The 140938-nt window shown below is 45.0% G+C and overlaps 8 protein-coding genes across 25 annotated transcripts in view; 4 read left to right on the top strand and 4 right to left on the bottom strand.

Moving 5' to 3' along the window:
- Positions 1-4820: 4820 nt before the first annotated feature.
- Positions 4821-20179, top strand: LOC128837367 (11-beta-hydroxysteroid dehydrogenase 1-like). 4 transcript variants are annotated; one of them, XM_054028503.1, is made up of 7 exons: positions 4821-4940; positions 11302-11432; positions 11904-12034; positions 13037-13148; positions 14475-14660; positions 15910-16053; positions 18327-20179. In XM_054028503.1, the coding sequence occupies exons 3-7, from the start codon at positions 11906-11908 to the stop codon at positions 18545-18547; spliced, it is 792 nt and encodes a 263-aa protein (XP_053884478.1). In that variant the 5' UTR covers positions 4821-4940; positions 11302-11432; positions 11904-11905; the 3' UTR covers positions 18548-20179. The 4 variants fall into 4 exon arrangements, with proteins under 4 accessions (XP_053884478.1, XP_053884476.1, XP_053884475.1 ...); XM_054028501.1 differs by lacking the exon at positions 4821-4940 and adding an exon at positions 10865-11045; XM_054028502.1 differs by lacking the exon at positions 4821-4940 and adding an exon at positions 11158-11232.
- A 9040-nt stretch (positions 20180-29219) lies between these two features.
- On the top strand, positions 29220-36995 carry LOC128837145 (11-beta-hydroxysteroid dehydrogenase 1-like). 2 transcript variants are annotated; one of them, XR_008444903.1, is made up of 7 exons: positions 29220-29408; positions 30399-30529; positions 31752-31863; positions 32415-32600; positions 33656-33799; positions 34761-35037; positions 36909-36995. XR_008444903.1 is itself a non-coding variant. In XM_054028064.1 (6 exons), exons 1-6 carry the CDS (start codon positions 29261-29263, stop codon positions 34979-34981), a joined length of 942 nt encoding a protein of 313 aa, XP_053884039.1. In that variant the 5' UTR covers positions 29220-29260; the 3' UTR covers positions 34982-36180. The 2 variants fall into 2 exon arrangements, 1 of the variants encoding a protein (XP_053884039.1); XM_054028064.1 differs by lacking the exon at positions 36909-36995 and having other exon boundaries at positions 34761-36180.
- A 1081-nt stretch (positions 36996-38076) lies between these two features.
- Positions 38077-66563, top strand: TRAF3IP3 (TRAF3 interacting protein 3). Of its 6 annotated transcripts, none has more exons than XM_054028060.1 (17): positions 38077-38162; positions 46346-46760; positions 48867-49002; positions 49874-49931; positions 50216-50240; positions 50783-50812; positions 51102-51197; positions 56311-56382; positions 56935-57075; positions 58480-58617; positions 59507-59642; positions 60723-60785; positions 62253-62312; positions 62610-62675; positions 63110-63258; positions 65737-65850; positions 66326-66563. In XM_054028060.1, the coding sequence occupies exons 2-17, from the start codon at positions 46416-46418 to the stop codon at positions 66407-66409; spliced, it is 1713 nt and encodes a 570-aa protein (XP_053884035.1). In that variant the 5' UTR covers positions 38077-38162; positions 46346-46415; the 3' UTR covers positions 66410-66563. The 6 variants fall into 6 exon arrangements, 5 of the variants coding, with proteins under 5 accessions (XP_053884035.1, XP_053884034.1, XP_053884033.1 ...); XM_054028059.1 differs by lacking the exon at positions 38077-38162 and adding an exon at positions 38392-38465; XM_054028058.1 differs by lacking the exon at positions 38077-38162 and adding an exon at positions 45484-45573.
- Positions 66564-67031: 468 nt separating this feature from the next.
- On the bottom strand, positions 67032-73498 carry C4H1orf74 (chromosome 4 C1orf74 homolog). Of its 6 annotated transcripts, none has more exons than XM_054028557.1 (2): positions 72685-73498; positions 67032-69080 (listed from the first exon to the last, which is right to left on the bottom strand). In XM_054028557.1, the coding sequence occupies exon 2, from the start codon at positions 68962-68964 to the stop codon at positions 68164-68166; it is 801 nt and encodes a 266-aa protein (XP_053884532.1). In that variant the 5' UTR covers positions 68965-69080; positions 72685-73498; the 3' UTR covers positions 67032-68163. The 6 variants fall into 6 exon arrangements, with proteins under 6 accessions (XP_053884532.1, XP_053884526.1, XP_053884530.1 ...); XM_054028551.1 differs by lacking the exon at positions 72685-73498 and adding an exon at positions 69299-71468; XM_054028555.1 differs by lacking the exon at positions 72685-73498 and adding an exon at positions 69716-71468.
- A 1425-nt stretch (positions 73499-74923) lies between these two features.
- IRF6 (interferon regulatory factor 6) lies at positions 74924-89994 on the bottom strand. Of its 4 annotated transcripts, none has more exons than XM_054027974.1 (9): positions 89857-89994; positions 84299-84349; positions 82584-82760; positions 81069-81273; positions 79165-79287; positions 77153-77299; positions 76512-76904; positions 75902-76020; positions 74924-75550 (listed from the first exon to the last, which is right to left on the bottom strand). In XM_054027974.1, the coding sequence occupies exons 3-9, from the start codon at positions 82755-82757 to the stop codon at positions 75329-75331; spliced, it is 1383 nt and encodes a 460-aa protein (XP_053883949.1). In that variant the 5' UTR covers positions 82758-82760; positions 84299-84349; positions 89857-89994; the 3' UTR covers positions 74924-75328. The 4 variants fall into 4 exon arrangements, with proteins under 4 accessions (XP_053883949.1, XP_053883948.1, XP_053883951.1 ...); XM_054027973.1 differs by lacking the exon at positions 89857-89994 and adding an exon at positions 88027-88070; XM_054027976.1 differs by lacking the exon at positions 84299-84349.
- Positions 89995-96260: 6266 nt separating this feature from the next.
- GUCA1B (guanylate cyclase activator 1B) lies at positions 96261-105734 on the top strand. The gene is made up of 4 exons (XM_054027816.1): positions 96261-96544; positions 100157-100306; positions 103533-103647; positions 105586-105734. The coding sequence occupies exons 1-4, from the start codon at positions 96341-96343 to the stop codon at positions 105711-105713; spliced, it is 597 nt and encodes a 198-aa protein (XP_053883791.1). The 5' UTR covers positions 96261-96340; the 3' UTR covers positions 105714-105734.
- Positions 105735-119664: 13930 nt separating this feature from the next.
- Positions 119665-129305, bottom strand: GUCA1A (guanylate cyclase activator 1A). Its single transcript, XM_054025778.1, has 4 exons — positions 129108-129305; positions 123624-123773; positions 122794-122884; positions 119665-119825 (listed from the first exon to the last, which is right to left on the bottom strand). Exons 1-4 carry the CDS (start codon positions 129303-129305, stop codon positions 119665-119667), a joined length of 600 nt encoding a protein of 199 aa, XP_053881753.1.
- A 4839-nt stretch (positions 129306-134144) lies between these two features.
- GUCA1ANB (GUCA1A neighbor) overlaps positions 134145-140938 on the bottom strand; it is a 6824-nt gene continuing 30 nt past the window's right edge. The window contains exons 1-2 of the mRNA XM_054025207.1: positions 140927-140938; positions 134145-134555 (exon numbers count right to left, since the gene is read on the bottom strand). The exon at positions 140927-140938 is cut by the window's right edge and continues 30 nt beyond it. Of these exons, the coding sequence (XP_053881182.1) occupies positions 134145-134555; positions 140927-140938 (423 nt within the window). The remainder of the gene's footprint in view (positions 134556-140926) is intronic.

Here is a 140938-nt window from a genome sequence, read left to right as displayed (position 1 = left end):
GTAAAAACTTCATGTTCTGAATTAAACACAAGGGTGCACGTACATTTTCCATCTGGGAAAAAACTGGGATAGAAGTCAACATAAAATAGCACTTGAGAAATAACGTGTTTTATGTGCCAATCAAGCATTTCTCAGGGTTTCAGTTTCCCAGACATGACAGATGGGTCAATGCCTCTTTCACTTCACTAGATGGTGAGTGTGCAAAGGTGAAGGCACAATTTAGCCTGAAGAAAACAGCTGAACCATGTCCCTGAATAATGCCAGATCAAGGACACTGATAGTTTTACAGCATACCCGGATCCTTTTGCTGCAGAAGGCTTGTGGCAGTGGAAAGAAAAATTTTGGGCCCATACTCCAACCCCCTTACTCACCTCGCTGCCCAGTCCTGTACCTTACTTCAGAAATAGACTCATTGAAATTGATTTTCGTTGTGTTTTTACAGCTCCTAGTAGCACAGTGGGGTCCTGAGCTATGGTTGGGGCTCCTAGGGGCCACAGGTGTGAATGTGATTTAAGTCAGACAACAACTGGGTCTTGACTTTATTCAAGCCTTTTTGGCTTCAAACTCTTAATATCTTATTCATTCACAGGACTAGACCTGCTTCACAGGTTACATCTGGTGCAGGACAATAGAGAAACCTAGACAATGAAGAGAAACATTTATTCTTTGCTGTCATAACAGGAAACCCCTGTGATGCAGAGTTCAGAGGCTTTAGATGAAGCCTCTCTGTTGAATGACCTGAATTTAATATGAGCCAGCAATTATTTTTATCATCCTCCAACTCTGTGCAAAGGGGCATTTGATTTTGTCTGGGATGACTGGGAGAGGGCAATCGTGTCCTTCCACCCGCTCCCCCTTTGAATAAAAATAGAGTTATCTAATTTCAGGGTTTATGAGCTTAAAGAAGAGATTTGTGCAACTGTCAAAATAGCTGCACGTTAGGCAGCTAACGGGATTAGACAGCTAGAATAGCTGTGACGATGCCAGTATGTCTAGAATCTTCTGAGCAAGTCCTTCCTTCCAGGATGCAGCCTTCTGATCTACTGTGATCCTGGGGGTCATCCCCTTGCAAATATTTCCCCCACAGGTCAATCTGAAAGATCAGTTCTGTATCTCATTGATTCTGCAACATGAGTTTGCACTTAGTGCATATAAAACTATGGCTTTTTACAGCCGTGCAAATTAGGCAAGTGTCAGTGGCTAAACTGCCGTGCAATAATGCCAGTGCAAAGTTTTACATCAAGCCATGTGTATTAGTTCCAGTGCTTGTGAATTCAAAATAATGTCACGGTAACAGTGGTGGGTTGCAGAAATCACCCACTAAAGAAGAGCAGGTTTCAACAAACCCCACTTTCTTCATTATGGCTGGAATTTTCAAAGTGGCCTGTCATTTTGGTGCTTCCGTTTTTGAATCCCCAACTCGAGGCAGCTAGAAATTTAATGCACTTTAACTCGGGCATCCAAAAGCAAGAATTCTTGTGATGTTTTGGGGCTATACAAACAGCACAAACACTGTCTTTTGCAACTAAATGCCATAAGCAAATTGTATCTGTCAGATACAGAGGATAAAGTGTTGTATCTGCATCATACATGTCCATTTGCAACTTCCAAAAAGATAGAGGGATTTTTTTTTTTAACATGGGCTATTGGGCTATAGCTAAGAGCACTGGGATGGAATTGATTAGAGGGAAATGTAAGCTCAAACTCAGGAAGTTTATAGTGTGAAATAACATCACTTGGACCATTTGAAATTGGACTGCGCTAAAGCATTTAGGGCTAAGCTTTAGGAACAACTGTGCATTGTCTGAGGGATGAATGACATCCCCTAATACAGGGGTAGGCAACCTATGGCACGTGTGCCGAAGGCAGCACGCGAGCTGATTTTCAGTGGTACTCATACTGCCCAGATTCTGGCCACCGGTCCGGGGGGCTCTGCTTTTTAATTTAATTTTAAATGTAGCTTCTTAAACATTTTAAAAACCTTATTTACTTTACACACAACAATAGTTTAGTTATATATTATATACTTATAGAAAAAGACCTTCTAAAAACATTAAAATGTATTACTGGCACGCGAAACCTTAAATTAGAGTGAATAATGAAGACTTGGCACACCACTTCTGAAAGGTTGCCGACACCTGCCCTAATATGTTAGGTTTTAATTTCTATTATTCTGTTCTGTTTAGGGCATATCTAAATTTGGCTTATTCTAAGCAATGAATCAGGAAAAATCCCCTGGCACGTTACATCCCCAGGGAATGCAGCTGGAGTGAGATCTGGTGTACAGCTTCCCACAAGCTCACCAGGCACATCTCAAAAGAGGTTATGTTAATGCTGAGACTTCACTCACGTCTTGGTAGCATGGTGGTAGCGTGCTGCAGGCACTGCGGCCTTCTCTCACCTGCCAATGCACCGCAAGAGAATGGGTGGCTGGTTTTTTAGAAATGCCTAACTTGCTATTTACAGGTTGCGGTCTGCTTGGTTCAAGGGCCTGCCACCTAAATTTAGGACTTCAGCAATCAACACCTTGAGAGAAACAAGCCAGGGTTTCTTTCAAGGGCACAGGGAGCGTGGCCAGTGGCCAGGGCTCACCCAGGCAGGCTGTAGTCAGGGTCCTGGAGATGATCTTTCCCGGGAGTGAGTTAGGTTAGGTCAGGTCACCCAGCAGATATGAACATCACCAACACACTATTCCACCTGTACTAGTGATGTGCAAACTCCAATGGTACTTGTACGTGGGGAGCTCTCACTGAGACCTTCGACCAGGAATACCACCTGAAACCTCCCCCAATCTCACCTCCACACAGGCCTTCCCACCTTCTCTGCTTAACACACATCTCCACACCGTTTGCCAAGCACTGTCCCCATTTGGGCTAGGGGCATTTTGCTGCTTCATTAATCCAAGATTTAGCACATAACTGGGATGAGGCTTGACACTGGAATGAGGTTTGTCGATGAGGTGAAGTGGTCTGAGGCGCGGAGTGCCAGTCCCTTTGGAACAGCGCAGGCGGTCCCATACCTTCTCCCTGGAGAACTAGCAAGTCAAGCCAGCTTTCCCCAAACTCCAGGAGCACTCTGCTAGGGGCCAGAACACCTTCTCCCCCCTGTCCCGTCACCTGAACATTGCACCTCATCCAACTGCCGTCCCTGTAATGGCTTCACACGGAGGCTGATTGCCCCCAAAGCACAAGGCCCTCAAAGCTCATAAGAAACACAGTGGCTGCTACTGAGCCGCAACCCCTCAGATACACAGCAGATTCCCACTCACCGGCCACCGCATTTGCACTGTCCAGCCGCTTGTTTTCCCAACTTGCTCTTTTGTGGTTTCGACTGAGCTTCCCGAATCACGTCTGGAAGCACCCAGTGGCTCCGGGGGCTGAGTGAACTGGCTGTCGTCTCAGGCCCACGTGTGTTTGAGAAAGCACAATCAGCTCCCAAAAGGCAATGGTGCAATGTTCCTCGTGGCCATGTTCATACAGGGCATTGCACGGTGACGGGGCTCGGGCTCACGGACAGGACAGGGTGGAGAAGGCGTTTGAGGCATAGGTGACCCTTCTTGCAGCTCTACTGTCTATGCTGACCCCACAGGGAGACCTGCACCTACATAAACACATGTAGAACATATTTTTCAGTGCCAGTGCAGCTGCACGAGGGCTGGCAAGGGTACTCGTGTGCACAGGGCTCAGTCATTTCCAGCACAGGGTTCCTAGGGGCAGCTACCCTGATGCTGAAAAACAAACACTACGTTGTCTTGGGAGCTCAGGTTCCATGGCCCATTCAGTTCTTACCCCTGCTAACACTGGACCAAGTAGTGCCATGGTGATAGATAAATAAATAAATAAATTAATGGAGATAGCCTATCTCCTAGAAGGGACCTTGAAAGGTCATCGAGTCCAGCACACCTCTGGCCACTCTGAGCTGCACTGTACCTGCCTTTCGTTGAGCAATGGTCAAAGGCTCGATTGTAACCAAGAATGACCAGGAAGTGACATGCCCGTGTCCCATTCCCAAAGCCCAGGATGGCCTCTCTTTAGTAAGCCTTGAAAGTTCAGCGTGTGACATCAGCTTTTTCTTTATGGTGAAACAGAAGCAAAGCTGCTTTTTTAAAAACCCATTTTAATTTCTACTATTACTATTTAATTTCAAACTATTGTGAATCCATCAGTTTTGCCTTGCCGGCATAAACCTGCCTACATTTTTTTCCTGTTCACTGTATTTGCTTCTAATACTCAAGCCGGGGGTGGCTTGTGTGGGGAGGGAAGCTACAGCAGATATGATTTGCTGCTTCACTGACCATCCATCAGGATATTTAAAAATGCACCTTTAAATTTACATTACATCCTCTCTCTAACAGGCTATGGGTTTCAACATCCCCTGTACAGAATGACCAGCACAACGTCTATGCACCATTTATTTCCTTCAAGTGGGGTATAAATTGGACTTAAATGGTACAGAGCTGACCCTCTGCACCAGGGTGCATTTCTCCAAAGGGGAACAAATACAATAATGCCGCTGAGGTTAGTTCAGATGCGACCGCGTATTCTGCATGCTGCCAATACGCTCACTTCAAGGGCACTCCTCACTTGCTCTCATAAATACTTTACTATCAGGTTGCTGGTCTTTGGCTATGTGCTCTGCATACTTCTGGGCTAATTTAGAAGCTACGGGCGATAAAAGGAATGAGAGAGGTGGTGCCTGGCACACGTGTGCGTGTTAGAAATGTGACTAATAGTTATAAGATCTGCCCCTTTGGAGGCCTTCTCAACCAAGGAGGACGTGTTCACAGCAGCAGCAGCCGCCGCCGGGAAGGTGCTGTTCACAAACAACATTCTACGTTTGGAGAGCAAACTTTGCTGCCTCAGTTTGGTCTCCAAACACATGGAACTCCTTGGCAAAAGGGAGATGGTGGCTGTTCAATGCAAACCACATTCCAGCTACCGGTGAGTGAAAGCGACGACAATGTGCTTTGAGTGTAACAGAGCTGGCTGGACAATCATTTCCCCGCCCCCCCAGGAAAAGTTATTGAAAGCAAATTGTTATATAGTTCACAGCAAAAAAGTTAGTGACGTATTTACGAAAACATTGTATAAAAGCCATTTTCCACTAAAAAACGGTTTCAGTGGAAAATTCTCAACCGGTTCTAGAGTTTAGTCCTGAGGCTGGAGTCTAAAGACTCCAGAGTGGGGTGGGCTGCTTGTCAGTCTTTCTGCTTCCATCCTTTCCCTGGCCCTCCTAGCACCTGGCAACCAGCCCTGAGGCCTTGTAAGGCTCACAGCGAACCTGAAACGCCGAGCTGATCAAATGCTGCAAAAGAAATCATGTGGGGATATGAGGCCTCTTCCTCCAAACACAGGCCTGGAAGCCAGGGACTCCGGGGTTCTAATCCCATTGCTGACACCAGGCCCTGGGCAAATCACTTCCTTTCTCTCCGTAACTGTTCTCCTGGTTTTGCAAAATGAGAAATAGCAACACTTGTTTACCCCTTAATCCTCCCAAAGCACCTGGGAGCCAGGCAATGTCTGTTCCATACACTGAGGGTGTAAATAGCTACAGAAGGGCCTTTTATGTTTAAGAGAGGTGTTAGATTTCAGGCAGCACTCAATCTCCTCCCCTCCCCGTGAGCTTCTCCAGTTATTCAGGGTTGTGATCTGGGAAGAGCATGTTAATTTCACAAGCAGATGACATTAAACCAGGGGGGGTGTTGCAAGCCCCGGTGAGAACAGAGAAATAGGGACCTTGAGAAAGATGGGCAGGAAATAACAACATAAGACAGAACATCAGGTGAGCCTAGAATCTGGCACGCTTTAGGAAATGCTGCTAAACTTTTCTCTTCAGAAAAGGCTTTCCCCCCATCACCTCCTCCTCACCAAACACCCCCCAAAAAAGCAGCCTGAAACCAAGAAGTCAAATAACCAAATAATAAACAACATTTAAAAAAACTCTACCCCCAAGCAAAGTTTTTGCCCTGAGAAGGGAGAAGAGCCAGAGACTCCATGGGGCTCACTAAGGACTTCACTATTGATTTTATATGGAAGGCGATCGGATAGCATGGTGCTGGCAGTGGTGTAAAACCAACCATTAGATTAAAGTGTTCTTATTACCCAAGGGATTGGTGGGGGCACTAAGCCACAGATGCCAAGTGGGATGGAGGAACCTGGGAAGGGTGACAGTCAGCAAATGAGGTGAGCTCCCGTTTCTGCATAGCCTCCAAAACAGGCCCGTGTGATCTGGGACTGCATCTCATATCCTGCTCTCTGGTGACTCCACACCAGGAATACTAGGCTCAGCTCAGTTGTATGTAAATGTTTAGATAAAGTGAAGGGATGGAGGGAACTAGAGGAAACAGCGAGGACCTAAAACAGTCTAGTCTGGCAAAATAATGGGCAGGTGCTAATCCTCCATAAGTATTGGAAGGGAGTTCCACGCCACACCATGGGGGGAGATGAATAATTATGGGAGGGCAATAGGAATAACAGGAGGCAATTAAAGAACAGGATATTTGGAGTAAATAGCAGGAAGGCAAAGCCTCTGGAGTGAGAGCCAGGCTGTAGAAGAGCCCCCCCAGGGAAATGATGGAAGACCCACTGTTTCAGAGGTGTACAATTAGACTGGATAAACCACTAGGAAATGTCCTGTAGGGGACAGACCTGCCTTGCTGGAGAAGGACTGGGCCAGATAGAACATTTTCCATCTCTAGATCCCATACGTCAATGGTCAATCCAGATCACGAGTTCCCCACAGGTTTCCATACCAACCAATGCCATTAATGGTTTCTTCTGAAAAAAGCCCAGCTACTGGGAGGTACTACAGAGGCCAGCAGCCAAGAGCCACTCACCTGGAGAATGAAAGGTGTGTGTTAGCACCTCCCCCTACCCCAGCAAGCTCCCCCTGCCCAGCTGTTGCAATTTCAGTAGTGCCAAGAGCAGCCTTTAAGTTAGAGCTCGAAAACAGCTTTGCGGGGAGGAGGATCGGATCCTCGTCAACTCCCCACAACAGCCTCGGGACATGGTTGGGCAGCACATGAACCAAGCAGGGCTGTCAACCCTACGCATTTCACCAGCCCCGCATTTTACATTGCTTGCACTGTTAAAAAAGCTGTCAGCCCACTGCTCGGACTCTAAAGCCCACCCCCATCCATGGGCTTCAGATCTTGAGCCCCAGCCCAAGCCGCCACGTCAAAGCCCCATCTATGCAGCACTAGCACAAGTTCACATCTGACAGCTGTATAGACATACCCCAAGAGCACTGGACTGGGAATCAGGGTTCTATTCTTGGCTCTGCCAGGAACCCTATGTGGACCTGGGGCGAGGAATTTCCCTTTTCTGTGCCTCTGTTTCCCCTCCCACCCTTTGCCTATCCTGGGTATTTAGATTGCAAGGTCTTTGCGGGCAGGGGCAGTCTCGCTCTGTGTGTTTGAACAGCGTTTTGCACGACGGGGATCTGAGCTCAACTGCAGTCTCTAGATGCTACAAATACAAATAACAATAGTACCCTAAGAGAGTGACTTGCCCATCCCACATAACATACGTATCTGGCCCGCATTGCTGTGGTATCAGAACGCCTCACCATCTTGAATGTTTTTATCCTCAACACCCCCCAAAGATGTAAGGACACGCTATTGTCCCCATTGTACAGAGGGGGAACTGAGGCCAGGAGAGACTAAGGGCCAGATTTCCAAAGGTATTTAGGGGCCTAACTCCCATTGTAATCAGTGTAAGTTAGACACCCGGAAACCTTTGCAAATCTGGCCCTTCCTGACTTTTCCAAAGTCACACCAGAACTCTTCAGGGCATTGACTCCACCTCTCCCAGATCCTAGGGCCCTTGCCACTGGACCATCCGTCCTTTCCACAGGTGCTGGGTATACAGGTGCTGCATGTAACAGAGAGTTCATTCTTTTATTGTTCAGCCAAGAAAGGGAAGTGGCCAATTCCATGAACTCAGGGTTAGAACAAAAGAAGAAGATGGGGGAAGTGGCAGCGTTTCCCAGAACGCAATGACATTTATTTGACCAAAACATATTCTAAGTGCTTTTTATCAGCAGAGGATAAGTTAAGAGTGAAGAGAAATCTACACTTTAAGAGCAGTGCCCCCACTGGCAGCTGGACAGACCTCCTGAGTATATTATTAACCCAAATCACCTGTTCCTTCAAAGCGATAACAAAGCACTGTCCCGGGTTCATCACTGGAGGGTTGCTTGTGTGTGTGCTGGGCTGCACACAGCCACTAGTTTGTTATTGTAGGGTTGCTCCTGAGTGCTGAGTTGCATCCCCTGATTGGTTATAGAATTGGGATGTTTGGGGAGGGTGTGGTACTTCAGGGTAACTCATTGGCTATGTGGAAGATGATACGCACTGAGGTTTCTCTAAATAGATGTGGGGTGTGTACAATTTCAGGCCCAGCCGGAGGCACCACAGGATTCCATTGCATTGTGCATCTGTAACGCAAACCATCTTGCCTTGCAGACGAGGCTTTTATCCTTGTAAACAGAACTTTCCCCACCGCATGAACGAACATGTCCAGAAAGGTAATCTCGTTAGCAAATGAAGCCCAGTCAGAGTGATGCCACAACCTATATGTGCCATGGCACTGAGCCCAGAACGGCACGTGACAAGGTGTACCGTACTGTACTGTCCAGGAAGATCCCAGAGCTAGAGCTAGGCTGACGGTTGCTTAAGCCCACACCTATTCTGAGACCTCTGTAACCGACTGGATTGAGGCCCAACACCCTGAGCCTTTGGCTGTTGCTCTGGAGTTCTCTTCGATTTTTCCTCTTTCATCTGAAAATGAATTGAGTGCTAGTGAAAGATGCTGCAGAGCCTCCCCTGGAGACAGGGCTGGCTCTAACTTTTTTGCTGCCCCAAGCACCGCCCTGCCGTAACACCCCCTCTCCCCCCAAAGTGCCGGCCCACCCCGCCGAAACACCCCCCACCAATTGGCGCGCTGCCGAAACCCCTCCGCCCAGCGCCGCGCCGCCGAAACCCCCCACCGAGCACCGCGCCGCCAAACAGCCCCCGCCCCCCGCCGAGCACTGTGCTGCTGAACCCCCCCACATGGAGCGCCGCCGAACACCCCCGCCGAGCACCGCACCGCTGAACACCCCCGCCCCCCGCGAAGCGCTGCACTGCTGAAGCCCACCCTCCACGCGGAGCGCCACCGAAACCCCCGCAGAGCGCTGCGCTGCCGAAACCCCCGCCCCCAGTGGAGCGCTGTGCCACCGAATATCCCCGAGTGCCGCGCTGCCGAACCACCCCCACCCCACACGGAGCACCACCAAACACCCCCGCCGAGCGCCGCGTCACCAAACAGCCCCCGCCCCCCGCCAAGTGCCGTGCTGCTGAACCCCCCCACACGGAGCGCTGCCGAACACCCCCCGCCCCCCGCGAAGCGCCACACTGCTGAAGCCTCCCCCCGTGCGGAGCGCCACCGAAACCCCCGCAGAGCGCCGCGCTGCCGAAACCCCCGCCCCCCGTGGAGCGCCGCGTTGCTGAAACCCCCGCCGAGTGCCGTGCCGCCGAATATCCCTGAGCGCCGCACTGCTGAAACCCCCCCACCCCGTGCGGAGCACCACCAAACACCCCCCACTGAGCGCCGTGCTGCCGAACCCCTCCCCGTGGAGCGCTGCACCGCCAAACACCCCCCACCGAGCGCTGCGCTGCCAGAACCCCCCCCCGCCGAGCGCCACGCCGCCCCCCGCCACCCCAAGATTGGCCACCCCTTACCAGGTGCCGCCCCAAGCACGTGCTTGGTTGGCTGGTGCCTGGAGCCGGCCCTGCGTGGAGAGCAAAGACCTGTGTCTACCCACACAACAGGGTACAGCATGCACAGCATCACGACAAGTTTCCCGGCCTCCAGCCTGAACTGGAGGGACCACATCTAGCCGCGAGTTCAGTCCTGACTCTGAAACCCTGGCTCCTCTGGTGAGAGAGCCAATTAGTGGCAGTCAATTAGACAATAGGATACAACGAGCTAAATTGGGAAAGCATCTTCTGAACAACCTGGGGCCTCCAGCTCAGCAGCCACAATGGCAACCATTTGCTGAATCAAGGCCCTAAAGGGTCTGTCTATACTGCAGCTAGGGGTGAGCTTCCCAGGGCTGGAAGACAGACATGCGCTGGCACGGCTTGAGCTAGCATGCCAAGAAGAGCAGAGTGGCTGTGATGGCTCAAATGGCAACTCAGGCTCTCAAGCCCACCCGACCCCTTGGGTCAGAGCCGGATCTCTGCCAGTGCTGCAGCGTCAACACAGCTAATTTTAGCACACTAGCTCGAGCCCGGCTCGAACGAGTCCGTCTACACAGGCTGGGAGGCTCACGCCCCAGCTGCAATGTGGACACAATCAAAGTGTGCAATACCCAGTCCAGAGCACTGCAACGCTGAACCAATACCCCCCCAACTGGTGGCTTTCATGGGCCTGAATTGCTTTCCTTGTGCCTGAACTGCAATACAATTGTAAGCTCCTTGGGGCAGGGTCTGTGTCCTTTTATATGTTGGCAACAGGGCCGGCTCTAGCGTTTTTGCCGCCCCAAGCACCCACACAAAAAGCCGTGATCGCCATCGGCAGCCGGTCCTTCGCTCCCAGAGGGAGTGACGGCCCCGCTGCCGAATTGCCGCCGGACGTGCCGCCCTCCTCTTCATTGGCTGCCCCAGGCACCTGCTTGCTACGCTGGTGCCTGGAGCCGGCCCTGGCTGGCAATAACACCTGAGTGCAGTGTCAGTGCTTAGCAGACAAATGATAATACAACGCAACCTTCTCCCACCGTCAGTAGGCAGTCTCCGATGCTCCCTACAGTGAAATTTGATGCTTTCCACCAAAGGCACACCCCTTCCAGGATGTTGTGCAAAATACTGTACGTTAACGTAGGGGCAGGAAATATTAAATAAGCTGGCCAGAACCAAAGCGAAGCTGTCACTTAGGCTGAGATTTATTAACTCTGAAGAGGAGCAAATTAAAGGTTTTGATGGACCCATCAATCCCACCACTGTGATTTTTCCAAAGGTTGAACCTTTGGGGAGCTGCAGTCGTTGCACTAACAGGTTTTTAAAGGTTAGGCATTGGCGCTTCTGTCTGGAGCAGATCTGCAGAGGAGTTGTTGTTTTTTTCCTTCTTCTTTCATGCTTTATTATTTCCTGATTCTGCAGTGGGATGGGTCTGTTGAGAAAGATTTTCATTCCCTTTGTAGGATTGGTTTTGGCCTTCTGTTTTTATTCAGCAAGGGAGGATTTTAAACCTGGTAAGTTATTAAAAGCGAATGTATTTTAAAAATTAAACAGAAAAAGCCACGTTTGACTGTTTTACACAGGATGCGTACAGAGCCTGAAATGAAACATGTCTGGGCATTTGGAACACTGCAGATAATAGAACATTCTGCTTTGCGGAGCTTTCAAACTACATCAAGCAAGTAACACAGAGAAATATTTTCTTAGGAAACAGGTGAAGTAGGAGTTTTATGATTCGGATTTACGGGGGGGCTTTTAACATTCAGTTTCACATGATTTATGTTTGTAAAAAAAAGAGCTAGAAAAAGGCTATTTTACAAATAATTTTTTTAAAAAAAATCTTTAATAACTTTGAAAATATCTTTTTTGAAAATGGCTGGAAATTTTAATTATCGGAAAAAAAATTCATATCCTGATTTGCAACACGATGTTTTTTTAAAACAATCTGGCCATGTCCCTATTAATATTGCTTTATTCACATTAGGAATTTTAACTATTCTTCTTACTGCAGTTTTCTTGGGACAAGGCAGAGAGTTTGCCTGGTGCAGGGTGGGCATGCTGGTTTGGGCAGGTTGGATTGGCTTGTTGTTCACTTTGGTTTCTTGACCCCTGCGGGGCACGGAGAGGGGGGGAAATCTTTCTCTGGTATCCTGGTAAATTAACATCCCTGTGCCTTGCTTTCCAGAGATGCTGAAAGGGAAGCGAGTGATTGTCACTGGAGCAAGCACTGGAATTGGAGAGCAAATGGCTTATCACCTGGCGCGGATGGGAGCCCATATTCTGATCGCAGCACGGACGGAAGCCAAGCTTCAGAAAGTACGTACCGAGCACACACACACACACGAAAGTCAGTCTTATGTCACACACATAGATGTACAAACACGCATGCACACTCACCATTGCAATGACCATTGCAATGATATGCGCATCGGTACACTCGCATGCTGATTCTCACACATGCACAAATACACACACACACGCTTGTGAGTGTGCAAACACATGTACATATCCATGCTCGTGGTCATGCACACGCATGAACTCTTCTTTTTATACATGTGCTGGTATCCGTGCTCACACCCGCTTATGTACACACAATCTCATGTGCACTAGCACACAAGCATGCCCTCTCACTGCATTGCAGTAATATACACACGCCCCCACTCATCCTGCAGGCACAGACTTCCACTGCAGAGCAGATTATACTGGTAAATAGCCAGGTTGCTTCAGATTTCCATGGTACACAGACTTTGAAATCCCAGGAGGCTCCAATCCCATTCTCAGATCCTTTCATGCCCACTGTTTAAAGCCAGAGCCAGTGGGTTCAACATAGTAATCCTATTGGAATCCAGGCTTTGCCCGCCCACTGCTAAAGGATGCCCCCCCAGCCTAAGGGGGGGTGCACAGGGCCTGGAGACCAAAAAATTATGGGGGACAACTAATTAAAGAACAGGGACAGGAGTGAGGTCAAAGGGTCAAACGAAGGGAAACCAGACTTGGCAGGCAGAATGCACTCATTCTACCCACAGAGCCATGTCTATCCGACCATGGATGTAACACACTGAGGTTCTCAGAGGGTCATCAATGGGAAATGTGTTTCTACAACAGGGGTTGCGAGGTTATTACATGGGGGGTCACGAGCTGTCAGCCTCCTTCCCAAATCCCGCTTGGCCTCCAGCATTAATAATGGTGTTAAATATATTTTAAAAGTGTTTTTAATGTATAAGTGGGGTGGCACTCAAAGGCTTGCTGTGTGAAAGGGGTCACCAGTACAAAAGTCTGAGAACCCCTGTTCTACAACATTCCGTTCACGTGTTCCAGGTCATCACACGGTGTCTGGAGCTGGGTGCAGCCTCCGCGCAGTATGTGAGCGGCAGCATGGAGGATGAGGCCTTTGCCGAGCATGTGGTGAAGGAGGCTGAGCTACTGCTGGGTACGTTAGCAGCTCACCGTCTGGAAATCGCCATCCGACCTTTAACAAGTGATAAAATGCAGAGAGATGTAGCATCACTCCTTAGCCACATTAAAAAACAAAACAAAACAAGAAAGGGCAGGAAAAATCGGAGGGATGTGGAAATGTCCTTCATCCTTCTCACATTACATTTATGTGTGTGTGTGTGTGTGTGTGTAATGAGAAGAATGAAGGATTATATTCCTATTTGTATCTCACATTCACAAGTAACCAATCCATACATTTAGTATCTATATTGAGTTATAGTTACAATTATTATTATTAAATGTATTAACTGGCCACTTGTGAATCTGAGATCCAAATAAGATTGAAGAGAGCCCACCATAGTACAGACAGGCTCTGTGCATGCACCCACCCCAGCTCTGCCAATGCAACTCTGCCCTGATTAGAAGCATCATCTGCTGTGTCAGCCTTTGTCCTGCTAGTGGACTGCAATCCTGCCCTGCTGGACCCCCATGCTGTTCAAAACCTGGACCCACACACAGCTCCGCCGCTCAGGCTTGATCTCAAGGGCACTCTTGATTGCAGTCCTACACCTCTGTAACACTCTGCTCCTGGTTCTTGATCATTACATTCCTGGGCCTTCCATCCTCTTTAAGCTGTAGCAACCCTGCTATGCCAATTATAGGTCACTGCACAAAGCTGTGCAAACGCACACCTGTCTGCTCTCTCTTGCCACACATCCTGATGCTGCACCTGTGGGCCCACATGAAGGTCAAGAAAGACCTGCATGTGTCCCCCCACCTGCTCCACCCTGAATGAGCCGAAAGTACAAATCACAACAAAGTGTTTTTGTCATACACCTCTACCCCGATATAACACTGTCCTCGGGAGCCAAAAAATCTTACCGCGTCATAGATGAAACCGTGTTATATCGAGCTTGCTTTGATCCACCAAAGTGCGCAGCCCCACCCCCCCACCGCGCTGCTTTACCACGTTATATCCAAATTCATGTTATATCAGGTCGCGTTATATCAGGGTAGAGGTGTGTAATCTGAAGACTGGGACTTGGTGAGTGCACGCCAGTCACACATACTGGCAAGCAGAATCTGGATTTTGACCCAGCTCTGCAGAGATGAAAGGCCCGTGCAGTGACCCAAGAGCCTCCCTTATTATTAAAAATAATAAGAATAATAGAGGCATTTCATTCCAAGGAATAAATTCCTGCAGAGATTCATAGTGACTATAGGAAAAGATATGTAGCGTACACAAGCGGTGTGCTCTGCACTTCCTTCGCTTTCTTCCCCCCTAAACTAAAGCATCCCTAGCTCTCCCCTTGGCTTTCAGGAGGCCTAGACATGCTGATCCTCAACCACGTTGGCAACTCATACTTCAACTATTTCGACGGAGACGTGGGGCACGTGCAGAAGCTTCTGAAGATTAACTTTCTCAGCTACGTGGCCATGACGGTTTCGGCGCTGCCCAGGCTGAAAGACAGCGGGGGCAGCATCGTGGTGGTTTCATCCATGGCAGGTGAGCCGTGAACGGGGGCAGAGACCTTGGGGCTGATTTTCAGAAGTGATGGGCACCCAAAAATCCAAGGGATGTCAATGGGAGAGGCAAGTACACAGCACCTTCAAAACAAAATATAGCTCAGTGGTTTAAGTATTGGCCTGTTAAACCCAGGGTTGTGAGCTCAATCCTTGAGGGGGCCATTTAGGGAACTGGGGTAAAAATCTGTCTGGGGATTGGTCCTGCTTTGAGCAGTGGGTTGGACTACATGACCTCCTGAGGTCCCTTCCCACCCTGATATTCTATGATTCCCTTGGGTTTTGCTCCCCGTAGCTGTTTGCCAATAGAAGCTGAACACCTTGGCATGCTTCTTGATTATAAGCAAAGGGGCTCATTGGAGGAGCACAGCTCAAGCTCTTCAAATATTGGCATTACAGTCTGACCAGAACAGACTGGAAATATGTGGCTTTCTCTTTGTCTTGGCTATTTGACTGACTAGACAGGGTCATTTTGTTTCTGTGGATCAAATTCAACAGCCAGCTGACCCCCTAGCTGATGGTTCGCTGGCTTACATGAAGCATCTTAGGTGACAGGTTTCCCTATTGTAAATCTGCCATCTTAGTCAACCCCTTGCTGGTGAGCTCAGCTGAGGAGCCAAGGACCCAAACGACCACTGAGACTGACTCCACGTTGTAGGTGATCTCTCCAGGTCAGGTCTGAGCACATCAGTTGAGAGCATTGAAGGTGGGAAGCCGCCCGCTCTGTGCATGAACAGGACATTTGGGCTGGGCTATTCAAAGGACCTTAAGGGTACGTCTACACTTACCTCCGGGTCCGGCGGCAGGCAATCGATGTTCTGGGATCGATCCCGGAAGTGCTCGCCGTCGATGCCGGTACTCCAGCTCTGCGAGAGGAGTACGCGGCATCGACGGGGGAGCCGCCCTGCCGCGTCTGGACCCGCGGTAAGTTTGGACTAAGGTACTTCGAATTCAGCTACGTTATTAACGTAGCTGAATTTGCGTACCTTAATCCGAAGTGGGGGGTTAGCGGGGACCAGGCCTAAGAGAGTTAAAAGCAATAGGATTTGAGTGCCTATTTACCTTTGTGTCCTCTGAACCCCCCAGCCTGCGTCTCTGGGGCAGTCGGCGTGACACTTCACCGGCACTCAACACACTTGGAAAGAATGTTCCATCTGGTGCAGAATCAAATAAAGCTTTCTGCAGCACTGCAACAGAACTTAACTGTGTCAACATTGCTGCTCTGTGTCTAGGTAAAGTTGGGTTTCCATTTACTGCTCCCTACTCTGCAACGAAGTTTGCCCTAGATGGGTTTTTCAGCTCCTTGCGGCAGGAATTAATCATTCAGAAGGTGGATGTTTCCATCACGCTCTGTATACTCGGCTTCGTTGATACAGGTAAGATCAGTGCCATGTGAACCTTGCTGATTAGGAACTAGTCACCCTCCAAGTTCAAGCCTTTTATCCTAACTTTCAAGTTGCTTCACAACTCTCCCCTCCATTCCTCCTCCTCTCTTGCCTCTGCTCCACCAATGCTACTTGTCAACTCCCCACAAACATTCTTGTCTTCTTTCATGCCACCCCGAATACACGGAATGTCCTCTCTGGACTGATCTGGAAGGACACTACCCCCACCCTCCTCCAAAGCCTGGCCTACACTGAAATTTTATACCAGCATAACTATGTCAATCAGCGAAAAAAAACACACCCTGCCTTGCATAATTATGCTGACAAAGCCAGCAGTGTAGCTGCAGCTCTGTCAGCTGAAGAGTGCTTCCATAGACGTAGCTAATGTCGTAAGGGGAGCGACAGCGGTAGCAAAACTCATTCTGTTGCTCTACTACGTCTACACTAGGGGGCTATGCCGGCACAGCTCCAGTGACATAACTATGATGGGATAAGCTCCATAGTGTAGACATACCCTCAGACCCGTTTCTGACTCATCATTTCAAAGAAATCAGTCAATGAATAATGGCTAGCCAGCCTGACGTGCAGTTAGGATGAGTCTGCGGGCCAGATCCTCAGCTGGTATAAACTGACATTAGGGTTACCATATCTCATAAATAAAAAAAGAGGACCCTCCACGGGCCATGGCCCCGCCCATTTCCCCACCCCTAGCCCCGCCCCAACTCCGCCCCTTCCCCCACCCTAACTCCGCCCCCTCCTCCCTCCCACTCCCAGCCAGGGGGAAAGGGCTGCCCCAGTGCTACCAGCATCACGGTTTCCCGGGCAGCCCCCAGACCCTGCGCCCCCAGCCGGCGCTTCCCCAGCGCAGCTGGTGCCCGGGAGGGGAAGCGCCCAGCTGGGGGCGCAGGGTCTGGAGGCTGCCCAGCAAACCGTGAAGCCGGTAGCGCTCGGGCTTTGGGCAGCCCCCATGCCTCCGGACCCTGTGCCCCCAGCCGGGCACTTCCCCTCCGGGGCTCCAGCGGCTCTGCGTAACTTACACTGTATAAGTTACACAGAGCCGAAGAGGAGCAGAGCCCCCGCAGCTGGAGGCTCTGCTCCTCTTAGGCTCTGTTTAAGAGCCGGGCTGCCCCAGCGCTACCGGCTTTGGGCAGCCCCCGTGCCTCCGGACCCTGCACCGCCGGAGCCCGGGAGGGGAAGTGCCCGGCTGGGGGCGCAGGGTCCGGAGGCAAGGGGGCTGCCCGAAGCCGGTAGCTCTCGGGCAGCCCGGTTCTTAAACAGAGCCTCCAGCGGCTGGGGCTCTGTGTAACTGACACTGTGTCAGTTACACACAGCCCCGGCGGCTGGAGGCTCCAGTCCCCGCGGCTCTATTTAAGAGCCGGGCTGCCCGAGCGCTACCGGCTTCGGGCAGCCCCGTGCCTCCGGACCCTGCGCCCCCAGCTGGGCACTTCCCCTCCCGGGCTCCAGCGGCGCAGGGTCTCCAGGCACGGGGCTGCCTGAAGCCGGTAGCGTTCAGGCAGCCGGGCTCTTAAACAGAGCCGCCATTTTCCCGGACATGTTCCGCTTTTTGGCAATTCCCCCCGGACGGGGGTTTGACTGCCGAAAAGCCGGACATGTCCGGGAAAAAGAGGACGTATGGTAACCCTAACTGACATAGGTCCACTGAAGTTAATGGCATGACACCAATTTACACCAGCTGAAGATGTTGCTGTATATTTATGTACTGATGTAATTACAACGTGAATATATAAAAAGTGAAAGTGTCTGCATGAGAGTTGCTTGGAAAATGGGGGAAGCGGGGGGGTGAGGACTTACAACATTTTGCAAAATTCTCTTCCTCTGTTGAAATTTCCAATTCTGTTTTGTCTTGTTTTTACAGGCTCTAGTATGCCTATCAAAATCATTGAAAGTGAGCTGACTCCCTCTCCCCAACCCTTATGTGGCTCATCTGCTTAAATCATAAGCTCTTGGGGGCAGGGATTGCATCGACCTCTGCATCTGTACAGGGCCTAGCACAATCGGGGCTCTTGTCTAGTCTTGACTGGGGCCTCTAGTGTTACCACGATACAGAACAATAAGAGAAGGGTTATGCCGGTTTTCTCCCAGGGTCACTAAGCCACGCAAGGCTCAATTGATGTTAAATGGCTTAAAAACAACAATTACAATAAGCAAATCCAAGCTGGGTTCAGCTGGCCCCGGAGGTGCAGGGCTCACTAGTGGAGAGCACTGCAAATCTAACCAAAGCTCCTTTTGTTCTACTGTGCTAGAAAGTGCCATGAAAGCAGCTTCTGATGTGGTTCTGGTGTCCCCTGCACCGAAGGAGGAGTGTGCGCTGGAAATCATCAAGGGGGGAGCCCTCCGCCAACGGGAAATTTACTACAAATACGCAGCTACCAAAATCCCCCTCTTGATCCGGGACTGGGCTCCAGAACTCCTGGATTATCTGATCAGAAAAAGCTACAATGTGGAGAACCTAAAGAAAAATTAATCAGTCTGAGTTCTCCAGTGCCTTTCCGCTCATACCTGTCTCTGGGGTTACCTTAATCAAGGCCTGGTGTGCTGTGGAGCTCCCTAGCCCAGGCTCCTTCTCACTTAGGGAATGCAATGCTGGGATCCCTCATCGTGTGACCCCGGGATCATGTGGCATTTTACAGTCCTGAAAACCAATGCAGCATGCCTAGGGTTGCCAGATGTCTGGTTTTCGACTGGAAGCCCGTCAAAAAGGGACCCTGGCGGCTCCAGTCAGCACCGCTGACCGGGCCGTTAAAAGTCCAGTAGGCACCGCAGCGGGGCTAAGACAGACTCCCTGCCTGCTGTGGCTCCGTGCGGCTCCCAGAGCCAGCAGCATGTCCCCCCTCCGGCTCCTACGCATAGGAGCATCCAGGGGGTTCTGCACGCTGCCCCCGCTCCAAGCAACAGCTCTGTAGCTCCCATTGGCCAGGAACAGCGGGCAATGAGAGCTGTGGGGGCGGCGCCTGCGGATGAGGCGGCGCACAGAGCTGCCTGGCCACGCCTCTGCGTAGGAGCTGGAGGGGGGACACACCACTGCTTCTGAGAGCTATCTGAGGTAAGCGCTGCTCACAGCCTGCACCCCTGACCCCCTCCTGCGCCCTGGCCCAGACCTGATCCGCTCCCACCCTCTGAACCCCTCGATCCCAGCCTGGAGCACCCTCCTGTACCTCAAACCCCTCATTGCCAGCCCCACCCCAAAGCCCGCACCCCCAGCCAGAGCCCGCATCCCTCCCGCATCCCAACCCCTTGCCCCAGTCTTGAGACTGCCCTGCCCTCCAAACCCCTTGGTCCTAGCCTGGAGCACCCTCCTGCACCCCAAACCTCTCATCCCCAGCCCCACTCCAGAGTCTGCACCCACAGCAGAAGCCCTCACACACACCCCAGCCCAACCCCCTGCCCCATCCCACATCCTGAACCCCTCATTTCTGGTCCCACTCCAGAACCCGCACCCTCAGCCCAGATCCTGTACCCCCTCCCACACCCCATCCCCAGCCCACAGCCCTCACCCATACTCCGAACCCCTGGGCTCCACCCCCCAGCCTGGAGCCCTCACACCCCCCCGCACCCCTCATTCCTCCCCCACACACCACCACCCCCTGCCTCAGCCCGGACTCCTCATTTCTGGCCCCACCCCAGAGCCTGCACCCCCAGCCGGAGCCCTCACCCCCTCCTGCACCCCAACCCCCTGGGCCAGCCCAGGGAAAATGAGTGAGTGAGGGTGGGGAAAGCGAGCGACGGGGGGGAGGGGGAATAAAGTGAGCGGGGGCAAGGCCTAGGATAAGTGGTGGGGCAGGAGCGGGGCCTTGGAGGAGGGGCAGGGCAGAGGTGGGACAAGGGTGTTCAGTTTTGTGCCAGTAGAAAGCTGGCAACCCTAAGCATGCCACTCCTGTCATTACCGGATACAAACGCGTGCACTCCTGCTCCTGCAGCTGGGAGCACGGTGAAGTCATGCTGGCCTTGAAAACCCATGTTTTGAAAAGATTTTTGAATTCGGTGCCCTGGGATTGCATTTCCTACTCTTCCTTAGCTCGCATTTCTCTGCATTTGAACAGACTTAAGGACTAACTGACTTTGCCAGTAAAATGCAATGGCCATTGCCTTTACCTCACCCACCTTGTCTCAATATGGTCTTTATGAGACATTTTTATTTAAGGGAACTAGGCTCTTGTTGCACCGTTGATTGTTAGTCTATGTATATGTCAGCTGCCTATGAAGAGATCTTTGCAGAGAGGGAAGGATTGTATTTTATCCCATACCGCCCTCTCCTGGTGCATAAAATCCTTGCAGCAGGCGGATTTGAAATTCACAGAAGAGAGGCAATGCCTTAACAATATAACAATATTAGAACGGCCCTTGTGATCAAGCAGACTGTGGGGAAGGTCATTTCCACAGCAGAAATCTGGCAATGTTTGTTTTAAAAATCTTTGTTTTGATTTTTTTAAGCTAATAGACAGCACTTTGTATTTGAAATGAAGATTGCAATTCCTTCAAAATTCCTCTAGATCATGGAGGCCTGGCTGTAAACATGGAAAACTACAGTATCCTGTCCCAGGAAAAGTCAGACAATTTCTACTCCAGAAATGTATCAATGTTTACTCAAGAGAGAAGACTGCCCGCCCCCCACCACAACCCAAAGCCAAGTGGCCTGATTTTCAGAGGGGCTGAGTGCCCGCAGCTCAATGGGAGCTTGGCATCTCTAAAAAATAGCAGGCCAAGACCTAACAAAAACTAGCCAGCATTCCAGCAAACCCCATTGCTTTAGCTACAGTATCTGGAATAATATAACTACATAATACAGAATACATAGCAAAAGAAGTATCCAGAATGTCTCTGACCTCAGTTCTGACTTCTTAGGAGCGGGATTATGGTTACATAACAGCTGGCATTTGTGGTGACTGGCAGAGCAAGCTATCGCCATCAAAGGTGACTGCTAGCAGACAGCAGCGCTGGCTTTCTGTTTCCCCTTTTTGTGGCAAATAATTAGTGCTGATGGAAATTTTCCAAATTTAAATTACATTTTTTCCACAGGAACAAAAAAAATGAAAAATGTTCATGAAATTGTTCCCCTCTTTTTCCGAAGAACTCTAATAAAAGTGTCATGGTGAAACTATCTCCTGTCCCCAAATCTGAGCTGAAGTTTAAGGAGAGATGGCTGGACTCTGCACCATGGGATTTGTTCATAACACATGCCCAAGACTGAACAAACCATGAAAGACAGAAATCTCCAACAACTCCACCACCACCCTTCCAGCCAGCCCTGGCCTTACAAACACACAGAGCTGTGGAGCATGTACCAGGGGAAATGTAGTGACGTGAATTCATTATTAAAATAAAATTCACTAACCTTAGAGTTGTGTATATTCCCCCCCCCTTTCTCCATTACATCTTTTTGGCCCATACTACCTGGGGGCAGTGCCATTGACTCCAGTTGAGGCCTTATCTACATAGGGAAGCCGCACCAGTTTAACCTGACGGTTTGTCTACACTACAAACACTACAACGACACAGCTGTAAACTGTGCCACTGTGGCATAGACACTTTCTACATCGATGAAAAGGATTTTCCATTGCTGTAGTAAACCCGCTTCTCTGATAGGCAGTAGCTAGGTTGACAAAGGAATTCTTCCATCAACCTAGTGGGGTCTACACTGGGGCTTAGATTAGCATAACTATGTCGCACAGGGCGTGAAATTTTTCACAGTCCTGAGCAATGTATCTGAGTTTTAGGTGTAGAGCAGGCCTAAGGTGTAAATTTAAAGACATAGTTGAACTGGTGTGAGCCCCTGTGTGGACGTACCTATTTTGGTGGCTTTTCTCCAATTAAGTTAGGGCCTGGGTCTACACAGTTTTGTACCAGTATAACTATTTTGGATGGGGTGGTGATTATACATATTACAGAAAAGTAGTTATACCGGCACAAAGTTATTCTGGTGTAGGTTATTCCCCCCTTCCCATATGGGAATAGCTATCCCAGTATAAAGCACCTTTGTACAGTGTAACTACATCCACACTTGTGGGATTGTACCACTTCAACTATATTGTTAGCAGCCTGATCTATGCTTACAATTTATACCGGCATAGCTATATTGGTAAGGGATGTGGGTTTTTTTGTTTGTTTGTTTTACTGACTTTGCTGTGCCCGTATAAGCCCTAATGCAGATGCATTTATACCAGCATAAAAGTGCTTTTGCCAGTACATCTTATGTCTCCTGGGAACTGGTGTCAGCTATGCTGGCAGAAACACTTCTGCTGGTATAACCTGCATGTACTCTAGGAGGGTTTGCTGCTATAGCTATGCCAGCAAAACCTTTCTAGTGTAGACAAGGCCACGGTTAAAGCAATATAATTTTTATGTGTAGACAACTGTGGATTGGGAACAGGTTTAAGCCACTCTTAAACCTGGTCAACACTAGAAAAGTGATTGAATTTTAACTGTTGGTTAGAAGTGTGCGTGTGTGGGGGGGGGGGTGTTTGTTTTTTTACTGAGATAGTTATACTGGTGTAAACCCTAATGTGGGTGCAGTTTTAACACTATAAGTTGTCTTATAACTGTATAGCTTATTTTGCTTCCCAAATTGAAATAAGCTATACCACAATAAGGACTTTTATACAGCATAACTGTATCCATGCTAGGTTTTTCTTTGCAACATAAATATAATGGCATAGTTAAAGCAGTAAATAATCTTAGGGTATGTCTACACTACGAGAGTAGTTCGATTTTACTTAAATCGAATTAGTGGAACCGATATTACAAAGTCGAACGTGTGTATCCACACTAAGAACAGTAATTCGACTTTGTGAGTCCACACTAACGGGGCAAGCATCGACATTGGAAGCAGTGCACTGTGGGCAGCTATCCCACAGTTCCCGCAGTCCCTGCTGCCCATTGGAATTCTGGGTCGAGCCCCCAATGCCTGCTGGGGAAAAAAATGTGTCGAGGGTGGTTTTGGGTAACTGTCATCATTAAACCGTCACTCCCTGAAAGCGCCGGCGGGCAATCAGTTCGCGCACTTTTCTGGTGAGTGACAGCGCGGACGCCATAGCACCGCGAGCATGGAGCCTGCTGTGACCATGGCTGCAGTTATGGCCGTTGTCAACACCTCGCACCTTATCATCCACCTTTTTCAGAGGCAGATGCTGAAAAATCGGGCGAGGAGGCTACGGCAGCGCGGTGAGGACATTAAGTCTGAGAGTGGCACAGACCTCTCACAAAGCACGGGACCCCGTGCCGTGGACATCATGGTGGCAATGGGTCATGTTGATGCTGTGGAACGGCGATTCTGGGCCCAGGAAACAAGCATGGTGGGACCGCATAGTGCTGCAGGTCTGGGATGAATCACAGTGGCTGCGAAACTTTCGCATGCGTAAGGGGACTTTTCTGGAACTTTGTGAGTTGCTGTCCCCTGCCCTGAAGTGCAATGACACCCGGATGCAAACAGCCCTGACTGTCCAGAAGCAAGTGGCCATAGCCCTCTGGAAGCTTGCAACGCCAGACAGCTACCGGTCAGTCGCGAACCACTTTGGTGTGGGCAAATCTACCGTGGGGGTTGCTGTGATGCAAGTAGCCAACGCAATCGTTGAGCTACTGCTCTCAAAGGTAGTGACCCTGGGAAACATGCAGGTCATCATAGATGGCTTCGCCGCAATGGGATTCCTAAACTGCAGTGGGGCTATAGATGGAACTCACATCCCTATCCTGGGACCGGACCACCAGGCCAGCCAGTACATTAACAGAAAGAGCTACTTTTCAATGGTGCTGCAAGTACTGGTGGACCATAGGGGACGTTTTACCAACATCAACGTCAGATGGCCGGGCAAGGTTCATGACGCTTGTGTTTTCAGGAACTCTGGTCTGTTTAGACGGCTGCAGGAAGGTATTTACTTCCCGGACCACAAAATAACTGTTGGGGATGTGGAGATGCCTATAGTGATCCTTGGGGACCCAGCCTACCCGCTAATGCCCTGGCTCATGAAGCCCTACACAGGCGCCCTGGACAGTGAAAAAGAACTCTTCAACTATCGTCTGAGCAAGTGCAGAATGGTGGTGGAGTGTGCTTTTGGACGTCTCAAGGGGCGATGGAGAAGCTTACTGTCTCGCTCTGATCTCAGCGAAACCAATATCCCCATTGTTATTGCAGCTTGCTCGGTCTGTGCTCCACAATCTCTGTGAGAGCAAGGGGGAGACCTTTATGGCGGGGTGGGAGGTTGAGGCAAATAGCCTGGCTGCTGATTACGCCCAGCCAGACAGCTGGGAGATTAGAAGAGCCCAGCGGGACGCGCTGTGCATCCAGGAGGCTTTGAAAGCTAGGTTCCACAGTGAGCAGGGTAACCTGTGACTATTAAGTTTGTTTAAAGAGAAGCTGAACCTGCCCCCGTTTCTTTACCCACTTAATGTTGACTATCCTCTCCAGTTACATACCCCCTTCACCCCGTTGCCCCCCTTCCAACACACCTTTAAAAATAAAATAAATGGAACTTTGTTCATTAACACCGTTTTCTTTATTAAGGGTTTCGTGGTAAAGGGTTGAAACTGGGACGCAGACTGTGGTGGGGAGTGGGTGTAGTGACGGAAAGGACGCTTCTAAACTCGAGGAATGACAGGCTCCTGCTCCTAGAGCGGTCCGCAGTGGTGGACTGGTTGTTTCAACGGAGCCTGCCACCCCTCCTTTTCGGGACTGGAGGGGGGGGGGCTATGTGACTTTGTGGCGGGGGAGGACGGTTACAGATCCCCTGCTGCGTGGCTCTGTCATCCAGGCTAAGGACTGCTGCATAAGATCTGTAACCGCCCTCCCCCGCCACAAACTCACATAGCCCCCGCCCCCACACACAGATCATGAAAACCACCTCCCATACTGACCAGGGTGCCTAGTGACTGCAATGTGTGTGTGACCTGCTGCTGAACCTGCCCCCGTGTCTGTACCCTGGTAAAGGTGACTGTCCTCTCCAATTACCAACCCCCTTCCCCCCCCTTCAAACACACTCTCCCCTAAAAGAACATGATGGAAACAGTAATTAACAGAAACGTGTCTTTTATTAGCAACTACACAGTTAGGGGATGAAACTGGGATGGGGGCTTGGGTGAGGCAGGAAGGAAAGGACTTATCAAATCTTTGGGAATGAGAGCCGTCTGGTACTTAAGCAGTCTGCAGGGGTGGAGTGACTGTTTTCACGGCCCCTGCCGTCCCTCCTTCTTGGGACTTTGGGGGGGGGGATGGGACTTTGTGGCGGGGGAGGGAGGTTAGATCTAGACTGCAGCGGGGCTCTGTCCTCCTGCCTCCGGTCCTGCAGAACATCTACAAGGTGCCGGAGCATGTCCGTTTGCTCCCTCATTAGTCCAAGCAGTGTTTGAGTCGCCTGCTGGTCTTCCTGCCACCACCTCTCCTCCCGTTCACTGTGTGATCGCTGGTATTGCGACATGTTCTCCCTCCACTGGGTCTGCTGGGCCGCCTTGGCTCGGGAGCAGCCCATAAGTTCAGAGAACATCTCATCCCGTGTCCTTCTCTTTCGGCGCCTAATCTGCGCCAGCCTCTGGGAGGGGGATGCCGGGGTAGGTTGGGAGACACTCACAGCTGTGGGATGGGAAAAAGGGAGTGAATTCCTCACAAAAATACATTTTTGTGAACAGTGAATATAGTATTTCTCTGTGAACAAGACCATGCACAGCACCTATCACATGCACACTCAGGACAAGGTCGAATTTTCGGCCTTCCCATTCAGTGCCTGGGGTCTTGGAGTACAGATCACACAAGCGGGGTAGGACAGCGGAATTCGGGTAGCAGGCAGACATGGTAAGCCATAGACTTTTGGCTGCTGAAAGCTTAATTTATAGCAGTGCCCTCCTTTCACGTTCAAAGCAATGCCCCTAGCGTTGGCCAGTTCCTGCTGCCGGCAATCCGGCCAGCATGAACTCTGCCCCTGTCCTACCCCCCTCGCGGCTGTCCCTGGGAAAGATCCCTGCATGCTGCCCCTGTCCCGCCTCCACCGCGTGGCTGTAAACCGCCGGTTACAGTTATGTAAAGGAACAAGCAATCAGTCCCAATACTAACATTCCCCTAATTTAAAGCAGGTCACCATGAGTGATATCACTCTGATGAGGATTTCGGACACAGAGAAAGACCGCATGCTGCATGAATGCCAGCAAAAACCAGGGCCGTATGCAGCCATGCTGTGCGAGGCACTGATCCCAGAGTACTTGCTGCTAGCCTGGCGCGGAAAAGTTTCCTACCATGGAGGACGCAATAAGGCCGCTCTCCCCAGGAACCTAATGCAAAGGCTTTCAAATTACCTCCAGGAGAGCTTCGTGGAGATGTCCCAGGAGGATTTCTGCTCTATCCCCGGACATATTGACAGAATTTTCCAGTAGCTGCACTGGCAAGGACTAAAAAGGAGAGCGCCTAGGGCAAAGTAATCATGAAAAACCCATTGTTAATATTCCATTCCTGTTCTGATCAAAATAAATGTTTACACGTTTAAAACACATACCAACTGATCCTTCCCCTGATTCAGGGTCAGGGTTAACGCCTTGGGAGGGTTGGTAAGGGATCTCTGTGAGGGTGATGAAGAGATCCTGGCTGTCGGGGAAATCAGCGTTGTATGCGCTGTCGACTGCCTCATCCTCCTCATCTCCTTCCTCATCTTCCCCATCCGCGAACATCTCTGAGGAAGCGGCCGTCAACAATACCCCATCGTCAGAGTCCACGGTCAGTGGCGGGGTAGTGGTGGCGGCCGCACCTAGAATGGAATGCAGTGCCTCATAGAAACGGCATGTCTGGGGCTGGGATCCAGAGCGTCCGTTTGCCGCTTTGGTCTTCTGGTAGTCTTGTCTCAGGTCCTTGATTTTCACGTGGTACTGCGTTGCATCCCGGCTGTATCCTCTGTCTGTCATGGCTTTGGAGATCTTCTCGTAGATCTTCGCATTCCGTTTTTTCAATCGCAGCTCTGAAAGCACGGACTCATCGCCCCACACAGCGATCAGATCCAAGACTTCCCGATCAGTCCATGCTGGACCCCTCTTTCTATTCTGCGATTGCATGGTCACCTCTGCTGGAGAGCTCTGCATCGTTGCCAGTGCTGCTGAGCTCGCCACGATGTCCAAACAAGAAATGAGATTCAAACTGGCCAGACAGGAAAAGGAATTCAAATTTTCCCGGGGCTTTTCCTGTGTGGCTGGTCAGAGCATCCGAGCTCGGACTGCTGTCCAGAGCGTCAACAGAGTGGTGCACTGTGGGATAGCTCCCAGAGCTACCCTAATTCGACATGGCCATGTCGAATTTAGCGCTACTCCCCTCGTCAGGGAAAAAAACCGCCCTTCCTCCGCAAGCGCTGGAGGGAGGCCCGGGAGACTCAGGGGAGCTGCACCAGCTGGGCAGAGCCCAGACGCGACTGGCCAGGGGCTGGGCCCAGCGTACGCGCTGCTGGGTCCCCGCAGCAGGCCCCGGCTCGGGGGGTTCGGAGGCGCCGCAGCCGCGGAGCGCCATGGCCGCTTCCTCCCCCGCGGCAGTGGGAGCTGCAGCAGCGGCTGCTCCCGAGTCCCGCTGCCCGGGGGGGGGAGAACAACAGCCGCCGCCGCCTGGCCCCGCGGGCCGCCCCCCTCCTCGCCCTACCGCCCTACTGAGTCCTGCCTGCTCGGGGCCAGGCCGGACTGTTACTCACCCCGGCCCCGCGCTTCCCCTGAGTCTCCCGGGCCTCCCTCCAGCGCTTGTGGAGGGAGGGGGAATGGTGAGCCCGGGGAAGAGGCGGGGATTCGGGGAGGGAGCCAATCGGGGGAGGAGGGGGCGGAGTCGGGGCGGGGGGGGGGGGGAGGGTGCGAGCACTTCCGGGCTCCAGGCTCCGGGGCATTTCCTTGTTTGTCCAGTGTCCCGACCGCATGTCGGTCGGGACGCGGGACAAACAAGGAAATATCGGGACAGTCCCGACGTCTGGTCACCCTACATGGCTGTTGCTGGCACAGAGGCCCGAGGACAGCAACAGCGGGGTTCGTTGCCCAGTGTGCTTCGCGCCAATAAACATACTGGGGTGGAGAAACAATCAAAGTTTATTTGAGATCTCAAAGTGGTGCAAGGAGACAGGCAAGTCTCAAATCAAGCACACCAGCAAAAACAATTTCTCTCTTCTTATACATTTTACAACTAAGCCCCCCCTCTATCCCCGTCTCTACCACCCCCCTACCATCCCCCCCTCTACTCCCCCTCCCCTCTCTACCGAAAGCATGTTTATACATTTAAGCAATTAAATCATTCTAGGGCTATAAATCTAGCTTGTTAGTAACACTCCTCTAAACAGTTATTTGGTCCTGTTTACCCTTAGTTTATTACCCCTTCTCCAGCTAGAAACATGCAAACCTCATAATTATCGCTTGGTACCTGGTATGGGGGCGGGGGGGTCGTAACTGATAATTGGCTGTTTACACATTCCAATTTCTGTCCTTGGCTTTTGAGGTCGATTAGAGTTAAAGATGGAAGGACAGAGTTTAAACATGGAAGAACTTTGGCTCAGGCAGGCCTAGTGACCCCAACATGGCTAACGTGACTGCTCATTCACTCTGGTTTTTAGTGCATTCCTTCCCTGCATATGTGTGTCGTCTGTCTACATATGCTCCTCAACGCATAGACCATGTCGTTTTATAAGTATAAAGCATCTAGCATATGGTGGGTATCATACAAATGGTAATAATAAATAGCAGAATCCTGCAACGTTTGTCCTGCAATCACTAGAAAGTTCTGCCTAGATTTTTATATGGCCCTCATTCTTGTAGCATTTGAGCACTTCCCACTCATTAATGAATTTATCCTCAAAACACCCCGGGAGGTAGGGCAGTATCATCCCCATTGTATAGACGAGGAAACTGATGCACACACAGGTTAGGTGACCTGCTCAAGAAAGTATCTATTAGAGCAGGTACTTGAACCCAGATCTCCTGAATGGAAGTTCACAAACCCACCCTTCCTTTCTCAGAGGCAGGTTCCTTCTAACAAAAGGACACTTTCCTTCAGTGTGCTCAGAGAACACAACGGCAGTCCATAGCAGGAACAGGGTGCAATAGGGAATATGAAGTCCAAAATGACACTGTTGTTTAAAGATTAATGATTGTTAACCTGGACAAAAAGTAAACAAAGGCTGTGACATACATTTCCAGTTGAACTTGTTTTCAAAGCTCCCATCATTTGCTCCCTCCATTTCAGAATATTTATATGCTTTTGTGGAGCTCAGATCTTCAGGGTTTGTCTCTTTTATGCTTGTTTTTCTGCAGCAGGATGGGGCTGTTGCTAAAGATTCTTGTTCCATTTGTGGGATTGGTCTTGGCCTTCTGTTTTTATTCAAAGGAAAATTTTAAACCAGGTAAGTGATTACAGCAAATGTCCTTTAAAACCATGACAGCAAAAGGGTACACTTGAGAGTTATAATAATGGATCTGCACAGAGACAATGCTGCAGTTTCATGAGCCTTTCAAATTCCAGACTGTAGCCGTTTGAAATGAAGTATGTCCAGGAATGTCATCTGAAATGGTATTCCTTTCTCTGGTAGAAAATGACAAATTACACAATTGTATAAAAGTGCAGACATATTCTAACTTCCCAGATGAATAGAGGGGATTATTTGGGGCTTGCTGGAATTTCCACGGTAAGTGATTTGAAATCAACAAAGTTATAAACTGCGGTTGATACTATTGCTAATAAAAATAACCGGACACAAGGTTTAGCACCATGAAATCTAAAATGTTTCGTTTTCAAATTAAAGATGAGCCTCAGCCACAAAATTTAGCTCTGGATAAAAACTATCTTCACGGTGAGATTGTTTTCCGCTCCATCTAGATTTTCATACTGAACCCATCATCCTGGTAGAGGAATCCAGGGCCAGATCCTCAACTGGTGTAAATCACCATAATTCCCCTGAGGTCAATGGAGTGATGCTGATGTACACGAGCTGAGGAATTGGTTCTAGGGGCTGGGCTCGCCCCATTAGAGAAACAAAGGTCAGTTGTGAATTTTGGATCCAAACTTTTAAAGCTTTGGGATCTCGGATTTTAGTTTGTTAGAGTCGTTAGTTTGTTTAGTTGTTGGCATTTATTTTTAGTTTGCTCTAGTTGTAGATACTAAGGTTTAGTAGGTTGCAAATGGAAGTGCATCAAAACTGTATTTTTGGGTGAGTTTCCACTGTTCCCTTGATGGGTTCTTCTCTTGGGACTAAGAGGAATAGGCTGGGTTGATCTGAGGCTGGACTTGTATGGTTTGGGACAAAAATTGGTGGTTTCACTAGTGTTTTGGGCACAAGTGTTTTTGTGGGTGATGTTAGTGGGACATGTAACATTCGCTATGTGCTACTCTGCAGAGATGCTGAAAGGGAAGCGAGTGATCATCACTGGAGCAAGCACTGGAATTGGAGAGCAAATGGCTTATCACCTGGCCCGGATGGGAGCCCATGTTCTGATCACAGCACGGACGGAAGCCAAGCTTCAGAAAGTAACTGGCTAGCCAAACACTCCTGTGATGCCTAGATACTATGGTGATGGGTATATTATATATATGTGGATATTTGATTAAAGAGATATGCATGCTCAGATTCATACACAGTTTATAGAGATGCAATAACGTCTCATAATGAAGGTTATAGGCTTTTGTTGGAAAATATCCTATTTTCAACTCCCACCCGCTGCCATTTTAAAGCCTGTTTTTCACTGACCACTACAGGGTTTCTTGCACCTTCATCTGATGTACCTGGGGCTGGCCAACGTCAGACACAGCTCACTGGACAAGATGGAACCCTGGTCTGACCCAGCCTGGCAATTCTTATGTCCCTACCCCCTCCACTCACTAATTTTTACACAGACAATTCTTTTCCACAGGCAGTTTCTCATGTGTTGCTTCTGCCCAGAAGAAATGGTTACTGAAAGTTTTGAGATCTATTTCGACAGAGCAATTTTTGAGCTATGAGATTTTGAGAAAGTGGTGATTTCTCACTTCTTGTTACTTGTTCTTACGGTTTAGCCCAGTTGAACACTGTTGAATGTAAAAGCTCCGTGCCTGTTTTAGCCCCTGATTCTGCAAAAGGACCCATTTGCTCTGCTCCTGGCCACTGAATGGAGACCAATTAGTGGATTGCATTGCAGGATCAATGGTTTATACATAGCTTCTTGGTAAAAAAAACTAGTGCAGAGAGCTGGTTTTACCAAGCTGGAGTGCTAAAAACTTGCAGCTATTATCAAAGCTTGAATTTTTAGTTACTAACATTTTTAAAAGATAAGCAAAATTGAAGAGAGTACACCTTATTTTCTTACATAAATATTAACAGGAAAAGTTGACAGACATAACTACTAACACCTGACTACTATGCCAGGGTCTCCAGTGTGTTATTACAAGGGCTGTGCAAAAATAACTATTTGCAAAATTCCATGGGGAAAAAAAATGACAATTTACAGCCAAGTCAGTGTTTGCAGAATCAGATGTTTAGTACTTGCTGTACTTTTTGCTGGCAAAGCCACAGGACCAAATGCCTGCATGGTCTAATTCCATTGCTGTCAATGTATTTATACCAGCTCTGAATCTCACTCAGTGAACACAGACTGGACTCACCCAAGTAGGAGAACATAATCACTCTGCCCACTGAGCCACCCAAGTGTCCCTTTGAAACGCTAAGAGTACTAACAGTGGGGAAATCCATGTCTCAATGTTGCATTTGTCTCAGGTTGTCACACGGTGCCTAGAGCTGGGCGCAGCATCTGCTCACTATATGAATGGCAGCATGGAAGACATGGCACTTGCAGAAGACGTGGTGAAGGAAGCCAAACAATTGTGGGGTACGTTAACTGCTTGCTGTCTGGAAATCACCACCTGCCCCTTTCACAGAGGTGCTTTTAGCACAAGAGACGAATAACCCCAATCTTATTTTTACTTCTCACTGAAGCCCAGGCTATAAATGTAGGTCTCCAGAGATGAAGGATCAGTGAACTGATTCTGTTTATTGCCGACACCTACTATGGTCACTTCAAAATACATACTTATTATAAGTATTGTTATTAACATTGCTGGCAACATATGCTGGATAATGTGGTTACATTGTTTACTTTTCGTTTTTCACAGGATTTTATAGACAAAAAGGGGGGTTGATTTTTGAGATACACTTACATACCCAAACCACTGATGCAACACAATGCGAGGTGTATTTAGTCTCTGGAAAATAACAACCTCCTATAGCTATTAGTTAAGGGAGTTTTCTCCGTTAGTTCAAATGGTAAAAGGTCTACGTGATAAGGAGAGCGTCCTGGGTTCAAATGCTGCTGGCATAGGTTCATTAAACAGTTTCTTCATTTTCTTCTAGCTGAAGCTAAAACCCCCTCTTTGCTTTCAGGAGGCCTAGACATGCTGATCCTCAATCACATCGGTTACACCTACTTTAACTACTTCGATGGAGATGTTGAGCATATACGAAAACTCCTGGAGATTAACTTTCTCAGCTATGTGGCCATGACAGTCTCTGCACTGCCGATGCTGAAGGAGAGTGGGGGCAGCATCCTTGTGGTTTCATCCACAGCAGGTGAGAGTGAACCAGGCTAGAGCCCCTTATGTTCAGTAATGCTTGATTCTTTCCTTTGGTTTAGTTCCTCCTGGGATTCAAAGGAGGCTTCTTCTGAAATTGTTTCTCAAAAGAGAGGAAGAGGATCACCTGAGAAGACTAACATAATTGACGGGGACTATGGGTTCAGTATGACAAAGTCTGTTTACTGAATGCAAAAACAGTCGGTATGATTCATATACCGCCCTTCTTCTGACCCCACGCTGCTGAGCGGCAGCACATCTAGCATCTTGCAGATCAGCTTCCCAGTGGAGGAGAAATCCGTGATGCAGTCTGGGTGTACTCCAAGTGCAACTGGTTTTACTTACGCACGTACACCAGTCCTAAAATGAGATGGTCAAACAGTGCACAGGGCAGTCTCTGCTTCCAGAAATCTCAGCCTAATGCCAATGTCTGGTTCCCATAGAGCAACTCTGTCTCAATAATTTACTCTAAGTGTGAGTCCAAGGCATGGAGCAAACGCCCCCTTTTCTGAAGCTGCCTCTACACACAACCTGGCACAATAAAGACTAACATCACCACTACGTGTCTTCCCAACAGTAAACACTCACTTGCACACTAAGCAAAAGATCTTATAAAACTGCGTAACAGAGCCACGTGGTAATATCTGCCATCACAATACATATGGTTTGTTTGCTGGGTTGTGTGTTGTATACACATTAACTGATATATATGTGGATGTGTGTTCTATGCAAGGGTCACATTTCTCATGAGTGAGTTATGGAGGTCATTCAGACCTCATGCTGATAATACCTTTATATCACCCCATCTCATCATATATTTTGTACGTGCCACATATTACAGGAAAACTGTTAGGAATGTTTTTAAACCCCCCCCCCCCACATCCCAGTGTTAGTGGATTTACTTATTTCCTTCAGCCTACTGAGATAGTTAGTTCCTGTGAGTCGAAATATGACAGCTGCTGAAGGATAAGACAAAGTCAGAATGACACGTTTTTGCTTTTGTGCACTGAAAGTATTTAGCCTCGTAAACACTGTTGTTGCATCTCTCTCTAGGTAAAATTGGAATTCCATTTGTTGCTCCCTACTCTGCAACTAAGTTTGCCCTGGATGGATTTTTCAGCTCCTTGAGACAGGAATTAATAATCGAGAATATCAATGTTTCCATCACGCTCTGCATCTTGGGCTACATTGCTACTGGTAGGATCAGCACACTTATTTGACCTTGCTAATTAGAAGGGCTTGTACATACAGTACCCAGGCATAAAAATATTACTTACATCCAGAGAGTGGAGAATAGTGTCCACATATCAGCTTTTTTTTTTTTTTGGTAGTATGAACATTTTTAATAAAAGACTGATGAAGTGGGTATTCACCCACGAAAGCTTATGCTCCAATATGTCTGTTAGTCTATAAGGTGCCACAGGACTCTGTCACTTTTAAAAAAGAGTTTCACTATTCTCTTTAGAAGTTTTTACAATACTGAACCCAAATCTCCTAAAAATTCATTGCTTTAGCTACAAAAATGAAGGAACTGTTTTTAATTAATTCAGTCGATCACCTTAACTTTCATGCAAACCTCTTTAGTACATCTCAAAATTGCATCAATGATGATTTTATAGTCACAAGAAATTCAGCCCAAATATGAGTGTCTCAGACTTGCTCAGGAAATTATTATTTTATTTTTACAGCACCAGTAAGTGCTAAACACAAGTAAAAGATAAGGTGTAAAATTTTCAAACACATCTTAGTGACTTAGTAGCTTAACTCCTATTTTCGAAAGGGACTTAGGCACTTAGGACCCTGAGTCACCTTTGAAAATGGGACTTGAGTATTTCTGAAAATGTTATCCAATTCTTTTGACCTGAATAACTTAGTAATAAAATTAGCAAAAGTAAATAAACAACAATACAATTTCCAGTTGTATAATTACTCAAAAAGCAGGGGAGAAGTTACACATCTCACCAATTTCCTTTTAAAAAAAAAAAAAAGTTGAAGTTTTGTTGAAATCACAACATTTGATTTTTTTTAACCCACTCTATTTAGTAATTACGTTTTCAGAATGCCAAATACCTCCTTAAATGTTGAACTTCAGATTTCATTGCTCTGCACAGGTTTGTGATGACGCAGTTCCTTTTCTTGTATTTCTCCTTCTCCCCAGAAACTGCTGAGAAAACCGTTTCCCATGTGATGCAGAAGCCAGGTGCACCAAAGGAAGAGTGTGCACTGGAGATTATCAAGAGTGGAGCATTGCGAAAACGGGAACTCTACTATCCATACACCACTGTGAGAATCGCCCTCTTAATACGAGGCTGGGCTCCAGAATTTTTGGACTCACTCACAAGAAATAGTTTAAATGTGGAAAATGTCAAAAAAAGTTAGGCCCTGCTGCATGTGACAAGCTAACTAGAAAACAAACCAAGTGGCATGAACTTCAGGTAAATGGGGACATTTTATTTTCAGTCTAAATATTTTGGTAAAAGCATCTAAGGGACTTAGGAGCAACAAATCCGATTGGCTTTCAATGAGATTTGTACATCAAAGTCACTCAGGTGCTTTTGAAAATCCCATCCTTTGTTTTTATATTTTCTCTCTGGAGACAAGAAGAGGGAGCAACATGAGGCCTCCGCAAAGCAGTAAATTCTCCACTGTCTATAGAACAGCATTAGCAATGGCTGGGTTCATGTTTGCTGGGACGGGGTGTGGGTGTCACCCACTTTGAACCAGGACAGCAAGTCTCAGACCTCCCAATGCTGCAAACAGCCCACACTGGTTTCGGTAGTATACCTCCCATTTGCTCTACTGCACTAAGTTGCTTAGTAAGAAATCTGCTTTTTAATTGTCCTTGCAAAACCTAAGAGGATCTCATTCTCCTCTCACTGTGCTCTAACTGAGTCAGCATCAGGTCCCCCAGCATCCCTTCATGCTAAACACTAATTGTTATTGTTAGTAATATTTATCTGCATTGCAATAATGCTTAGCCCAAGCAGGGGTTGGGGCTAGGGCCTATTTTTGCATTGGACACACACATCATAAAAAGACTTCCTGTCCCAACGAGCTTACAATCTTGCTAATGTGAATTACAGACTGTATGTGTATAGAGGCCAATTCTGCATTCCATGAACACCCAGAATTCCCATCAAGCCAGACTTCAAGTTCCCACCCACTTCAACAGGACTCGGGGCAGAACCTTTACAGTTTAGGGATCACATCGTCCAGCTCTGAAGTGCAGGTGCCTCTGTGGTTGAAAACAGCTGCATTTCAGAGGCAGGGGAAATGTCCTAAACTCTGTGAAATTGGAGGTGGAAAATGTATAGCAGCACCAGGAATGTACAGCCTAAAGAGACTGCAACCTCATTTTGAAGTTCTAATTGAAATATACATCAGGAAAGTGTAATGAGAGCTATAAAACTATTCTCGGCACTGACTGCTGGGCAAAGCACAGTGAATTTATGCTTGTTAAAAATTAAGTGCAGTAGGATAGAAACTCATCAGGAGTCCCATAAATCATCAAAATTAATAATGTATAATGCATAATGGAGTAACAGAGGATGTGAATAAACGAGACTTTGTGAAATGTGTATTTTACATATTTTTTCTATTTGTTTACTAAAGGTTGGTCTATTACTTTGGTGGTTTGCAATTTTATAACATCTCACAAAAGTTTCATCTAAAAATATAAATAAAAAATAAAGCTGTGAGACACAATCCAGCAGGTTCCAAGGAGGCATGAGGAAATCAGGGGCGTTGAAATGAAACGCACACATTTGAAATGGATTTGTGTTTATTCTCTTGGGGCCAAAACTGAAGTTCACTGAAGTCACTAGGAGCCCATCCATTGATTTCAATGAGCTTTGGATCAGGTCCTGGCTGAAAGCATTCTGCTTTGGTTAACAATGCAAAGGGCAAATCATAAAAATATGCTATGAAAGTGGTGAAGTTTTACCATGCTGTAGCATGGAGTGCGTCCATGCACTGGTTTAGTGTCCAAAGCCATCCCTCTTCTGAGGTAGTTCTTTTATTAGCAGTGGAAACGGCAACACCACTTAAGCTCAGCCTAAACTTTCTCACCCAAGCTAGGCTGTTCCTAGGGTTTCCCTCCCAGGACCTCTCTGTTCCAAGTCCTACTTCCCTCCTTCTGCTCACACCTGCCTCTCTCCTATTCTGGGTGGAATTACCTACCCCCACTCCCACCACAGAGAGTCTGTATCAATCAGTCCGCATTGCCACCTGCTGACAGCATACACGGATCCTCTCACATCCTGGTACGGAAGCAAAACAGGGACTGTAGGCTCCTTATTCCCCGCAGGTGATGTCAGCTGGAAGATGTCCCATGGAATGGAGGTGCCTCAGAAAGCAGTAATGGCTGAAGGATGTTGGGGTAATATTGGACTGCAAATTCTAGGTGGCCTACTATTGCAGTGACATGGCAGAACGGTGGCCAGGGTGATTGTGAGCTACATACACAGCGAATCAGGTGAGCAGGGAGGCACTAGTCTCTGAGAACACACCTGGAAAAGTGTATTGAAGTTCCAGGCCCAACGTCTACCAGGCTGAGCATACTGGAATGATGGGTGGCAGCAGCTATTCCCCTCTGACAATAATAATTGGAGCCCTCTGGGCCAAATAATCCCACAAGAATTTCAGAAATGTCAAATAAGAAACGTAACCAGGATGGTTGAAGGAGGGGGGCAAATACAGAGAAAGCAAGAGTGAAAGGAAAAGGGGTCTGCCTTCAGCCCACATAAGGATTTTTTGGGATGTGTAAACCCCGGAAGCCATACTAAGGGAGGCTCTCGCTTTTTATTCTAGCACTGTTTAGCCTAGACTTGGCTCAAGCATCACTTCTGGATGAGTCCTTAGAAAATAAGGCTGGAGCGATCATCAAGAAGATGGCTGCCTTAGAGTTTCATTTTCTTCCATGTTTACCTGGACACGCCTGTTTGGTGGGGAGCGTTCACACCAGCTTCACTCTGACCTTTGTCAACTCTGCCGTCGGCCTAACCTCAGATGGCAGAAATACGAATTTCGCACTACACAAGACTGTTTAAAAGTAACCCTCCTTTCCTTCCCAACACCAGGATTCCTCATGCCAAAGGTGACCAGGCTGAGTCAGTCACAGTTCATCCTGCCCAGCTTCTCAGGACGGAGCACCGCCTCAAGGTGCAGTGGCTGATAAATGGAGAAACAGCAAAGGCCACTCCTGGACCCTGGCGATAGTGGAATGCAGCCTGTCCCACCACAAGATAACCAAACAACTGTACTGGGCAGGGCACCAATGTTCCAGTTTGTGCCCTAGCCTCTCCTACCATGTCACAAACTCTAAGCAGAGACAGGAACCTGGGTTAAGTGTTGCGGCTTAGTACATTTCCTGTTTCAAAAAAAAAAAAGAGCAGCAAAGAGAAGTCATTCAAACGAGATGTCAGTTGCAATGTGTTAGCACCCGGTAACCCAGGGCTCACCCTTCTCCTTTCTGGCATGGGGCTTAACTGAGGTCGGGGAGCAGAGCAGGGCCTCTGAACATCTGGCGAATCTACCTAAGGGCTGCCCTTGCTGCGTAGAGGTAAGAACCTTTAGATCTGTGGCTAGCTATGGATGTACAGAAGTAAACGCTGACCCTGTAAAGGAAGGCAATTTGTGTCTTGTTTTTTTCCCCCCGAGGTTCAGCCTGCATGATTGACACTGGGAGGTTGTAACATGAACCAGCAAGGGATTTTTTTTTCCTCTTGAAGTTCGAGTGTTACAGCATGCAAAAGAGAGATAAAGGGCACGCTCATTAATTAGGAAGAGTAATTTTGGGTGGCCACGGAAGAAAATAAAACCCATAACTCGCCAGCAAGGGCTCAGAAGTTTGCTCAGCTTGGGGGTGAGTAATAGCTCCCACGTTTCTTTACGTTTCTTTCTTGCTTTAAAAGTTAGAAGGTATTTTGTGTTTAAATCAAGCGTATAAACAAGTCCTACTTCCTGGGATGCACAATAAACAGGCTCTGTAAAGAATGTAGTCAGAGCAGGTGAGAAGGGAGCTGAGCAGTTTGTAATGAGAAGAGTCTAACAAACCCAGCCTTTGCGTACATGTCACACACCCGGATGAATAGGCAGCAGCACCCAAATTCAGCACTGGACTGGGCCATTTTTAAAATATGAAAAAAATAAGCAGAGTAAAATATCTTTTCCGGGGCATGAAAAGTTTGGAGGCCAGTTGTCTTTTCTGGGGAGGGGGGAAGGAGGGAAGGAGTGAGTTCACATCCAGATCCCGTTTCTGAGGGTTTTCAGCTCTAGGGTGTTGGCATAGGCCCAATCATTATGTACTTCAATGTCGGCGAAGCTGTTCACCAGATCTACCCTTAGCCTGCTGTGCTGAGGAAGATTGGGCATGAGAGAGAAAGCCCAGAACGCGGGCCACAATGAAACTATTAAGTCAAGACCATAAAAGCTGTGCGGAAACAACATTTTAAGCATTTTATAATGTGAGTTCCCCAGTTCTATTATTTCTCCAGCTGAAAGCTTGCAACAATAAAAACAAATGAGTAGCAGATTTTGATGAGACACAGAGGGGGACGAGTGGAAAAATTAAGCGAAAAAAGGACATTTCAGGGACAGTGAGAGGTTTGAGAGTCAGCAGCATCTCCAAACAAATAATGAAAAAAAAACCCAAAAAACCAAAAGTACAGGGCCATTTAGAAAGTGATTCATTTCAATATTATCTTGGAAGTCTTCATTTTCCTAGTTGGCTGGGGGAGCATTTAAGGTGATGCGCTGATAGCTAGTTTGCATATATTTCTCCTACATAAAAGCAGAAGCCCTTCGGATAGTTATTAAAAGGCTGTTCTCATATTGGAAAGGAGTTCTTCTAGTTAAAGGAAAACATTTCAGTGACATGCTCTGGCTGTGCCATTATAAGAAATGTGTTTATCTGTGTGGTTTTTTATAGGTAGCTATACTATTCTGTGGGGCAGATTATTATAAAATCCCCCCATCTTTCCTCCCCCTTCCCCAAAACCTTGCAAACTTTTTAATTGATGCCACTAATTGCCCTCAGTGTTTCCATCAAAGTCAGTGATTTTCCAGTTGTTTGGGACAAAGAAATGCTAGTGAAATCGCTTATTTTTATTTGAGAGTAAACAACAACGTTTAACCTGTTTTTTCAGAGACTAATTTTCCTTATTTTTTCTTCACTTTAGTTGATACATTTTTTCTTTCAGGCAGTCAGACTCTCAGACTCAAGAGTGATGGGAGCATTATAAGTACCTGGATAGAGAGTGCCCAGAACTTTGAAAGGGTTTGGATAGGAATTTGATCTTATCTATCTACATCTCAATTAGTCTGTCTTTCAGCTCTGAGTGCAAGGGTGTATGAAGCTGTCTAGCTTACGAAGACATTAAGGACTGAAACAAATGGTTGCTATGAAAACAATAGAATATATGTTAATGAGAATCTGAAAAATATTTGCTAAGAATGGATATTACTACCACACTCTTATAAGCCTACTGGTCCAGTGGCAAGAGCCCCAGCTCAGACACTTTATGCATATGGTGGGTGCCAGTTTATGTTCTTGCCAAGTGAACAGATGCTGGCATGTGTCCTCCAAAGCTCTATGATCTGCTATGAATAGGAAACCTAAAGCTGAAAGAGAGCAGTCTCTCCCTATTTCCAATCTCAATTTCCAACCAACCACCAGACACCATCAAAAACTTCTTTTAGTTTTTGTTTAAATTATTGTAAAAGGGCTGACTCTGCTCACACTTACACTGGTGTTAATCAGGAGTGCATCCACTTAGTGATGTTACTCCCAGTTTGACTTCTATACAACTCAGAGCAGAATGTGACCCTAAGGTAAAACCTTGGGTACTTATCAGAACTGCACCCTCATGATTGAATCATTTGATGTTCTCCAGTCACTAAGGTTGGGATTTTTCAAAAGCATTCCGCCTTGGCCTAACTCTGCTCCTGTTGAAGTGAATGGTAAAACTCCCACCGACTTCAGTAGGAACAGAGTTAGGTCCATGCTTCACACCATTGAAAAATCACACTCTATGGGTACGTTTACACTGCAGCTGGGATCATATCTCCCAGCCCAGGGAGACAGACTTGTGCTAGCAGGGCTTGAGCTCCTCTTCACCTTCTCCCGTCAATCAGGGTCTATAGTTTTGGTTCTTAGTTTCAAGTGTTCTTGTCGAGTGTGTCTTCCAAGCTGACATCAACCTTCTTCATATCTTCCTTCAGCATCTCAAACCACCTTTTTTAGCTGGTCTTTGTCCTGGGACTACTAGCTTTTGAACTCTGTGGCCAACACATCCTACATCTTGTCATTTCACATGACCCAGTCATCTCAGTCTATAGTCCCTCAGCTTTTCTGTGATGGAGGCTACCTGAATCCTGGCTTGTACCATTTCATTGCATAGCTTGTCAGCTCTTGTCTTACCCAGCACCTGCTTGAGCATTCTCCTGTTGGCAGCATGAAGTAGTAGTTGTTCTCTCTGCTTCATTGGTCAGCATTCTGACTCAAATATCATGGCTGACTTAATCATGATCTTATACACTTGGGTCTTTAGTTTACTTGGCATATCCTTATCGCAGAGAATTCCTGTCAGCTCGCTTCGTTTACACCAAATGCTCGTCGGGTGATTCCTAACGTCTGCATCCACATCCCCACCGTGGCTCCACAGTACACTGAGGTATGTAAGTTATTGCACAGCCTTTAACTCTGTGCATCTAGTTTTACTGGCTTCATGTTGCCCCTCTCAACAAAGCATTGCATGTATTCCATCTTTTGTCGGCTGATTCTTAAGCCATTTCCCTCCATAGTTCTAGGCCCCTTTCCAGTTTGTATTTATCTTCATGGCACAAAATAATGTCATCGGCAAAAAGCATGCTCCATGGAGCCTCTCTCCTAATCTCCTGCATCAAGGTGTCCATTGCAATCACAAATAGGACTGGGTTTAAGGTTGATCCTTGATGTAGACCTATACTCTCAGTGAATGCTTCTCACTACTGTCGTGCTATCTTCATACATATCCATCACAGTCTGAACATGTGTTTCTGGCAGATTGCCCAACCAAAGGCACCACCAAAGCAATTCTCTAGGAACCCTGCCATAAACCTTCTCTAAATCTACAAACACTAAGTGCAGCTCCATGCATTATTCCCGTACTTCTACTGCAATATTCAGGTTGCAAATACTGCCTCCATTGTTGACCTTCCGAGCATAAACCCAAATGGGTTGTCATATATTTGATGGTCCAGCTCCTGCTAAAATCTTCTTGCTATAATTCTTTCTAGCCATTTCATAGTGTTACCCATTAACTTGATGGTGTGACCCTGAGAGCCCCTTTACGCCAATTAGCGAAGAGTGCACCCAACAGAATATTTAGCCAAACTACGTCTCATAGAGTATCCTAAAAAAACATGTGTGGTGTGTGTACGGGTTGTCTATAGAGAGTTATGTAGGTATGCTGGAAATATGTTCTTAAAATATGTTGTGGAGGCAGTTGATTAACCAGCCTTCCCTAGACAAAGGAATGTGGATTTACCTGTCTGCATGGATCAAGCAAACAAGTGGAAGAGAAAAACATCCTGGCTTGATTACAAGCACAGGACAATAGAAAGACATTTGTATCAAAGGTAAACAAAGTGATCGAGTGAATCAAAAAAAGCAAATTGACCCGAGGATGAAGAAGGGGATGGCACCTGCACCCCGAAGAACAAGCAGCAGGGGAGAGGAACTTTGGGTTTATTTTCAAAGAACACATTTCAAAAGGCTTTTTGGACTATAAAAGGACAAAAAGGGGACTCCTTTGTTATCCATCACTTAGGAGACAAAGGGATCAGCACCCATTGATGCTGTGAATGGTGGATCCTTCTGCCTGAGTGGAGACAAAGGGATCAGCACCCGTTGATGCTGTGAATGGTGGATCCTTCTGCCTGAGTGGCTGGGGATGCTGATAGCTTGAAGTGAGTGAGAAGGTTGCTCAGGCGAAGATTATAGCTTGTTAAAGTTAAGTTTCCGTCACTAGGAAGTAAGTTATTTTTGTTTGGTTTGTAACCAGACCTGTCTCTTTTCTTTTGCTCATGATCACTTAAATCTATATTTGTATTAATAAACTTATTATTAGTTTTACTATCAACCACCCCCATCCTGTTATATTAAAGTGAGGCGCATATCCTCAACTGAGCCAACAGGCTGAGGTGTATTCTGTCTCTTTGGAGACAGGAGACTTTATTAATTTCGATGAGCATCCAAGTGAGAGGAACTGCTCGCTGAAGAAAGATGCCTGTAGGGGACTCAGGAACCAGGGTTAACTAAATGTTACCTGCAAGGCAAAGTTTAGAATGGCAGAGTCTGGAGATATTTGCTGGTGAGGTGGACAGAGTGGTGTAGCAGGAGGCTGTCACACTGTGCGCTCCAGGAAAGCGCTGTCTTGCTGAGGCAGAGAGGTAACACAGTGAGCTTATGGTTCTGGACTCCCTGAGGAGAGCATCACAGATGGGTTGGTAATTACTACATTCCTGCACATCTCCCTTATGCTTGAAGATAGGGACCAATATGCTCTTCCTCCACTTGTCGGGCATTTCCCAGTACAGAGAATTAAGTTGAAGAACTCTGTCATCATCACCACAACCTCATGGGTGAATGCTTTAAATGCCTCCTTTGGTACACGGTCCAATGCCACTGCATTCCCATGTTTCATCGTCTTCAGGGCTGAAGTTCCACCCTGGTCATAGGTCTTATGAAGCTGCTGCTTGCGCATACTTCCCAAACCTCGGCCATCTCCTAATGATTTCACCATCTTCCACCAGTTCTCTTCTGTTTTCTTCTTTGACACACTTCGCAGCTGCCGAGTCCTCTGTGTTTCTTGGCTAATCTATATATTCCTTTCTTCCCTTCCTTTGTTAGTAGTCATCCATAAAAGCCTTGAAATGCCTTTTTTTTTTTTTTTTTTTGGTAGCAGGGCTTGAGCTAGTGTGCAAAAAATAGCAGGGTGGAAGCTACTCAGGGCTAGCCACCCAAGCTCAGACCCAGGGGGTCAGGTGGGCTTGAGAGTCCGTCTGCCATCTGAACGACAACGTGCACACTGCTGTTTCTAGCATGCTAGCTCAAGCTCTGCTAGCAGGAGCAGGGCTGCCCGGGGCAGGGGGGGGGGGCAAGTGGGGCAATTTGCCCCAGGCCCCGGGCCCTGCAGGGGCCCCCACGAGAATATAGTATTCTATAGTATTGCAACTTTCTTTTATGGAAGGGGCCCCCGAAATTGCTTTGCCCCGGGCCCCCTGAATCCTCTGGGCAGCCCTGAGCTGGAGTCTGTCTCACTGGGCAGGGACCATCGTTCCCAGCTGCAGTGCAGATATACTCTAAATATTCAAAAGAGCTTCACACTCAACAGCTCCTATTGTCCTCAGTGGGGATAGAGAAGATTCTCCATTGTTCTGAATGGGGGCTGCTGGCTCTGAGCACTTTTGAAAATCTGGAGATGGGAATTTGCTTTTTTCTCTCATTTGCACCTGTATCAATCCACAGTAACTCTGCTGGAGTCAATGGAGATAAAACCAGGGTGAGTGAAAGGAGAGCCAGACCCTTGGTTTGGATTCTGTTAGCCGGTCAAAATAAAATGGATATTTCATCCCAGGGCTGCAGTGTGATACGCCTCCCCACAACACCCAGAACCGTTCAGGGGAGACCCCTCCATCGCACACTGTGTGGGCACTAGGACCCAGGTGATGCCCTCCACCCCCTGCACCCTACCAGCTATGTGTCCTTGGGGAAAAACTGCAGGGAGGAACCGGCCATAGGAGCAGCTACAGAATTGGCCAAAGCAGGGACCTCGGGACATTCAGAGAGTTTTCCAGAGTTTTTCCTTGTGCTGACTGGCTGTTTGTTCCAACCCTCCACCTCCCTCGGACTCTTCACCTCAACTTCACTGCCCTCTTCCTCCTCTGCCCTGTCCCCCTCGCCTTTCCCTTCCCATTTAGCTGATCACCTCCTAACCCCCCGTCCCCCCCGCATCACTGCCATCACATTGTTCACTTTGCTTGTGTGTTCTACCCCTTCCCCCACCCTGCAGCTGCTACTCTGGGTTTGTGCCATGCTTAGCACAATGGGACCCCATTCTTGGCTGGCCCTTTGGTCCTGCATAATAAACATGATCAATAATAACTAACTAAGAGAATCTCACTGTCCAAATACAACAGGCCAAAAAGAGAGCAAAATGTACACTTGGGCTGGCAGGCAATAGAGTAAAGTATTTTGGCTGACAGCCACTCCCACCCACTGGAGCACTAATCCAATCCCAAACTGCTCAGCAGAATGCCTAACATCTTCACATGATCCTCCTAGCAACATTTCTGGAATGTGCATGAGGATTATCCGTCTGGATCAAGGAGCAGGGAATCCCTGTGCTGGCTAATAAGGAGGAGTAGGAGGGAAAATGTAACATTTTAGGGATTTTGTCAGTGTGTGTCATATTGTGCTCTGTTTTCTCCCTCACTGGTGAAGAGGAGAAGACCCAAACACCTTCCATGTGGCCACAGTCTAGTAAAGCAAGAGGGAAGCTTGCAAGTGAGCAAAGAATTCTGTAGGAGGAAGTGGCGGGAAGGGATTATCATTCACTGTGCACATGTACACAGTGTAGGGAGGTAATGCCCAAACAAAGGAGCTCATTCTCAGGGCAGGCTTCTGGTGCAATCTACCTGCTTTGCTTGAGTTATACACAAACAGAAGTGGAGGTAAACCCACTGGGCTGAGCCGTGCCATTCAGCTCTCCTGCTTGCTCTCCCCTCATCTCGAGTCCAACAATGTTTCTAACAAGAGTAAACATTAATGTATTTAATATTTACAACAGAAGGGGACAGGAGCCAGTGCCACTAGCCAGGAGAATTAAGGACACGGCATTAGAGCCAGACAAGCTTTTGTGAGGAAAAGGAAAGAAAAACGTGCAGAGTGCAAACTGGAATGTACCATTTAAGTCAAGCTATTGCAAAAGGTGAGTGGGGTAAGGAAGAGGAGCTAAAATAATGCAGCACTCAACATTAGGGTGACCATTATCTTCAGATAGTAAGAACTCTTAAAACTGATGAGACAGAAACAACCTGGGATTTTCCCAAAGATTCTATAGAAAAACCCATGCAGTGTGGTAACACGAGCTCCATGTCCCAGGTCTCTCTGGGCGTGCACAGAAGGCAAACAGGATTTAGAAATACATGCAGCTGCATGAAAAGTAAATTATATAATAGCAAATTTCCTACATCTACAGTTAGTCTTTTGGAACAGACTGGAAAAATATATGTATGCAGGAAAGGAATGCAAGGCCATTACTATGGAAATACCAGGAGCCATTATTCTTGCTGCAGTCTTACTTTTTTAGGTGGGCCAAGGGGTTATAACTAGGAGCAGGAGGCCGAAACTGAGCAAAAAAAAATTTAGACTGAACAGCAGGAGGTATTTGATAATGGCAAGATCTAAGACTGAAGAATAAATCTCCCAAGGAAGGTGGTAGAAACTTCATCACTTGAAACTGAACTGGATAAAACACTGGAAAATGTACTTCAAGGAGCAATCCTTTATTAGCTCCCAAGTGTGTGTGTGTATATTTATCTATGGCTGGGTGTAGAGAGATGTTGGAAAAAGGATGCCACCTGCATCCACTGAATAAGGTGAATATTCCTAGAGTTGGTGTCTTTCATACATTTATTCAACCTCCAGCCTGATCATTCGTTTTCACTTAAAATGTCTCTTCCCCCGTTTGGTTTCATTAGGAAAGAACTTCACCAAAGCAGCCAGGAGATCATCACAGGTTGGTGTGTTGTGTGTGGAGCCGTGGACAATATGATCAGTCAAACTGAGAAGTCCCCGCGCCGGTGCAGGCGTCTGAGTGAGAGTTATGACGAGAAGTGCGAGCGCCGGCACGAGACCCGTGAGAGCTTGTGGAGGAGAAACAATGTCACCACATGTCGCCATGTGGGGCAATGTCGGAAAAAGGAGTCAGAGGAGCAGTCCCAGAGCCCCCGCCAGAAAGAGTTCCTGAAGAGAAGGAACTTAGCCACCGAAGAAGGAAAGAAACAAGTGAGGTTTCCTACTGGGACACCAGCATCTCCGGGACAAGAGTGTGCAACAGGCACCCCCAAGGAAGCATCCTCCTGGATGGATCTGAGGTCACCCACATCCCTCCAGGTAACAGCTGCAGCTATGACAATCATACTTTTAATAGATGGTTGGCTAATTATTATGGGCTTTATCCAATGTTCACTGGAATCAATGGGAGTCTTTCCATTGACTACAAGAGGTTTGGGATTAGGGTCTAAATATTTGATGGCAAAAACTGAGAATTCACTGACAAAAATGGATATTTCCTTGACGATTCACAAACTTGATCCAGGGCAAGATTTTGTCCTGTCACTCTCGTCGTGTTCCTCTCCTGCTTTCGAAATCCTGAACTTTGACCCAGATGGAGATTTGCAGCCATTTCTCATAGTTCAAACCTACATTTTGGTACCAAAATAATTGTTTTCCACTGGTGCAAATTGCCTCTCATTCTCATCAAAAGATCTGAGATGATCACCATAAGCAGTTGGCTTTCTTTGGGTGAACCTATGGAAGCATGACTTCCCGCCAGCATCTTTAGTGGGAGGAATTTTCTCATGTTGAGTTAGTAATGAGTGTCTGATTGTATCCTAATTTCAGCATCCTTCTTACAAACTACACATTATCCTATATTTAGGCTTGGAAGTATTAGATTTTTATCAGTTAACATTGGTAAACATTGATATCACCATACATATACAACCAATAAAGTATTTTCATCTATAGTAACCAAAATGTACAGATAGGCAAAGTTTAAAAAATGCTGTTTGAGAACTTATTAGAGTTTGATTTAAGGATATTTACTTTGCATATTTTGTCAAGTAATGTTGACTGCCCCATAATTTCTCTCAACTGTGAAAAAATTAAATTGATAAAAATCAAAATGACTCTGCCAAGCCTACCGATGTTATACGCAGCCAGCAGTGAACCAGATGAGCCAATGCATTTAATAAAACCTGATTAAGATCATACATAAATACTTCAGAGTCAGACAATCAGGTTGTACTTTCTAAACTCACAGCCTTTCAAATGAAATAATCCCCCCATCTGTTTTCGTACCTAAGTAAAGTTATCCAAGGGGCTTTTAACTGAAATCAACAACCAAGGACAATCAAATAAAAGCACAGACATGTCCTGTGGGCTCCTCCACAAGGCATGATTGTGGAGGACAATTATGTACCTCATGCTACCGTTTACTTCTTTTGATCGCTGGGTTTAATTACAATCCAGACAGCAAGACTTGGAGCAGGCATTCACATGCTTGCAGCCCATGTGCCTGTAACTTTGGCTGCAGAATCACTCTCATCCTAGTACCTGCAGGGGGCTCTGAGGAACTGAAGTAAGGGAGAAAAGAGTTCATGGTCTTACTACCAGAGATCCTGGAGAGGCACTCGGACATAACTCTGATGAGTGCAGAACAAATATCTAAGCCTAAAGCTAGCCAGCTGCTAGCAGCAATGCTAGCCAGGAACTAACTCAGGGCATCAAAAGCTCTTTTCTTACTCTCCGTCTGGTTAGTGAAGCAACTGGCCTCCTTGCCTCTCAGAGTCTCAGAGGCACTTTCTTTCCCTGCAGCTTCACAGTCTACCTGCAGTTAGCAGGTTCCCCCACTGCCCCTGTCAGTGTTGCTGAGCGGCTACACCTTGCACTGACTCCAGTGGGAGTTGCGGGTGCTCAGCACCTTCTGAAAAATTAGGCCTTGAACCCAAAAATCACTGTAACCCTCAGTCTCCACCCATGTTATTCCCCAGGTCAGTCACACAGTCTATACCAGGGGTCGGCAACCTTTCAGAAGCGGTGTGCCGAGTCTTCATTTATTCACTCTGATTTAAGGTTTCGCGTGCCAGTAATACATTTTAACGTTTTTAGAAGGTCTCTTTCTATAAGTCTATAATATATAACTAAACTACCGTGGTATGTAAAGTAAATAAGATTTTAAAAATGTTTAAGAAGCTTCATTTAAAATTAAATTAAAATGCAGAGCTCCCCCCCCCCCGGACCGGTGGCCAGGACCCGGGCAGTGTGAGTGCCACTGAAAATCAGCTCACGTGCTGCCTTTGGCACACGTGCCATAGGTTGCCTACCCCTGATCTATACAATTCAAAGTGACACCATGCCACTTGGTTAGTTGCTTCCCCTTTTCTCTCCTGATTTTTAATAGGCCATTATAAAAATTAAACTCTCATTTCATTTCAGAATAACAGCACCTCCATGGTCCATCACAAGCATCCCCAGCACAGTCTCAACGATCCTCGCACGCAGAACAACTGGCACTCCTGTGGCGTTTCATCGCAAAACATCCTCCCCAAAGACATCGCCAAGCTTAGCCGAGGTACAAGAAGACTGGCTAAATGAGGCTTAGGTTTTGCAAAAGGGAACTCAGGCTTACTGGGATCTGGGGGCTGCATTTTATTGAAACCTCCGAGGTTCAAGGGAATCACTTGGATGATTTTGGTTTGGACTCCCAAAGCAAGCCGAGAAAGAGGGTCTGTATTGATAAAGAATCCCCTCAGGTGCCAAATCACAATGTGCTGGAACCTGCACCTCTGAAAATCAATGGGTGTTTTGCCTTTGAATTGCCTGGGAGCAGGATCAGACACAATACTAACACATGCCAAAACAGTTCCTGTTCCTAGAAGCCCTGTTCCAGTGTTGAAGGAGGATGTTCTGTATCAGCCAAATCTGACATTTTTCCCTTTCCAAACCATGCATGATAAGAATACGTTGATTCACCCGGTGCTATTCTTTGTGCTGAGTCAATAATGACCTCGGTGCCCCAGCCTGCTGCAAAATGGCACCGTGCTGCAGAGGGAGCCATCATTCCATGCAAACGTAAAATGGAGGCTCTGAACACTTGTGATCATTAAACTCTCCATGGCGCTTTTCTCAGAAATAGGCGTGTTTGCCAGTAGCTTGGCCAAATTTTAGCTTAGGTAAATGACTTAAATTCCACTTGCATTTTCAGTGGCATACTCCCGCCCTAAATTGTTGTGTTAGGCTGCTGTGTGCAGTTTAAACTGCCATGCGTCATCCCAGCAATGGCTGCATTTCTGTGATGGTTGGAATCATCCCTATATATAGTTGGTAAAGTACTTTATGAGCCTTCAGAATGAAAGGTGCAGCTGTGAATGAAGGGTTTTATACTAGCTATCTGCTGACAATTTAGGAATCAGTAGTCCACCCTCTCAATTTTATCTTAACAGGCACTCAAACATTAACAGATTCTAGTGCAATAAAGAAAAATTCAAGCCAACAAACAGAGTAAGTATTTTGTCATCTATCCTATTAGGAGCACATTCTTCCGGCTTCTGCGTGGCTGGGGAGTCACTGAGACCTGTAAAGGCACTTTGATGTACTTAGATGCAAGGTGCTATACAAGTGAAAAGAATTATTCTTATAGGCATTATTTATTGTTCTATGAATCGTCATATGATTGCTCCTCTACCTAACAAGTATTTTCAGTGCATCCATTCTTGTGATCTTTTTCATAAATCTGTATCATGTCCATGCTAAGAAAATCCTTGTTTTTTTTTTTTTTATTTTAGCTGTGGGATAGCAGTATTAGATAAGGTAAGCAAAATATACGAATAACCTGTACGGAAATGCCTATAAGAATCCTGTTGTCCTAAGAAACATTAACGTTAAAGGGCCAAATTCTGCACTTCCAGGGTTTGAACAGTGTCAATGAAAGCAGGATTTGTTCCTGATTATTTCTTATTGGAATGTAGATGACAGAGATTGCTGGAAACTAATTTACTGACAGGAAGATCTATGACAGTACATCTAATGCAGTAGACAGGGACAGTCTTGTTCCAGGGAAAGCACTGATTGCGGTAAAATACCTACTTTGGGTTTAGCCAATGAATGACAGAACAGTTGTATTATTGCACAAGCCTAAGCACCGTAAAGGTCTATACAGCTTATTATCATTGCCCAGAGAATGTGATAACTTAGGGTCCCCATTTAATTCTTGTTAGAACTCATACCACTGATTGCAGTTTCTTGCGAAATCTTTTCCTTTATGGACTAAGTGATTGATTTAAAAATATAACCAAATAGAAGGTTTGCACGAACTGAATCTGGATTTTTCTGCACTTTTCTTTCACTTTTAGGAAATAATTCAACTTTCCAACTACCTCAAGGTAAGCACAAAAATGATAAATACAGTTCTAGAAATGGGTGGAGGGTGAGTGTGAGGAGGTAACTTTTACTAAACTGGTATCATGCACCTAGTTTTAAGGTGGCCAGGAAAACAAAAGGAGCAGTTACTGAAGCCCAGGGAATAAGTTCCCAAAACACAGTGAGGAGTGAAAATAGCTATAATGAGTCCTAGAGGGGAAACAGGTCACCCCTGGATGTCCAGATGAACTAGGGTCACTGAGACACATTCAGAGCACCTATATTAGCCTGGCTTTCTCATTTTGCCTACAGGAGGCGTTACATCGAGAGCTGCTGCTGAAGCAGAAGATGGTGATTTTACAGGAGCTTTTATCCACATTGCTGCAAGCATCAGAAAAATCTTGGAAGGTACCAAATGACTACGCTGCGTACTTCTAGTCAGCTTTAGGATTATGCCTGGATCTGCCAGGGCAGAGTCCCATCCATGTGTGCAAGGGGAAAACCCCATCAGGTCTTGCTTATTTCTGCCAGCTGAATTCCAGCTCTGCTTCTGGGGTCTTCTAATTTTGGGATTATCCTTCTCTCCTAATGGAGAAGATGGTATAGCTCTGAAGCTGAGCTGTGTCTGCAAGGGGACATGACTGTGCTCAGAACTATTTAGCATGTGAATATCATTGCCCTTCCTCTCCAATACTGTTTCATTTTAGAGCCAGCTGAAAAACAACTCTCCATTGTTATGAAAACTTCCTTTTTGTTTGAAATTTTCATTCTTTTTTTTTTATGCTTTTTTTGGACAAAAAATGTTGGGATGCAACATAAGTTTTCATTAAGTTTTGAACTAAAAATGTTTCTCATCGTGTTTCTTTTTTTAAAAGTTTTGAGGATTTTCCCCCATTTTCTGTCACTCATGTTTCTCCCCCTTTTCCAATAAGAAAAAAGTCTAAGATCGCGGGGGGGAAAGACCATAAAAAAATCTTAATTGCCCCCCTGAAAAAAAGTTTACATTTTGAAACAAACTTTTGTTTCAATTTTTTTGAGGGGCGAGGGGAGACCAAAAAAGATTTGAGACAAAATGAATTGTTTTCACACAATTTTTCATTTAGATTGAAGTGCCATTTTTCAATTGAGAAAACACTGATTTTAAAAACAACAACCACCACTCCATTTCATGCATAGAAACAAAGGGGGAAAAGGGGGATTTTAACAAGAGGGATAGCCTCCGTAAACTCAGCAACAGCTTGTTTCAGTGTAAAGAAGAACAGGAGTACTTGTGGCACCTTAGAGACTAACAAATTTATTAGAGCATAAGCTTTCGTGGACTACAGCCCACTTCTTTGTAGTCCACGAAAGCTTATGCTCTAATAAATTTGTTAGTCTCTAAGGTGCCACAAGTACTCCTGTTCTTCTTTTTGCGGATACAGACTAACACGGCTGCTACTCTGAAACTTGTTTCAGTGTGTTCTCCTGCCAAAAGCTGCCAAGACGAGGTACTAAATAACAGTGCCAAGAATGAATCGAGAACCAGACGGAGCAGGCACCTCAGTTTAAACCACCGGTGTGTGGGAAAGAATTTCATTCTGGTGAAGGTGCTAGACTCTCAATCCTGGAGGCAGAATATATCTATTTATCTGCCAGAACAGATACAACACAGACAGCAGCAGCGCAAGCGTCTCCCACGCACTGTATCTCAATCCATTCTTGATATATGTTGGAGGGAGCCCCTCAAAGTTAAAGTCTGTTCACTTCTTTGCCGCTCCGTTGAGACAAGCGATCAGGAGATGACCTAGAGCCAGCTGCGGCGGCAGCTTATGTTATATGGACACTTCACAAAGCACGGGCCCAGGGCCCTGAATCAGCAAAACACTTAAACAAACACACCCTTAAGTGTTCTGCTGAATTAGGGCCTCCACCCTGCCAAATCTAGGTCCCATGGCTCACCAACAGGCACTGGATGGTAACAATTTCTGATTACAGCTGACCCAGAGTAGATTTTTAACCAGCAGCCTGGAGGTGACATTAAGCAACTACTTCTGAAAAGTACGCGGCATTATGGACTAGGTCATAAAGCAAATTTTAAAATAGAAATTTAAAATCAAGTCGCACTGCAAAATATTTGCTGTTAAAAAACGTTAATTTGAAACTCGACTAAAAAAAAAAAAAAGCTCTGAAAGAGTTCTGTCAGAGCAGAGGAGCCAAGCGATTGGGTGAGATGGAGCAAAAAAATGTGTTAAGATGTTCTGCGGTTTGAGACTTCCTCCATAAAATGCTTCTGACAAATATAATATGAGCAGGAAAAAACACGCTGACACACACACTGGCAGGAAGTAGCCATGAAACCTCAGATTAGAAACAGGTGGGTGCACTTTGCTTCTTAATGTCTTTGCTATAGAAAATAGATTTCTCTGCTCCCTCTGCTTTTAGCCTTTCATGAGACAATCAAAATTTATTTGTTGCTGGTGTTATAGCCAAGAGAGCAAACAAAGTAAATGATATTTAGAAATTGGCCCTCTGGGAATAGTTTAGCATATATGATGAAAAGAACAGGCCAGGGGGAAAATGCTCAGAGGAGCTTCTGCAAGACCAAGGCTGTCAAATGAAGTTGCCAGACTCTTAGGGGTCCCATCTGGAAGCCTCTCTAAAGCAAATTAGGTGACGGTTGCCATGTTTCCATAACTAGCTGAGGCACCAAACCTTGAGGCAGCATTTTAGAACCAAGCTCCTATAATAGAAAGTCTGAAGGGAAAAGAAAAATGCTATACAACAATGGTCTGGTCGTAATTACACTGAGAATCCCTGTCGGTTCCTACTTAATATTTGTGGGTGCATCTAGACCAATATAATGAACGTGTTCATCAGTACAACAGGAATATATCTAGCAGTTGGGCCGAGGGGCTACATTCAGGACTGTAGGGTTCCATTTCCTCTGGGTTTTATTCCTAGCTCTGCCACCAACCTTCAGCAACCCGCATAACCGATCTGTGCCTCCGTTTCCTCGTGTGCAAGCAGCAGGATAACAACAGGGCTGTTGTAAAGCTTAGTTATTGTTTGTAAAATACTTTGAGACCTTCAGACAAAAGGAGTTAACTAAGTTTCATGTTGTTATGGTAACCAGTGATGACTTTTTAGACCTGTCTTTTAAAGTGTAAAAACACCACCGGAATATATTTTTTCCCATCCCCCAAAATGCTGTCTGACCTTGGGAAATTTGGGACATTTTCTGCATATTTTAGTTTAAAGACTGTTTCCACCCACTCGCTGCCACTTTCAGGGTTCACTTTTCTCCATTTTATTTGGCATGGGCATGGTGTTTGAGCAAAGGGTATGCAGTCCAAAAACAATGCTTAAAATTGCTTCTTTAAACCAGGAATTTAAAATGACAGGTTTAAAAAAAGCGAAGAGGGAGGGAACATCAGATACAGTCGACCAATCATAGGCTAGCCAGGACACCGCAGAAAACACCCTGTGATTCACTGACAGCTGAACAGGGATGCAGCAAAGGGAGGATTTTGCAGCCAGGTATTTTGAAGTGGCGACTAACCATAGATGTCCCAATTTTTGGGACCCCCAACCTGAGATCCAGAGTACCAAACATCTGTAGCTTCTATTGATTCTGCATAGAATTGAGGTAATCCGATCTCTGAAAATCAGGCCCGAGAGGTACCCAAGGATTGAGGCATCCAAAGTCAGCGGCCACTTTGGCAAACACTGGGCCTCCGACTAACTTTGAGCTCCCTTCTGTGCCGCCTTCAGGCTGTTGAGACAGGGATCTGCGAGAAGTGTGAGCTGCCATCTTAAGAGAACTCAGACATGAGGAACAACCCTAATGTAACTGTGAGAATGAACAGCTAAGAGGGGCATTGGGGTGTCTTCTTAGCAATCCCATACAACCTGAGCCTTGTCAACAGTTTTAAGATTCGCCACCATAGCTATGTTGGTGAGAGGTGGGATTTTTTTCCCCACATGTAACCATCATAGCTGTGCTGGCAAAAGCCCAGTGTAGATACAGTATCGGAGGGGTAGCCGTGTTAGTCTGGATCTGTAAGAAGCGACAAAGAGTCCTGTGGCACCTTATAGACTAACAGACGTATTGGAGCGTAAGCATTCGTGGGTGAATACCCACTTCATCAGATGCATGGCCATGCATCTGACGAAGTGACTATTCACCCACGAACGCTTATGCTCCAATATGTCTGTTAGTCTATAAGGTGTCACAGGACTCTTTGTCGCTTTTTAGTGTAGACACAGTTATTCTGGATAAAGAGCTTACTCCATTCAGGGAAATGGTCTAAGTTACAGGGACCAAAAAGCTCCTGCGGGTGAAAGCTGCATCTCCATTTGGGGAGAGGAGGGAGTTTGCTGGTATAAATCTACTAGTACCAGCAAAGCCTGTCAAGTACAGACAAAGTCTGATTCTCCCATCTGGCCCTCTGTGCTCATTTACATACGTATAGAGTGGGTGAGAAATGCTACCACTCTGACTTCACAGTGCTTCACATCCACTTTCCACAGGCTTAAAAAGTAGAAAGTGGCATGAAGTCTCTTCCGGTATCTTGCATCTAAAAATCTCTCTCAGAATTGCCTTTTTTTTTTTTTTTCTTAAACAATTGGCCTCTAGTTTGTTATGGGAACTGATGCCCGGATTTATTGGACTTTGCACTTTTTGGGCTGGGATGTGCAAACATCTCTGTGTTGACAGAGGACCCAGCATGCCAGGACTCGGATTTTGTTTGGGGCCTCTGGATGCTACCATGATATGAATATTAAATAATAACCCAATGGATGTTAAGCGTGGCTTCACACAACAGTGAGTGGCAGTGGTGCTGACATCCTTCAGATCAGAGGTGGAAGATGAGAGTCCAGGCAAGCACTTTGCTAGAAGCCTTGCCTGGATTTGCATACGGCCTGCATTTTACAAACCCAACTGCAAAACCTGACCAACGTTTGGAAAAAAAATATGACTCAGTTTCCCCATTCCTCTCTCCACCCTCAACAAAGCTCATTGTAGTGCAAACCCAATCTGTTTTCTATGGAAGCTGCTGAGACAAGATGCTGCCACCAGCTGGAGCCGTAAGCCAAAATGTTGTTGCAAGAGAGAATCGTGAAGCAGAAAACAAGGCTGTGTGTGTAGGCTTGGGGGCAGTTCTGTTCTCAGTACAGATTCATCCACAGTAACTACATGACTCCTTTGCGCCTTTAACTTTTCTGAGAGCTCCTGCATTCCTATAATTGATAGAGCTGGCTAGGAAAAAATGGGGGACGGAGGAGGAACTGCAAGTGTTTCATTTTTTTTCATTTTTTCAAAACTTTGAAATTCTAAATTTTTCCCGCTTATTTTTGAAATTTTGAAAGTTAATCTAAACTTTCACTTTGAAAATAATTTGGCCAGCGCTGGGTACGACACTAGGAGCAGAAGAAAAATCAAAAACATGAGTGAGCCAAAGTATGATGGATTCACTTAGAAATCTGCAGAGGTTGTTCTGTAATTCAGTATTCCAGACCTTGCCTCAATTGTTTCTTCCAGGGTCAGCTGAATGAAGACAAACTAAAGGGTAAACTGAGGGCCCTTGAAAATCAGCTTCACACCTGTGCCCAGGTAACATATGAGACTTTTTTAAAAAAGCAAAGAGAACAGATAGAAAGAAAAACTTTGCGTGCAAGTAAAAACACAGAACAATGTAATTAGATCAGGTCTTACTTTCCAGAAGGCTTTTATTAAATAGGGTCAAAAAATTGTTATATTGTTTGCTGCAGCTTGTTGCATTTATCCATTAGGATGACCAGACAGCAAATGTGAAAAATTGGGACAGGGGGTGGGGGGGCAATAGGATCTAATATAAGAAAAAGACCCCAAAATCGGGACTGTCCCTATAAAATCGGGACCTCTGGTCACCCTATTATCCATGTACGTGCTAATACTCAGATCCAGTGAGATCTCTGAGACTGGGAAGTAGCCCATCAAAGGTAGTGGTGTTTGAGACGTTTAAAACTGAATCAGGACAAAGTCGTGGAGAATGTATTAGAGAGAGAGCCATCCTGAACTGGATCCTGGTGGATCTTTTTGAATTTCTAGGCTTGTCTCTCACCAATGGGTTAAGAGTCCATTGGTAATACGTAATCAACTCTGAGTTCAATTGTCCCTTTAAAGAATTACTCAAAGGACAGTGTGAAGACGATCCTGATGGAGATGGAGGACCAAAAGCAGACCTATGAGCAGAAAGCAAGAGAAGCTCTGCAGAAGCTGCTGGAGGAGAAACTCCAAGCAGAACAGCAGCTACAAAATACTCAGGTGAGGAACATGAATCCCACAACAGATGTCCTGCCTAGAAGGATGGGCCCATTTTCAGGCTGCTGAAAAATATAATCACACCACCAGGTCAATCATGTTGGGCCCAATCCTGCTCCCAGTGAAATCACTGGAAAACCCCTTGGCTTTAATAATAATATATGGAGATATCCTATCTCCTAGAACTGGAAGGGACCTTGAAAGGTCATTGAGTCCAGCCCCCTGCCTTCACTAGCAGGACTGAATACTGATTTTGCCCCAGATCCCCAAGTCCCCTCAAGGATTGAACTTACAACCCTGGGTTTAGCAGGCCAATGCTCAAACCACTGAGCTATCCCTCCCTACTTAGTGAGAAGAGGATTGTACCTTTTACCATCTTCAACAACTGTGCAAAATATACTTTAACTACTGAACAAAGGCGAAAGTGGTTGTCCTTCCCCTCTGCCCCCTACCCTCCAGCCCCATTCTTAACAGTACAATGCCTCATAATAAGTTTGTGTGTGTGTGTGTGTGTGTGTGTTGGGGGGCTGGGAGAGGCACGTATTTCCAGTTGTCTGAGCCAAATGATGGGTGATTAAATAATGTGGTGGGAAGGAGAAATGCTGCTGCTTTGGGCAGCTTCATGGTTTGTAAGCTTAATGTTACTGTGTTTTTTAAACGTACATCCAGAGCTCTGGATGGGTGCCCTTTGGTGTGGCTTTTTTTAGACCAAAATCCTAACAAATAATGTCACCAGGAGAGTCCTCCCGTGCCACATTTGTCCACTGGGCCAGGGAAACAAAACACTGTGACAAAGCAGCACAGAAATAATCTGTTTGAAATCTACAGAAACTCACAAGAGTTCAGGTAATCCACTATGTCAAACTCATGGTAGTTATACTAAACACTCCTCTTGTACGTACAGTCATATGTACCTTTAACTTCCAGAATGAAAAGCTCCTGCTCGTTTCTCTCTCCCCCCAACCCCCAATCAGGCAGCACCGTATTCTAACGTGCCTCTATGCTACTTCACTACACAGAAACAGGGCAATGCAATCATGTTACATTACAAATACACAGAACCTACTTTCCCCCTGCATTTCCCTGAGGTGTTAGAGACAGTGCTGTCAGCATACAACCTTGAAAGAGAAAACTCCACACATTTATGTGTGTGTGTGTGCTTGGATTTTGCTGCGCTGTATTCATTTCAATGAGGGGAATGGGGAATCTTTAGAGGAGGGGCACCAGGTTGAGTTCATCACTGGTTCTATCAGTTGAGCTTGTGCTTGTAAATTTATAGGTGCAAGATAAAAGCCGGCATGCACCAGTTTAACTAAACCAGTATAAAATCACACAGTGCAGCAACGTTGTGTGTAGATCAGTCCTAAGCTAACAACGTTGCGTCCTGGGTATTGTTTTGTTCTTCAGAGGACCCTGGCAGTCACAGAAGACGACTGTGCTCTCTGGAAAGAACACTATGACACATTAAAAACAGAGTGGAATGAGACAGCCACTGAGCACGCTGAACTGGAGAACAAGCTCTATGTTTTGCAGAACCAACTGCAAGTAAGTTCATTCTCTACCGTACAGTTGTCTTGTTGCCTCTGCCGCTCTGGTCAGGCTGTCAGAGACCACGGATGTCTGACCACGAATGGGTTAAATTCAAACACCACTCCACCCTGGCAAAGGTTTTATCTGTATCCTTTTCTAAATCACAGTACACCTCTACCCCGATATAACACGAATTCAACTATAACACGGTAAAGCAGTGCTCCGGGGGGGTGGGGTGGCACTGCGCACTCCGATGGATCAAAGCAAGTTTGATATAACGCGGTTTCACCTATAATGCGGTAAGATTTTTTGGCTCCCGAGGACAGTGTTATACCGGGGTAGAGGTATATCTAGGTGATTATAAGATTTTCCGCAGGCTGGAACTTTGTTTAAAAACTCTATAACCTCATTAAATCTCTATGTAATGTCATGTGCTCCATATGACTTTAACCCTGATGTCCCGGCCATCTAGTTCAGGTAACTGAATTCCCCTTGAGATTGAGTTGCACAGAGTATTCTTTTGTGTGGCATTTCTATTTACTGTTAAATAGCCACCATATTCCACTTCAGAAGAGGCTGCATTGCAATTATGGGCCAAGTGGTTCCTGTAGCAATGGAATCAATTACACAGTGAAATACATGTTTCTAGGTGTGCAAAAACTTCGGCATATACCTATGCAGGCCAGAGATTCAGGCCAATTTGAAAACAAGCCCTTTAATTTCTTGGTTAAACAATACTGTGTTATTATTTACAAGTCAGACAGGACCAGATTTTCAGAGGTGTTGAGCACTCAGCTCACTTTGACTTCTGACAGCCAGGCCCACATTGTGTTTTCTTTGAATTGTTAAGTATAACTTCTTTACCAACCAATGCCCTGATGCTGAGGTTCTTTCTTGAATGTAGTGGGCAGACACCCAGAATGATCAGCTCCGCCAGACCCTGTGTAACTTGGAGAGTGAGCGTGAAGATCTCTATTCGAGAATGGAGGCTCTACAAGTAGACAGCCAGCTCAGAATGGAGCACATCAGTGCAATGGAAGGTACCGACTTTGCAAAGGGAAGAGCGGGATCAGTAATGGCAGAGGTTTCTCCCTGACAGGTTACCGTCAGGAAATACTTTAAGTATCCCAGTTGCTAAAGCCCAACATAAAAAAATACCTTCCTTTAAGCATTTTGAACATCTCAGCTTGGAAGCAGACTCTGGTTTCCAACAGGGATCCTAGATTAAGTTTTATCCAATTTTCTCCACCTAGCGTGACTGAGTTATAAGGAGGTCAAGTGACTTTCCCAAAAGAATGGGTGGTCTGGGAGCCAAGAGATGTGGGTTGAATCCCCAACTCTGTCACAGGCTCTCTGTGTGCTCTACTCTAGGGCAAGTCACTGCATCTTTGTACCTCAATTTCCCTACCTGTGGGAGTGGGATAGCTCAGTGGTTTGAGCATTGGCCTGCTAAACCCAGGGTTATGAGTTCAATCCTTGAGGGGGCCATTAAGGGATCTGGAGCAAAAATCTGTCTGGGGATTGGTCCTGCTTTGAGCAGGGGGTTGGACTAGATGACCTCCTGAGGTCCCTTCCAACCCTGATATTCTATGATATTACTAACCCACTCACATGGCTGTTGACAAATTCTTTAACATTTGAGCTGCATGGGAACAGTGATAGGCATTATAAGGCCATAAATAAATGCTAATCATATTGGCAAGTGGCAGTTCAGACAGGGACCCTGAAATTCAGTTACTACTAATGTGGCTATTTTAAGTATAGCAAATAAAATTAATGACTGATAAACTAATGGCAGCCCCATCTACCTAATGGATTAAAGTCTTGCAGAACATCATTTAAACTAAAACCAAAACATACAGCATTATTAATAGAGTGTAAAGAGCACCAGTAAAGCTGCCATCACTAGTTAGACAGCATTTATTTGGGCATGTGTGATTAACAGGAAATCGCTGGAGTCTTAAGGACAAATATTAGCTCATTAAGGCTCTCGACACCTTTCATTCCACTGCACAGAAGTTGTACAGATTTGGGGAGAAGGAAACCTGCAGCATTGACACAGATTTCCTCCGAGATCTTTTGTCATCCCTGACTACTAACAATTAATTTGTTAATTTCAGGTAAATTGCAAAATGAACAAAAGCAAAAGCTGGCGCTGGAGGCGACAATCACTCGTTTGCACAGTAAGTAGCACTGCAGGGCGCAGGCCTGCATTTTTAAAATGCATTAGGTCTGACGCTGCCGTTGCAGCATAACTCCAGTAAGCTCAGGAACCCTGACTTACATGGATAAGATGAGAGTCAGGCCCACTGCTCTGTGAAATGCGCACTACAGGGAAATGCAAGAGCCTTCTCCAGTTACATCTGTTCTTCTCCATTCATGGATAAACTCCCCTGCACAGAGACTGATTGGATTGTCTTTCCTATTCGTTATATAAGAGCAGGTTTACCTATCACCCAGAGCGACTGTGATTGGCTCTAAAGGTGACCAGGTTATCAGAAGGTCTCAGCTGATTGATTCTGCAAACAGAAAATCCAGGGATCTGGAGGGAGGGAGGGCATGAAATAGTCCCCACCCCTCCTTAGCCTACTCATCTCCACCAGGCACATCACCAGCGCTTGGTATTGATCATTAGCAGGACGAAACCTCATTTTACAGTGTGTCTTTGACACAGACTTTATCCCAGATTGTCTTAAGAGTTAAATATTAGCAGAGGGAGAAAAAGTACAAGAGGAGAAGGCAGAGGAGATTGTTTTCACCTGACACTGAAAAGAGATGGAGATACAGTGGAGGGCAAAAGGGAAGCTATTTCAGACAACAGGAGAGTCAGAGGAGATGGCTCTCACTTCAACACAATCTAGCTACTGTTAACAGGACACTGGGACTAGAGAGAAGGGGAGAAGGATGAGGCGTGACAGACAGAGATAGCCAAGTTCTGTAGCTGGAGCAAGACCATAGAGGGTTTAACATACAAGGACCTGGATTTTCAAAAGTGACTAGTGACTCTGACAGCCTGACTTTTTGGGTGCACAACTTGAGATGCCTTAAAGGGGTTTGGTTTTCAGACAGTGCTTGGCACGTGCCTCCTGAAAATCTGCTCCCTTTAAGAACTTTCAGCTTGATTGCCCCAAATCATGTCATTTAAAAATCTTGGACATGGAAAATCATTTTGTACTGGATCCTGAACTGAATGGGGGAGCCAGTGAAGTTTCTTACAGGTACAGTTGCACTTCTCTGTACATTGAGAAGGAAGGCATGCTGGAGTCTATATTAAATAATCATAAGCAAATAAGATTTTGCCTTTCAGATTAAATCTGTCCAGACTTCACAACATCTGTTTGAGTATTTTTTTTTTTTGTAACAGCAATATTGGCAACAGAAGACCTAATTATTCTGCCTTAGGGGATAGCCATACAACACCTGGGCTTTTAGCAGCCTGGGTATAACCAGTGGCAGAATTTTCCAAGAAATTGTATGACTGAAGCGAGTCAAACCACCCACACAGTAGAACCAGTTTACAGTGAATTAAAACAAACAAGGAGGGCTGAGATAGGAGAAGGGGCAGATTAGAAGAGAAAGAGGAAATGCCCAGAATGAAACTGATTTGTGTACATAGTTTGGGTGATAATAGTGGCTTATTCTATTTGCAGACCAGTTACAGAACCAGTCCAAGGAGCAGAAGGCTCAGGAAGAGGTGGTAGTAAGAAAAGGTCAGCAAACTTTGTAACTCAGACTCTAGACAACCATTATGCTTCTAATCTCACATGAAAAGGTTAAACAGTAACTTCGAGTGAAATCTATTTATCTGTTTAGCGTAAAGGAATTGTACTGTTCATAACAGGTTGCTATGTATTCCTAATTGACACAGAATTTAGCCTCACTATATACGAATACATGTATCTGTGATGGCAAATGCCTTAAACAATAAATTGATTTGATTTCAACACTCCTTCTTCAGAGGCCATGCCAGTCATTGTTTACTTGATATGCTCCATCTCCAATTTCAGCTACCCCTGCACACCAAGAAAATCATCATCAAAGATTGGGGAGTTTTGACCCCCTCCCCACCAAAGGTAGCTTACTTTGCCAGACTACAGTCAAACACTTAATAATTGTTTTAAAAATAAATATTTCTAATTCACATGCACAACGGAGCACTAAGACAACTAGGCCATGTCCTGCATTAATTAATATATGGAGATATACCTATCTCATGGAACTGAAAGGTCATTGAGTCCAGCCACCTGCCTTCAGTAGCAAGACCAAATACTGATTTTTGCCCCAGATCCTTAAGTGGACCCCTCAAGGATTGAACTCATAACCCTAGGTTTAGCAGGCCAATGCTCAAACCACTGAGCTATCCCTCCCCACCATTCATTTCAAGTTGTTTAGCACCTCAATACATGTTTAAATGTACTAAGTTAAAAATAATCAACTTGTAGAACAATGAAGAGGCTGACCAAAAGCCTGGACTCATTTCTCATTGGAAGTCTGGCTGTTTTTTTAGATCAGGTTTTAACTATGCAGATCCAACCCCCCAGTCCAGTCAGAGAAAAACAAGATGCTTTGTTAAAGCATCCAGACGATGAGGGAGAGGAAAATCTGAAGGACCAGGTGCAGAAGAGGACAGCCCAACTCATTGCAAAGGAAAAGGAGGTGAGGAGGTGATACAATCCATTAATGAGATTCAGTGTTCTCATTAGGAGATTAATTGCTATTTTTAAAGGCTTCCAAGGCTGAAATAAAACTGGTGTGTGATGATTTTTAGGAGTAACCATACAAATAGCATCTAATTCTGTAACTGGAGACTCACGGCCACTACATTTTGATTCTGACCTCAGCTAAACCCCCTGTTGGGTTTCCTCTAAGTATTTCCAGATAGAATAATAGTCATGCAATGACATCGAAGCAAGCCCTTTACATAGATAGCCTTAAAGTCACAAATATTTTCATACCCCGAATAAAACCTTTACATGCACAAGCTGAAATGTATGTTGCCATGTGAGTTAAATACTGCAGGTCGATCTTGTACATAGAAGAGTTCAGGGCTATCAAAATAAACCAGCACATTGGTACCCATCTTCCCAGACAATTGACTTCCCTCCCCCCCGCCAAGCCAGCTCCTTTGAGACTTATCTCCTGGAGCAGAGAAGTGAATGATAGAAACACAGTTTATGTCCACCAAAGGGAATTATCAAAGAGAAAATACCCAAAGGCACATTTTAAAATTAAATGCACACAGAGCTTTGGGATGCAGGAGCAGTGCTGGCCAATAACAAGTCCCTCCTGCAAAGTACTCACAACATGACAGCACACACACAGGGCAGTGCCATAGGGAGCAGACACCGGGGCAGACTGATTGGGGTTCAGGGAGCAGAGAGGGTACAAGAGACCTGTATGCACCCGGGTGGGGGACAGGTAGAATCCTAGAGTAAGTGTTTCCTAAGCACAAGCATGTGTTAGCAGCGCCACTGATGCTAGATACCCCTAGGGGAGTGCTGTGGGAGCTGCTGTTATGGGGAACACACACCTGCCCCTCACAGCATGCAGTAGTTATCATCTCAGTAGGCTCCCCCAGAACCACAGAGATGTTCTGCCAGTCTGTGCTCTGCACTCAGAAGCCCCTGGCAACTGCCTGTGGGGCAGCTACTCGCTGCTCATCCCAAACACGCCTGTGGCTCCAGTCCTTGGAACGTAAAGGATCAGACAATTAAAGTGAGGCCTGGGGAATTGTGGCTCCGGGGAATTTAATTGCTCTGCTTTAATCTCTCTTCCCCGACTTCTTTATGTCCTCATCAGCCCCACCCCCTTTGGAGGAGCTGTTTGGGTGGGGTGGGAGATCTGAAGCTTTTTCTTTCTTTATTGACTGTAATATAGTGCCTAGAACAATACCTAGGCACCAAGGGACTTCAGGAATTTATAAAACAGGCTTTTACCGTGCTCTGTGGCAGATGGAGCTCAGAGTGTCTTACTGAACCCACACTGTCTCCTTCAACGACTACAAGCACCAGACATTGCAAACTGGGTCTAAATCAGCTGGGGGCAGGGAGAGTGCAAAATGCCATTAGATCTAAAGGAAACAGGTGAGAGCAGGAACTGGCTAGAACACACAAAGTTCTTGCTTTGCCAACAGCTTTTACAGGGCTACCTTACATACCGTACTGTGCACCCTCAGGACAACTTGCGTTGCACCTCGCATAGACCACTGACTCCTCATACAATGCAGCCTCAAAACAATCTGACCAGCCCTAGGCACACCTGACCTGCTATGCATTGCCACAAACATCAATGCAACTAACACAGAATACACACAAACACCAGGAGGTCTTCATAGGTATCAAGTGCTCCCCAGCCATGGCCAGAACCTTGGTGCTTTGCGGGGAGCTGCTGAAAGCACAACTTCCCCTCCCCAGCATGAAAAGGAAAAATCTAACAGCTACTCACCTGCTGGAAGAAAGCAAGATGCAGCCAGCATCACCCCATTCCAAAGCAGCCATGTTAGGGCTGCAGCCGCTTGAGTCTGCCCAATTTAAAGGGTCACTCCCACAAGGCATGCTGGGGGGGCGGGGGAAGTTCTGGGGAGAGCTAATAATGACCAGTCAGTCACAGAGGAAAATGTTTTTTTCGGGGGGGGGGGGGGGAAGGGCTGCTTCTGTGTGATGCCTTTCCCTTCCCTCCCCCTGACTCAGTCCTACTGATTTTGCTCCTACCTTCCAGTTAGTGAAACTCTGTATGGGGGCAAGCCATTTACCTATATGGAGCCAGTTGCAGACCTGAGGGCTTTCTCTTCTGCTGCTATAGACACTGGGATGGGATTAAGTATGTTATGTTTTGGTGGGGGAAATATTACTTTTTCTTCCCACATGACTTGAGTGCTGCTGAAAGGTGCCAGCGTACTAGAACTACAGGCTAAAGACCCCAGGAGAGGTAATATACAGGCAGAGGCAGAGTGTGCTTCCCCTGGGCTCGCCTTAACAATAAACTGCTGTCCTGCCCTAGATATCACAATACTAGGGGTGAGAGGGAAGATCACTCTCCACTACATGAACCCTGTTGCCCTGGGAACTTCACCAAGACCTGCCACATTCTTGGTACACGTGGGCCATTCCTAACATTGCTCTGCTTTGTTTCCAGTGCGCAGATCTCCGCTCTGAGCTGGAGGCCCTGAGCGACGAGTACCGCTCCTGCATGACCAAGTTACGTCAGTGCCGAGACGAGCTCAATCAGTTCCAGAGCAAACAGTCAAAAGTAGGGGTTCGCTTTTACTGTGTCCGGTTACCTACTGCAAACATCCTGAGCAGTTTGATACCTTTGCAGGCTCCACGCTGGGGCTGGGCTTGTGGGGACATTTATTTCTCAGTTCTGTTCTACTCAGTTTCTTATGCTGCATGCATCATTGTACTGTCTGGGCCCCTTCCCCTAAGCAACATGACTACACATCCGTCACGTTGGTTCCTTCCTCTCCCCGCGAGCAGCAGATCCATGGGAGTGTCTTGTTTTGGTAGGATTTGTCTTTCTTTTAAATACACACTGCTACGTGCTTATATTAGAGAAAGCAAAGGCAAAGAAACACATTGCACTTGGAGCAGAAGGTGGTGAGGTTTGTGATGTCATCTGGACAACGGAGGAAAGACAGTGCCTGTGTATTTCCACCAGACGTTACATTAAAAATGTCCTTGGCTTGGGTACGGATTCACTACACACATTTAATTCTCTCTTTCAGAGACAATGTGGCCACTGGATCCCGCTCCTCATGGTGGTGATAGCAGCAGCAACGGCGACTTTCTTAGCCAATTTTGTACCCTGAGACGCCGTCCGTTCTAATTACCTCAGCTCCGCAACTGCCTCAACTGTTTTCACTGTAATGTATAAAAATTGTGTAGGGTTTTTGCGGGGGATGTTTTTGAGCTGGTCTCACTCCTCAACAAATTCACCCTGGTCCAATAAATGCCGTGAGATCACTCCTCTTGCTTGGTTTAATTTTTAATTGAAGGTTACATTAGACAAGGTTCAGGGTCTGCGCTGTAGCAGCCATGTTTTATGGCATAGTGCACCTCTAGCCCCATATAACGCGACCCGATACAACAGGAATTCGGCTATACCAGGGGGGCGGGGCTGCCCGCTCCAGCGGATCAAAGCAAGTTCGCTATAACGCGGTAAGATTTTTTGGCTCCCTAGGACAGCGTTATATTGGGGTAGAGGTGTATCAGCCACTTAAAAACTCCCACTGCTGGAGGAAAGAACTCGGTAGGAGACACAAAACCCGGACACCCCTTTCCCCCCCCCCCCCCTCCACACACACACACACACACACCTTTTCTTTCTGTCTAGACTGTCTCAGCTCTTGTCCAGATCCTCATCACCTCCTAGTTGATTACTGGAGCCTCTTCCTCTCCCCTCCCTGCCACCCTCCAATCCATACAAAGCACTAGAGGTTGCTGATTTTTTTATTTTTTAAGTGTGGGGAGAAAAATTGTGAAATCTTAATACCATGTTAATCCAAGTCCATGCTGCATACTTACTGAAATTCCTTTAACAGCTGAGTTCTGTTGCTTTGACAACAGCACATATCTTTAATGCAAACACACATTTGTGCTGTGAGCACAAGCAGACTCTATAGTAGATGGGTTACACTAGATAACATAGGCAATAAGTAATAGTATTTATCAAACTTTATATGTTCAAAGCACGGTACAAATATGGACCCCTTTTTAATCCTCAATGTTTGAGGTAAATATCCCCATTTTACAGATGTGGAAACTGAGGTACATATGGGGAGAAATCACTTGCCCCAATGGAGCCAGAGGAAAAAATGAGATTAGAACCCATGACTTCTTGACTCACTGTGCTCATTCTTCTAGTCAAACTGGTATTAGGAGCAGCTGTTGATATGGGAGGGCAGGGGATGCAATTACCACAGTCCTATTTGGAAGGAAGAATGAGGTGGAGTTCAATTGTGCCATTTGAGTGAGGTTACTAGGCCTTGGTCCACACTACGAACTGATGTTGATATAACTACATCACTCAGGGGAGTGGAAAATCCCCACCCCTGAGCAACACAATTATACCGACCGAACTCCTGGTGTAAACAGCGCTATGTCGAGAGAACGGCTTCTCCCGTCGCTGTAGCTACAGCCTCTCAGGAAGGTGGAGTTCCTAGGCTGAAGGGAGCAGCTCTCCCATTGGCGTAGGTCGCGTCTTCGCTAAGCACTACAGCAGTGCTGTAAGTGTAGACAAACCCTAGGAGTTGAACACCCTACAATTGGGATCCATCCCGCATGAACTGCCTGCAACCCAGCTGTGGGTGCCTGAATCCAAAAAGTGCACTTCCAGGAAAGGCAAGTGTTCAATGTACCAGTGACATGGCAAATACAGGTTCAGCAGCTAACATGCTCACCCTTCACATCCAGTGCTTCGGGCCCTAAATTCCAGGTGTGGGGGAGAGCTGTGGTTTCAAGCTATTCCTGGGGGAACCTGTGTCCATAGGGGAGTGTTAAGTGTCCCGCTAGATTTCATGCCTGGCACCCCCCAAGCCTGTGATAAGAAATAAAGAAACTATATTTACAAAGCAACAGCGGCTAGAGAAACCACCTCCGTTGAGATACAGAGGTTTGCAAAGTCATTCTGTGCACTAAATAAGTCCTTCAGATTTCCACTCCATGCATCCAGGGCCTCCTTCATGGCAAGATACAGGTTCTCTGGGACACTAAAGGAATAAATTCGGACTCTGAGATCTTTACTTATCCTACAGCAAGAGGCCTGGACAGTAAAAACTCTCAGTGGGGTCAGAGACAAACAGTTGTCAAACCCCTGCTCAGTAGTGAAAGTATAGGAAGCTGGGTAGCCCAGGAGAACACCAAAGATGGTGCATAGATTCCAATCGGCAGAGAAGATCTCACTGGTAGTGACCGGCTGGGATGTGACACTTGGCAGTGTTTTAACATGAGACAATATTTCAGCAATGTGGCCTTTTATAGATTCTACGTATTCTGGCTCACAATGGCCAGGACATGTCCTAGAAGCTGAAACATCAATGAAGGGCACTTTGTTTGTGAGTAACAGCATTTCCAGCCACAGTGCCGTCTTCTCCAGGTTGAGTATCAGAACATTGTCTGCTATATTAAGAAGGTGCAGCCGATGCCTCGTCAGGCCGATGCCCTGGATCTGCTGAAGGTAGTTCTCGATTTTGTCTACTCCAACTGAATTGTAATCATACAGGAGAGCAGGTTTCAATCCAGAAGCTACAGCTAAGATCTCCCCAGCCAGGTGCAAAGAGGCAGCTGGAGATAAACCCTTCTTCCTCCCTGGTCTAAGGTTCTGCTGAGCTGCCGCAGTTAGCAACTGAGGGGATAGTGTTGCCATCTGCTCCCTAGTTTCAGGATTATTCTGGAGCTGGCTGATCCAGAGTGAAATCTTGAATCACTGTTCTCGATACCTCCACTTTTCTTCTGCTACCCTAAGTCACTTCCTGAAAGATACTGAAATAAACAGTATTAGCATTTAAAAGGGATCCAATGTATTTGTGAGCTTCTGAAAGTTAGATTCCCCGCCTTCCCCCCCCCCCAGCTTTAATTCCTGCAAAAGCAAATATATCTCAAAATCCTCTCATTTTCACCCTTGTGTGCACAAATAAACATCCATTAAATCCCCATCTATCCTGCACAGGGCGGAGACAAAATAAATTATTTCTACCTACATAATAACAAAGACTCTCTGGAATGTAATCCCATCCCATCCCTTCAAGCTCTAGAAGCAATTTACAGAGTCCACTCCAGGATTCGGGGTTTTTAAGACTGCAGAGAACAGATTGAATAATAGCACAAAGTTTAGAGCAGCACAGGTAAGATACAGGCCCCGAAAACTAGAGAGCCCTAAACTGTGTTCCACGATCTGCAAATCACTTGCTGGGGGCGGCAGGAAGTTGGCTGGCCAGGTGCTCCTCCTGGTTCCCAACTGAAACAAAGAATAGAGGAGCGGAAATGAAATGAAAGACTTTTTTCCACTGGATTCACCACCCCCTGAAAAAGCCTGCAGAGCATTTAGCACCAGTATTTCAGAGTAGACTAGTCTTAGCAACAGTTTGCACCCAAACCCTCTCCCCCCGAGGGCCCACCAGCTCAGAGCTGTGCACCGTCTGTGTGCACAAAGCGGGGGGGATGCCTGATGAGAACATTGTGTTGATCAGTTTCCCAAGTCTGCCCGTCCATGCCCCACCGTGTGTGCGCATCAGCTGGCGTGTGGGGGCAGAGGAGGCGCGTGCAATCCTGCTGCAGGACCCCAGCCGAGCCCGGACTCCCTCGTGCACTGACCGGCTGGGGCTGTCTCCGCTGCGGGAAGCGAGGGGCAGGACATGGGCGCCGGCTAAGAGCTCAGGCTTCCGCTTCCCCTCGCTTGCGGCTCCCTCATCACCTGACACAACAGCGGCCGGGCGAGTCCCGCCTGCTGCCTGCACTTAAAGAGACAGGCTGGGTGGTGGGCCATGCGGCTGCACAGGTCCTATAGCTAAACTAGCCCCAGAGCAGGCTACAGGACCATAGCTGGGGCAGGGAGGTTTCCAGATATTGCAGATACAGCTGCACCTTTGCTCCTGGGGCCTGTGTGTAGATGCAAGTGAAACGCCAGACTTAGAACACAAGTTTAAAAAAAAAAAAAAAAGTTTTCCCTGTTGCATTTGCAGCCCAGAATCCTGTTTTGGATGCTCCGATAAGCGTTGCATCGCATTGGAATCAGAGTCGGTGCCCATTTCAGAGAATAAAGCCAAGTACTGAACCAGCAGCCGCCGAAGCACCATGTAAAGCTAGTGTCCAAACTCCTTGTAGGGAAATTTTTCAGTGGAAAGATTGTCCAGGTAGAAGCATCAGCTGGAGTGTCACAGCCATAGGGCTGGCCTATCCTATTTGGCAAGTTAGGAGTAGGGTGACCAGACAGCAAGTGTGAAAAATCGGGACAGGGGGTGGGGGGGTAATAGGAACCTATATAAGAAAAAGACCCAAAAATCAGGACTGTCCCTATAAAATCAGGACATCTGGTCACCCTAGTTAGGAGGGTTCCACAAATCTCACCTCTGGGCCTGGGCTTGCCCTCTCTCCTGCTGGGTATTTCCCGGTAGGTCAGAGGAGCCCATTTTCAGCATTAAATTGCTGCCTCCCGCCCTACTACAGGGATAAGTCCCACAGAAGTAAAATACAGGCAGCACCTGCTGCAGGCTCTTGGGAGGTTCACCCACTCAGCAGCTCAGAGGTCCATCCTGATACACCCCTTTAGCAAGAGGGGGCACGTTGCTGCCCAACCTTCCCCTCTAGCAGGGCCAGAGCATAACAGCCCCAGTGAGCCTGGTGCAAGAATAGGTTTGCGGCCCCAGCCCATCTCAGCCGACCCACCCCCAACCTGGCCCTCAGCAACCCTGACCCCTCCTGCCTCTTTCCAGATGAGCTCCTTGCTGTTGTGGTGGCAGCAGTGAGAGTCCAGGGGAGGGGCTGTCCCAGGGACTGAAAACCTGACAGTGCCACCCAGACAAGCCCCGGACAGCTAAGAGCCTGAGTCACATCAACAATCTTACCCAGGAGATGGGGTGAGAGGACTTCCTCAGAGCCCGGGGCAGCAGCCTACCCTGGCCAGCCCCACCAGCCTCATCTGCCACTGCCATCCTTTGGGGCAACCACAGGAAGTCCCGAAATCTACCACCCTAGGCACCCTCTGCTGCATAGGCCCCCATAACTTGTGGACCCTGGCATGACTTGCACTATTGTAGCTATACCCCTGTAGCGGGCTTTAAAAAAAGGCTAATCCATATCACATCACCCCACTCTCCCCTCTGATAGGTTGAGATCCTGTAAACTGAAAGGCAAACTATACCTCCACCCCAGCTGATCTAAAGGCAGCTGAGTTCCCTTTCTTATCCTGAAAACAGGATGTATAACGGAAGATTTACTATAGCACATGGTTGTGAGGGTAGGTAAACCTCAAAACAGGTAGCAATTCAGATTTTTATCCAGACTTCCTGTTCTAAAAATCCTGAAGACCTGTCAACAGCCTAAGGTGGGAGCATAGATATAATAGCAACAAGAACAGGAGTACTTGTGGCACCTTAGAGACTAACAAATTTATTAGAGCATAAGCTTTCGTGGACTACAGCCCACTTCTTCGGATGCATATACATGGGCTGTAGTCCACGAAAGCTTATGCTCTAATAAATTTGTTAGTCTCTAAGGTGCCACAAGTACTCCTGTTCTTTCTGCGGATACAGGCTAACACGGCTGCTACTCTGAAACTAGATATAATAGGTAACCTAAAAGCTAAACCCTTGTAAACGTACCCATCACAGTATTATTTTGGAAACAAGAAGCACAGAGGCAACTAAAATCAACAAGAAAAATTAAATACATTTCCAAACCTCAAAGTATTTGGATCTAGCATGGGATTGGTTCATGCTTTGCCCAGACTGGGTTTGCCCATCTATTACTTATGGCACAATTAATTTAGGGAAGTCATGCTCAATGTACTTTGAAATGCCAGTTTGTACACTAATAGATATACTGCCATTTTGCCTGTAGGTGTTGTGTATTCTGGAAACATCCTACGGTTTTTATGGTGCTTAACGACGTCAGCCTTCAGAAGAAAAGTACTTCCTGCAATACGTTTTAGTAGACTCAGAGGTTGACACTGCAGTAAACAGGAGTTCATTCACCCATGAGTATGGGACAGCAGGGATGTTATAAATATCTCAACAAACTTACACAAACCTTTACTATCATTTGTAACATTGTTTGCTTTCTGATAGGGCGCATATCATAGCACCTTATTTTTGCTGGATATAGGGAAAGTAGAAGGTCTTATTTTTTTGCAGCATGGTTATATGATTAGCTAGGGTTGCTTTCTGATATTAATCTAATTTTAAAGTCAACTGATAAACGCATCTCTTGCTTTATAAATCCAAATAAGTTTTCTGTTTATCTCTGTTAACTAAATAAGGGAAAAGGCTAAGTTCTATTTAAGAAGTGGGTCCTTTTGATTTAGCAGTTTCTTTCCACATACACCTCTACCCCGATATAACGCTGTCCTCAAGAGCCAAAAAAGTCTTACCGTGATATAGGTGAAACTGCATTATATCAAACTTGCTTTGATCCGCCGGAGCGCGCAGCCCTGCCCCCTGGAGCGCTGCTTTACCACGTTATATCTGAATTTGTGTTATATCGGGTCACGTTATATCAGGGTAGAGGTGCATCTATCAAGGGAAGACTGTTAGTTTAATATGCAATATATCAGTTAACTTTTAAACCTCAACAAATGCATGCATAAGCAAGATAGCATGAAATTGTAGGGAACCGCCTGTCCCAAAAGCTATTTTCTAATAGCAAAACAAACTTGCGTTATCTTTCCATTCTTATCCGATTATCAGTTTTCATTAGGTAACTTAATGCCTCAGATTTTTGGTAACACAGTCTCTGTGAAACATCAGTTGTGGTTAAATGTCATGGACTTCATAATCACTAAAGCACCCTTCTCTTCAGTGCCCCCATGCAGCATCTTACCATCATTCTCTGCTTTAAAGAGGAAAAGGTGAACTGAACATGTTTAAAGGGCAGACATAAAATACTCTGATGGATAGAAAGCACAGCACCTGTCCTTTGTTAAACAGTGCAATATAACAATCTCATCATATTTACCTCCTGGGAGATGCATGTATACAAAAACATACATTGTACATTAAATATGAAAATTGTTAATTTTTAGCTTTACAAAAGGTATGATTTCTTCTTTCCTATTTTCTCTCCTTTTAAAATTCAACTTTACTAACATTCAAGAATATGGTTCCTAAGTGCTGCTCAGAGAATCAGATGCATAGTGCAATGCTTAAGCATGCAGAACACTCACGTAAGACACTTCACTAAAGGGAGATTCATAGATTCATAGATTCTAGGACTGGAAGGGACCTCGAGAGGTCATCGAGTCCAGTCCCCTGCCCGCATGGCAGGACCAAATACTGCCTAGACCATCCCTAGTAGACATTTATCTAACCTACCCTTAAATATCTCCAGAGACGGAGATTCCACAACCTCCCTAGGCAATTTGTTCCAGTGTTTAACCACCCTGACAGTTAGGAACTTTTTCCTAATGTCCAATCTAGACCTCCCTTGCTGCAGTTTAAACCCATTGTTTCTGGTTCTATCCTTAGAGGCTAAGGTGAACAAGTTCTCTCCCTCCTCCTTATGACACCCTTTTATATACCTGAAAACTGCTATCATGTCCCCTCTCAGTCTTCTCTTTTCCAAACTAAACAAACCCAATTCTTTCAGCCTTCCTTCATAGGTCATGTTCTCAAGACCTTTAATCATTCTTGTTGCTCTTCTTTGGACCCTTTCCAGTTTCTCCACATCTTTTTTAAAATGCGGCGCCCAGAACTGGACACAATACTCCAGCTGAGGCCTAACCAGAGCAGAGTAGAGCGGAAGAATGACTTCTCGTGTCTTGCTCACAACACACCTGTTAATGCATCCCAGAATCATGTTTGCTTTTTTTGCAACAGCATCACACTGTTGACTCATATTTAGCTTGTGGTCCACTATAACCCCTAGATCCCTTTCTGCCGTACTCCTTCCTAGACAGTCTTTTCCCATTCTGTATGTGTGAAATTGATTTTTCCTTCCTAAGTGGAGCACTTTGCATTTATCTTTGTTAAACTTCATCCTGTTTAACTCAGACCATTTCTCCAATTTGTCCAGATCATTTTGAATTATGACCCTGTCCTCCAAAGTAGTTGCAATCCCTCCCAGTTTGGTATCATCCGCAAACTTAATAAGCGTACTTTCTATGCCAATATCTAAGTCGTTGATGAAGATCCAGGAATACTTAAGAGAGAAACACAACTACAGTCAGGAAGTGAAATAGGCAACTGAATAATGAAAAAGTTACACCTATTAGCCTCTTTTCTCCTATTTATGCATGAGGCAGTTTATACAGAAATACAGGTAGCTGGGTTTGTGATGACACGGGGAAAGGTAGAAGAGAGGTCGTGGAGGCCAAATTTAGGTTGTTAGATAAGAGATTGAAGTCCAGGACCTGCATGGTAGCCTTCTCTGCAATGAAATCAGAGTCAGAAATGTAGGGCTAAGAAGGGACCTTGGGAAGTCATCAAGTCCAGCCCCCTGCACTGAGGCAGAACCTTGGTCTGAAGGCTGTAAAGTTAAAATCTTAATCTTGAATCATCTGTACATATCAATGAAATTATTATGTATCAATATATAAAGCATGACTGTAGATGAAGCACCAGACAGTCATTTGCTGCTACAGAAAATTCAAAATAACTATTTTAATCTTGGTCCATTATTCCTCAAAGCAATTTTAATGGAGAATAAAAAGCACATTGACACTTGATAATTAAAACTTTTTTTTACATTGATCACCTATTTTATACACAAGGCTGCAAGCATTAGCTATTTAAAAATATTTAAGATGTTAAAACCTGCGATTTATACACAATAGATTGCTTAAGCAAACTAGCCTGAGATCAAAAGTGTAGAGTAACTAAAGATACTGCTTCAAAGCCTTTCATTTTATGCTCTCAAAAAAGCAAATTTCATAGACTGTTGAAATTTGACCATCTGTCTATAGGATTTACACTGGTTTTATTTATACATGGGCAAGGCACCATTTAAAAATATCCTTTTCTATGGACATATAAGAAACCAGAGACTGGAGCAGAGTTAAGTCAGAGACTGAAAATACATCATTGGGCTGGGAGGGGCTGAGCAACATGCATAGTTGGTGCCTGCATTGGCCAGCCCTCTTGGTGAGTCTGCAGGAGGCGGTACAGCTGTTTCAGGTGGGCAACAATGTTGTCTTTAATATCAGGTGTGGAGATCTGAAGCCGGACGCTGCCGCTGTCAAAGGAACGTGTGAAGTCGCCAGAAAACATTTCGTAAATCATCCGAGCTACCACGGGAATTACCTGTTTAAAAGAAAGCACAGTTATTTTAGCCTAATGAGGATGATAACCTAAAAGTGGCATAGTAAGGTTCCAAAATACTCAGGTATGCCAAGACACTTCTGTAGTGGTAAGACTCTTTGTCCGTAGAACAGTTTCACGATCACCTGAGCTGCAGTTTACATTGAAACATTCCACTTCACTGTAAGTGGATTCCATTTTACAAGCCAAAAAAATCCTCCAGCTTGCAGTTCTGGTTTCTTATCTCAGGAAGAAGTTCTACACTGTCACATATGCGGATATGAAGAAAATCTGTATTCGATTCATCCACTTGTACTAACAGATGCTTGTTTTGCAGAGCTATAGCTCCCTTACCTGAACCACTATCAGCTTTCTCTCCCTAGGTTTTCCATCAGGCCACTCTTCTCCAAAACAGAAGTAGATCTCATAAGGTGGCTGTTTTTCTACCTGTCCTTTCTGATGGGCAATCAGCTCTAGGGAAAGAAGCAGTGTGATAATGTCAAAGAGGGGTTTATTTTCTGGTGGTGGTACAGTATCCTGCTCCACCATCTGAATAGGAGTGCTTACTACAATGCATCCTGTTCAGAATCTCCACTTTTATTCCAGAGAAAAAACGTTTACCCTTCCAGCATCACTTCTCTCACATCTCAGAGCTTTTTTGCTCTCCTGGATAGAAGGTTCTCCAGGAATTACACTAGCCACCAATGCTGCTCAATGAATGAAATAAGCAGTTAGTTGTTTAGCAGAAGACAATATCTGTTCACTTTTTCCTTCTCACCCTGGGCCTAATCCAAAGCTCACTGAAGTCAGTGGAAAGACTCCCATTTACTTCAGTGGGCATTGAAACGAGGAGTAAGACTATCAAGACTGACCCCAGGCTGGCTCTTCCAGCGTAAGCTGGAATAGCGCTGTCAGCTGAAAGGCCAGCCCTCAGCATTATTGCCTAGCATTTCAAGTTACTTACCACTTAGAAATGTTTCCAGACAGAAGAGTTTGACTTTCTTTTGCCTCTCGATCAAGTTTGGTGCGATGGAGGAAGGGGCACATGGTCCAGACCAGTACACCTTGCACTGGCAGAGCCGAATGGCATAGATGGCATGGCCACTGACCTCCAGAATCAGTCCCCTGTCCATAACATCTAGCAGCCGACTTGTGAAGATCTTCTGCTTTTCGTTGGTGATTTGGTCTGTTCCTGGGAACTTTACTTGCTCCAAACTAATAGGTCCAAACAGCTCTTCTTGGTCTGGCATAGGGCCCAGTTCTCCATAGAAGAGTCTACATCCCTGGGGGTTGCTTACAGTCGTTGTCTGCCCAATCTCTTTTCCTCGATACTCAAACTTGATTTCTAGATCTGTCACTAGGAGATAAATTGTTAGAATGACTTTGTTCCAGTTAAGCAAAGACCTTGGCATGCACCAGGTAAGACGGGGTAGAAGTTTTGCAGGAAGAACATTGCAATATAAATTAGACCTGAGAAAGTATATTCTAAATATTACAGTTATCTGTGTGCAGAAGTGTAAGAAGTCAAAATGCAGTAACAGTAAAGTAAAACAGACTATTTTAGCCACAGTGACAGATGCACTAGTAATCCAGAGATACACTTACTAGGAAGAGAGCTAATCCAGAGCTCAGGAGAGCTAAAGAAGTCATGCTGCAGAGCAGATGGAGGCATCTCCATATCTAGAGGTTCATTCTTTGGCCACACCGCTTCAGGGCTGCAGTTTCCCACACTGGCTGGCCCCATTGGGGAATCTATACAGAAGAATTAAGTAAGTTTGAGAACAAGTATATTTAAAAAAAAACTAAAAACGGACGAATTACATTCACCTGCCCAAAAAAAAAAAAAAAAAAAAAAAAAATACACCTAGCACAGCTGACCAATTTTTTTAATATTAGCATTTGACAGACATGCCTAATCTGTTAAATATGCATATGCAGAGATTTCACTCTATTTAATAAAGTCATTAGAAACATATTATAGGTGTTAAAATGATGCTCACTCTCTAATATGGTAGTACTCTGTTAATAGAAAGATCTGCTTACTATATTCCTGTATAATGCCTTTAAACAAAAGCTAGATGTTTGAATGTTTTGTTCTAATATTTACATAACAAGTTTGCAAATCCTTGCTATCTTCCTAAGTAAATAAATAAATAGTTAAAAAAACTAAACATTTATTTGGTTCAGTAATGACTACATTTTTATTAACATGACTAATTTGTCTAGACAGAACTGTGGTGCAGAATTGATTGAAAGTGCTGTCATTAGCTTTCCATAGTGTCAAATATAGAGGGATAGAGGCATGAATAGGAACATCTGCTCTCATTCCCTTGTTCCCAAATTATTCTGTTAAGTGCAGAAGCTGCTGTAAGGCAAAACTGGTGCAGTTGTTTGGTCTTCCACCTTCTAATCACAGAGCTGGTAACACATGAACAATGATTTCTCTTACACCACTTCTCCCCCAACACTGCTTCAGGTCAGGTGGAAGCATGCCGGTAAACCTCTTCATAGACTGGAAGGGAGTTCAATATCCAGGCAATGTCAGACTGCAGTGGTCTGAGATGGCCAAAGAGTGTCAGTGGATAGGCAACATACAACGACCACACTAACTGAGTACTGGACTGAACAATCTCAATGCATACAGGTTCAAACAGCTACGAGATGGTAAACTTCAGTCACTTTCTAGGAGCACTATCATGACAGCTAAGTATTAATATTATTGTATTGACTGGAGCAGTTTCTAACACATGAAATGTCTTTAGTTTAATTAAAAACTAGCAACCTTTCGAAAAACAGCTCAGGTCAAAGGTTTAGAGAATGGGAAAGGGACAGCTTCATTGCATCTCGTCTAACCAGATTGTCTAGATAATTTTAAACATCAGGTATGACCCTTCGGAAACTAATAAAAAAGTGCATTTAAGTGCTGAGACAACATTACAGTTAAAATCTGCCAAACCCAAACCTAGCTGCATAAAAATATAAGAGCAGCTATTTAAGATATCTCCATTATTACAGGATATTTTGATTTGACATACAGAATAGGGCATCCCTTTGCTTTTTAGTGTACAGCAGGAGTTTTCTTTTAATAAAGCTTTATTAGAGGAATCAAGTTTGCTATAGATGTAAACTGAAGTAGCGAAAGAACAGATTTGTCAATGTGGGATAGAATACTGGTGTGTGAATAGATTTCTTTACAAGGCAAGAAGCGAAGGATAAGGTGGTCTGAGAAGAAAACTTTTCAGAAGTCTATCTTTAACTACTCCCTCTCATTTTCTGATAGAGAGTTACAAATTTGCTTTAATAATACTACCACCTAGCTCTTATGCAGTGCTTTTGATCCACAGATCTCAGAGTGCTTTACAAAGGAGATCAGGATCATCATCCCTGTTTTACAGATAGGGAAACTAAGGCAGAGAGAGGTGAAGTCATTTGCCTATGGTCATCCAGGAACAGAACCCAGTTCTTTCAAGCCCCAGTCCAGTGCTTTATGTACTAGGCCACACTGCCCTCTATCATAGTATTGATTAATAAACAGCCAACTAAATTAAAATGCTGATTACATACATTGATTTACAAGTCCATCGCTTCATTGACACATTATATCCTATTCTACTAACCATTGATATTAAGAAATGGAAAAGTGTCCTGTATGGGAACATGCTGAGATGGATTCAGTTCCTCTTCCTCCTCCTCATCAAGGTCATTATCTTTCTCATCCCATGGAGCAGAGCCAGTAGAGCCTGCACATAACCATACAGTATGGGGTTAGCAAGCAATACCAAACTTCATTGATTACTGAGAACAAAAGATATAGAACATCAGTTCCCCCTTCCACTGCAGTATGGGGCCAACAGATGCACTTGTTGAACAACAGAGAGGTCGGTCTCAGTTACAAATTTAAGTCAAAGTTTAGTTTGAAGACACTGGGCAAAATTAATTACTGGTCAAATTCCATGGAAGTGTTGAGTTTTGCCCAATGTGAATTTAGTTTCTCTTTTCAATTTTAGCCCATTTACCTTGAACAGTTTCAAAGGTCAGCAGCACACAGCAAAGATAAAAGCCATTTGTCAGGCCCTGACCAATTTCCTTTTACTTCCAGATTGTGACATTTTCATTGGTCAAAAGGGTACCACTCACAGCATTCGCCTCCCCCCGCAGAAATCTTAGAACAATCCTCCACTGTAGTGCACTTACTGATAAATACTGTAAATTAGAAACTAATTTTGTGGAGTATCAGCTGTTAACTTGCATCCTTTACCCAACATCAGAAGAGTCAGGGGCATGCACAGGAATAAAAAAAATTGAGGCTTTTGGAAAGACACCTTCTGTTATCTTTGGCCACCCCCCGCAACAGCCCAAGGAGCTCTGACACACACACACACACACCCCCGAGTGACTGGAGAAGCTCGCCCCGCCTCCCCATCCCCTGTGGCCAGAGGCGTTCTGTGCCCCACTGGTTATGGGGGGGGGCGCCATACCCCTGCTTGGCCCCCCTTGTGCACAACACTGAGAAGAGTTATACATACTATGCATTAAAATCATGTTTAAAATCATTTATGTTAACGAGGTAAGATGCAGACTGAGAAGCATAACCAAGGACTGTGCAACATTTAATATAGTAGGAAATAAGGGCCCACACCTTGAATACTGCGTACAACTCTGTGGTCACATCATCTCAATAAAGATATATTAGAACTGGGAAAAGTACAGAGAAGGGCAACAAAAACAACTAGGGGTATGGAACAACTTTCATATGAGGAGAGATTAAAAAGATTGGGACTTTTCAGCTTAGAAAAGAGACAACTAAGAGGAGATATGATAGAAGTCTATAAAATCCTGAATGGTGTCCCAAAAGTGAATAAGGAAGTGTTATTTACACCTTCACATAACACAAGAACCAGGGATCACCCAATGAAATCAATAGGCAGGTTTAAAAACTAATATAAGGAAATACTTCTTCACACAACGTGCAGTCAGCCTGTGGAACTTGTTGCCAGGGGAGGTTATGAAGGCCAAAAATATAACTGGGTTCAAAAAAGAATTAGTTACGTTCGTGGAGGAGAGGTCCATCAATGGCTATTAGCCAAGATGGTCAGAAACTCAAACATATGCTCTGGGTGTCCCTAAACCTCTGACGGCCAGAAGCTGGGACTGGACAACAGAGGATGGATTACTCAATTATTGCCCTGTTCTGTCTATTCTCTCTGAAGTATCTGGCAGCAGCCACTGTCATAGGATAGTATACTGGGCTAAATGGCCCAATATGGCCACTGTTATGTTCCTATGTAAGGAGCTAAGCTCACCCTAATATAACTCCATTAATTTCAGCAAAGTTATGCCAGGGATGAATGTGGGTCTAAATCCTTTAGTTTAATTAGTCATCATGGACCCCCCACCTGTCAGCAATGTTTGCCACTTTGTTTGCAGAGGTAGCTGAAGAGTTAATACATCAGGAGAACAAGGCCCTTGTATTGGACTGATGCCTGCCTAGTAACTTGCACTGTGTCACCCTTTTCCTCACCTGGGTTAATGATTGATCCTTGGGACTGTGGGATATCACACACTTCATAAATTTTAACAGGATTCATGGGCACCTCTTTCGTGCCATCATACATCAGGTTGAACTCTCGGCTTTTGTTAAGAGCGCATCGGAGCTGTGCTTTCCATTTTGCAGGGTCTGGATCGTCAACTCCTTCCTGGTACTTCCCTGTTTCCACAGCCCATGCCTGGGGGCAAAGTACACAGTGTTCATCGACCGAGTCCTGTTGTTATGCCGATTTTTAATTGTGTCAGGTTTCCAAACAAATACATTACAAAAAATTGTCGTCTTTTACAAGCAATCTTCTAAGCTACAACACTTCTTAGAGCAGCTAACAATTAAAGTACCTTTGTTCCCCTGCACATTATCCTTCTCCCCTAACACAAAAAAGGCTCAAATTTTTATGAGTGACTAGCGATTTTGGGTGTCCAACTTGAGACACCTTAAGGAAGCCTGATTTACATAGTGCTGAACATCCGCACTCTCTCAGGTTGGACACCCAAAAATCAGTAATCACTTTTGAAAATTTGGGCCATAGTTTGTTGGGTTAGAACAAGCTGGTTTAAAAAAAAAAAAAAAAAAAAAAAAAAAAGCACTAGCCAAGATACTAGTTTTCTTTTAAACAGACCTAAACTCTGCCTAAGTAACTTGTCTGCAGCATGTGGATGGATGCTACTGTTACACAAATTCTGCCTGTGTAACAGTAGCATCCAGCTACACATTTCAGACAAACTCTGTGATTCCACATGACACTGCCTTGGGAGAAGTTACGACGACAATAGTGGATATCAGAAAATGGAGGTGCACTTGAATTTGTTCACTGCAAATTTATATCATATTCTGATTTCAGATCAAATTCTGCACAGAGGAAATATTAATCTAAATGAAAGTTCGCCACTAAATATTCAGAACAAGCCAGACACTTTCCAGGAAAGGTAGCTATTAGAGGAAACAAACCTGTTAAAAGTCAGCAGTAACTAGGAAGTCTTCTATAATAATGGAATTAGGCAGGTAGTGTGAAACACTAATGAGTACAGTGACGCCTTTAACAATTCTCTCTCCCAACTAAATGCCAAATTTTGCACTCAGATGCATGCAACATTTCTTCTGAAGTCAAAGGAATTGGATGCATTTAGAGGGCAAAACTTGGCTACAAATTGTTACTAGAATGATCACTCAATAATTATTCTAAACAACTGTCAACACTTTGTCTCCAGCCTAGAGCTGTTGCTGATGTGTTGGAAGTCACAGGATTATAGGTAGCAAAGAGGTATGATCAGTTTGTGTAGGAAGTTAAATACAAAGACTGATGGTGTAGTTTGCAAGTTTCTGGTCTGACTTATAAACATTAGGTAGCAAGAGAATAAAGCATCACAAAGCATTTGTTTTTAACAGTTCATGCGGAAAAAAAAAGAAAAAACAAGATTCAAACTGCTTAGAAGTAGCGGGAAAAGCAGTGTAACAAAATTAGGGGGTTTTTTGCCCTCCCTCCCCCACCTTAAAGATGGTGTTCTCCTCTTCATGTTGAGGACTGTGTCGAGTTGCATGCTTCCAGGGGATCTGAAATCGCTTTGCTTCCCGATTAAGCCATACGAGGCCTGGATACATGCCACTATCTACCTGGGCTACTAGCCAGGGTTTCAAACGAACTCTGCGTGGATGTAATGCCATTATCTACAGAAAGACAAAAACCAATCAGTAGGAAAACCACCAAGAATTAACTGAGTCTCTTATTCACTAATAAAGTTAACACAGTTTCTTGAAGCTGAGCAATAGAAACTGAATTAGGAATATCATATGTGATGGTTAATTAATTGTCGTTCTTCTATACTTATTTGAAAGCATGTTTTAAATATGTAATAGCTATTAGATTTAGCCAGATTATATTCTACTAAAAACAGTTACTAATCTGTCACTAAAAAAAGGCCTTAATGTTTTCAAACAGTTTAAAACAGTCTGGGTTAAATCATTGTAAAAGCAGAAGCCTTCTACATTAGAAGTTGGTGTATGATCTGTGTTAATAATTGAGCAAAGTGAAGGATAAAACCCAATCAGAATGTTGTTTTAGATGCTGCAAAGCTTGTTATGCAAGAGATAAAGCTAAAAACAAACAGTGGAAGATAAGATATTAGAGTTTAAAAAAAAACTTGAACTACCTGATCAGATTATCCACAATCACAATATTCTTTTCCCTTCTCAACTGAAGTAAAAAACATGCCCCCGCCTCCCCCAAAATTCAGCAATTGCAGGATAGTCTCAAATGAGTCTGTTTTGTAGTGGAGGATAACAAATACAGACTTAATTTAAAAGTAGTTGCACATCTAGATGGTGTATTCCAAACAGGCATGAAAGTCATCTGAAGTTCAAATCTTGCAGCTATTTGTGAAGGACATTTATATCTCTCGTTATTCAATATGCCAAACTACACTAACCAGTACATTTTTAGTTTGGTTACAAGAGAGCTTTCAAAGGAAATGAACAGCAAAGATTTATTATTTATGTTTAAAGGGACACTTTTCCCCCCAAGTTCAGGTTTTGTGATGAAAAGGTTTTATTAAACTTGTTAACAGAAATACCTTCTCTTTTTAAAAATATCAACTGAAAGTTTGAGATTTAAATAAATACTCATCTACTGTGTTTACAACTCAAACATTGCAGTATTTTACCAGTGTATGAGAACCAGATGTCAAACGAAAAGTAAAACTGAAACAATCTAACATGTACTCACATTTTGAAATGAATCAAGTAAACAACCAGACAAGGTGAAAAATATCACATGAAAATTGCATGTGATCAAGATTTACATTCTATAAAAAATTCAAGATATTTAGAATATATAGAGCATTCTTCAGATAATTTTACAGTATATTACATTTCAGGCTCAAATTACTTGAAAAGAGGCTTAAATTACATGTACATGTTTAAAGTTTGCATTTCTGAGTGGTTCAAAACTCTTCTTTATAACTATTTTTATCTGGCCTGATTTTTAGCATACAAAACCTTGGTCCAAAAGGACTTACGTATTGGGTGTATAAATCTTACAACACAAATATTTTTCCTAATCAAGAATAGTTGTAGAAGATATATGAATCTCTCACAATCTACTGAGGATTATTAATGTAAAAGTTACAAAATATGATTTCAGTATAGGTGCAAAAAGCTTTAAAGAAGCTACCATAAGGCTAGATACATCAATATATTTGCAGAAATACCTGCAGGTCCAATTCCAAGGCACGTGATACAAATGATCAGAGAGAGTTAATCTGTAACCAGAATAGAGTTTGTTTTATTTATTAAGTGGGAAAAATACTCAGATCCTGTTGCAAAATGCTGTTCATTTAATTTAGATTTAAGAAATAGGTTAAAAGATACCTATTCAAGACTTCAGATGCCCTAACACACCATTGTTAATAAAATAATATCCCAACAGCATAAAAGAATGTCAAGAGGAACTCAACTATCCACCTACAAAAGCTCCTTTCTGTTCCTTTATTGCTTTGGAAAGCATATCTTGCGCTCTCTCCAAAAATTGTATCAAACATACATTTTGTTGCATCCCTATAATGTCACCAAATTCTGTCTACTTTGGACTAAGGGCGTGTCAAATTAGTGTGCAGCCAGCCATGGTGTAAATCTACAGGACAGCAGACTGCCTTGCACTAACATACCATGTGGCTCACTCCAAGACTTTCACTGAATTGTAGCAGTGACCACATGAGACATAAGCACACAGCAGGCGGGTGCGCTGTAGATTCACACTCTAGCTTGCCACACACTATTAAAACAGATGCAGAATACACTGGTGAAAAGGACAAAAAGGAATCTCCTAGTGAATTTTCAGTATAACAACAACAACAACAACTCAATGTAAAGTTAAACGTGTGTTCGCTCCTAACTCTAGTCCCATCCATATACAAAACCCCTTAACTCAAGTGTGGTAGTGCCCTGTAACTTGAGTTATGACTAGCCCATTAGGATAGGTTGGCTACTGCTGAGTTAGTACAACTCTGCACAGTATTCCAATTACTCCAAACAGTTCAAGTGTTATTCTGCTCTCACTTGAGCTAGGCTAACTCGAGTGTAGATAACTCAAATTAACTCTGCAGTGAACATGTAGCCCTAGAGCCATTTCAAGTACAGTTAATTTTAAGATTTGTACTCCCAATACAAATGTTTTCACACCCCTGAGTGATGTAGCTAGGTCCATCTTACTGTTAAGGGTAGAAAAGGCTGCCATCCTAGGGTTGCCAATTTTGGCTGGATGTATTCCTGGAGGTTTCATCACATGACATACTCTTGAATTATGATTAATCTTTAATTTCTGGGGACTCCAGAAGGAATCCTGGGGAATCCTGGAGGGTTGGCTACCCTATGCCATCCTGATACCCAACCCAGGAAGCCTGGTGTATCAATGTTGTCCTACCTACATACCTCAGTTCACACTATATTCCCCAGCTGCAAGGTTTGTGTTGCAAACACTGAACTGAAAATTACCTTTAAACAGAAATGAAACTGACTTGCTTTTCATTGCCTAAGCCAGGGGTAGGAAACCTATGCACATGTGCCGAAGGCGGCACGCGAGCTGATTTTCAGTGGCACTCACACCGCCTCGGTCCTGGCCACCGGTCCGGGGGGGGTGGGGTGGGGTCATCTTGCATTTTAATTTAATTTTAAATGAAGCTTTTTTTTTTATTAAAAATTTTAAAAACTTTACATACAACAATAGTTTAGTTATATATTATAGACTTATAAAAAGAGACCTTCTAAAAATGTAAAAATGTATGACTGGCTCGCAAAAACTTAAATTGGAATGAATAAACGAAGTCTCGGCACACCACTTCTGAAAGGAAGCCAACCCCTTGCCTAAGCCAAGAGATGTCACAATTACACAGACAGCAAATCATGAAAAGGAAATTGGATTAGCTGGGGTACAGTCATTCCTACCCCAGGGTCTCATGCTCTCCCTCATAGATCTTCCAAGCATACTAGGGGAAGAAACTTCCCAACAAGGGACAGCAAAGCACAGTAAGGTACATCATTGGAGTGCTGTACTTTTTCTCTAAACCACTGAGTGGACATCATCACTCAGATCTTGTCTACACCAGGGAAACTCAGCACCCATTTCCTACCATTGCTAACACTGGTGCAGCTCAATTACTGTTAGCCAAATTGTGAAGCCTAGTGTAGACAGGTTGCCACTAGTTTAATAAACACCAAATAGATAAATATGGTTAGGATAACAGTGCTTAAAATGACAGTGGCCAAACATTGATTGAACAACATTTTCCAAGGGTAGGTCAGTCTTCAGAGATGAGACACTAGATTAGAGGGGGCCATTGTCCTTTCTCTCTATGGGAATAGCTAAGGCCTTGTCTACTTCAGGAAACTGACCAACATATAACTATACTGATCAATTTCTACATGTAGACTAGTACCAAGGCTTTCCATGGCCCACCCATAGACTAAGGCAAGAGGGGCAGGCTGAGGGGTGGGAAGGGACCATGGGGAGGGGCAGGAGGCTGGGGGTTGGGATGGGGCTGTGGGAGGGGGGTAGGAAGGGACAGGCTGGGGGACGTGGGAAGGGGCCATGGAGGGGTAGAAAGGGCAGGCTGGGGGCAGGAGGCTGAGGGGTGGGAAGGGGGTGGGGAGTGGGAGTGGGGGTGGGAAGGGGCCGTGGATGGGTAGAAAGGGGCAGGCTGGGGGCAGCAGGCTGAGCGGTGGGAAGGGGCTGTGGGAGGGGGGTAGGAAGGGAGAGGCTGGGGGGTCTGGGAAGGGGCCGTGGAGGGGTAGAAAGGGGCAGGCTGGGGGCAGGAGGCTGAGAGGTGGGAAGGGGCTGGGGAGTGGGGGTGGGAAGGGGCCGTGGAGGGGTAGAAAGGGGCAGGCTGGGGGCAGGAGGCTGAGCGGTGGGAAGGGGCTGTGGGAGGGGGGGTGGGAAGGGAGAGGCTGGGGGGTCTGGGAAGGGGCGGGGGGGTCTGGGAAGGGGCCGTGGATGGGTAGAAAGGGGCAGGCTGGGGGCAGCAGGCTGAGGGGTGGGAAGGGGCCGTGGATGGGTAGAAAGGGGCAGGCTGGGGGCAGCAGGCTGAGGGGTGGGAAGGGGCTGTGGGAGGGGGGGTGGGAAGGGAGAGGCTGGGGGGTCTGGGAAGGGGCGGGGGGGTGGGAAGGGGCCGTGGAGGGGTAGAAAGGGGTAGGCTGGGGGCAGGAGGCTGAGAGGTGGGAAGGGGCTGGGGAGTGGGAGTGGGGGTGGGAAGGGGCCGTGGATGGGTAGAAAGGGGCAGGCTGGGGGCAGCAGGCTGAGGGGTGGGAAGGGGCTGTGGGAGGGGGGTAGGAAGGGAGAGGCTGGGGGGTCTGGGAAGGGGCCGTGGATGGGTAGAAAGGGGCAGGCTGGGGGCAGCAGGCTGAGGGGTGGGAAGGGGCTGTGGGAGGGGGGGTGGGAAGGGAGAGGCTGGGGGGTCTGGGAAGGGGCGGGGGGGTGGGAAGGGACCGTGGAGGGGTAGAAAGGGGCAGGCTGGGGGCAGGAGGCTGAGAGGTGGGAAGGGGCTGGGGAGTGGGGGTGGGAAGGGGCCGTGGATGGGTAGAAAAGGGGCAGGCTGGGGGCAGGAGGCTGAGCGGTGGGAAGGGGCTGTGGGAGGGGGGTAGGAAGGGACAGGCTGGGGGGTCTGGGAAGGGGCGGGGGGGTGGGAAGGGGCCGTGGATGGGTAGAAAGGGGCAGGCTGGGGGCAGCAGGCTGAGGGGTGGGAAGGGAAGGAGCCTGAGAGGCGGAGCCATGGGACAATACGGGTGGGGGGCTCTGAGGGGCGGGGAGATCGGGTGGTGGGGGGCGGAGGCTGAGAGGGGGAGTGGAGTACCGGGGGGAAGGAAGTACCGGGGGTGGGAAGGGGGACAGGGGCTGAGGGAGGAGGGGGGCAGGGGAGGCCCCGCGGCCGGACTCTCGCTCACTCACCGCGCAGCCGGCTCCGGCGCTGCCCCAACTCCTGGCTTGGCCCCGCCCTTCCCCCCTTACCTCACCTGGCCAGGTGCAGCCGGGCGCAGCCGCAGCGCGCCCCGCCCCCGGGAGCCGCGCTGGGGAGGGGCCCGGCCACGCTCGGGATGGGGCGGGGGGTTAGGGAGCAATGAGAGCTAGTGAGGATGTGGGGGCAGTGGGGGGAGGTTGGGTAGTGTTGGGGGGGTGAGATGTTGGGGGCAGGGGGGGATTTGGGGAGGTGTTGGGGTGGGGGGGTTGTTAAGGGGCAGTGGGGGGCATTCAACGGGTCAGCTCCTATATCCGGTGTGTACCCCACTGGGTACACAGATCCACAGGGTGCTGGGGGGCAGTGCAGAGGAGCTGCACATCTAACACATGGGGTCTCTCGATTGACTGGATGCAGAGCGGCTGGATTGGGCAAGTCAGGCTCCCTCTGTGCTCATCAGTTTCCCTGCCTCTGAGATGGGGGAACTTACTTTTGTAAAGTGATAATAAAAACAGCCTGCTTGTAGCCAATCTGCAGAGCCATACCTGCTCCGTTGGAAGTACGTGCTTGTCTGCCCTGGAAAATTATAGCGGTATAATTATTCTGCTATAGCTATGCCGATATAATGCCCTGTCTGGACACTCTGTTGTGGAATAAAAGTGGCTTTATTCCAGTATAATTACTTTGCTTTCAGTCAACTTTCCTGTGTAGACAAGCCCTAATTAAGCTGTCACTGTTCCTGTGAGCCCTGTGGGAACCAGCATTGCTACAAGGAGAGAGAGCTGGAGTATAGCTTGGCTCCTACATCATCCACAAAATTGTTAGCTAAATTACAATTTCAGAGCCAAATTCTGCCTAAGCAACACCTGGGAAAACACAACAGGGTTTCACAGGCAACAAAGACCCTGAATACAGTAGGCTTTTCCCCCTAAAATTCCACACTGAGAAAAGGTGCAGGTGGCTGCTAGTGTTTTAACCATTGCCCTCAAGGCCTGATCTGGGCAAGGTTGGAGGACAGAGTGCTTAAAATGCTGGGAGACTGCACCAACTCAGCCTTTGCTGATGAAACTGAACAACTGATAGCACCAGTGGGAGATTATAGAAAAATAGCCTGGAATAGATGCAGCCATTAAAGGCATAATAGAAAACAATGGGACTGCACAAGTGTAACCAACGGGAGAACTGGGTTGTGCAGAATCTTTATTACTAATGATGGTGAACAAGCAGACAAGTTTGACCCAGATCCTACAATGAGATTGCAGAGCTAGCAGTTAGGAGGGAAGCACATCCCCTCACTAATAAACAATACGTATATGATTATTTAATGTATTACAAGTATGGCCAGAGGCTCCAGTCAGGCTTGGCGTCCCATTGGGGCAGGTACAAGATAGACATACATGAAGATATGGTCTCTATCCCGAACTGTGAATTATTAAGAAATAGAGAGAAAAAGCCCCAGTCCTGCCATTTATACAGTCTCTTCTCAAAGTAGACCTGCACTTCAAAATCCGTGTTAAAAAAAATAAACCCTTTAAAGGACAAAATATTATTATAGCAAATTAGGTGTAGGCAGTCATGTTCTTGGTATGTTTCAATATATTCTTCTGTTGCACTCTTTCTTGTAGAAATTTGAACCTTCGTTGTTTTTCTCAATTTGGCATAGACAGATCTGTCCTAACAGATCCCTAGCATCAACCACTGAGAAACTTGAAGATGAAGCATGATTAACAGATGAAAGCACAGACAGATGACATTCTCAGAAATCCGTAAAACTACTCCCTCCCTGCTTCATAACAAAGCTCCATCGCTGCTCATAAACATACCTTTTGTTGTGACTCCACTACTGTGCATTACTTCTCCCCGGCACATTTTCTGGCTTCAGTCAGCAAATGATGTTTCTCAGCAATCCCTTACTTATTTTACCTTCTTTTTTCATAGTTGAGGAGCAGTGAGTCAAGGGTGAATCTTGGTTTCGAGAGAGCAAGTTGAACATTACAGTTCAGTTTCAATGAATCAGAAAAACAGCAGGAAATTCCCTTCTCCTTACTGCCCATGCAGCTACACAACACCTAATGGTGTTCCTAATTTTGGAAAGCCTTAGACTTTGCCCAAGTTTTAACCTTGTGCCAAGGTTTTACGTTGATTTGAAGTTTCAGAACTTTTCAGCAAACATTGAAAACATAATTTGCATTTCTCTTGAGTCTTTTGTTGTGTGCTTTACAATTTTTTCATAGAGAAATCACAACCTTCACCACTGAAATGCAACCACCTCTGGGGTGAAAAATGGCAGATGTTTAGCAGTACATAGTACCATTACCTCCTCAGTTGTATCAATCTGCATTACTGGATTTGGTAATTTGTTCACTGTGCAAAACTGTGTTTATTTAACAGACTGGTGCAATATTGAGGCCCCAGTTTTGAATGGGGCCTTTTGGGTACTACTGTAATAAATTATAAGTGATAATAATATCTGCTATACTGTCAAGTATCAGAGGGGTAGCCGTGTTAGTCTGAATCTGTAAAAAGCAACAGAGGGTCCTGTGGCACCTTTAAGACTAACAGAAGTCTTAAAGGTGCCACAGGACCCTCTGTTGCTATCTGCTATACTGTCATTTCCCCCTACATATAAAAAGCATGTGGCAACCCAGATCCCCTGGTGATGGGCTCAGAAGAGGTGAAAGTTTAGATAGTTAGATCGATAGATAGATATTGGCATAGAGCTTCCCACTGCCAGCTGTTCTGATCCATTCTGTGCCTTTTGAACTTGTCTGGGCCCTTCCATTGCTGCTCCAGCCTGGCATGAAATATCTGCAGGCTCCTCCGAACCTCAGTGCAAAATCATAGGTAGCTGCTTGTGAACTGGCTCTGGCTATTGCCTGATTTTATAACTAATTTTCCAACTAATGAGAATTTTACAAGACATAGGGTAGCGCAAAGACTTGCACAGGCAGCTGGAAAAAGAGCAAATGAGCCTACAGAAAAAAGAGAAACAGTTAGCCTGATTCTTAGTTTCTCCATTCCTGCACTTTGGGCAGCAGTGAGATGGAGGGGGCACAGATATCTTTCAGCCACCTTTGCATTTCCTGTATTCTGGGGCCGTGATAGAGCCTGCCTGGCCCTTAGTGTAACTTAGAGATGTTTCAGGTCTTCTCCAACTTACAGTCTGCTTCCATGGCTCCCAGCGGGCCCAGTGAAGCAGAAAATAGCCATGACAGTATACTATGGCCACACACCCAGATCTGTACACTATGCCAGCACCTGGGAACAGAGCTGGTGTAGAACTCTTACCTTGGCTTATGCTCACCTTAAGGCCCTCTTAGACTGACAGAAAAGTTAAAGGGGATCTTATTGTAAATGAGAATGAGACCCAGTTTGTTTAAGAATCATGGAACAACAGAGCAAATGAGTTATGCTTTGTCCATTCTTGCATACTTATAAGGATTGGCATGACTTTGCCTGGGGCAGAAGACACCTGGTGATACCCTCTCACCTCTTTGTGCCATTTTTATACTCAGCAAAGACAAACATGATTGCTAATGCAGATGCCAAACAACTCAATCTTCCCACCCCTCTGCAGTCATTTCCTGAATTTCCTCCAGGCTTCATCAAAGCTGGCATGTGGGAACACGCTCTGTCAATGGACTGAAGGATAAAAAGCAGTCTAGTTTGCCTAATGCTAACGTTTCATGCTCCTGGCTGGGAAACACAGCAGCTTCTGAGCTGTTGTCACTGGTGATAACTTGGGGATGGCTCATCTGGATCTCACCGGTTCTTTTGCAGCTTAGTCACCTCACAAACTGCTCACTATACCATTGCATATCTCCAGTCTATGTGTCATTTTATCCAGCATTGGTCATCCCCTGAGGGCCATCTATTCCTTATCACATGGAGCCCTGGTCATTCCCTGAGTACCGGTATCAGCTATTTACTACAGTTCAGAGTTCTCCAGAGATCTCTTCTTTTGTTTTAAAAACTAATAACCTGTACTTACATTTACACCAATTTGCACAGCTGAAGTAGTGCAGGAAGAAATCCTCCAGACTGAAATAATTAAAAGCTATCCCATACAATAATATACTGGCAGAATGGAGATCATTTTTGCCTGTGCAAAATCTGCGACGTAAGAAATCTGAACAGCTGGGAATTCAGGTAGTATACACACAAGTGTTCGTACCAGCAGCTAGGGGTTTAAAATTACTTGGGAGGAGCAAAAATGAACATGGAGGAGCTATTATGTTTGGTGGGAAAATATCACAAAATTACCACAAGGCAAAACCAAATTACACAATGAGGTAACATAATGTCCCAGGCATGTAGAACCTTGTTTTGTGCACACGGTAGTCACATTCCAAAATGCAGCCGTTTTTCAAACATAACAGAAGAAAATGATTAAATGCTCTACACCGCTGGCATTCAACCTTTCTATACCAAGATCCCAAGTTACAACAGCATTTATCTATCTAACAGGCTGAATAATTTCTCAACCAATAATTTCTGCATCAAGCTCATAACTTCTGTTTGAGCTATAGCATACCTTTTAAAAAGATGTCTAGTTTGTTTTCATGTCTCCAAGTGATGGAGAACCCATCACATCCCTAAGTAAGTTGTTCCAATGGTTAATTACCCTGACTGCTAAAAATGTGTACCTTGTTTCTAGTCTGGGTTTGCCTAGCTTCAAGTTCCCGCCATTGGAATTTCTGATGTTGCATGTTTGTTTGCATTTTATATAAATATGATTTGAAAGAGGAGAGTAAAGGCAGAGTAAACATATAACATATATCATTAATCACATATCAACATGTATAATTTACCCCTCAGTTATTGTTATATAGTGCCAGATTTAGCAACTGGCTAAATATAGTTTCATCTTTTCAGTGAGAGTAATTAATGCAGGCTTATCCAATACCTGATGATGGTGTACCTGATGGCTTCCCCTACTTCCTTGCTATCATGCCTCTTCGACTGGCCTCTTGCTGTATTGAAATAATTCTGCAAAGACTTCCTAGTTTGGAATAATATTTGCAGGTCTGTCACATATAATTGATAAATCTTTTCTGGCTGTTGCCAAATCTTCTGATTGAAAAACTGACTTGGAGCAGGCGTATCTCTTAAAAAAGTTTCAAGTTTTGGTTGCAGTTTAGGTAAAATTGAATAGTTCTGGTTTTCAAAAATTACTTTTTTTTACTGAAAACCAAAAATATTTATCAAAAACTGCTACTGAAATTTAAAAATATTTCAGTTTTTCAATTATCACAGGAAATTTTGAGAAAAAAAAACTGAAACATTTTAAAAAATTCACATGACAAATAATTGGCATTGTTGACCATCTCTGATTAGGACAGCAACACAAAGTATGTTGATCCCTTTGTAAGGAAAGACTGCAGACCTTTCCAGTAAAAATTAGCTTTACTCAGGGAATATTATTAGCCCCATTTTCCAGAAACAGTACTACATTAAAGCACACTAGGGGACTTTTAGTTTGCTCTAGGAGGGTCTACAAGACAAATTAGCATGCCACAAGTTGGTGCCATTTAGAAATCATACCCTCATAGTGTGCATTGTTGCTCAGTGTAGACAATCCCTCAGCTTCCCATTCTGTAAAATGGGGCTAATAATGTCTAACTTTATAGGTGCTGTGATCTTGCAAACGCTTATGCATGTGCTTACACTACTAATGGTACTAAAGTTAAGCACATGCATAAGTATTTACAGGATCACAGCTTAATTTCACTGGGCCAAATCCATCCCTGTTGAGGCAGGGTGGTGCCAATTGGATTTCTCTGTACCATCTTGGTACGTTGCACTTAAATGAAATTCACTTGGCATTTCGCTAGGGGAAAGCAGCTTTAATCTCACTGGTGACTCCACTGGACCCCATTTGTACCCACACTTGGCCTGCTCTGACCACGCCCTCCCCCTTTGTGCAGACTCTGATGTGAATCAACATGGCGCTTGTAGAGCCTTGCTTGGAAATGCTGTAGAAATGCAAAGTATGGATGTGCTCCTGCAAGCCCTCACCTAGCAGGACCAGGAGCTATTCTTCTAAACAGCACCCTGATTTCTTTGTGGTAGCGTGTGCCTAGCTGAGCTGTTGAACCATGTTCTTCCACGACATTATAAATTCCAACCTACTGCTAAAAAAAGTGACTTTAATCTTCATGCCCCTTGCTACTATAAGTGTGGAGTCTATTGTTTCCTATTAACGCTGCTCCAATCCTCTTAGCAGTAGAATCCTATCTGTGAGTCAGGCGGGCTCAGGCACATTTATAGCAATAGGTCATTTGTTTCCAGCTAACATGGTAAGACCCCTTGAACTCCAACACCTGGTGTGGCAATGGATAACGTTCTGGTATTGTCATAAAAACATGACAATAAAATCAAAAATAATATCAGGCACATAGAGAAATGAGGGCCAATCTTTGGGAGTGATGTATTCGATTGTAAGATGTCTGGTGCAGGGGCTGTGTTATCTGTATACTGTGCCTAGCATAATACAGTCCTGATTTTTACTAGGATTATAAAATATAATATAAATAATATATAATAATTACCAGTAAGTTATTAGAAGCTGATGTTTCTCCTCTCTCTATAAGATGTGAAATATTTCATTACAGCATGTAGTAAACACTTTCAAGCATTTCAATGAATGAGATACAGGATTTGAAAAAAATGATTTTAATATGATTTTTCTGTTTTAATTTTTTTTAAATAAATATATAGAAGTGCTGTTTTTTGAAAATCAAACATCTTATAAACAAACCATTAAAAGGTTATATATATATATAGTTATAGTTATAGTTATATATAATTTTCCTGTTTTTTTATCAGTTCTCATAGCAAAGGTCTGAAGCACACACGCCTAACTCTGGGAATAGTTCCCCTGATGTTAACAGGACTTCTCAGGTGTATAACGTTAGCCATATGTGTAAGTGTTTACAGGATCAGGGCCTATAATAAATAAGAGTTAGTCATTAATACAACCTAACTGACAATATTTATGCATACAGAATATCAGAGAATGAAAAATTCATAATAGGAAAAGCCAATGGCCAAGTTTTCAAGCCTGGGTTCCTAAAGGCAGGCACCTAAATCTATATTTAAGGCAACTAGATGGGCCTGATTTTCAGAGGTGCTTGGAACCTTAAGCTCCATCTGAAGTCAACGGAAGTTCTGCAGCTCTGAGGTCCAGGTATGGATGCCTACCTTTCAGCACACCATTTGAAATTTTGAACTGCAGTCTCCTTGAGAGAAAACACAAAAATTCATGGGTGCTAAGCGCTCACACAATGTTTGAAACTGCTCTATGCAATAAATGGTAGACAGATGGGGAACACAAAGTAACAGTAAGATGGTTACGGAAAATGTAAATAGCAGCGGTTGCGACAAAGGGTAAGAAGCAACAAGATGATCATATCCAAGTAATTTCAGTTTAATTTATGCTATATCGCCTATTGGGGTACTATGGGTGAGATTTCCAAAGGAGCCCAAGGCTGATGAGTCACTTAGATGCTTTAAAAAAAATTACCTAAAAGCTCATTTTCACTGGAAAAGGACCCCCTTTTTTAATTAAAAATGCGCAAAAATGGCACATTTTTCACCAAAATGGACCTGTTTTAGAGGGGTTTTTTTAAGTAAAAACACCCCTATTTCTAGTAGTTTAGCTTATCCTTGTGAATATTTCACACACTTGAAGGGAAGCCTAGAGTTTCCATCCCAAAAAATTCATACATGGGTCAGTGACTAGAAACTACTCATTTCTGATTGCTTTATTATTCAAATCATGCACAGAGTCAGGGAGAAGGGGATTATACATCACATATTAGAGGGAACCTCAGCTTTCAAATCCTTAGATTGACATAAGAAATCATTTTGATCCTGCCTGGAGTTTGCTCTTAAATGAGGCACAGCTCTGGAACATGTGAAGGTCTCTGTGACGCATAGTGGGACTCTCCTAATGATCTTAGTTATTTTTATCCAAGTCTGACATCACATGTACTAATTTAACTAAGGAAACCCACTCCCAGATCCTCTAGTGAGGGAATGAGATTGTAGGGGTGAGCAGAGACCACAGAATAGAAGGAAAGAGAAAGAAAGAAGAGAAGAAATATACAAAAGCAACACAAGGTGACAAAACAGAAATATACAGTACCCATGAAAGACAGGAAAGAGAAACAAAGACAGGAAATAACCCAAGAAGAAACTGAAGAAAGAAAAAGCAGCTGAAGGAGAAAAAGGAACAATATAAACTAAAGGACATTGACTACATTTTCCTTTCTTTTTTCTTTCTCTTCTGTTTTTGGGAGCAACATGGGACAACATTTCACCAATGAGGAAGGGGAACAAACAGACATTGATGTTGCCGAGTTGCAGGAATGGTATAAGAAGTTTGTAGTGGAATGTCCCAGCGGGACTCTCTTCATGCATGAATTCAAACGCTTCTTTGGAGTCCAGGATAACCAGGAAGCAGCAGAGTATATTGAGACTATGTTCAAAGCTTTTGATAAGAATGGGGTAAGTGTCAAAAACCTGCAGTAGTGGTCTGGTTAAGTAGATCAATCACCAGTCTTCTTTTCCTTCGGAAATTTGGGAATTGTCTTGGCTCATTGCGTCCTGTTGTTTGTTTTTTATTAAGTTTGAGACAAAGTTAGTGACAGATCTATCAGGGTTGAGCCCTGGTAGTCCAAGAAGGAGCTCTAGTTCCTCCCATGATGCAAGGATTAACTAAATGAAAACATCCTCTATAGTTCTGGTAGCTGAATCTAAACCATAGGTAGCAATTAAGGCCAAAATTTTCTCACTCCGATGCCTAACTATGGATTTAGATGCTTAACTTTAGGCTCTCCCCTGTTAGGCAATTTTTCCCAAAGAGCCTCAGACAGTAGAGCTGGCTAGGGAGATGAATGCCAAAAAGTTATCTTCCTCTCATGGTATAGAGGGAATTGTAGTGAATAAAGGTCTAGTGAGGTTCTGTATTCTGTGAAATGGAATGAGAGTCTTGTACTGACAGTGCCATGAATGCACAGACTGCAATCCTGGTTTTAGTGAAACATCTGCTGAGTGAAGCTGTTATGTGCAGGAAGTCATTTCACTTTGGGCCTACTCTAAAGTCCACCAAAGTCCATAGAAAGATTCCAATTGACTTAATTAGTCTTTGGATCAGGTCCTAAAAGCCCCGTGGTATATAGTTAATATAGAACTAAAGCGAAGCTGGTGGGCCAAAATAACAGGACAAAGTGCTCTTTTTTTCAGTCACTCCGGAGCACCCCCGGGAGCTCACTGTTCAAGTATTGATCCAGTGCTGAGATGACTATTAGTGAGCCAGATTCCCCCATTCTTACTCATCCTGATTAGTACTTCACTCTGCAAGCGGCCCCCCTGATTTCCCTGGCTCATTTTACTCCCACGGTAACTCATGATGATGATTGATGATTAATTAAGCACCAGAAATGTGCAAGCCACAAAAGAAGACAATCTCTATCCTGAAGAGTTACCATTTATCTCATTTCGGTTAACATTAATTATTTGTACTATCATGACAATATTTGGTCCTTATTAGTTTCCAGTGCTCTGAAATGTCATCTCCACTGCTCTCATAGGAGCATTCTCTGATATAATGTAAATAATTTTCATAGCTGCTGTTTCCATGGGCAGTGCAAGATAAGCCCCTAAGTAGTGACGACCGACACATCTTTTTAACATCAGCTATGTTATAAACAAGAAAAGCATTTTGGATTGGGAAAAGTGCTCTGTAAGAACTAAGTAGCATTATCATGTGCGCAAATAATGATACACAGGTGGAAGTTAAACAATATATTGATTTAAGCCATTCGAGAAGTAAGAAGTGGCTTAAATAATTATAACATTCTGGGTCTGATTCTCTGTTGTGTTTTCATTTACACCTTTGCAAAATGGGTGTGAAATGCTACCATTCCAGTTCAGGAACACTTTATGCCCACTGTGTACTAACTTTGTGTTGGTGAAAATGATGACAGAGGTCAAGGCAATGGAGAAATAGGCTCCTAATTCCAATCTGTTTTGCTAAATATTAACTTTATCAGTTAGTTAGATAGATAGGTAGATAGATTTTGAAAGGAGTGTAAGGAGTTAAGCAGCCAGCTCCCACTGACATTAGAGGGAAGGTGAGTTCCCACAACTCTCCTAAGTTTCTTTGAAGACCCCAGCCATATTAGTTGTATGGTGGTGACCATTATTGCAAGTCATTGTAGGACAAAGAGGTGACGGACATCAGCCTTCCATTAGATATAGAGGGTCCCTATCCTGCTTCCATTGAAATCAGTAGGGTCACGTCCAGAGAAAGGATAGCAGGGGAGGCCATGAAAGAGACTGACAAATCACATTTGGCTCTGAAATTAGGTTGCTGAGAAGAAACTTCTACAAAACCTTAAGCCCAAGCACTGCAATTGCAGCCATGCTGGTGGGCACCTGTGTAACCCCATTGACTTTCAGGGCCTTGCTATTTACATGAGCTAAAAGGGGTGTTTTTCAATACAGTTTAATCTCATTAAGATTGTTTCTTAAAGGTATTAAACTGTGTCTAAATGGGCATTGGAACGGACTAAGTGTCTGTGCGGTTGCCTCTGCATTACTCTAATTTGAAATGATACAAATTCAGCCAAGATTGCATTTCCAAACAAACACAGGCCCCTGTCTTGCAAATGACAGCACGTGAGTGCCCCATTTATGTGACTGGAGCTCCAACCAGGGGTAACCGGGGACCTGCACACTAACAGTTGCAGTATCAGGTCATAGAAGTCAGTTTTGCAGTGGGTGCACATACTGTACATACTTCCCATTAGCACGAGCAGGAGAGAAGCGCAGGCATGAATGGAATGAAAAAGGGGATATTTTTAACAACAATGTAATGATCATAATACTCACAAAATGTTATGAGGGTGAATGTAAGGAAATCTTTCTGACATCATAGCCTGCAAAGTATAGATCTTTTGGTCTTCCCATAAAGCACAGACTCACCAAAACTGTTACGGAATAGCCATAATAAAACTGGATGAACATGCTGGGCATTGGCAAGTGATTCCCACTGCCTCAAGAAGTGCACATTTTGGTAGGCTGACTGAGTATTCTCCTGTGCATCTTCCAATGTCCTGATCACTGGCCATGAGCTGATGCACCTGTAAATCTGGTATTACATAGCAGGGCCTCTCTGAGGGCAACCTGCCCTGAGGGGAGACAGTCCTCGGACTTAGTTGTAGGGAATCTGGGCCAGATTCTCAGCTGGTGTAAACTGGCTTAAGTCTATTGAAGTCAATGTAGCTGCAGCAATTTGCACCCGTTAAAGATCTAGACCCAGGTCTGTAGCTTTAGGTATTCGTGAAAAGTCACTACGTTCTCCCTTTGAACCTCAGATCTCCATGCAGCAGCACATCCAGTTATAGAAACCAGCTCACAAGTACCTTTGTAGACTGGATCATGGTTTATCTTTATATTGTTAAAAATCTTCTGTTGTTTGGAAATTCAGATTACTCTGGGCTGATATCAGTTTCAATCCAGCAGGGTCACCGAAGGTGAAATTCATCCCGGTGCAAAGGACTATATGGTACTAAGTCCCAGTTAAATCTCTCAAAGCAGAGCTTAAGTGGGGCTTATGCAGGACTTATGCAAAGCATACACTTTGGCTGGCCCTCTGTGCAGGGGTGAATTTCATCCACTGTGAGCAATTCTAGAGCACACTAAAATAAATGCACATTTTAAACAGCGTTTTTTGTTCCTTATTAAAATAAATAGACCACCGCTTAAAACATTCTGAATATACAAGACTTGACCTGATTTTTTCCTTGTCTTTTCCCTTCTCACCTAGTTAAACATAGCAGTTGGGGAAGGCTCTGTTTTTTTTTGTCTAAGACAGTGAACATCTGAAACCTTCCGATCAGATTCAACAACGGATCCCACTTTGCACAAGCAATCAATCAATTGGCTTGAAAGTGCACAGGATTCCTTAAAAAATGTAAGGAAGCAAATAAATAAATAAATAAATAACCACATAATCAAGAGAATCACCTCAGCATATTTTTCATCCTTGTTTACACAATTGTATTGATCGGGTATGACTAAGTGTCCCTGTGGTTGCCTCTCTTGTGTCTACAGGATAACACCATTGATTTTCTGGAGTATGTGGCTGCTTTGAATCTTGTCCTACGAGGAAAATTGGAACACAAGCTGAGATGGACATTCAAAGTGTATGACAAGGATGGGAACGGCTGCATAGACAAACCTGAGCTCTTAGAAATAGTTGATGTAAGTAGGACTTCACTGTTACTAACATCTAGAGGAGCCAACTGAGACCAGGGGCCCATTATGCTAGGCACTATATATACATACAGTATAGTAAAGGCAGTCTCTTCCTCAAAGAGCTAACAACCTGAGTAGACAAGACAGACAAAGGATGTAAGTAAGCGTTATTATCCCCATGTTACAGATGGGGAAGGGAAGCACAGAGAAATTAAGTGATTTGCTCAAAGAAAGGGAGCCTGTGGCAAAGCCGGGAGGGAACCATCTTCTCTGCCCCAGTTCAATGCCTTAAGCCCAAGATCTAAATCTATCTACTCACTTGGGGTAAAATCACCCTAACAGGGAGGCTCTTTATGCCCCATACTATTCATGAGCCAAGGGATTAATGTCATTAAGCAAGACACCCTTCCCTGCTCAACATAATGACCTGTACTGTTCTCAAATGAGTTAGCAATTGCAGAAATAATTCGGGATAATGATGAAGCCCTAAGTGAGAATGGCCAGCCTTAGTGACAGGGACTACCACATCCTTTGTGCAATGGCCTGGTGGGAACCACTGGGGCAGGCCAGGGAATAAGTTCCATGATCTGCAGATATATGGATCAGCTGCCAACAGACCGTGCATAAGAGGCCAAGGAAGGCAGGAGGCAGGCCCAGTTGCCAGGGAGGACCTGTCCCTGTAACCACCAGTGAATTCCTCATACAACAACGCATACGCTGGCTGGTGTGGAAGGGGTGAATTTCACCCCCATGTTATTTATGAGTCTGGATCAAGGTTTCCTGCTTGAATAGTGAGCAGTAACGGGAGAGACACAAGTTAGTGGTAATACTGGGCAGAATCATCCTTGCTGATCCGCACTGTGAATTTCTGTTATTTATTCTGCAATTGCTGTTCATACGTACACAGCTGTTGAGGGAGAGCTTGTGGCCTAGAGATTTAGGGCGAAGGGATTGAGCGCCAGGACTCATGGGTTCTAGTTCTTGTGTGACCTTGGACAAAACTCTCGATCTCTCTGTGCTGCAGTTACCTGATCTGGGTATCATTATATGTACCTACTTCACAGGGATATTTGTGAGACCTAATTAGTGATTATAAACCCCTTTGAGATTCTCTGAAAAGACAGTGTGTCAAAGAAAGGGAAACTTTCTGCAAAAAAAAAATCCCTTTGTTTTGTTGAAAAGTCAAAATTTGGAAAAAATTGACCAGCTCTAATTTACTGATGTCATTGTCACATGTGAAATGAGTATGGAATAAATAATGATCAGGGTGAGGGAGAAGGGTGAATTTTATTCTCTGGTTCTAATTGGAGAGGATGAATTGCTGGGATTAGGCTCATAACTAGAGTCAGGTGAATGCTGCAAAAACAGCATTAATAATATCCATTAGAATCCCCATCAGTGTTCGGTTTGATGAGGTCCCTTTGATGAACGTTTGCTTGAATGAGCTTTGTACACACAAGTGGTTGGAAAAAAGGCTTTTTCGTACGTGAGCCAGGTTGCTTGTGCATGAAACAAGGATATTCACTATGCCTTATTCAGTCTTCTCCTGTTTAAAAGTTTTCAGTTACCCAATCAGGGATCAGAAACATACGATGTGACATAAGTGATCAGTCAGACATCATGAATAAAAAAACAGCAAATTGTCACAGTCCCCAGTTCATGGATACCCTGTAGGCTGAAAATGTATCAGCTGAAATCTTAGAAAAATCTTTATGAATAATGAATATGTTCAGAGAAATCAGAAAGGACTAGGTCTTCTTGGTACAGGTTCTCTTTGACAAGGCAGGATCAGCTTTCCTTTGAAAGAATTAAGGTTGTATCTCTCTCTCTCTCTCTCTCTCTCTTCATTGTGGTACCTGAGCACTTAACTTCTTCCCAATTCTTAGAGCCCTGCAAATCTGTGGAAATCTGCTTTATATTCACAGATATCCACATCCGCAAATGCGGATATCCGTAGGCCATGTTTGCGGATTGTGGACCGGATGCCGATACAAATTTTGTATCTGCGCAATTCTCTCCTAACCAACAAGGGAAATACTTAGTAGTCACAGAGGGGATTATAATTAGCCAGTGTCTTCTTCACTAAAACCAATTGACCCCTCTTTTTGGATAGGTCATGGGCAGCAGATGTGGTAAGGATCCTTTGACCAGCACCATCAGGGAGGACAGCCCTAATGAAGTTTAGCCATGGTTTTAAGGTCAACGGGGAATCAGGCATGGCTGTGTCATGCCTTCACCAATCTCCAGGCTGGCAAGGTGCCAGCCAAACACTTCAGCCTCATGAACACAATTGGTGCTGAAGAGGCATTTGTCCCAAGGGAAGCTGGGATGGAGGGGTGAATAGAAAAGACCTGTCTGATTCTAGTGACAGAAAACAGAACAGACCACTCTGTGCTTTCAACTACACCACTCCAAATCTTGAGTAATACCACTGACTCCAATTTGGACCAGATATTTTAACATACTAGTGTATCTGCTCTTAGACTGAAATTGTATTAGGAACCTGTCTGGTACATCTATTTGGGATCTGCTTGGATGAAAGGTGCTACATAAATGCACGGTCATTATTATTACTGGGTTTTTGCATTTTAGACATGTTTACAGACTAAAATGCTTCTAGGGGGTTGCATGCAAGGATCTGTTCCTGCTCCCATTGAATTCAGTGGCAAAAACTTCCATGAGAGCAGAATTGGACCCAGAAGAGGAAACAATCCCGAGGATTTAGATTAATTAATTAACTAATCAATAATAACATTTATTCTTACTTTCACTTAATTATTATTATTATTTCCATTCCCCCTCTTTTTCTTTCTATTAGCAGAGAATTTTTTTCTGCAGCTGGAGAGTGACAGCAGGGCCAGAAGTAGCACAGTGACTGCCAAAGTTGGCCCCTATATCAGCAACTATCTACACCCCCAAATACATTAGTAATAATACTAATAATGAGATGTGAACGAGCAGTCTAAGCACAGATCTGGGAGGCATGGATAGATGCACTAGGGTTCTTTCCCCAGATATGCCACTGACATGCTATGAATTTTCCCATCTGTAAAATGGGGACAATAATACTTGCTTACCTAGCTTGCAGGGGAGCATTGAGGTTTGATTAATGTTTGTGAAAGACACAGACAGACAGCAGGTTCAAAGTGCTAAATGTCATCATTAATAACTCTCTTTCTTTGCCGTTTGCTGCTTGCCAGCCCTGTTTACTCACAAGCTTCGTTTCTTCCAGTCTATTTACAGGCTGAAGAAAGTGTGTCGGTCGGAAATGGAAGAGAGGACTCCACTGCTCTCCCCCGAGGAAGTCGTGGACAGGATATTTCAGTTAGTGGATGAGAATGGGGACGGTAAGAAATTTACAGCTCAGGTTGGATTCATGCCTTGTGAACAAACACCTCTGCTGGCTAGATCAATTAAATCAGCTTTATTGTTGATCACCTAGAAGGAAGATCATCTTATTCATATTAGACATGGTGGACCAAGCTCTGATCTCAGTTACATTGGGGTAAATCTTGAAGTAAGTCCTTTAAGGTCAATATCGAGGGGAGGGAGAACATTTCCTGTTATCATAACATAAGAAAACAGGAGTTCAACATGGGAAAGATCTTCTAATCTAGCTAAGTAACTATACCACACCCATCTACATCTCTGAGATTATCCTATCTCCTAGAACAGACCTTGAAAGGTCATTGAGTCCAGCCCCCTGCCTTCACTAGGAGGACCAAGTACTGATTTTGCCCCAGATCCCTAAATGGCCCCCTCAAGGGCTGAACTCACAACCTTGGGTTTAGCAGGCCAATGCTCAAATCACTGAGCAATCCCTCTCCCAGATCATGTGATACCCTGCAAAGGCAGAATACAAGGCTCAATCCTGAAACCCTGGAGTAGTCCTTTATAGTGCCATTGAAGTCAATGGGGCCACTCACATCAGTAATGGTTTGCAGGATCAGGTTCAGAGTTCACCTGAGAAAGGATGTATCAGATATCAAACTATAGCAACATTTGATCTTAGTCAAAAGCCCACTCAGTGAAGGATAGGACTGAATATTTTTCTGTCTCTTAGGCCTTGTCTACATAGGGAAATTGACCAGAATAGCTATTTTCGAATATTAGCTATTCTGGAATAACCCCATGTGGACACTGTTCCAAAATAAAAGTGACTTTATTGGAGAGTAATTACTCTGCTTTGGAATAATTCCTCCAGATAAAATCACCTTTATTTGGTAATAGAGAGGCCACACAGAGGAGTTATTCCAGAATAGCAAAATTATACCAGAATAGTGATAGTTGAACAGTTATTCTGAACAGTCGATTTCTCCCATGTAGACAAGGCCTTAGGAAAGGGATCTGATGACAAACTTTGCGTAACTGTGTTGTGGGATGGATTGAAACCTGAAATACCTATACATTTGGTGATTTTACAGCACCCTGGAAGACAGGTCACATATTGATGAGCAGAGGACTGGTACTGAATTGTTGCCCTCATTGTTACATTTGCATTTAATGTAGAGAATATCATTTTTACTTCCTTTTCTCCTCTTCTCTCTGACTTTGAGTATGTCTACACTACAGGGACTACACCAACATAGCTATGGCACCATAGGTATGCCGGCATAACCTCATAGGGTGCATCTACACTGCACCCTTCTTTTGGCAGCATGTAGGGTACATACATACGTAGTCCCCCTAGTATAGGTAAAGACAGCAGTGTAGTTGGTGAGGCATAGCTTAGGTAAGTAAAGACATGCCTGTAGGTTGTGGGTATGTATTCAAGTCCATACCCTACTCTCTATTTGCCCAAGCAATGCCTCTCCAGCTACAATGCTACTTTTAGCAGTGTAGTGTCCTGCTGCCTCCTCACGGCTGCAGCCTTTCCCCGCCACAGGGAAAGACTCCAGTAGAGGGTCAGCCTTTCCCCCGCTGCCTACCCTTTGCCAGAGCCTTTAACTGATATGTGTAACTACACACCCCAGTGTGGAGATGATGTGCTTTTCACTGTGGCATGTAGTTGCATGTCCCTTAAATGCCACTACCAGTGGTGTTTAGTGTAGACATAGCCAGAGTGTAGACACAGCCTATGCTGTCTTAAGGCATTTTCTGTCAGTGAAGGAACACCATCTCCCTGCGTGAGGTGTAGCTAGACTAGCAGAAGCATTCTTCCATCTTCCTAGCTGTGTCTACACTGTGGGTTAGGTCAACACAGCTATGTCAACCTAAATGTTAAGTGTAAACCAGGTCTTTCTGTCACACTCTATCAATCTCTATCTTCCCCATTTCTTCTACAGGGCAATTGTCCCTTGATGAGTTCATTGATGGTGCACGGAAAGACAAGTGGGTGATGAAGATGTTACAAATGGACGTAAACCCTGGAGGGTGGATCGTGGAACAGAGAAGGAAAAGTGCTTTGTTTTAATTGACTTCACTGTGATCATGATATGAATGAAAATGTGTGATGCCGGGTGCACCGGTGGCTATTTCATTTTGAGGGTGAAATCACCAGATGGCAATCGCCTGTCACTCTTAATACAATCTCAGCATCCAAATGAAAACTTCAGATGGCTTGAGAAACCATCTTTCCATATGTCACACCTGTTTGCTGAATATAGCTTGGAGACCATTGCTGGCAAGCCACTGTAGGGAATAGGCCTCTTTGTGTACAACCCTGCTTGTCAGGTTCCTGGTTACACCCAAAGGAACTAACGTCTGATAGTATCCTGCCACGGCTGGGTATTCTGAGCAGTGTTTGTTATTGAGACTGCCCCAGAGGATTGGGAAAGCAGTGTTCCTGATGCAGTGGAATTGCTTTCATTGTAGATCAGTGTGTCTGTCAATATCATCAATGCCTGCAGAGAGATGAAAATATTGGAAAACAACTCCAAAAATAAGTGCTTTGATAACAGACTTTGAGCACTCAAGAAGTCTGTTATGATGCCTAATGCGTGTGTGAATGAAGGGTGGATGTATTTCATAGACTACAATAAGCTCTTTGGGACAGGGACTGTCTTTTTGTTCTGTGTCTGTACAGCACCTACCACCAGGAGGTCCTAGTCTGTGGCTGGGGTGCCAAGGCTCTCCGGTAATACAAACTACTACTCATTGTAATAAGTGCATTGCTGCTAAACTAAAATCATTAGACATCAATGTATCAGCATCACAAATGCAAATTACATTCCAGCCCGTGAGACAATGTTATGTTCTGAATTTCTGTGCTGGTAGCCAAAACTGTATGTATACAGAGCACAGGAAAATATACCGTAGAGAACAATAGTATACTGGCTGGGCAGATGGAGTCCAGGCCTTTTCCGTCTCTCGTTTCTATCTGCCAAATCCTACTCCCTGCATCGAGCCAGAGCGTCTTGGTTGTGGTAGGTTCTGTGTGAAAATAAAATCTCCAGATCATGGAGTAGCAGTGGAAAGTGCAGTATTCCTTTACTGCAGGCTTTAGATGCTGGGTTGACATAATTAGAGGTCCACTTCTTTTTGAGCCTCTGTTTTCTTATCGAGTCATTGCAGTCAGGCAGATTTCTCCACATTGTGGATCTATTCTGAACTCATTCACCTTGCAGACCTTTCGCTGCCATTGAGCAGGGCCGGCTCCAGGCACCAGCTGAGCAAGCTGGTGCTTGGGGCGGCAGATTGTTGGAGGCGGCATTTTGCCCAATCCTAGGGCGGCATGGCCGCTTTTTGTTTGTTTGTTTGTTTGTTCCGCTCCGGCCGCCCTGTAGGGGGCGGCGGCTCGGAGAACCAGAGCGCCCTGCAGGGCAGTCTTCTTCCTTCCCTCCCCGCCGACCGGAGCGGAGCCCTCAGGGCAGGCGGCAGTGCAGCAGGAGGGGCCGCGTGTCAGCGCCCCTGCTGTAGCCCTGGCCGCCCCCTTCTCTCTCTCTCCCGCCCGCTTCCTCCCCCCCTCCCGCCCCCCCCCCAGCCAGTCCCCCTGCACCCGTGCTCCGGCCGCGCCGCAGGTTTTTTGTTTTTGTTTTTTGCTTTGCCGTTCTGGCCACCCCGTTTTTTTTTTTTTTGCTTGGGGCGGCCAAAAAAGCCAGAGCCGGCCCTGCATTGAAAGGTGGTTTGGGTCTGGAATGAGTGGCTATGGGAGGGCAGAATTTTGCTCATTCATTTTCACGTGAACAAGAGCACCAGCATTTGTTTGTAATGAGTGCTGGTAGAATGGAACCAAAACGATCAATGACTATCCTAAGGGATAAGCATGGTGTGCGTTTACTCCAGAGTTACTAAGCCAGTTGTACACCACAAATAGTGAATGGCTGATAGAGAAAATAATTGTTAGGCCTCCTCTAGCCTGAGATTTGTTATACTTACAAATAACAACCATCTCTGAAGAGTGCAGGTTGGATAATGGACAAGAAAAGAGGGACAAATGTATCAAATAGTTTATTTGCAATCAAAAAATTAAACCAGAAAAAAATATGACTGAATATACTAGACCTGTATTTTTTCCCTTTGAAGCAGTAGGTCTAATCATATCTATGGGAGATTTGCAATCACTTTTCATTTTTCTGTGGCCTTTTACTGTAATGTCCTTGCTTCTCATTAGTTCACTGTTTTGTTCTTTTATGGCTTTATTGGTTTTTTAAATGTAGGGAAATAGGGGGAAAACAGACTGAGATTCATATTGTGCTGAAGCTCATGTTTAAAACATGAATCCATACATGTTCAACTTTATAAGAGTGTGTTCCAGTTATTTCCATAACACAGAAAAGAGGTGGTGTTTCTCATTTCTAAGTAAAAGCTATACTTAGGGTTATACAGTGGCTGCTCTGAAAACATCATTCTAGTTTCAGAGTTATTACCAATTCCAGAGATATTCCCTACACTTAAAATGAAGAATACCACTGCAGCCTGTGGATTAGTTGTAAATATTCTCTAAATCCCGGACCACATTCTCAGATAGCATAAGATAGTGTAGCTCTATTGACTTCAGTTCTGCGATGCTGAGTTATGCCAGCTGGGGATCGTCCCCATAAAGCAGGGTTAGGCCTGGTCCCCACTAACGCCCCACTTCGGACTAAGGTACGCAAATTCAGCTACGTTAATAACGTAGCTGAATTCGAAGTACCTTAGTCCGAACTTACCGCGGGTCCAGACACGGCAGGGAGGCTCCCCCGTCGATGCCGCGTACTCCTCTCGCCGAGCTGGAGTACCGGCGTCGACGGCGAGCACTTCCGGGATCGATTTATCGCGTCTAAACTAGATGCAATAAATCGATCCCAGAACATCGATTGCCTGCCGCCGGACCCCCCGGTAAGTGTAGACGTACCCTTTGAGATGATCAGCCAAATTCAGAAGAGACACGGAGAATGGCCTAAATTATATGTCCTTAGATTTCTTCCACTTATATAGCTCTATTCATACCCAGTCTACTGATAGATGTTCCATGGAGCCCAATTCTCCACTGCCTTGCGCTTTGTGTAGTCATTTACTCAAGACCAGATTTTGAACTCTCACAGGTTTCATGCACATATAACTGCTTGACTTAATTGGTGTTAGTCCTGCTTTACCCTGGTGTAAGGGCCTGATCCAAAGCTCATTGAAATCAATCCAGAATTTACACCTTCATAGTAGGAAATTCCAGGTTCTAAACCAGCCTAACACAACTTGACAAATTTCAATACATGTGGCTGATATTTTAGTTTCTCATTCCATAGTAAAAACTTCCATCTACCAGTCAGCCAATCAGATTGTGGAGAAAGAAAGATGGTTGAAATCCCCCATCCTCATTCAAATAACTTGTATGCTGGTGGGCTATTACAGTGAGAGCTTGTCTAGAATCATTGTTAGAGTTTTGTAACATTTGAATTGAATAAATAATATTTATTTATTAAAATCGTGTGTTTTCTTTCTATGTCCTCCCTTTTCTCATTTCCCTTCAGATTGACGTGGTGGCCTATGAGGTATAAGGCAGAGCAATGGGGTGAAATTAGCAAGATGAGTCTCAGAAGCAAACTTCTGTCTAAGAGAAATCTTTGAGGGTATGGAATAATGAACTTGGGAAGGGGTGGGGCTTACATTCAGGGCCGGCTCTACCTTTTTTGCCGCCCCAAGCGGCGAAGCAAAGAAAAAAAAAAAAAAGCTGCCCCCAAACTGCCGCTGAAAAAGAAAAAAAGAAAAAGTTGCCGCTGAAGTGCCACTGAAAAAGTGAGGGGGAAAAAAAGTCAGAGTGCCACCGAAGAAGCAGGGGGGGAAGTCGGAGTGCCGCCCCTTTAGATTTGCCGCCCCAGGCACCTGCTTCCTTAGCTGGTGCCTAGAGCTGGCCCTGCTTACATTGCTTGGGTCTTCTATTACTAAACAGGATTAGGCAGAAAAAATATTCAGTAGGGGTTGACCCTGCAATTACACGGAGATGGGCTAGTGACTTAACAGGTCTCTTCCACTGTAGCTAATAGGATGGCCATCATATAAGTATTTCTCTTCCAGAGTGGAATTGATATAGCAGCCCTCACAAAATCATGCACCATGAGAGAGGCAGATGTGATGGCCACCGTCTTGGGCATTGAACCAGCAAACTTAGCTGGAGCTCTATAGCTGTACCTCTGTGGAGCAGGTACAGAGAAGGACCACCTAACACATGCTCACCAGTGGGCTACACAAGGACCTGTGACACAGAATTATTGAAGATGACAGTGGCAGTTTCTCCAACAGCAGCAACATATATAAAGAGCCAGATTTCTTGCTGAGATCAGGCCAGACAGCAGGGGATTAACGCCCAGGTGAAACCAGGAGGCAAACCCAGTTCAGCCAGAAGGCAGTCCTCAGATGACTCTCCCTGCTGCCCATAGCACTTGCTCTTATTTAGTTGGTCATTGTTTGTCAAAGGTAAAGGCTACATATTTTTAGGTAGCTGACCACTGTCCTTTGTGAAGGGACTAACCCAAAAGCAGCATACTCATATGGCAGAAGCAAAGGCCCACCGTTAAATCATTGACTTAATCAGATGAATGAGCTCAGGATTGTGGCTGTATTAGTTATGAAGGTATACACCACAGTCAGATTCAAATAAGTATATTTTACTGACTGAATAAGTGGAACATGTGCATTCACTAGGAGCAGTAGGATCCCACTCAAATGAAGGCACAAGGTAACAGATCCAAAATCAAGGTCAAATATAGAATATCAGGGTTGGAAGAGACCTCAGGAGGTCACCTACTCCAACCCCCTGCTCAAAGCAGGACCAATCCTGAGACACATTTTTGCCCCAGATCCCTAAATGGCCCCCTTAAGGATTGAACTCGCAACCATAAGTTTAGCAGACCAATGCTCAAACCACTGAGCTATCCCTCCCCTGTCATGCTCAAGGAAGCAGGTGCCACTCCACAGAGCTCAGTGGAATTACACTGATTCAGTCTAGGGTTGTATTTGGCCACTAGTGTTTACAAATCTTACTGGTGTTTTTTTTTTTTAAATTAATGTCCTTTAAACTAACTTTGCTACCACAACAGTGAAATGATTTTTAATGGGGTGATGGAAACAGCTGGGTGGCAGGCACTGTTGCATGCGTGACCAAATGTTGGTTTCTGCAATTTACAGCCAGTGGGTTGGTAGGTGGGCTATTTTAATTAGATGGCTCCTCTTATCAAATTACAAAACACGGTGTGCTGTGTATTATTCCTTCAGTAACTTCTGGTGCAAGGCCTTTGCTAAGAATGACAGCTGAGGACAAGGGGAAGAAGTGCTGGTTAGATTTTTAAAAAGTCCCTAAATGTAAATTCTGGATAAAAAGAAATAATGGAGCCAATTTTCCACTCTGTTACACTGGTATAAATCTGGCATAATGTAGTGAGAAATCAGCCCCAATCTCTCTCTCCCTCTCTCTCTGTGTCATCAATGGCATTGTCATTTTCTGTCAAAAATATTATACTGGAACTGTAGTCCCCCTGCTAAGTCTATAAGCACTAAATGCTTTGATCTCCTCTCAAACTCAGTTTGACCCCTGTGTTGGCTCTTGCTGTCAGCTACTGTGTTAATCTATTTTCCAGACTTACTGCCTAGCTAAAATTGGATTTGCCTGATCTGATTTCTCATTGGCCTAAACTGGGAAATTGGAGGATGGGTATTGAGGCTTGCTAAAGACAAATACCATCTGATTCTCTGAGCTGATCAGCGTTTGCTCCCATTCTTGATGTTCACCAAAGTTAGCCAGACCTGAAGGTGAAATAATGAGGTTAGAAAGCTGAAGTCTTTGCTGCTGCAGAGATAGGCTGTGTGGGAGATGCGACAGAGAATAGTAGATGGGAAGAGTTATCTTGCTCTGAACAGGACCGGCTCCAGGGTTTTTGCCGCCCCAAGCGGCGCAAAAAAAAAGCCGCGATCGCAATCTGCGGCGGCAATTCGGCGGGAGGTCCTTCGCTCCGAGCAGGAGTGAGGGACCGTCCGCCGAATTGCCGCCGAATAGTTGGACCTGCTGCCCCTCCCCGGAGTGGCCGCCCCAAGCCCCTGCTTGGCAAGCTGGTGCCTGGAGCCGGCCCTGGCTCTGAAGTACTCTGCACAGATAGATTTTCCAGGAACATTACTGAGCATTGTTCAGGAATTGTCTCTGCTTTGAAAGAGAGATGGGCCCCAACTCAACCCCTGCTTCAGGATCAGCTCCAGATCTTAAGGGGCTTGGTTCCGCACAGTGCAGAGGTTCAGGTCCTCAACGAGTGTAAACTGTCAATGAAAATCAATGAAGCTATGACAGTTTACCCCACCTTGAGGATTTGCCTCCAGTTGCAGATTGCTGTGCGTATTAGCAAGATGAGGGAACCCAGTTCTGCATTAATGAATGCAGTGCCGGATGGGCACAATATGATCCCTGCCTGGAAGCAAGCATGAGACTTGAGCAGAAAGCAAGCTGTTATTAGGGCTAGGACTGCATGTAAATCCATGTCTATTCTGACACGCCCATTCTCTGTCCACAGGCCCACAGTCTTGAGAGGTAGGAAGTGAGCACAGTAGGGGCCAGAGATTCAGTCCTGCTCTGAGGGGAGGACTGTGTCAAGGTCTTAACCTCACTTACACCCACATGTATCCTCCACTCACAAATATCCTGTTGCAACCCTGGTGGGTAGCCTGCTGTGCACCATGGAAAATCCCTGTGCTTCCAACTCTGTAATTTTTTTTGTAAATCCCAGGATATTTGATCTTTTTTTAAAAACCCTGTAATAATGTGAGAACCTCAGCTTTCATTTAAAAAAATGTAAGTTTCTAGCCCTCATAACTGTGGAGAAAATCTGGAAAATATGAAGCAGCTTCACCTGAAAGGCTCAGAATCCAGCAGGGAAATAAAAAGCCCTCAAAATATATATATATATATTTTTTTTAATTAATAATATTTAAGCCAATTTCATGACATTTAAGGCCCTGACTCATGATGTTGGAACGTGTGGAGTTGGCAATACTGCAATCAAGCACCTACACATAGCGAAGTGGTAATAGAGAGAGAGAACTATTCAATCTGTTTTATGTCCGTTTCTGTCTTCTGTATCACCATAAAATAACCGGGTGTAAAAGGAGGCATGTTTGCAGCTTGAGTGCATTGAACCTTTATTTATTTATTCTGGATTCCTTTTGCAATTGTTCTTCACTCTTCTGCAGCACTAAACAATGGAAGCAGCGGTACAAATGAAGCAAGGACTCCTTGCTTAATCTCCTTCCTGCTCTCCTGGGTGGGGTCTCTCAGTACTTTCAGCGTGGCTATAATTGACTCAAATCCCCTTGCTAGAATTATGAAAGTGATGTAAATTAGACAGGGTGGTGGTGGAAGGAAACAGATTCTGATCTCCAGTGTTACCCAGATTCACTTTCAATGAGAGAGAGATTATTTTCTTGATTTCAAAGGATGCAAAATGTATTTGTTGTCATTTTTTAAAGGGCTGAGAGAAAATGGGAGAAGGGGGTGAGGATTTAGCCAAGAAAGAGTTATTCCCAGTTTCCTGGATGAAGAGCCAAAACAACTAATGAATCTATTCCTATATGACAGATGTGCTCCATAAATGTAAAATAACATTATTACTTCAAGGATTAAAAGTTGCTTTGTTTGCAATCAGGGCGTTTTTGCAATGTGGTTCTATCTCCTAGATAGCTCAAGTGGTGATACATAATCCATATGACCTCACAGCATGTGCAGGGGTGGGGGGGTAGCTTTGGAAAGGTTTCAGCAGCAGGCAATTCAAGTGATCCTGACAGCCGTCAGATGGTGGCATGATTGCTCTACTGTAGGAATCCGCTACTGCGGGAAACACATTATTATCTGAAATACGATAGCATAGAGGGGTCCTAGCTGAGATCTATGCCCAGAATGTTCAAACACATTGTAAGAGACAGCCATTGCTGTGAAGAGCTTGATAATTGAAACAGTGAGGACAGACAAAGGGTGGGAGAAAGGGGATATTATCCCCAATTTATAGATGGGGAACTGAGGCCCCTAACTCCCATTGAAATAAGCACCTAGGCACATTTGAAAAGCCCACTAGGCACGTATCTGCATCTTTAGGTGCCTAAATACCTTTAAAATCTAGCCCTAAGGAACTTGCCCTGGGTCATAGTGAACAGGTAGAGAACTGAACTGAGATCCAGTAAGCCCCAGTCCACTGGCTCATGTGTTTTGCCCACCACTCTGACCAGTTTGTATTTTATTAATTTGTTCTTATTAAACTAATTGTTGGAAGGAAACTTCTCTAGTGCTCATAAGCGACTGGGGTTACAGCATCAGCTGGTCTACCAGAAATGCTAATAAAACATAAATTAATAGTAAGTGAACAAAGACAGCTGGCACCTGAACAATCCTGAGGTGGTTGCTGCCCTTTTGCTGTTTATTAAATTATTCATGAGCTGGGGCAAAGAGATTCTCAGGGCTGTTTTTCTTTCTTTTTAATTTGCTGTCAGAGATTTTGGAAAGCAGCATCTGTGGCAAGGAGGGGAGGGTTTGATAGTGTGGAAGCAGAGAAAGAACTGACAGGAAGGGGATGCAATGCATGACAGTTCGTTAGCAAGAGTTAGGCTAACTGTAACCCTAATAACGCGAGATTTGTAGAAGCGAGGAATGTGTGAGGCGAGTGGGAAAGAACTGTGTGAGAAGTTGCTGCGACCTTGTGTAGATAATATGGAATGTAGACTAAGAGTCTACATTAGTGAGCAAAACAAGATATCAGAATGACCTATGTATAAACAAAATGCAACTGTTGCTCATTATTGTCTGTAACAAAAGGTATAAATGCTTGCTGTAATTGTTTACCTGTTGAGAGACCTGCTTAGCTCTCTCCCTCTGCGTAATTGTGAGAGTTAATAAAGCATCTGACTTGCTGTACCTAAACAAATAGTGAGAACTCTGTTTTTCTCCGACAATTGACACACATCTACCCTCAGATTCACCCGGCCAGTTTTTTTTTTTTTTTTTTTTTTTTTGCATTAGCCTTTAGGACAGCTTAGCCTTTAGAAGTTTCTGATTAAACAGAACTTGGGCCTGTCAAGGTTTTTATAGGAAACACTGCAGCTTCCTTCACAATTGAGAGTATGGAGGAAATAAAGGTCAATTTTCAAATGCATATGGGGGTGAATTTCATCCTTGGGTGGAGGCCCGGCACAAGGTCCATGCAGCACTTAAGTCCAGCATAAATTCTATTTTGAGGGTTTAAGTGATCCATAAATCTTTTACGGGTCCCCTGCCCCACAGCAAATTTTACCCGCAAAGCTCATATGGGAATGTATATGCCAGAGAAATAGATCATCCAGCATCTTACAATAAAGCAAAATTCTGCTCTCAATTACGCCTGTATAAAGGCTGTGTCACTGGGTGAACTGTCTTTTTACCAGAGTTCTGAGTTCAGCCTCATCTGTGACTACTTCACCTCAGTCCAATGACCATGTGATGGGAGCACGTGATTAGGAACCAGGCCTGCTGGAGCATATAAATGCAACCGAAGACTAATCAGAGGAAAGATGTAAAGGAGTAGTAAGGTTGTGTGAACTGTTTCATGCAGAGAAAACAGGTGGGAGATGCTCTTTAGTTCCCAGGCAGAAGGCTTGCAAAGCGCAGCAACCAGCTAGAAAGCCTCAGCAGAGACAGGGCGAGGAATCCTGTACCAAAGGCTGCTAGCCAGTAGGAGAGTGGGTGGAAAACTTGAGCTGTCTTGAGCTTTGTATAAGTCGGACTCCAGAAACAGAGGGTTACTGGGAAAATGCCTGCAGGGTGAAATTTTATTAACTGTAGCGGAAGGGAAACTGAGGAATGGGAGCACCTGAAGCCAGACTGGGTGAGCCCTTCTGAAGCCAGAACAACATCAGTACAGTCAGCTAGCCCTGAAGTTACATGGGAGTCAGTGAATGTAGGAGCAGAATCTGGCCCATCTTGAGTCTGAAAACCCCAGGCCTCTCTTCTCTGGTACCATTTTAAGCTGTAGTGTAGCTCTCGTTCCCTGAATGGAATTGCTTTTGATGTGTACCAGGGAATTAATATATCCTGCTAGGAATAGAAACATTAAAAAATAAAATAAAAATCCACAAGTGAAATAATTTTATAAAATACCATCTTTACTTTGTTCTTTAATTACACTATAGAATCAGAAGTATAAAACTTAACAGGTAAAATGCAGCCACATGCACGCAAAAACCAGAAAAAGCAGAAAACTGCTTATACCTCAGAAACAGCCAGTGCTAAATAACAAGACATTGAATGTGGGGGAAAATAATTGCTTCCAGTGTGCTGTGCTGCCTAGTCACTTGTGCGTTAGTTGCTGCTGTGGGATGAAGAAACTCTCGGCCCTGTGAGCACATAACAGAGAGATGAGCAGATGATAAATGGCCAGCCCTATTCAGCTGCTGCGGAGAAGGGGTTGGTTAACCATTAATTATCAACCTTTCCTATGTGTATGGTGGATACTGGGGGCAGCTAAGATGTTACATCTGTCCTGGCAATAGAGGCAGAGAGAGGTCATTGCATTGGTAATTAGCACACCATTGCGCTCCCCAGGTCTCTTTCTGCAAAAGTGGGAAATGGTTTCTAAGAAGGGCAGGGACTCAACCTTACAGGGAAAGATGTTTGGTTCTACTTGTTGCCTGAATGCCCTAGTGTTTGGAAGGAGTTCGCAGTTTGAACATTGTATTTGGCCCATCTCTAGCCATGGATTCCTTTGAACTGGACCTAGACATTCCACTACCATTGTAGGTTCCCTTGTTTTGACCCTTTGACCTTCACACCTGTCTTTGTTATATTTTCTGATGCCCACTGTAATTATTTGAGTTCCCGGGCTCAGTGCATCCTCCCACAGGCTAGGGGAGGGTCCTTAACTTGCACCTGCCCACCTCCCCAGAACCCAATAGGCTCATTGTATGAAAAATGTGCTATTGCTAAAAGGTATAATGGAAAATGAAATAGTGTACCCACCAGCCCACAGATTAGTGACCAATATTCCTCCAGCACAAACTTATCCATGGAGGTGGCTAATCTCTGGGTTGGAAAAGGAAATTATAAAAGCAAATCCTACTTAAAGTGTTAAACTAGTTCACTTTCCATTTCCCATTGGACCTTTTGTTTGGTACCTGAACCTGTGTGAGTAACTAGTAGACTGGGCTCCATATAAAAGTGGGATGATTTGTTCCATTCTGATTCCCCAACAAACAAGTCACGTCAGTTTGACGGTAGCAAGAGTAAACATGCCTGTGCTATAAAGAAGCAGGAAGGCAAGAAGAAGCCTTGAAATAAAGTTTTAACCCAGCCCCACTACCAAGCCTTCCACAGTTGGAGCTTGCAAAGAGACAGAACTGGTGTGGTCTGGTTTTCAGAGGTGTTGAACACCCGCAGTTCCCACTGATTTCAAAGCACTCTAACCCCTGTTTGCTTATTCCCAGAGCTCAGGCACCTGCACTGTGAAGTGGAAGGGTCTTCTGGCTACTGATGTGCAAAGAGGCACACCAATGGGTCTCACCTCACTCACAAATTTCTATATTCAGCCTTGCCACAAGAAACAGTAATGAGAAAAAAGGCTTGGCCAGGCCACGTGTGCAAAGATCCACCCAGCATCTGGAGACTAGAGGACAGATTTTCAGTCTTCACAAATCATTTTCTTTTTGTGCCAACAATGTTTTTTCCCCCTTTTCTACAGGTGTGTATTTGCCAAATATTATGCTATACCCTTGTTGGGGCTTAGCTGCATATTCTCTAGAGATGTTATATTCCTCTGGATTTTTTCCCCCTCCAAACTTGTTATAAGAAGCATTAATGAGGTCGAAATGTATGAAAACTCTTTCCCCCGCCTATAAAAGTGATTCTGACAGCTATCCAAATCCTACATTAGCGGGACCAATTAGTACTGTAAATCCAGAATAACTGAAACCAAAAATTTGGCTCATTGGGATCAATAGCTAACTAGAGAAGTATTCCAAAGACCGAAGAGTGGACACTCTACATTGGTCTTTCTGTACAGATGAGACATGCAAGAATATTTCTGCAGACACATGACAAGACGTTACCTTTCAAGTCACTGCCATTGCTGCCCTTTCAAATTCCTTCATGGAGAAACAGGGCCATGCAGATGTGTGTTTGAATAGTTCAGACATTAGAAAAAAGGCACATTTATGTTTTTAACATTTTAAAGGAAAGAAAAAAAGTCAACACTCTTTTTTTCTAGCTCATGTTGGGTTTTTTAACCTTCCATTGCCTTTAGTTTAAAGATAGCCTCAAACCAAAGGATGAGTGACATAACCATTGACTTCGTCTGCTTACTTGCAAGCATCAGAGCTACTACCAAAGGGCAGCTGTCTCAAAATACATATGGAAGGAGAAGATCCAGATCATTTCTCCAGCTGTTCTGGAATTCCCGCTTTCAGGAAGTTATAGTGGGTCAAAGAAAAGAGATTAGACTGGACACCAGTCAATTCTTCCTCCACAGAACATTGTCACGCTGGGCAGATTTCACTATGGTTGAAAAGTGAGCACAAGGCCCATGCACCACTTACAGTCTATTCTGTGGGCTCCCGATGGATTCGAGCTGTGCCCAAGTGCCCTGAATTTCACCCTATAATTTGAGTTGTGAAGTGATTCGTTGATCCCATTTCACTCCATACAATTTGTTTACCCTCCGGTTTACCACAAGCTCCGTTTCATTCCTTTCAAAGACATAATAAGGAGAAAAATGATTCTATCAAAAATATCTGATTTATTTTTCCTGTCGTGTATTTTACTTGGGAGACTTCTCTGTGAGCATGTGTGTGTGTTTGATTTTTCTGCTCAGAGAGAAAAATCATCACTACTATATTTTAAAATGTCTCTAAGTATGACCTAGTTCCTTTTCCCCCTATACACACACATACACGTGCCTAACCAGAGAGGGGTTTGCAATTTAAGTGTTCTGTTCAGCTAGGGTGCAACTGACCACAGCGCAGGGGGTCCACAGATGCCCACGTTGCCATTTACACGTGTTAAGGATTTAAGGGCTGCCTGGAGCCTTTTTATGTGGGTCCAAATTGCACCCTTATTGCCTATTTGCTTTGAACTGCCGCAGTAACCCTGGAGTCTGTGCTGATTTGACTGACAGAAAAGCTGTTCATTATGAACTGGACTCTGCAAAGTCCTTGGAAGGTTACCTGTGTTTTTCACATACCGATTTCCATATAGGTCACATAGTGTGGTTACCACTCTGCTCTCAGAGTGGGAAATTGGTCCCGGGCAGAGTGCCTGTGCACTCCTACTTCACCTCCCCAGTGTTTACATCAGGCTTCCCCCAGAGTTTAAGCTCCCATTAAGAGCCAGGTGCTGCTCCTTTTGAAATCAGAGGGTTTTGTACTTGGCTTTAATGGAGTCAGGTTTTGATCCTAAGACTTAAGTGGCGTGACGACCTTGTGGGGCCCCTTGCACGGAGATGAATTTCCACAGTGGTCACTCAGCAATGCGCCTTCTGAAAGTATTATGTGATCCTGCTCTCGCCTTCCTGGAACACATTCTTCACTTCTCTCCCTACATGGGAGCAGCAATATTCAGAGGCACCTAGCTGGCAATAGGCCCAGGTGGCACCATTCGGGAAGTCCCTGGCATCATTTGATTCTAGAGCAATGAGTCAGCTCGGCAGCTCACTCTCTTTAAAGTCTGATCCCTCCCTTTTACAGAGGCAGCAGTGGTTGCATCTGCTCCCTAGGCAGCGCTCACCCAACGCCCAGAGGCTCTTGTCACTGCTGGTCTGTGTTGGCCTCACAATTCACTGCGTACACAATTGGTTTGACATGTTTAGAGGAGCTCCTGATTCCCCTGCTAGGGTGATATTCTAACATAAGATGCTCTTATCACAGAGGCAGTAGCACAGCTTGCCAATTTCCCCACCCCCCACCCCAATTTTTTAATAATGTTAGACAATAAAAAATAAAAGCGTTTTGAAAATTTTCTATTCAGTCGCCCCTTCCGTCTGCTCCGAGCCCTGCGGGTTCTTCCCATCATTCTGGATCATCCGGACAATGTGCGTCAGGTCCAAGCTCCGGGTGAGGATTTCAAGGAGCACCTCGTCCTTCTGTACTCCCTCCATGAACTCCTCCAAGGAGAGCTCGCCTGTTTGCAGGAACATGTGCAAAGAGGGTTCTGTTAAATCCTGCCCCCATTTATGCTGACTTCAATGGGCCTTGAATCAGGCCCAGAGGAATTATGTAGATATAACATAAGAAAGGGCCTAACCAAGGCTCTCGGTCCCCTGCCAAATAAAATTAAACTACTTACATAACCTCAAACGCCTCTCCACAGCTCCAATCGCTCTCAAAACCCACCTCCTCCCCAGCCCCTGCCAACAGAAGCAGCTTGCAGTCTTCCCTAAAGGACAGTAGACCACAAGGCCATTTCTGATCAGCAGAGGGGAAGCCTGTCTGAGAGCTGCAGGCCTCTCACAGATCAACGGCCAGCCTCCTCTCCTTTAGAAAGAGGGGGTCCAGCTTGAGTTCCTCGATCGCACCTGTATCAGTATGTCATGAGGAGAGGAGCAAAGTCCTACACCATTTAGGCCTTATCGATCAAAACTAGCATTTGAAATACAATCTGGAACCAACAGGATTTGTTTACTGAAGGAGAGAGAGAAAAAAAAGGAGCCTATCTCCCTGCCAGGACCGTTCTCTAAAAGTTTCCAGTATCATTTTAAATCTCCCCAGTCAAAGGGTTTCCACCAGTCCTGTTGGGAGACTCTTCCCCAGCGGAGTGCATAACTCACTCCAGAAGTTTATCTTGACATTTCAGCTAAATTTTCCTCTTTCTTAATCTCCTCCTCTGCTTAATCCCCCTAGTGGATTCTGGGCCCTTGGGAATATGGACATCTAAATTCAAATACTAAGACAAGAGCTTGAAATGTTGATGTTACACCCCCATGCTTATTTTGGAACTGTTTAAATAGGGCTTCTGATTTTAGGTTTTGAATTTTAGGTTTTACTGTTGTTTGAAACAGTGCTACATTAAAGCGCACAGAGGAACAAACACACTAAACACTAAACCAGGGGGTTCTATAACAAGGATACAAATCTTAAAATAACATGTAAGTCATTTTTATACATATTATAAAAAATTAAGTAGATCGTTTTTAGACAAGAAATTTGGGAAGTACCTGAAAAAATCTTCTCAGAGCCCTGAACCCCCCCCCTCCCCCCAATTTTTGGACAGCTACACAGAACTCAAAAATTGCTAACAGTAAACCCTGAACAATAAAATTAATAACCCCCACAAAACAGAAGCCCTGTACATAAAGCCAGATTCATGAGGCAGAATTTGGGGTCTTTTTAAGCTCTAGGGATTGGTAGAAGCAGAGAACATTTTGACACAGTCCCACATGACATTCTGATAAGTCAGCTGGGGAAATGGGAGGTTGGTGGAACTACCATTAAGTGGATATGAAATTGGTTAAACAACTGCAAACAACGAGTAACTATTAATGGAATGATGTTAGATTGGAAGGAGATCTCAAGGCGAGTTCCACAGGGATCTGTTCTGGGTCTGATGTTGTTTAATATCTTTATTAATGACCTGGATGTAGGAATAGAGAGCATCCTACTCAAATCTGCAGATGACACAAGGCTGGGGGGGAGCTGCAAACACTTTGGAGGATAGAGCTAAAATTCAAAGGGATCTTAATAAATTGGAGAACTGGTCTATCGACAACAAAATGAAATTCAGCAAAGACAAATGTAAGGTGCTACACTTAGGGGCAAAAAAACAAATGCACAAATACAGAATGGGGGATAACTGGATTGGCACCAGCACAGCTGAGAAGGATTTGGGAGCTGTGGTGGATCACAACCTCAACATGAGTCAACAGTGCAATGGTGTTGCAAAATAAGAAAATTCAATTTTAGGTTGCATTAACCAGGGCCGGTTCCAGGGTTTTGGCCGCCCCAAGCAGCCAAAAAAAAAAAAAAAAAAAGCCGCGATCGCGATTGCGATCTGCGGTGGCAATTCGGCGGGAGGTCCTTTGCTCCCAGCGGGAGTGAGGGACCGTCCGCCGAATTGCCACCGAATACCTGGACGTGCCGCCCCTCTCCGGAGTGGCCGCCCCAAGCACCTGCTTGCCAGGCTGGTGCCTGGAGCCGGCCCTGGCATTAACAGAGGCCTAGCATGCAAGTCACAAGAGATGATAACACTGCTCTATTAGCCGATGGTTAGACCTCATGTGGAGTATTGTGTCCAGTTTTGGTCACCAATGTATAGAAAGGATGTAGCGAAACTGGAAAGGAACCAGAGGTGAGTGACAAAGATGATCAAAGGGATGGAATACAAGCCATATGAGCAAAGGCGGAAGGAAATGGTATATGTTTAGTTTGGAAAAGAGGAGATTAAGGGGGGGGGGACATGATAGCAGTCTTCAAATACTTGAAAGGCTGCCATACAAAAGATGACGAAAAGTTGTTCTCTCTTGCCACAGAGGGCAGGACAAGAGACAATGGGTTCAAGCTGCAGCAGAGCAGATTTAGATTAAATCTCAGGGAAAACTTCCTAACTGTAAGAACAGTAGGACAATAGAACAGATGCCTAGGGAAGTCATGGAAGCTCCGTCACTGAAAGTTTCCAAAAGGAGGCTGGAGCCATCTGTCTTAGATGGTTTAGACACAACAAATCCTGCGTCTTGGGAGGGGGTTAGACTAGATGACCCTTGCAGTCCCTTCTAAGTAAGCACTAAGAGTTCAGCCAAGGGGTGAACAGGAGAGGACGAAATGGACAGGTTAGATGGTACCTGTTTCTTCTTAGTTTGCTGAGACCTTGAATAAAATTTAAAAGGATTGGGGGCTAGATTTCCCCTTGCACCCTACAGCTTTTTGGCCAGATCTTCAGATCCTCAGCTGATGTAAATGGCCATAGCTTTACTGATGTCAATGGAGCAACAGTCATATACACCAGCTGAAGATCTGACCTTCCATATGCTTTCAGATCCATTTTTGACAGCTCTGTTTCTGGGCACTCCAGGAGTTTGCAGTAACTTGGCAGGAAGAATTAGGGTTAGCGGGTTCAAGTTAGAGCAGTGCTCTCTCTGGCATATAAAGTTCCTTACCATCTCCGTTGATATCGATTTTATCAAACACCATGTCTGTGAATTCCTCAGCGGTCATTTTTTCGTTACATCGGTTAATGGCTCGAATAGCCTGGAGGCAAAGAAGGACACAGAGGACATTTAATGAGCATGTTGTGTAGATTTATGAATCTGTGGGCAGTGAGTAGCAAAAGGGTGTAGCATAAATTACCAAATTTTCATGCAATGGGTTGGGTTCTCAAAGGGATAACAAGTACATTTAAAAAAAAAGATTCAAAACAATTTAAAATACATTTAATGCATTAAAAGCTTAAGTAGTTACGGAGGCACATTTGGATAATTCATAAACCTTTGACCTCTGGAAATCTTGATTCAAATCCTTAGGTTCAATTAAAGTGCTAGTCTTAAATGGATGTATTTAAACAGCCCAGACTGGAACAGAAGGGAGTGCTGCAGGTGAGAACTGGGAGATGTGTGGAGGCCGAGGGTTGAGGACTTGGACTGCAAGGGAATTCCAGTCCATCAGCACAGCAGTGGGGGAGAGCAACTGGCACAATGCATGCCCACACCAGGCTTGGCACCAGCCACTGCTGTAATTCCCAATTTGCGCCTAACTGAGCCTGGAGGTCCTTCAGCCCAGTATTGTGAGTGGACTAAAGATTTGTCCAATGCTTGCAAATTTGCCAGTTGACTGAGCACAATTATCTCTCTGGCTTGGAATGTTCTTCCTTTGGGAATGCGTTCTTGTGGCCTTTCTCTCTCTGTACATTTGTCTAGCGGCTGATATCCAAGGTGCTATGGCAACACAGTTACTGGCGGAAGAAAAGAGAGGCAGAGCAGCAATAGCTCACCTTGATGATATTCAATAATTCTCCTCTGTCGATGCAGCCATTCCCATCCACATCATAGAGCTTGAAATACCATCTCAGCTTCTGTTCCACTTTTCCTTTCAAGACCAGGCTCAGAGCTGCCACGTATTCCATAAAATCAATGTAGCCATCCTAAAAAGCACAAGAACGGGGCTACATCAGAGGTGAGCATGAGTCAGATAGTTGGCTTTAAAGGTTCTGGCTGGTATCTTTTGGAACAGCTGACTGCATTTCTGTAATAAAACTGGGATAATATTACTTACCCTCCTCTAACTACTGGGCCAGATCCTAAACTGGTGTAAATTGGCTGTAGTTCCTGTGAAGTCAATAAATGATGCTGATTTATACCTACTGAGGATCTGGTCCAATAAGTGTAAAAGCACTTTGAAATTGCTGGTACTTATCTGGCCCCCATCACTGTACTATCTGACCACCTCAGAATCTTTCATATATTTATCCTCAGAACCCCTCTGTGAGGTCTGGTGGTGCGATTATCCCCATTCTACAGATGGGGAACTGAGCACTGACAGACTAATGACTTACCCAAGTCTGGGGTGGCGTAGAGAATTGAACTCAGGTCTCTAATGGCTGTTGAGAAGATCGTAACCATTAGACTATCCTTCCCATTTAACCAAATCATTTGGTGAAAAAAACCTAACTACGTTCAGATGAATTATTACTTTATTAATAAATACTACTAATAAATATTATTATACAACAAACTGTAGTGATGTCTCTCCAATAGCAGCGATGGGAATTGGGAAACCCAGTTGTGTGTCGTTTGGGAAAACATTTCTTTCCTTAATTTAAACATTTATTTTTCAACTTTAATTAAGTTCATGTATTTTTAACTATTGCAAATGGAAGCCCAGGCTGTTCAAACAATCAAGAGTCATGCTGGTAATTCAGTCTTGCCTGGCACCCAGGGAGACACAACAAAACAAAAGCCAAACTCAAGTTTTGCTGGAGCAAATGGAACCTGAACCTCAAAAGTGCAGGGTACTATTTTTGATAGAGAAGCCCTAATTTGGGAGGGGTTTTAAAAAAAAAAGTAAGGCAGCAGGAGCTCTCCATTCCTTACTTCAAAGATTTCTTCTGCATTTCAGCAAAACAAGGGCTCTCTGGGGGACATTCACCCCCGTGCCAGGGCCACCACAGGGAATCGGCAACACAGAGTCCCTAGACTCTGTGTGTTTGTCAGAGGGTGGAGATGGATGGCAGGAGAGAGATCACTTGATCATTACCTGGTAGGTTCACTCCCTCTGGGGCACCTGGCATTGGCCACTGTCGGTAGACAGGATACTGGGCTAGATGGACCTTGGTCTGACCCAGTATGGCTGTTCTTATGTAACACTTAAGTTCCACTCAAAGACCTATTTCGCATATGCATATGCCTTGTGCCTATCCCCCTGCACAGGGGTGAATTGCATCTGCTCTGGATAAGGTTTTCTGTGTCCTGCTGCATTTTTCAAATTTGAATAAATATGCAAACCAAACAGACATAAGGACCTAGAGTTCAACTGCTCTATGTGAAACTAGCAGAGATGAAGGCTTTCGCCCTCTCTCCAGGGCATTTTGAATGCAAGCAGCAGTTAGTTTTAGTTGCCCCAAACACCTCCGATCCCCAAAGTGGTCATTTTAAAATTTGCAGATGCACAATGAGTTAATAATCAACAAGATCTCAGAGTATCTGCTGGGCTTAGAGGTTAATTAAACCTAGAGAGCTATTCTGTGCTATGGGAATCTCTTTATGCAATACAATTATATCTCAGGAAGCAAAGAGGAACAGGCTTATCCAGATGAAATCTGATGGGTTACCCAACGCCATCCCATCCATGTGCATATGTAATTCTTTTCACTGCTAATGGGATTTGCATGCAGACGTCAAGGGGAGAAGAGAATTCACAAAGAGCATGTAGAATGGGGTCTTGCACTGTAATCTTTTCCCTCTGGAAACCTGGGTTCACACTTGGTCAGGCCACAATGGAAAAGGGGGGTTAGCCTCATTTTTCTGCTTAGTTACATTTGCCCCACACGCTACAGTTGGGTGCATTCAGCTGGAGAGGCTTAGTTCAGGGGAAGTTACAGGTAGGACTGAGGTGTATTTGCCGCAGTGTTATGCAGGAGGGAGCTTGCTAGTCACCGCCCTGGCTCTAGGTATTGATCTCTGACATTCACAACTTCTTCAATTTCTGCAATGCATACTCCCAAACATATTTCAAGTGAAAAATGGCGCATGGTACAAAGCGATGGTAATTCCTCGGGAAGTATGGGCCGCGTACTGTCATGGAATCAGCCCACTGCTTGAGGGGCCCAGTTAAAGAACAGATCATCTGCTTTATTCCACAGTCACAAAAATCAGATTAGGTATAAATAGCTGCTAAGCCAATTACCACCGTGGATTTCCTGTGCATTGATTCATTAGTCAGGTGTACATTCAAACATGAGATCCCTTAGAACACCAACATAAATACCGGCATACTGACTTTTGCTAATATTTTCAAGTCCTTTAAGCAATTTAAGAACCTAAATCACATTGATTCTCACTGGGAATTAAGATCCTAAATCTAGCCTTTTTTTTGGGTGCGCAAATTTTGGCCTTAATTTTTAATTTAGCAGGGACTGGGGGGTTGTTTCAAAACCACGAGTGCTACTGAATGTTTAAGGAAGTCAAGTGTCTCATTCTCAGTTTGTCTTTTTCTAAGCAAACCACATTCCTGTTGGGCAGGACATTTTTTTTAGCTGGCACCAGCTTTAATTTCATTGCACCAGCAGCTTGGTCGGTACTTTGCAGAGAGATATGAAAACAAGGGCCAAATTCTGTTCTCGTTTACGCCAGTGTAAATCTGGAGTAATTCCATTCACGCGAATAGATTTCTACTGCTTTAACTGGCAGCAGAATTCTCCTAAGGTCGATGCCTTTGATATTTTACAGATACATACTAGTGGGCTTAGTGCTAACGATGCTGAATCATCCCCACTCAAGTCAGACAATAACTCGTTAGTGGGACTGCTCATGGCAGCAAGCACTACACCTGGTATGAAGTTTTTGCTGGACTGGGGCTTAACATTTTGTTAATGTGGCCAGATTCCCAAAGTTTCTTGCAGCAGCTGTGATCATTTGGGTTTGGGTAAAAATAATATTGCAGAGAAGAATGGCATGAGGAGCTGCCGGGGTCAAAGGGCTCCAGAGGACTGTGGGCAGGTACTGAATGGCAGTCATGCTCCTGTAAGGTGCAAGGAGGCTCCAAAGATGCTTCTTCCCACCTTGGAGTTCAACACACTTTTCAACAGACAGCTCTACAAGGGTCCCATTCTATGCAGCCTGGAGAGTAATTTCCTGTATTTCACCTACTGAGAGCTTTCATTCCTGACCAGATGGCCTGCACAAGGCTTAGGTGACACTTAAATCTCAAGTATCAGAGGGGTAGCTGTGTTAGTCTGAATCTGTAAAAAGCAACAGAGGGTCCTGTGGCACCTTTAAGACTAACAGAAGTATTGGGAGCATAAATTTTTGTGGGTAAGAACCTCACTTCTTTTATTTGCATCTGAAGAAGTGAGGTTCTTACCCACAAAAGCTTATGCTCCCAATACTTCTGTTAGTCTTAAAGGTGCCACAGGACCCTCTGTTACTTAAATCTCAGTCAACCCCGAGGTCAAGGATTTCAGCAGAGGGCAGAACTCACGTCTTCTGCACTGGGTTGAATTTTAGACACAAACTATTGGGATGAAATGAAACCTCAGACAAGGGGTGATGGATGTTATGAATGGCAGTTTGTGAGACAGACAAGGTCGGTGAGGTAATATCTTTTATTGGACCAACTTCTGCTGATGAGAGAGACAAGCTTTTGAACTTACACAGAGCTCATCTTCAGGTCTGATAGATAAACAGAAAGCCAACTATTGATAGGGCCATGCCATTACGCAGTCAATTAGACCCAAATAAACCCTCTTAAATAAATAAAGCTACCTTACGCACAGCTTTGTTATCCTGAAAAGGGAGAAGAACCACCAGGGCCTCCACCACTGCCAATCCGTTCTATATGGAAGGTGAATAGATACTGTGGTGATGGGCATCAGTAAACACCTTTAAGACAGGCAAATCTAGAATCACTCTATTGATGTCACTTCCAGATTTATATTGGTGTAACAGGGACTAGTTAGTTATGCCTAGATAGCAATTCTTTTCCTTTCCTTTCCTGCTGAAAGCTCCTTACAAGTTGATGGGCTTGATTCACTCCTGCTTTACTCATAGAATTATGTGGGTGTAACTCCTCTGAAGCCAATGAACTTGTGTCAGCATAACACTGGCCATGCAGTAATGACTCAGGGCCTGCATATCAAGGGATCTTTCAGCCATCACTGGGATGCAGATATGGCAGCCAAGGAAGTGATTCTGGATAATAACAAATGTTCTCCAAATACGGCCTGACTTGAATGGGCTTTGGATCAGGCCCATAAAGGACACCGTTAAACAATCATCTTAAAGATCAGGTCTTTCTCCCTTTGAAGTCAGTGGACATTTAGGAACTGATTTCAATGGGAGCAAGATTGGTTCCTACTACAAAACACAGCACCCATTGGTAGCAATTGCTCTACCTGAAGCCTCAATGAGTCATTTGGTGCTTTTGTTCTTAACAGCACCTTGTGACAATCATGAACGAATTTGGCAGGAGCAAGTAATTAGACATTTTAAAAAGCTGTAAAAAGAGAAGCCCAGCACAAGAAAAACACAGCTATATAATAAAACAAATCCAACGATAATAAACGTAGAAATCAACCATAAATACACTTCATCTTTGCCCTAAGCCATGGAACATGCCATACTGAGTGGTCGTGGACCTTCCTGTTGCTCAGTCAAATGAATGTGGCACTTTTGACTCAATTTCTTTTTACTGCCGTGACACTAGACAGTGTGGGATTAATTTACAGGGATTAGAAACCATCAGATAAAATAATTCTTTTAAAGTTGTATTAAAGAGAAATACCAACAACTCAAATAACTTAAAACTAAAAACAATAGAATATTTGTTTTGGAAAGATTCCCTTTTCTTTTACCTGCATTCATATAACAGACACATTCGGGACATTCATGTCAAAAATTTTCACATAAATATATTTATATGAACTTGATTCTCCACCATCTTGCAAATTGTGCAGACACGTAGACCTGTGCAATATGAGTGCAAAGTAGGTGTAAAATGCTACCAAAACTGGTTTTGGAGAGTGGAGAATTTGGATTTGATAGTGTTTTACACACACTTGGCCCTTTACATGGGTGTAAAGGACTACATAACATGTAAGGCAATGGAAAGACAGGCCATATTTATATATTATTTTATATATATATGACTAGGGTTCCATAGATACTCTGATAATACAAATATATATATATATATATACATATACACAAACAAACACATACACACAGATACATACATATTAAATAGAGATGGTAATATTTACCTTATTAAAGTCAAATGTCTCAAACATTTGCTCAATGTATTTGTTTGATGCTGGACTCAGATTTTTCAAACCAAAAAACTGCTTGAACTCATGCAGGGTGAGCTGACCCGAGGGACACTCCGTCATGAACTTCTTGTACCATTGGTGGCACTCGGTGGCACTCAGTTCTTCCACGGATTTCCCATCCATGTTCCCCATTTCCACACAAAGAGATGGTCACGTTTTTCAGGAACAATGGAAATTTTGTAGACTTCTCCTTCTTGGTTGTTGGGGGTTTGGTTGGCTTTTTTTCTTTTTTTTCAATTCTACTTTTTGCCTTTAAGTTTCAAAATCAGCTGATGTCACAGGACTTACACAAATTAGAGAACCCAAACCCCCAAGCACAAGATTTTTCTAGTTCACTGTCATGGGTCACAGAGCTGCAAAAAGGCACCCCTCCAGAGAGAGTTTCACACTTCCTAAAGTGAATTTAAACTTGCAAAACCCTCTTCAAACAAGGGCCTGACATTTAAGTATGCAGCAAATCCTAATCCAGCCAATGAAGAACAGACGGTGATGGGATCCCAACTGGGGCATCCAGAGTTCAGGGTTAAAATAGAAGGGAGGTAAAATGGGAGACTCTTGCAGATTACAGGTAAGATTATGATGGCAGGATTTGCTCCAAGCATAATCTCCTAAACCACTTCATTTCTGATTTTGTGTCTGACCATGTGAATGATGACTCTGATACTAACATCAGAACAAAAGAGAAGAGAGTAAAGTACTCCGAAGGCCCTTTGTTAGTCTGTCCTTTCACTTCTCCCCTAGAAGCCAGAGGGCTTCCAAAAGTGACCAGCAACCGGAGAATGAAAAGTCAGGCTGGGAAGAAGAACACTTCAGCTCCTGTCACATGTGTTTTGTTGGGCTGATTTTGATGGCCTAGGACAACACCAAGGAAAGAGAATCATCCTAAGCACTAACCAGCAGCCCTGCTAACAGAGATTGGGTCCAGGGGTCAAATCTCCAGTTAATAAATTGTCATAGCTCCACTGATTTCAATGGCACTTTAGACCAGCTAAGGATCTGCCGCCAATTGTTATGTGCCTCAGTGATATGTGAAAAGGTCTTAGTGTGAATGAGAATTGGGCCCAATGTTGTTTTCATATCTCAGGTGCAGCAAACAGAGAAGAATTAACAAAAAAATGATCCTATTATAATAGGCCAAATCCTCAGCTAGAGTATAAAATGAATAGAGCTACCTGGATTTACACCAGCTGAGGATCTAGTCCATAGTATTCATAAATATTTTTCTCTTCTACACATTTTAAGGTAAGGAGCCCAATTTTTGCACATGGCCTGATGCTGCTTTCCCTGCATTTATGCAGTTATGAATAATAAAAGAAAGGGTTCAAATTAAAGGTGTGCAGGCTGGTTACACTTCACCAACTCTTTCTCAACTACATTTCCTAGAAGCTTGACAATGGCTGGGCAGCAGAAACACCTAGCGGGGCAAACATCAGTGAAAAACCTGGCAGAATAATATAAGGCTGAACACACGTTTTTTCCAGCAGAAATACTGTGAGGTTTGATATTCCAGTGACAGTCAGTTTAATGAGGTGCAGTGCACTCCAACAAGCCAGCACTGAGAAATTCAACAGGGAAAATGGAAACACGCAGAAGCAAAACCTTTCCCAGACATCTACAAAGCGAACTGTGCCAACAATGAACTGAACGTGGAGAGCTCCTCTCATCTGAGCGTGCCTCAAAGGGCTTTGCAAACATTAATTCATCAAACCTCACGGTTCCTCCTTCTGAGGCAGAGCAGTATTATTTCCTCAGTTTTTACAAAAGGAGAAACTGAGCTACAGAAAGGTGATTCAATGGCAGAATCAGCCACAGAACCCAGGCGTCTGATTCTCCATCCTCTGCTTTAACCATTACACTGCACAGGTTCCTGGAGCTGGGAATAGGACCGAGCAGCCCTGACCCCGCAGTTCTATGCTCTAACCACCTAATACATTGCACACCTGCCCTGTTTTCCCTCCATGGAAGCAGAAGTTCTCTCCTGACCCCGTCCCCCCCGCACCTTCTTATCTGGGCTATTTATGGCACCAATTGTTCCTGGCCCTTATGTGGGTTAACATGAGGAAGGAGAGCACAAGAAACTTTCCTCCCGTGTGCAACCAATGTAAGGGCCTGGCACAATCGCACCCTCTGCACAACAAGCCTAGAGGTGCACAATACACCAAGGGGGCAAGGAGGGGCAGGGCCAGGGGTTTCCCTTCTGCCCCAGCCTGCAGCGAGGACCAGCCCGCCGGGAGAGTCAACAGCATCCCCTGAAGGGTGATAGGTGACCTTCCTCTGCATGCCAATTGTGGCATTCTAGTTGCCTGCACCTCCCCTTACTCATGCTGAGGGGCCCTGGGGGGGGGGGGGGGGGCAATGTACCTTGGGAAGGCGCCGCTCTGTCAGGGGCGGTGCAGAGCACTTCCTGCTCACCGAGTGACAGAACCGTGTGATTTCTGCAACAGGGATTAATATCCAAGGCAAGGAAACACCTCATGCTACCAGAGGAATCGAGGGCAACCCTCACAGATGTGCAGGATGTAAGGAGATTCCCCCAGATTTGCTGCTGATATAAGCACCAATTAGAGTCCAATTCAGCTATGGGTTACACCTGTGAACATTCACTTTCCAAATCCAGAGTCAATGGAATTACTTTGGGTTTGTGCCAGTGCAAAGGGGGAGCAGATTTGGCCCTTACGGTCGTGGTGCCAGGGGGCTGCCCTCTAATCAGCAATCCCCAGGTCCCAATGATCAGTGGAAGGCAGAAGCTGGGACTGGGAGATACACAGACAACCTAAAAATAAACCACTAATAAAAAGGAGTGTGGGCTTGTACCTCAAGAGACACCAATGTGCTAACAGTATATGAAAATACCAATGCTTTGTAAGAGCTTCCGGTGGAGATACCCAGAACCCAAGGGAAACAGCCCTCACACTCAGTCGGCGCTAAAGGGGGAATACATGAAGCAAATGGAGGCCTCCACTCCCCTGTGAATCTTGACAGCATCTGAAATATAAGTTGCCACTGTTCTTTAGCTAAGCGTCAGTTAAGTGTACTCGGTTCTTCGATTCAGAGTCAGCAAATGCAGTGGCACCTGCTGCTAGCAGGATCAGACAGAAGAGATGGGCCTGAAATGAATCCGGTTTAAACACACCCAAACTTGGCTCTGGCGGCTCGGGCTAATCTCTAGCGCACGGAGTAGAATGAAAGCCCTGAATTATTTCAGGATATTGCAAGGTGCCAGGTGAAATTCCCAGCTGTGCCACAGGCTCCCTGTATGAGGTTAGGCAAAGCACTTGGGCCCAGATCCTCAGAGTTATTTAGATACCTAGTTTTCAATTATCTCAATGGAAGTTAGGTGCCTAAACACCTTTGAGTTTCTGGGCCCTGGGCTCGCTGGGCCTCAGTTTCCCAGCAGTAAATAGGGGGATGATGATAGTCTTCTACCTTATGGTGGTGGTCATGACACTTAATTAATTATTACTTGTAAAATGCTTTAAACTTCTTAGCTGAAAGGTCCTTCTAAGGGGGTGGCCGGGTTCTCCCCCAACCCACTCTGGTAGCAAGAGTTAGAATCCTACATAAAGTTGCTGAATAAGTTCTGCTGGCTATTATTGCAGGAGGGGCTTGTTAATTCTACCAAGATAGGAAGCGTGTGATGATCATCTGACCAGAAGGCACAAGGGTCTGGGGCACAGAGATTTCTGCAGGGAAACCCTAGGACCAGCCACACTTGGGCTGAGTTTTATAACATACTGTTGGTGTTTCAACTGCCAGTCAAGCCAAACTCCATGAAAGGAGATACGTTTGGACAATATGACTACACTGTTCAGAGCAGAGTGGGAAAGTCCATCAGCTCACAATGCTACAGAAGGACAAAATATTGTGATGAGAGAATATCAGGATTGGAAGGGACGTCAGGAGGTCATCTAGTCCAACCTGCTGCTCAAAGCAGGACCAATCCCCAGACAGATTTTACCCCAGTTCCCTAAATGGCCCTGGCAAAGATTGAACTCACAACCCTGGGTTTAGCAGGCCAATACTCAAATCACTGAGCTATCCCTCCCCCTTGTATCTTTCTACCAAGGCATTTGATTCACCAGGCTATTAAAAAAATTCCTGTATACCGTGTGCCAGCTGACATCTTTTACAATGTACTCTAAGTCAGGGCTAATAGAGACCTCCCCAGTGCATGTTACATTTCAGTGACAATTACCAAACACAAAACAAGCTTTTACAGCTCCAAACACAAAACAAGCTTTCTTCCTCACTGAGCACAATGTCATACCATGCCTGTAAGGCCTAGCAATGAAGGGGTTCTTATGCTTTCCAGAGTCTGACCAGGACTTTGGGAAAACAAAGAAGAGACCAGTTCCTACGGAATACAGCCCAGGTTCTACACTGAGCCCAGTGCATGCTGGAGCAAGACATCTGGAGTTTAGTCTGTTGTGTGGATACCCATGCAGTACATAGATGATCAGTAGAATTCATATTTTATGCACCTCACTGTTGAGTCTCAGTGCCTCAAGAAGGGTTCCCAGCAACCCGGACACAAGAAGTCTGACTGGGTTTTCCTATATCAATACAATTACACACGCTCTAGGCAACATATTTCTCGGAGATCAGTGCATTCATCAGGTGGATGGATTTACCAAACCTAACAGCATCTTCCCCAACCCCCATATCCATTGCATTGCTATCACAGGCACCAGTTCTCATTGTAACATGCTTCATTTAATGTGCCAGCTAGTGGCTAGTTTTGGTAACTTAACCACAATGGTAGGTTTACACTATTGCACTGCATTCTGGAAGGAGTTGGGTAGACGTTACGACAGCCATTTGCTATGCTGCTGTGAAAGTTTAGCTCCTGCAGTATGTCCTAGGTGGTCTTCTAGAGCCATCCAAATAAGCTTTACCTTACCCCTTCAACCCACACACTGCGCTAGCATATCCTGCACAAATGAGAGGCATGGGCCAGGCATACTGTCAGTTTCATTGCTTTGGGTTTATTGTAACCAACTGTGGTTTCGTCCCCACAATGGGTCTCCACTTGACAATGTTTGCACTCTCTACGTCCATCACCTTCCTGGTGTGATCGGTGTCCCGGCAATACCGGTACCCACAGGTTGGCTTCTGCGCAGTGTAAAATGGCGCGTACGAATTAGAGTAATTCGATTTATAGAAGACAAACTTGAGTGAATCAGGCTTATGACTCCCAGGGTGTACGACGAAAGGAACAAACATAGAGGCTAAAGCTTGGTCCTTACGATAGCCTATTGGAGACGACTGATCCTTGGATGTGCGTAGGGAGCAAGGAAAATCCTGTAACACTTTGGCTGTTTCTCTTCCCTTTGATCTCTTGCAGGCCTTGATGGGAGCTCCTGGTTTCAGAGCCCCATTGCCCTGTGAAAAGAAAAATCAAACAAAGAGACATTGCAATCCTTTTGTTCCTGCACAGAATTGTAGGAGTTTCACGTTCTCTCTATCATCTACCCAAACATAATAGTGCTGCGCTAGTGCGTGAGAACTGGAAAGTGAAACAGATCAGGCCCAGTAGTGAAAGTGGCCAGTCTAGTTACACTGAACAGCAAACAGTCAACAACTGGTATAAATGCTAAAAATCTGGCCATTTAAAATGCTTTAATGAGCATTTGAGGTGTTGCTCGTAGCGGATTATTTAAAGAAAATGCATTATTTTGAACTTGACAGCATCTCTTTACAAATACTGCTAATAAAGAAAAAATATACCAAGGAAATTCACACACCAAACATAAAACTAGATCCCAAGGACTTGATTCTCTGTAACCTTTCTCCTTTTGCAGTCATTTACACCACCGCAAACTGGGTATAAAGAGCTATCAAACTGTTTTCTTGTGCTCCCCTTCTGTCTGTCGGTGTCTAGCTGTTGTCTCTTATCTTAGATTGCAAGCTGTTTGGGGCAGGGACTGTCTTTTTGCTCTGGGTTTCTACATAATTAAATGTTCATTGGGGTAGGGACTAGGATAAAGGTGAATGCCCCAGAGTCACTCGCACTTTCTTTGTCCAAATAACTACTCATGTATTTTATACAAAGTGGAACAACTTTAACAGAACAGATGTAGAGATCCCCACTCCAGGTACATCGCCCACTGGTTACGGCACTCACGTAGGATGTGGGAGATGGGTATTCCAAGTTCCTGGTCCAGAACAGTGATTCAAAACTGGGTCTCCCAGCTCCCAGCTGACCTAACCAGTGGGCTACAGGTTACAACAGGGGCACCGCCCCTCAGTTTAATGAATGTTGCTCTTTGCTTTTGTTAAAAATGACCAACATGAAATGCTTCATCTGAAGCCAAGGTTTTCCCAACTCTTTCAATTTGCCAGAAATTCCCCTACTCTGCACACACACACACACATACAATCACGTTCACTTTGAGCAGAACCAAACCATTATTTTGATTTTTTTGGAACTGTCAGTGAAGTGAGACCATCCGTTAAATTATTTGCACAGCTCTCTCAGCAACTCCCTGATCACACTGCTGTGCCTGCTCACTGGCTTTCTGATGCCTTGCCAGGCCATGCATTTCTGTGCTACTTGTATGACGTGTTCTTTGCAGGTCCTAGCCACGACCTTGGCACATCCATCAGTGGGTCTATTTTTATTTTGCACGCAAATATGCAAAAGTTGGAGAGGAAAATATGAATCAATAAATCTTATCTGTAATTAATAGAGAGCTACATGTTCCTTGTGCCTTGAGCCAACAATGACACCATACAGTTCACCATTTTATTCCAGCTGAGCATATCCCCTGTGGAAACACCACCTTCCAAATTTACACTGACATGATCTTTTTGCAGAATGAGGTGATACCAGCCTGATCACAGAGAGCACTTCTGTTCATATATTTTGAGCTATCCTTAGGGCGCTAGACTAAAGGGTCAGGGCGTAATTCTTTAGCACAAAAGATTCTCAATTCTGCAGCCAGCAATGGGTGGGATAGATAGCTCAGTGGTTTGTACATTAGCCTGCTAAACCCAGAGTTGTGAGTTCAATCCTTGAAGGGGCCATCTAGGGCAAAAATCTGTCTGGGGATTGGTCCTACTTTGAGCAGGGGGTTGGACTAGATGACCTCCTGAGGTTCCTTCCAACACTGATATTCTATGAAACCATGGGATTCTTACAGTACACAGTGTGAACAGATTCACATCTAGGTGTACCTCATCCAGGAAAAACAGAACAGGCAACAATGTTTCTCTGCTGATAGAATTTAGTCTTTTGTCTCCCCCCGAAAGATTTTCATTCTCTCGTCACAGATCTTTTTTACCCTGCTTTATGACAAACACACCCCAGATGGATACTATTGAACAGCAGTCAGTGCACCGGTGGCAGGAGAGCTCGGGAGATTGGAAATGGGAGAGGACAGCCCTTCATCCCTAGGTCAGCTGCCTGAATTCAGTCCTGACCAGATATGGCTACTATCAGACTCATTTTTCAGAGGCTAATCAACAACTAGGTGGTGGTCCTAGACCAGTTCCTAATGGATGGGGTACTCACGGACATGAGAACTGCAACCAACTAGAAGCCCTGCTAGTATTCAGGGACCACACAGGCCATAAATGCCTCTCTTAACCCTAAAGGGGATCCCTCTATGCTGATGCATACCAACGTGGTGACACAGGGAAAGCTTGCCCATGCTGTATCTGTTCTGTGGGTCAACAGAGCACTGCAGTGCTGTCAGTGCAGCACCCTGTGCTAGTGTGAAATTCTCTGAAAGAAGGAAAACAGAAATAGGATTTAAATGCACGTAGGGCTGAAAAACGCAGGTCACTTGAGGAAGGTGCAAACATCTCTCAGAAGTAAAATGTGAAGGCTTTCTTAGCAGGGACATTATGTTTTTACCTTCGTTACTTAACCAGCACTTAGAGATGCTTGGGATATACTGCTTTTCACTGAGGATGCCCGTGATCCTTGGAAAGGTCAAATGGGAACCAAAGTGGTCCCTGTTCAATTATTAGTTGTGCATCCTAAACTAAATCTTTGGTGCCTAGCTTTATTTTTAACCACGTAAAGAGGTTTCCATGACGCCCTGGCTTATTCAACTGATCTATTTTCGGCCTGTATATCTGGCTCTGACCACTGGGTCATAAACCTATTAATCACGTAACAGGAAGATCAGTAAAATGATTATGTAAATTACATTGCCTACTGTCTTTTCAGGCCCCTGGCAGCTGGCTGTCACCCACTCCCCAGACAGCCAACTGCCAGAGGCCTTAATGCTCTCACTGCAGGACCCTTTTCTTCAGGGATCCTCCATCTGCCTCTGAGAGATGCTCAGATTTAGCTCAGTGCCTCCTTGAGCCTCCCCAATGGCTAGTGCTTCGATCTGCACTGTGGCAGCAGGATTCCGCTTGGTGGTGGCTGTGGCGGGAAGAGAGAAAATCTTCCCGTCTAAGATATTCTCAGGATGCCACTAAAATTCAGAAGTTTATCTGCTTTCTAAGAGCCTAATCCCGAACCCATTGACGTCAAGGTTAAGAATCCTATTGGCTCCACTGGGCTTTGGATCAGACCTCGCTGCAGCTTGCAAGCGAGAGGTCAGCACGTTCCAGCCTTATGGAACAACAGGCTCTATATATGATTTACTGGCACCTCTCCCCCACTCTGAACTGTCTTGACTTTGGGACGACGGCATTTACTTCTGGGAATGACACTCTCCAAGCGGGCAGTGTCCCCGGTGCCAGGTGTGTGATAGGAGTTAGAGATGATAGCAGACCTCCGTTGGAATGTGCAGAATTGCTCCCTATAGACCAGCTAAAGAGGATGGCTTGCGTTTCTAAGCCCCGAATCTGAAGTCACTAATGGTACGTCTATACTTCATCTGGAACTGAGCCTCCCAACGCCGGTAGACAGACTGACGCTAGCGGGACTCAAACTAGTGGACTAAAAATATCAGTGTTGACGTTATAGCTCGGGATAACTTGGGCTCTTACACCCATCTGCCCCCGTCAGTTGTCTAGCTTGACTCTCCACCGGAGTCACAGCATCCCTACTGCTATTTTTAACATGCTAGCTCGACCTAAACTAGTTCAAGTCTGCCTACCTGGGCTGGGAGGCTCCCTCTCAGCTGCAGTATAGACATACGCTAAACTTTCCGGAAGTGCAAATCCCAGAGAAGTCATCTCAGCCCTTTTGTAGATGTATAGATCTTACAGCCAAAAGGGACCACAATCCGCATCTCGTCTGACCTTCTATGCTTCCTGCATCAAGCCCATAACTTCTGGTTGAGCTAGAGTGTATCTTTTGGAAAGAAATCCAAACTTGATTTAAAGACTCTAGATGATGGCGAATCCACCACAACTTCAGAGAATTGTTCTAGTACTTAATTACCATCACTATTAAAAATTTGCACCTTGGGTACCAACACATTGGGTACATGTTGGGTACTGAGCACTTCTGAAAATTTGGCCCCAGTTGGAGAATTGGAACCTTATTTGCTTGCTCATCTCCACTATCGTTTTCACCTCTTGCTCAAGTACATTAAGTGCATCAGAGGGAGGCCTGAGATGAGTAAATACCAAAGATGTTGCTGGCAATTACCACATCCTTTAAACAAACAGCATCAGATAATAAGTACTTCAACATCTATTACAGTCCTTATCTAAAAGACATGACTGTGGAGAAAATGAAATGCAAGGGAAATTGGAGCAGTTAGTGGTGACCATAAAGGAGACTTTTTGCTTCCCAGTATTGTCCACCCGACGTATTCAAAAATCATGTGTTAGGCTCCAAAAATTATGAGAGTGATTTAAAAATCAGACATTTTTTTAAAATGACGTTTCAGTACTTTTTATGTGCTTTCTGGTTTCTGAACCTTTAAGATGCGGCTGGATCATATTTTCAAGCTTCTCTCTGTATCCCTGAAAGCTAGAAACTTTTTTTTTTTTAATGAAAGCTGAGATTTTCATGACATTACATGACTCCAGGAGCTGGGATGTCAAGAAAAACACCAGATATTATGAGACTGGAGATAAAATGGTGAGTCCCACACACATTACAGCTTTTAACAAAGCAGCAAAAAAGTGAGTGTTCCCAAACGCTATGTATTTTCTATGTTATCCAGCTGGTTTCCAGTGACTCTTTCTATCGCTGGTCACAGCAGGTGACATACATACACATCAGTAACCATGCACAATACTACCGCCCATGCATGTGCACTTTTGAGATGAGGTTAAGGGATGACAGGAATTGCATTACCCTGGTCCATCTAGTCCAGTCCGTCTGCCTCCGACAGTGGCTAGCACCAGGTGTTTCAGGGGAAGGTCATAAATCAATAAATATCGTTATGACATGAGATGGCCTTGAAGGGACCAGAGCTGCCTTACATTAACTGTGCCAGCTGTTTAGCACATTAGCAGTGTCTCTGCCAGCCCTGATGTGTCACGGTTTGCTGTAATCCATGTAAAAAAAAGGCCCCTCTCACAATTCATAGGGAAAGATAACACCCGCAGAGAGTACCAGCATCACCCAGTCACTGCTGCCAGCATGGTCGGGGGTGCTGCAGCAGGTTGAATATTTGGAGTTAGGGCTGAGGAAGGGGAGAAGGAGTAGAGATGGATGTACAGGGACCAAACGCAGGGTGTGGATGGAGGATTTAGATCCATGTAATGTATGTATATGTTGACATTTCATTATGTGAATCTGTTTAGACGACAAGCTCTTCAAGGCCGGGACCTTTCCTCAAATTGATCGGTAAAACACCTAGGATAAAATTTTCAAAATCACCAAAGTGACTTGGGCACCTGGGTCCTGTTTTCAAAAGGGATTTAGACACTTAGGAGCCTCAATCACATCAACTGACTAAATACCTTTTGGAAATGCAATTTAGGTTTCTAAATCAGTTTGGCTTTGCAACGCTGAGTGCAGCAATGCCCAAATACCTTTCCAAATCTAGGCCTGAGTACCTAAGGCCCAATCTAACCATAGATTTTGTGCCAGAACAACCATTTCAGCTAGGAGTGGGCATTTTACTGTAAGTAGTTACACCAGTCCAACCCCTGGTGTAGGCTCAGTTAGACCAGTACAAAGGTGATTATACTAGTATCATATATTCCCCATCCCATACAAGGATAAACTATACATCTGATGAAGTGGGTTCTAGCCCACAAAAGCTTATGCCCAAATACGTTTGTTAGTCTCTAAGGTGCCACAAGGACTCCTTGTTTTTTTCATACCAATGGAAACATTTATATCTATAACTGCATCCACGCTACACAGTACTTACTACCTGTATAGTTAAGACAGGGCAACTTCAGTGTGTAGACAAGGCCAGAGTCACTTTGGAAAATGGAACTTAGGCTCCTAAGTCACTTAGATGCTTTTGAAACGTTGACTCCCCGCTCTAGGGGCGCTGTGCTAGATGGATAAAGTGGAGTGATGGGGCTAGAAGTCCATTTCCAGGCTGCTAGCGCCTTGTGCTCTGCTGGGGATTGCCATGGGGAAGTCTCTGCTTTGACAGGACTGTGGCACCTCTCCCAGGATGGTTAAAGTTTCCCCCAGGTACTTTCTTGAGTGATGTTGTTGAATGCTCTGTTCTCCCCAGGAAAGTAAACAGCTGGGGGAAGCCCTCCCTGCCCTGCCCATCCCCGCCTCCCTGGGGGCGTGGATTTCCCAGCCCCCTACGCTGGGCGCTCTGCCCAGCGGGTGGGGAACGGGGCGGGCCAGGATCCTGCCAGCGCCGACGGGAGACCGCCGCTGGCCGCGCCGCTGCTCAGCCCATTAGCCGGCGGGCTCCTACCTGCGAGGGAAT

This window comes from Malaclemys terrapin, chromosome 4 (genome assembly GCF_027887155.1).
Source record: "Malaclemys terrapin pileata isolate rMalTer1 chromosome 4, rMalTer1.hap1, whole genome shotgun sequence".
Lineage (NCBI taxonomy): Eukaryota > Metazoa > Chordata > Testudines > Emydidae > Malaclemys > Malaclemys terrapin.
The sequence above is the reverse complement of the archived record's forward strand: the minus strand, read 5'-3'. Positions and strand labels throughout refer to the sequence as shown.

Coding starts and splice junctions, on each gene's coding strand:
- LOC128837367 (XM_054028500.1), top strand. CDS start 11,145: ATGGGTCTGTTGAGAAAGATTTTCATTCCCTTTGTAGGATTGGTTTTG. Junction 11,233..11,903: donor AAGGGAGGATTTTAAACCTG/GTAAGTTATTAA, acceptor CTTGCTTTCCAG/AGATGCTGAAAGGGAAGCGA. Junction 13,149..14,474: donor GGAGGCTGAGCTACTGCTGG/GTACGTTAGCAG, acceptor CTTGGCTTTCAG/GAGGCCTAGACATGCTGATC.
- LOC128837145 (XM_054028064.1), top strand. CDS start 29,261: ATGCTTTTGTGGAGCTCAGATCTTCAGGGTTTGTCTCTTTTATGCTTG. Junction 31,864..32,414: donor GGAAGCCAAACAATTGTGGG/GTACGTTAACTG, acceptor CTTTGCTTTCAG/GAGGCCTAGACATGCTGATC. Junction 33,800..34,760: donor CTTGGGCTACATTGCTACTG/GTAGGATCAGCA, acceptor CCTTCTCCCCAG/AAACTGCTGAGAAAACCGTT.
- TRAF3IP3 (XM_054028060.1), top strand. CDS start 46,416: ATGATCAGTCAAACTGAGAAGTCCCCGCGCCGGTGCAGGCGTCTGAGT. Junction 46,761..48,866: donor GGTCACCCACATCCCTCCAG/GTAACAGCTGCA, acceptor ATTTCATTTCAG/AATAACAGCACCTCCATGGT. Junction 58,618..59,506: donor TTTTGCAGAACCAACTGCAA/GTAAGTTCATTC, acceptor TCTTGAATGTAG/TGGGCAGACACCCAGAATGA.
- C4H1orf74 (XM_054028557.1), bottom strand. CDS start 68,964: ATGGCAACACTATCCCCTCAGTTGCTAACTGCGGCAGCTCAGCAGAAC.
- IRF6 (XM_054027974.1), bottom strand. CDS start 82,757: ATGGCATTACATCCACGCAGAGTTCGTTTGAAACCCTGGCTAGTAGCC. Junction 76,905..77,152: donor CTGGATTAGCTCTCTTCCTA/GTAAGTGTATCT, acceptor TTTATCTCCTAG/TGACAGATCTAGAAATCAAG. Junction 75,551..75,901: donor GAAAGCTGATAGTGGTTCAG/GTAAGGGAGCTA, acceptor TCTTTTAAACAG/GTAATTCCCGTGGTAGCTCG.
- GUCA1B (XM_054027816.1), top strand. CDS start 96,341: ATGGGACAACATTTCACCAATGAGGAAGGGGAACAAACAGACATTGAT. Junction 96,545..100,156: donor AAGCTTTTGATAAGAATGGG/GTAAGTGTCAAA, acceptor TTGTGTCTACAG/GATAACACCATTGATTTTCT. Junction 100,307..103,532: donor AGCTCTTAGAAATAGTTGAT/GTAAGTAGGACT, acceptor CGTTTCTTCCAG/TCTATTTACAGGCTGAAGAA.
- GUCA1A (XM_054025778.1), bottom strand. CDS start 129,305: ATGGGGAACATGGATGGGAAATCCGTGGAAGAACTGAGTGCCACCGAG. Junction 123,774..129,107: donor AGACATTTGACTTTAATAAG/GTAAATATTACC, acceptor TGTGCTTTTTAG/GATGGCTACATTGATTTTAT. Junction 122,885..123,623: donor AATTATTGAATATCATCAAG/GTGAGCTATTGC, acceptor CTTTGCCTCCAG/GCTATTCGAGCCATTAACCG.